At 60.9% G+C, this 134,820-nt stretch overlaps 4 protein-coding genes across 6 annotated transcripts in view; all 4 read right to left on the bottom strand.

Annotated features, from left to right (window-relative positions):
• Positions 1–2,277, bottom strand: part of PRDM12 (PR/SET domain 12) — a 7,519-nt gene extending 5,242 nt beyond the window's left edge. Inside the window, exons 1-3 of the mRNA XM_054174264.1 lie at positions 2,064–2,277; positions 1,001–1,191; positions 1–109 (exon numbers count right to left, since the gene is read on the bottom strand). The exon at positions 1–109 is cut by the window's left edge and continues 47 nt beyond it. Coding sequence (XP_054030239.1) covers positions 1–109; positions 1,001–1,191; positions 2,064–2,277 — 514 coding nt within the window. The remainder of the gene's footprint in view (positions 110–1,000; positions 1,192–2,063) is intronic.
• Positions 2,278–16,261: 13,984 nt separating this feature from the next.
• On the bottom strand, positions 16,262–55,420 carry FUBP3 (far upstream element binding protein 3). 3 transcript variants are annotated; one of them, XM_054174263.1, is made up of 18 exons: positions 55,290–55,420; positions 48,234–48,339; positions 42,624–42,674; positions 41,377–41,410; positions 38,604–38,653; positions 36,528–36,599; positions 35,758–35,815; positions 32,813–32,975; positions 31,593–31,691; positions 29,192–29,296; positions 28,730–28,832; positions 27,974–28,074; positions 26,660–26,801; positions 22,063–22,223; positions 20,904–20,977; positions 20,457–20,533; positions 17,488–17,615; positions 16,262–16,492 (listed from the first exon to the last, which is right to left on the bottom strand). In XM_054174263.1, the coding sequence occupies exons 1-18, from the start codon at positions 55,374–55,376 to the stop codon at positions 16,484–16,486; spliced, it is 1,620 nt and encodes a 539-aa protein (XP_054030238.1). In that variant the 5' UTR covers positions 55,377–55,420; the 3' UTR covers positions 16,262–16,483. The 3 variants fall into 3 exon arrangements, with proteins under 3 accessions (XP_054030238.1, XP_054030236.1, XP_054030237.1); XM_054174261.1 differs by lacking the exons at positions 16,262–16,492; positions 17,488–17,615 and having other exon boundaries at positions 20,433–20,533; positions 41,377–41,407; XM_054174262.1 differs by lacking the exons at positions 16,262–16,492; positions 17,488–17,615; positions 42,624–42,674 and having other exon boundaries at positions 20,434–20,533.
• Positions 55,421–68,154: 12,734 nt separating this feature from the next.
• Positions 68,155–96,090, bottom strand: ASS1 (argininosuccinate synthase 1). The gene is made up of 15 exons (XM_054174309.1): positions 95,996–96,090; positions 95,293–95,404; positions 94,778–94,846; positions 94,295–94,483; positions 92,378–92,434; positions 91,378–91,452; positions 89,465–89,535; positions 89,063–89,093; positions 84,327–84,417; positions 81,756–81,840; positions 80,949–81,013; positions 76,252–76,383; positions 72,582–72,738; positions 68,924–68,989; positions 68,155–68,351 (listed from the first exon to the last, which is right to left on the bottom strand). Exons 2-15 carry the CDS (start codon positions 95,398–95,400, stop codon positions 68,297–68,299), a joined length of 1,251 nt encoding a protein of 416 aa, XP_054030284.1. The 5' UTR covers positions 95,401–95,404; positions 95,996–96,090; the 3' UTR covers positions 68,155–68,296.
• Positions 96,091–99,213: 3,123 nt separating this feature from the next.
• Positions 99,214–133,875, bottom strand: HMCN2 (hemicentin 2). The gene is made up of 77 exons (XM_054174169.1): positions 133,641–133,875; positions 133,108–133,178; positions 131,623–131,781; positions 131,063–131,185; positions 130,495–130,666; positions 130,045–130,151; positions 129,744–129,864; positions 129,389–129,649; positions 129,113–129,257; positions 128,609–128,730; positions 128,241–128,513; positions 127,997–128,138; positions 127,339–127,466; positions 126,745–126,858; positions 126,438–126,587; positions 125,576–125,770; positions 125,125–125,220; positions 124,735–124,859; positions 124,311–124,455; positions 124,080–124,192; positions 123,682–123,838; positions 123,309–123,471; positions 122,439–122,566; positions 122,237–122,345; positions 121,745–121,914; positions 121,379–121,474; positions 121,032–121,208; positions 118,175–118,294; positions 117,867–118,028; positions 117,117–117,389; positions 116,456–116,623; positions 116,197–116,310; positions 115,950–116,036; positions 115,294–115,488; positions 114,721–114,894; positions 114,221–114,334; positions 113,827–113,969; positions 113,533–113,683; positions 113,100–113,318; positions 112,754–112,867; positions 112,495–112,682; positions 112,221–112,317; positions 111,865–111,996; positions 111,576–111,719; positions 111,280–111,439; positions 110,404–110,528; positions 110,137–110,320; positions 109,863–109,960; positions 109,318–109,590; positions 109,018–109,208; positions 108,805–108,886; positions 108,421–108,557; positions 108,124–108,301; positions 107,775–107,922; positions 107,327–107,454; positions 107,070–107,226; positions 106,838–106,959; positions 106,496–106,660; positions 106,292–106,399; positions 106,060–106,194; positions 105,642–105,776; positions 105,359–105,549; positions 104,656–104,869; positions 104,358–104,492; positions 104,093–104,283; positions 103,921–104,002; positions 103,511–103,780; positions 102,366–102,515; positions 102,052–102,189; positions 101,750–101,865; positions 101,415–101,652; positions 101,221–101,283; positions 100,994–101,122; positions 100,597–100,911; positions 100,367–100,486; positions 100,004–100,130; positions 99,214–99,881 (listed from the first exon to the last, which is right to left on the bottom strand). The coding sequence occupies exons 1-77, from the start codon at positions 133,873–133,875 to the stop codon at positions 99,545–99,547; spliced, it is 11,934 nt and encodes a 3,977-aa protein (XP_054030144.1). The 3' UTR covers positions 99,214–99,544.
• Between the last annotated feature and the right edge of the window lie 945 nt (positions 133,876–134,820).

Here is a 134,820-nt window from a genome sequence, read left to right as displayed (position 1 = left end):
GGTTCTGCTCCTGCTCGTTCCGTGCACATTTGATGTAGGTCATCCAGCTGCGGTGGTCCTCCTGGCTGGCATCGATGAAGTACCTCACTGTGCCATCCTCGTTGAAGACCTGGGTGGGGGAGGGAGCAGCTGCTAGAGACGCTGCCCACAACGAACACCTCCTGCCTCGGGGATAAGGTCCCTGACTGGGGACGAGCTCGCAGCCGGGGTGGCTCCAGGTCCGAGACTCTGCCGGCAGCTAGGAGCTGCCCAAACCCTTCCTGCGCCTGGTTCTGGGCCGTGTGCCTGCAGCGGGGGCGCAGAAGGCTGCTCTGCTGTCGCTGGGTGGGCACAGCTGGCTCATGCCCACCCGGCAGCTCCCTGCCTCAGTTTCCTTCTCAGCAGAGCCTCACCAGCAGCTGGGCCCCGAAGGGGCTCTCCAGCCTTCCTGCAGCTGGCTGTAGGGAGAGGACATCCCCGGGGGGAGAGGGAAGGCGCCCGGCGGCGCTGGCCCCGGGGCAAGATGCTTTTCAGGATGGCAGGAGAGGTGAAAGGAGTTTGTTAGTCATGAAATTGTGATAATAGTTCCAGAGTGTGAGTCTGACACTCAGGGACACACAAAAAGCCTGAGGAAAAGCTCTGCTAGCTGAGCACTAATGTGGGGTGTCCTGGCAGCTCAGACCCCCCCCCAAAAGCCACAGCTCCACTCGGGGTTAGCCACACCGGAGCTGGGACAAAGGGGGAGGTTCCACCCCCGTGCAGGGCAGCTGTGATCCTGCTGCATGGGACATGAGCAGCGGCTTTTTGGAGGCCCCTCCGAGAGCAGGCTGCACCCCGGGGGCTGACCTCGAGGGTCTCCTCACCCCGCCTGCCCCGGAAGAAGCCAAATCTTTGTGCGAACAGAGAAACTGAGGCACGGCACGGGTGCCCGCGGGCACAAACGCACAGGACAGAGCCCCCGGCCCCAGCACCCCGGGCCAGCCGGGACTGGGGGTACGGGGAGGGCGAGGGGCGTCGTTACCTCCCACATGAGGTTGTTGTTCTTGCACAGGTCCACATGCTCCGGGGAGATGACCCTGCCCGTGAACGGTCCCATCTCCGTGCCAGCCTTGATCCAGGTCTTGGAGAAGATGCCGAGCCCTTCCCCGGGGATGGAGCTCTGGGCGATGATCACCTCCGACGGCAGCACCAGGCTGGACAACTTCTGCACCTCTGCGGGTGGGCACAGGGCTCGCAAAAGGCACCCTCCGCCTTCCACCCCACCACCACCCCGCTCCACGGGGGAAGGACCGGGGTGCCCGGGCAGGAGGGAGAGAGCAGCGGGGACCCCCCTTCCCCCCGCTTCCCCTCCCCAAATCCCGGGACTGAGCCTTTTAAACGCCCAACCGAGCTCCTACAAAGCGGTACAAGGTCCCCCCCGGGGGCATTGAGCAGGTACCTGGGAAAAGCAGCCCGGGCTGGGCGAGGGAGCGGGGCTGAGAAAGGAGGTTAAATGGTGTCTATTTCGGCCCATCCAGCAATTTGTCATGCTGTTAAAGTGATCTGCATTCATTAAACTCAACTAGAAAGAAATTGCTAATTCTAAATTCATTAGTCCTTTAGGAATGCTGTAGCGCTACATTGTGCCTGAATGGGGCAAGGGCTTGTTTAAAAGGGCCCAGGAATTCCTCTTACAAAATGGGGAGATGAGATGGTTGACATATCGTGAATGGAAATGGAATTAGCCTTCATGGTAAATTAAGAGAGGAACAGAAATCCGAGAGGGGGAAAAGGGAGCCGGGACGCCCCGGCGATGCCGGCCCGAGAGAAAAGATATTGTGTGAATGCGGGGCGACCCCGGCCCCCCCCACCCCCGGCCCCCTCCTCAGCCCGCGGTTTAAGTGGGAACTTTCTCAGGTCAAGCCCAAGTTAACCAAATGAATTTAAAGCCCCTTCTTCCCCAGTCAACTGCTATTACACGCCTGGGGAGAGCGGGGCACCGGCGGCCGCAGCTCGCGCCGGGCACCGGGGACCCGGCCCTGGGCTCGATGTGAGGGTCCAGGGTGTCGGGGAGAGTCTGGGGGGTGTCCGGTTCTGCCACTCACCTCCGGAGAAGGACTGAGCCAGGACCTCTGCCGTGAAGGCGGTCTTGGGGCTGCTCTTCTCCTCGAAGAGCTGCTCGCCCAGGACGTTTCTCCAGCGGCCGTAGAGGAAGCTGTGGAGGATGTCGGAGGTGATCACCTCGGCCAGCGACAACCCCTGCGGCTTCAGCCCGGGCTTCAGCACCAGGGCTTCGGCCGGGAGCACCGAGCCCATCATGGGGGCGAGGCGGCGGCGGGCGGGCCGGGCTCCGTAAGGCTCGGCGGCTCCCGCCCGGCTATATATGAGCTTCATTGACCCTCCTAATTGGTTATTAATGACCTTCCCTGACGTTGTCGGAGAGACTGAGGCTGCCTGAGCCAGGCGAGCCGTCGGAGCCCCCCCCACAACCCCCTCCCCTTCCCCTCCTTCCCTCCCCTCCCCGGGGGTGGGGTGGTTGGAGGGAGGGAGTGACACGGCGAGCACATACACACATCTACACGCACATGTACACATACACACACCTACACACACAGACACACGCACCGCCTCCGACCCCCGCACCCTCGGCCCGGGCTAAGCCAAACTCAAGCACCTGCCCCCGCCCAGGGTAGGAAAAAACCACAACGAAATGCCCCCGCCGGTGCCCCACGGACAGGCCGCACCTTCGGGCACGGTCCCGCACAGCCCCACTCCCCGCACTCGTTTTGGGCTTAAAACGCGGAGCTCCGGGGCCGCTGAGCTTTACAACGAATTTGGTGGCCCCGACGCCTCCAGCCCCCGGTGCACGGCGGCGTCTGGTCCCCGAGGCCGCGGGGGAACGACCGGGGCTTCCTCCGAGGGTGCCGAACCGCCGCGGCTCCCAGCCGCCCTCCCGCACCCCCGGCCCGGAGCGCCAGTACCGGAGGCACCGGGAGGAGACGGAGCTGCTCCACCAAACCCCGAGGAGGGTCTACGAGCGCCCGGGACTGGTCCCTGCTTGCGCACAGGGCCAGGCTCGACCAGCTGGTCCCTAACACCGAATCCTCGTTGCGTTTCCCCGGCCAAAGAGGCAAAGGCCGGGAATTGCGCTCACGAGTCAAAGGGGGTGGCGAAATGGATCCCCCTCTACATCCCCGCAATGACACTTGCGTCCTGCTGCGTCCCCCCGGGCCAGATCCTCACCCCGGGGGATGCTGCACCATCTCTGGGGTCTTTGCTACCGCAGCACCCCCGGATCCGCAGCCAAAAATATCCCGCCGGCCAGACACGGTGCCAAGACCACCCTCCCCTGCCAGAGCCCTCCGAGCTCCGCAGCCAGCCCGGTCCCCAAGGAAGGCGGCACAGGAGCGATCCCCTCAAACGCGACGCTCCCTTCCCTCCGGGCCGGCAGCTTTGCCTGCTCAGCAAAGGGTTAATCTTTCCTGGATTTAAACCCAGTCCTGCTGTGTCGGAGCTTAGAGCCCTCTCCTCAGCCTTGTTCTTTTGATTTTCATGGGGACGAGGGGCTCTAAAAGGCTAGGGTGGGGGGTGGAAGAGGTGCCCCCAAATTCCTTCAGCGCGCTAAGGCCAGCTCTTGTCCCCCAAGCCCCCCAGGCAGCCCCGCTGCGTCCAAACCGCTCTAGGAGAAGGAGCCAGGCGCAGCCGGGACCCCAGCCCGCTCCCGGGTGGGTATTTTATAGGGTGAGGCTGCCGGGCGGCGCAGGGACCACCTGCAGAAAATAATGGCACAGCCCGGGGGTAAATATTTCATTAACCCGAGCAGGAAAGAGGCACAAATGTCAGGAATCAGCCCCAATCTGCAGGTTCCGAGGAGGTTTGCCCGGAGAGAGAGAGAGGCAGCGCTGCCCTAGGGAGGAGGTTACGAACCTGGCAGGCTGCGGGAGGCTTTTAACACGCAAACCAAACCAAACCAAACCAAACCAAACCAAACCAAACCAAACCAACCCAAGACAAAACAGAAGTTTGGTTTAAGGTTCGGGTTATTTTTATCTTATTTTACTTCATTTTCTTAACTTTGGCCGCGGGGGCAGTTGGGAATATTTCAGCTCTGCCCCTTGAAAACGCATCAGGTGGAAATCTTCCACCCCGCACAGCTTCTGACATCCTCCTCGGGTCGCTTTTGTTTGTTTGTTTATTTATACAAAGGAATATATCAAACCTCAAGTTATCCCGGGACGAAATTAAAATAGAGGCTCTAAAACCTCTCTTGGCGGCTTCAGTGCCGGGGGTGGGGAGGGGGCTGCGGGGAGGGGAGGGGGAAAGGAGGGGGGGAAAAAGGTAGGAGGGGAAAAAAAAAAGGTAGGGGGGTAAAAAAAAAGGGTGGGGAGGGGGAAAAAAGGTAGGGAGGAAAAAAGGTAGGGAGAAAAAAAAGGTAGGGAGAAAAAAAAAGGTAGGGAGAAAAAAAAAGGTAGGGAAGGGAGGGAAAAAGGTAGGGGAAAAAAAAAGGTAGGGGGGGAAAAAAAACCCCAAAGCAACACACAACCAAAACCCTTCCATTTTCTGCGTGGTTTTAAATATCCCCAGCTGTTTCCCAAAGCTTCTTCCCCGCTCCTCGGAAGGTGCTTTGGTGTATCCACCCCACACACACACCCTCCCTCCTTCCCTCCCTCCCTTCCTTCTCGTTTCTCTCTTCTTCTTCTTCTTCTTCTTTTTTTTTTTTAATATCGGAGCTCTCCCTCCTTTTTAACATTTAAGAGGAAACAAGTTTAATATTCATGGCTGTTAATAGAGAAGGGCCATTATCGCCGCCCCATTGTTCTGAGCCCCGCACAATGCCGCTCGTATTTTCATGTGTATATTCCCAAAGTTCCTTCTGAGCGTTTAGTGAGCACTTTAATATTCATGGGTGTTAATAGAGAAGCCCTCAGTATATTGGCATATTGTTGGGAGGTGTACATATTGGTCTGACTTTGAATAGCCACAGTCCTCTTTTCTTTTGCTCTGTTTTGCAGGGTTGATGGGCCAGGAGTAAATGGGCATTTTTTCCCCCCCGTCTCCCCCTTACAGAGAGAACATCTTTATTCCAGTCCCAGACTTTCTGGTTTCCCATTCAGGACCCTCAGAAATAATGTCAGGCAGAAGAAAAGTGGAGCAAATCAATCTTTCATGGTCTTTTTGAGACCAATTTGACATCCATGGACTCTTCTTTTCTTTCACAGCCTACAAGGGGATGGTCAGGATCTGGACAAGGTTGGGGTCTGATGAGGGGAGACATGGGATCATAATGCAGCAAAGAGAGAAAAGAAAAGCAAAACAAGAAAAGATTGCAGGGATGGGGTGATGGAGGAAAAATGAGGGTGAATGACAGTGCAAGAAAGGAGATTAGAGCCCAGCAGCTGCTTTTTGGGGGGCGGGGGGGAGGGGGGGAGCTCTCTCCCCTCTTCCAGCCCTTCCCATGAATAGGATTTGAACAGAGCGGAGATTGATTTATAGTTATTGCAGTTGAACATTTATTGCTCTTAAAGAGTGGCGGGGAGAAAAGAGAGAAAAGGGGTTTGAAAAGCTCCTTTCTGTATTAAAGAGGTATCAAATGAAGACTGCTGAGATAATATACAGTGGCCAATGGGAATTTGATTTGCTTTAAAATTTAACTCTTGTGGGGCCGCCGCCGAGGGACGGGGCTGGGAACGGGACTGGGGCCGGGGCCGCGGCCGGGCGCTGCCATCCGACGTTCGTTTCTGTACCGCTGCAAACTGCCCGCTGCGACCGAAAAGATCCTCCCGGGCGCGGCTGCTGCCGCAGCATAATGACAATAATTAATATCATTTCTGCCTTATTGCGAATTATTGATTTTAAATTTTTTGTTTGTTTGTTTGTTCGTGGGGGTTTTTGTCTGTGAGGGAGGGGTGAAGGCAGGAGGGATGCGGCGCTAAGAAACAACCTGCTCCGGGAAGAGCGGAGCTGAGTTTTCCTGCCCTGAACACGGAGGTTTCTCCTCTCCGGCAGCAGAAACGCGATCGCAGCCGAGTCCCCCCGGGCGCAGAAAGGAGCCCATTGTTCAGTGGGGTTCTAGAAATACATTTTTAGCGGTGATTGAAAGCTCCCTTCTCGTTTGAACTCGAGAAGAAAGTCCCTGGCAGGGAAGAGCATCCCCCCCCTTCCCCCCCCCCCCCCCGCTTCCCTCTGCCCCAACATCTGTTTGGAGCAATCCAGGCTCTAGGGCAGAGCCGGGCTTTGCCCCCTCCCAAAGTCATTAAAAAGATATTAGTTGAGCTGAGAAAAGTCCAGCGCAGCCCCCCCGGACCCGCGGTGGTGTGTGTGTCATTAAAGGCGAATTGGGATTTGCCAGAGCTAATACCAGGCGAAGGGACGCGCGGGGTCCGAGTTGAAAAGCTCCGCGCTGCCGGCCGCCCCCCGCCCGCTGCCCGGCGCCCCGGAGCCCGAGGCCGGCGAGGCGCTGCCGGTCCGACCTCATCACCTGCCCCGAGCGCCCCGCCGAGCGCCGCGGGAAGGAAGGGCAGCGGCGGCCGGAGCCGGGCTGCGGGCAGGGGCTCTCAGCTGCTCCGGCTGCAGCCCCCGCACCTCCGCGCCGGCTGCAAGTGCCCCGGGAGCCGGAGGGAAGGCGGGGATGGCGGGGGGAGCGGGCAGGAGGGATCATGGCAGCCCCGCGGGTGCCGGGGAGCCGGGGCAGGAGGGATCATTGCACCCCTGCGGCTGCCGCAGGAGCCAGGCGCCTCCGAAGTTGCTAAATGTGTCATTTATTAAAGCATTCAGGGGGCTTTTCTTTGGCGTTTGCTTGCAAACTCACAAAGGCCGAGCTGCTGTTTGGGGGTCTTTTCTGATGGAAAAAGGGCTCGGAGACCCCCGGCACAAAAGAAATCCTGGCAGTGTTTTCAATGGCCGGGACTCAATGAGGGGGACCCTGTGCGCAGCGGGCGGGGGCGAGGGGCCGCCCGGTGCTGCCTGAAAGGCAGGCCTGAATGTAATGGGGAGATCTGCGTTTATTTGTTGGGATCACATTTAATTAGCTTAGTACAACCCTTGAAAGACAAAGGGACCTCAATCTGGATCCAATCTGAAGCTCGTTTGGAGAGCGAGGGCTCCTGGAAAAGTCAAAAGAGAGAAAGGAGAAAGAAAGGGGAGGCTGGGAGAGAAAGGGGCTGGGGGCCCAGCCAGGTGACTGGCACGCGTGAAACAAGGGGGCCTTTTGGGCACAAGGCAGGGCTCAAAAGGGAGGGAGGAAAATAGCCTCTTCCTCAGGTTTTACCTACTTAAACCCCCTGAAGGGGCCGGAGCTGAAAAGCCTCAATAGGGGCTAAGGAGGCTGCAAAGCAAACAGTGGAGCTGGAGAGGGGGCTCCGGCCCTGCCGCCGCCGCAGTTGGCAGCGCTCGCTTATGGGAATGTCCCCAAATGTTACCTGCGCCGGAGCGGGAGGCGTGGGGGGACGAGGGGATGATGCTCCTGGACTGGGGAGTTCAGTGGGTTGTTTGCTTCCCCCTGTCCCCTCCACAGAGTGGGACCCCCCCCCTCCGCCCAGAGCCTCCACCCCATCCTTTGTACCCCACACAGCACCTCTGCCCCGCTGCTTGAGGTCCTGGATGGCCTGGAGCACCGAGAAGAGGTCCCCATGGATGCACCCCTCAGTCTAGGGCAGCCCCCTTCCCTGTTCCAACACAGGGCACACAGAGGTGGGTGGCACGGAGGACGTGCTGCCACCTCCCCAGGGACAAAAAGAAGGACAGAGGCTGTCCCCAGGATGGAGCTGAAGGGATCCTTATCCCCCTCCAAATCTCTCTCTGTCTGTCCCTGCTTTCCTTTAAGGGACAGCAGGGAGGGTTTGGGGTGCCCCTGAGCTGTGCTGACCCCTGGGTGGGTGCCTGGCAGCTCCGGGCAGGGGGGGTTTGGTGTGGGGGAGCTGTGACCCTCCCCGTCAGCGCCGCAGGCCCTCGGAACCCGGCGGATGATTGCGCAGCTCGCAGAGGAGCTCCGGGGCTTTATTTGCCTCCATTTCACTCTGCGGGAGGCCGCGGAGCGAGCGGAGATGCTGAGTGCTCTTCCCTCTCCTCTCCCTCCCGTTCTTGCCTTTTTTTTCCTTGCCTTTTTTTTCCCTTTTTAAGCACCAGTTCCAGGCTTATCTTTGCGAGGGGTCACAGAGCACAAAAGCAAACAGGGGAGGAAAGAAAAAGCATCACCTTCCCTGCTGCCTCCGACTGCTCCAGGCTGCATCCGTCTGCTTGGCAGGGCTCAGGAGACCCCAAACGGACCCTGGCTGTGGCAAATCCTGGGGGCTGCTCCTTGGCCACCTCTGTGGTGCTGCAGCTTGGCCAGCAGGGCCGGGGGCACCAGGCAGCACCCACCGAGGCAGCCCTGGCACCCTGGGGCCCTGGCTGAGCTGCTGGGAAATGCTGAGGGCAAAACAACCTCCCAGGAGGGTTCCTGCCCGTGACCAGACGTGATGGCCGGGGGTGAGCAACCTCCTTGGAGCAGTGGAGTGCTCCCAGGGAGTCCTGGGGAGGCTGGGCTGAGGGGACCAACCTCAGCCCCTGCTTGCTTTCCTTCACCTCCGAGGTGTCTGCAGCCCAGGCTGGATGCCAGAGGTGCTTCCCAAGTTACAGCATCCTCCTGGAGCACGCAGAGCAGGAGGCAGTGAGGGGGGACTTGGACTGGAGAAGCAGGGAAACCTCTGCACCTTTTCCTGTCCCCTGGCAGTGAGCTGGGGCTGGGACAGTCCTGTCCCACCACCACCTCCTGCATTCCAGCACTCTCTGCAGCACCTTACCACTATCACTTCTGTATCCCACCCCCCTCTCTCCCACATCCCACCCCCCTCTCTTCTGCAGCAGCAGATCCAGCTGCCAGACTGGGACCCACAGTGGAGACTGCTCTGAGACAGGGCCTGGAGAAAGGCAGCAGCCAGGGCAGGGTGAGCTGCCCAGGAGGAAGGGGGTGGGGTGTGTGGATGAGCCCCACTGCTCCTCTCTCTGCTCCCCATGCTGGCTGTGCTGCTCCATGGGCTGACTGCCACGGGGGGGACTGCAGGAGCCAACCTCAGGAGGTGGCAGCTAAGGCTGGGCAGAGCTGGGATCCAAGTGCTCAGCCACAGCCTCCATGGAGCACAGCCCAAGAGCGGCAGGAGCCGGGGGGGGGGTGGAGAAGCAGCAGCCTGGGCAGGACCTCACAGCCACCTATCTGTGTGTCCAGAAGCTCCATGTTCCATCTCCCAAGCCCTCCCTCCAACCACACTGCCTGGCACCCAGCTTACAGTAACTGTGCTGCTGCTTTGATGCAATTAAATATTTAAGACTTGGAGAATTAAACCCAAGCCCCACGCCTGCTTGTCTCTTTCAATAACCGCTCTGGGTTCGCTCTCCACGGCCATAATGTGCTTGGTGCTCAGAGCAGGCACAATTAAAGTATTTGTGACTGTCTTCAAGTCTCTCCTCTGCTCCCAGAAGAGCCTTTGCCTGCTCAAGACACCCCGAGTGCAGAGCACAGGAGAGCACCGAGGGCACGGCGAGCCCAGAGAGGGGCTCTGGGGCTGGGGCTTCTCAGGCTGCTGCTCAGAAATGGTTTGCAGAAGGACCACGGCAAAGGTCTGCTTGGAAATGAGTCTCTGAGCCTGCAGGGTGAGCTGGGTGCCACCCAGCCTGGGGGGACAGAGGTGCTCGTACCCTGCCGTGAAAGGTGCACCACGGGACAGAGCTGTGCTGTGGGGAGCGAAGCTGCTGTGTGCCTGAGCCAAGGCAGCAGGAGAAGGATGGTGCTGGAAGGAAGGAATTCGATTTGCAGAAGACAGGAAAGAGCTGGAGCCCAGGAGCCAGGGCTGGGGACCTCCTGCCAGGGCACTCACCTGGGATGGACTTGTGGTGATGCAGAGGCAGAGCCTTCCCTCTCCTGTGGGAGCTCCTCGCTGGCCTCCTGGGCATGGCCCTGTGCTGGGAGCTGGTCCCCTGCAAGGTGGAAAAGGCTGCACTGTCCCCACCACCATTCATGGACCCCAGAGCCCCAGACATGCCCCACATCACACCAGCACCTTGGGGACCTGTCCTGCTCCTTGCAGGGTGCAGTTCCTGCCCCGGGGCAGCCAAACTCTCCCTGCCACAGAAACTCAGTCGCTGCCTCCTCCACCTGCCTGGGGATGGAACTTGCCCGGAGCGGAGCAGGAGCCTCGGTTCCTCTCGAAGAGCACAGACTTGGCCTGGAGGCACCACAGCAGCTCCGGGGCCAGAAGACACCAGGAGCTGCCTACAGACCTGGGAGAGAAAGGTGAGGTGCTCTGGGGAGGGACTGACCACCGCAGCAGCCCCCAGGACCCCCTGGACAGCCAGAGGCCAGGCTGGAGCAGGGTTTGGAGTAGCCCAGAGCTCAGCAGCTCCTCGGGAGGTGCCAAGGTGTCTCTTCCCCTCCTGCCCTGCCCCTCTCCAGCCCACCGCGGGCTCGCAGCAGCAGAAGTTTAATGGCTGTGGCCCCTCCACCCCGGGCAGGCAGCAGTAATGGAGAGCAAATTGCTGAACTTGGGAACGTTTCAAGCACTTTATCCTCGCAGGCCACCAGACTGCTGCCGAACCCCCAGCTCTGCAGGCACCATCTTAATGGCAGGCCAAATTTCCAAAGGCTTGCAAACTATTTTCTTCTGCTGCCCCACCCCCCCAATAAAAGGTTGCATCAGAAGGAGATACTTCCATAATTTATAGTGGGGGGAATCTCACAGGGGAGAGTCTCTCATCTGTACTTACAGATACATTTGAGGAAATGCATCCCCCCCCAGCCCCACGCCATTTACGACCCCTGGCACGAGCTGTAATGCTCAGAGTCTTCAATTAAGGGACACCTTTGGGTTCATTATCACACAATTGCTCCCTGTGAACCATGCCAAATGCTGTTTTGGCACAGAGCTTGGGAGATGAATTAGAAGGAAGTCTTCTCGGTAATGCCCTCTCCCAATTCCCAGCAGCAGCCTTTATGCCCTCCTCCAGCCATCTTTTTTTTCCTTCCCCCCCTCTCCCCTCTTTCCAAGTGGCTTTTACTATCCCATCTCTCACTGTCTCTCTTGATTCTCTGGAGGTATATTTAGAGATGCTGCATCTCCTTTTCTTCCGGCTCTCAACATGCCTCCAGCCCTCGGCTCTGCAGATGGGATCCTGGCTGCCTCCTCCCCGCCCCATCTGTGAGCCCCTGCAGCTGGCTGGGCAGCAGAGTCGGGCTGGGGGGGCACAAGCCTCACATCTCCTCAGGAAAAGGAGCTCTGGAGGAGATAGGGCCAGGGAGTCAGTGAATGGGTTGGGTTGGAAGGCAGCCTGAGGATCAGCCAGCTCCAACCCCCTGCCATGGGCAGGGACACCTCCCACCAGCCCAGCTTGCTCAGGGCCTCATCCAGCCTGGCCTTGATCAGCTCCAGGCAGGGGGCATGCACAGCCCCCCCCCGCCCCAGGCAACCTGTTCCAGGGTCTGCCACCCTCACTGTAAGATCTTCATCTCCAAACTCAGCCTGGCTACAACCAGAAGTTACTGCTCCATAACAGATCTAAGGATGAGGATGGTCCCAGCTCCAGGGACCCTGTTTGAAAGGCAGCTGCAGGGTAGGAGCAAATCCTGGATGGGTTCAGCCCCAAAGCTGTAGAAAAGCAGCAGGTTCAGAGGATTGAATCCCCAGGGCTGGAGGTGTTTCCAAGGGGCAGAGGTGCTGAGGGCCATGGCTTAACCCCAGCCTTGGGAGAGTTGGAGAATGGTTGGCCTGGAGGATCTCAAAAGGCTTTTCCAACTGAAACCAGCCAGAGACTCTGTGATTAAAAGCAGGGCCTCTGGCTCATGGATCCTCCTGGCCCCCAAAGCCACCATTCCAGCAGCTGCCTGCTGCAATCTTCCCTGCCAGGGTGCCAAGGGACACTGGGATGGGGCTAGACTGGAGCTCAGGAACTATTTCTTCACTGGAAGGGCTCCCAAACCTCGGAAGGGTCTGCCCAGGGAGCCCCCACCCCTGGGGGTGCTCAAGCAGCCTGAGGACCTGGGGCTTAGGGCCAGGGTTGAGTGGTGACCCTGCTGGGCTGAGGGGGGCACTGGCTGAACTTGGGAGGTCTCTTCCACCCAGATCTATTCTGTGCTTCTGTGGCACTCCACAGGGTTTCCCTAGAAGCAAGGCTCAAGCTGACTTGGCTGACATCTGGGGTGAGAGCACCACAGAACTGGTTTGGCTGGAAGAGACCTTTGAGATCACTGAGTCCGACCCCAGACCCAGCACTACCGAGTCTGGTGCTGAACCATGGCCCCAGCACCACACCTACAGCCATGGGGGCTGCACCACTGCCCTGGGCAGCCTGCTCCAGGCCTTGACAAGCCTCTCAGGGAAGAAATTGATCCCCATGCCCAACCTAAACCTCCCCTGAGGCAACTGGAGGCCGTTGCCTCTTGTCCTCTCTCTCATTACCTGTGAGAAGAGACCAACCCCCAGCTGGCTCTGGGCTGCTTTCAGGGAGCTGCAGAGCAAGGAGGTCTCCCCTCAGCCTTGTCACCTCCACACTGAACCCCCCCAGCTCCCCAGCCCTGTTCTCCAGGCCCTTCCCCAGCCTCGGAGACCTTCTCTGGACCTGCTCCTGGTGCCAAAGGGAGGAAGCAGAGCGAAGTGGCCAGGGCAGGGGGACAGAAAAGGGGCTGGGCATGGGTGGAAGGTGGTGGGCAGGCAGAGAAGGAATCAGAATCACAAAACCATAGAATCAGCCAGGTTGGAAAAGACCTCAGAGCTCATCAAGTCCAAGCTGTCACCCAGCACCTCCTGGCTAACCCAACCCTGGCTCCAAGTGCCACCTCCAAGCCTCGTTTGGACGCCTCCAGGGATGGGGACTCCACCACCTCGCTGGGCAGCACAGCCCAGTGAAGGGAGCAGAAGCAGGCAAGGCAAATTCTTCAGCCCCAGGACAGCCTGGGGGGGGTTTATTTGTCCAGAGTGTAAAAGGCAGCTGCCAGAGCAACACAAACAGCGCTGCCTGTGCCACCCAGCACCCTCTGCCTGCTCCTCTTCCTCTGAGGCCTTCCAAGCATCAAGGAAAAAGAAACCAAAACAACAACAAAAAACAACAACAAAAAACCCAAACAATATCCACCCCCCCCCAAACAACCAACATCCAACCCCCCCAAACCCCAACATCCAACCCCCCAACCCCCCAACATCCAACCCCCCCCAACCCAACATCCAACCCCCCCCAACCCCCCAACATCCAACCCCCCCAAACCCCAACATCCAACCCCCCAACCCACCCAACATCCAACCCCCCCCAACCAACCAACATCCAACCCCCCCAAAATCCACCCCCCCCAACCAACCAACATCCAACCCCCCCCAAACCACCAACATCCAACCCCCCAAACCACCAACATCCAAGCCCCCCAACCCACCAACATCCAACCCCCCCAACCCACCAACATCCAACCCCCCAAACCCCAACATCCAACCCCCCCAACCCACCAACATCCAACCCCCCCAACCCACCAACATCCAACCCCCCCCAAACCCCAACATCCAACCCCCCCCAAACCCCAACATCCAACCCCCCCAACCCACCCAACATCCAACCCCCCAACCCACCAACATCCAACCCCCCCCAAACCAACATCCAACCCCCCCAACCCCCCAACATCCAACCCCCCACCCCACCAACATCCAACCCAATAAACCTCCAAACCAACCCAGGACATCTTCAGCACATTCCCAGCAGGAAGGGGGGGTCGGGGGGGGGGGTGTAAATAAAAGCTTTGCTTTGGGGGCTTTGGCTTCTTCTCTTTCTCCTTTAAAAGCTACCAGTTTGGGCTCTCTGCAGGAGGAACAACCCAGCAGCACCCTGGGCCAGCACCGAGCAGCCCAGAGGAGCAGGAGGCTAAAACCATCTCATCCCTTTTATTAGAGCCAGGCCCTGGCACGGGGGGGGGGAGGGCGGGGGGGGAACCAGGTCTCTAAAGGTCATTTGACAAATATTAGATAACAAAAGAAAACAACAAAAAAACAACCAAAAAATAGAGATTTCAAATGGAAATTCAACCTCCCCCCCCCAAAAAAAAACAACCACCCCCCAGCCCCCCCCGAGGCAAAATGAGACCACAGCAACAGCAGCACCTCCCTGGGATGCACAAACAGCCCCTCCCAGCTTTGCTTTTTGGTCCCCCCCCCCCCCCCCCCCCCCCCCGTTTGAGTCTGCTCCACAGGGCTTGGGGGTTTGATTGATTTATTGATTAGCTATTTAGTTATGATTATTTTTAGGGGGTTAAAGGCTCATTTTCCTATCAAAAAAATAACAACTTTTTGCCTATGGCTGAGAGGAGAGGAACCCCCAACCCCCCCCCCCAAAACCCAACCCCAGCCAGGCCTGGGTTGGGGTTTGCCTCTCTCAGAATTATTTCCATTGGTTTAATTTTGGTTAAGCTTTTCCCCCCCCATCATTATTTATTATTACCTTAAACCAAGCTCAGAAGGCTCAGAACCCAAAAATGCAACACGGGGAGAGGGGAGGAAGAGGGCTGGGGGGGGGGGAGAGAGGGGAGGAAGGGGGCTGGGGGGGAGAGAGGGGAGGAAGGGGGCTGGGGGGGAGAGAGGGGAGGAAGGGGGCTGGGGGGGGAGAGAGGGGAGGAAGGGGGCTGGGGGGGGGGAGAGAGGGGAGGAAGGGGGCTGGGGGGGGAGAGAGGGGAGGAAGGGGGCTGGGGGGGGGAGAGAGGGGAGGAAGGGGGCTGGGGGGGGAGAGAGGGGAAGAAGGGGGCTGGGGGGGGAGAGAGGGGAAGGAAGGGGGCTGGGGGGGGAGAGAGGGGAAGGAAGGGGGCTGGGGGGGGAGAGAGGGGAGGAAGGGGGCTGGGGGGGGGAGGGGAAGGAAGGGGGCTGGGGGGGGAGAGAGGGGAGGAAGGGGGCTGGGGGGGAAGAGAGGGGAGGAAGGGGGCTGGGGAAGGGAGGAAGGGGGCTGGGGGGGAGAGGGGAAGGAAGGGGGCTGGGGGGGGAGGGGAGGAAGGGAGAGGAAGCCTCAGCTACACAAGTTGAACATTTGTGTTGCTTTTCTCCTTTATTTCCGTTCTCCTTCTCTTTGTTAGAGACTCTAAGAAATGATTACAAACCCTACAAAAGAGTTGTGTGCCCCCTCCCCCCCCCCCCCCGCCCCCCCCTGCCCCCAGCCCCTTCCTGCCCCCTCCCCGCAGCTCCCCAGCTCTGCAGCCCCCGGGGGCTGGGGGGGGGGGGGGCCGCAGGGCTCCCCGGGGCCGCGGCAGAGCTTTGGGAAAGGTTAAAAACCAACCAGGAAAAAGGCAACAAAAAATTGAAGGAGAAAAATCAAAAAGCCAGCCAAAGGGACAAGGAATTAGCAGTAAAACATTTAATGAATTTACATATTTAAGAATATTTAAATACTGTTTTAAATCTTTTTTTTTTTTTCCTCTTTATTTTTCCTCTTTTTAACTCCTTTTCCCCCCTCTTATTTTCCTTCTCTCCCCCCCCCCCTCCTCTTTTTTTATCCTCTTGGGGTTTTTTCCTCCTCTTGTTTCTTTCTCCTTTTTTCCCCCTCCTGGTTTTTTCCCCCCTTTTTTCCCCTCCTCTTTTTTCCCCCTCCTATTTTTTCCTCCAATTTTTTCCCCCTCCTCTTTTTCCCCCTCCTATTTCCCCCCCCTTTTCCCCATTTCCCCCCTCCTGTTTTCTTTCCCCTCCTCTTGTTTCTCTCTCCTTTTTCTCCCCTATTTTCCCCCTTCTTGTTTTTCTCTTTTTTCCCCTTTTCTCTTTGTTTTTTCCCTCCTCTTTTTTTCCTCCTTATTTCCCCACTCCCCCCCTTTCCCCCCCACCCTCTCTTCCCCCCCCACCCTTTTTTTCCCCTCCCCCCACCTCTTTTCATTTACCCCTCCCCATTTATTTCATGTTAAGATTTGTTACCTACCCCCTAGGCCTTTCCAAGCCTCTTTCTGTTGGCACAGAGAAGATTGAAGGGAGAAAACCCCCAAGCATTAAAAGGGTAAAACCAACCAACAGCACCAACCCCCCAACACCACCAAGACAGACAGAGAGGGGGGAGGGAAAAGACAGCAAGCAAAGGAAGAGCTCCCAAAGCCCAGGTGCTGCAATGCCACAGCTCTGGGGCTGCCTTCTGCTGCCTGGGCAAAACCAAAACCATTTCCCTGCTTCCATTTCCAGCCCCAACAAAATCAGCGAAGAGAAGGAAAGGATCCTGGGAGGGGGCTGCAAAGTTTGGGGTTTGTTTTTTGTTCCTTCTGAACCAAATTGGGAAAGCAAATGCCCAAGGTGTCCAGCAGGGTGGGAGGTTCCTGACTGCTCCTGCTGCTCAGCAGAGGGGGGTGGGGGCCGCTCCTGGGGGTAGTGTTTCGCCGGCAAAGGAGGGGGGCAGAGGAAGCCTTCAGCCGACCGCCGCCGGGCCGCAGCCAGGAACCTCTGGCACAGAAGCTGCTGCTGGTCTTTGTCTTTTTCTTTTTCTCTTCCATGATGATTCCAAGGGAAAACAAAACCAAAATAAAAACAAAACAACCCAAAGGAATGGCCACGAGGGTCTTGTTCTACTGCTCCTGGAGAAGGGAAAGAGGCAGAAGTTGCCGCGGGGTCCCAGCGCTGCCTCCTCGGCTCTCCCCCGGCCCAGCTCCCCCTCCGAGGATGCTCCGGGGGAGAGCTCAGCCTGGCACCCTGAGCTCGCCTGCCAGCAGCTCCTGCCTCTCCCCACAGGCAGTCCCCCTTCTGCAGAGGGCCAGGCTGGCAGGCAGGGCTGCAGAGGACTCCCTTTGATCCCCTGCTCGCAGGGCACACTCGGGCAGCGCCCGCGGCGAGCGCTGCTGCCTGCACCGCGCGCTGCTGCCTGCGCCGGGCGCGACCTCGGCAGCAGGGAGGCTGCAGCTGCCCCAGGATGCTGCTGGCTCCCCTCACCGCCTGCACCCACGGCAGCCCTGCTCCCAGCACCCAGCCTGGCCCCACCGAGGTCCAGCATCTGCTCTGCACCCACTGCTGGCCAAGGACTGAGGACCCGTGCCCCCAGCACCAGGGAGAGCCCTGTGGGCATCAGCAGGAGGAACCCCCCTCAGCCCTCGGTGGTCTGAGTGCCAGGTGAGGTTGGCTCTCCCCTGGCAGCTGTGCACTCCCACTTCTGCTCCAGCAGCTTTCTGCTGCCTTTGGGGCCAGGCTGCTCCCTCCCCAGGCAGGGGCACAGCTCCTGTCCCAGCACTGAGCTCACAAGAGCAAAGGCAAAGCTGGCCAGCGTGGCCCCGGGCTGCCCCCTGTGCCAGGGCCGTGCCAGGGCTGTGCCACCTCACCAGCCTGGCTCCAGCACTCCTGCTACTTGAGCCCCACAAACCAGCCTGGGGGCTATAAGCAACCAACCTCCCAGTCCCCTCTCAAAAGCCCTGTGCAGGGAAGTAAGGCTCTGAGGCGAAGGCAAAGCCCCCTGTGAGCTCTGCCCCAGGCCCAGCAGCTCTCTGCTTCACCACCTCAACCCAGGCAGGCCCAGGACAATGCCAACACCCCCAAATTCCCAAGGGAAGGTGCAGAGGGGTCAGGGAACAGGGATACAGACCTGGCTGTGGGCCTGAGCCTGCCCCAGGGTCTGCCCATAGTAGGCAGCCTGCTGTCTGTAATACTCTGCCCAGGCCATGGTGTAGTCGGGCTGGGAACTGGCCTGGGAGGCAGCGCTGGCAGCGTGACCTGCAGCAGGAGAGGGGAGAAGGGAGAGGTCAGCAGAGAGGTGACACCAAGCCCAGGCTTAGGACCTCCTGGTGTGCAGCTGAGAGGAGCCAGCCCCCTTCCCACAGCTGCAGACAGCTCAGAGGGGGACCCTGCTCTGCTGCGTGTCCAGGACAGGCTCCGAGCAGGCTTGCCAGTGGCAAGCTGAGAGCAGCCAGCAGGTGCTGGGCCAGCAGTGCCCAGCTGCAGTGGCCAAAGTGCCAGGGGCTGCAAAGGCCTCAGGGCTGAAGGCCCTGCACAAAGCACAGCCAGCTCCACACATCACCCAGAGAGGCTTCCACAGCACCGTGCTGGCTCTGGGGGACACTCTCCAGCCTCCCACACTGCACCAGGGTGAAGTGGTGCTGCTGAAACCCAGCCTCTACAACCTGCAGGACAGCAGCAGCAACCTCAAGCTGACTGCTGGGAGCACAGCTGGCTCTGGGGGGGCAAGAGAACATTGCTGAGCTCACTGAAGCTCAGGCTGAAGCCCTGCAAGCAGGCCTGAAGGCAAAGAGAGTCTTGCACAACTGCCACGACCCTCAAACCTCAGACCCTGCTCCTGTGGCCTCCACCTCTCACAGCTCCCCTTTTTGGAGGCACTAAGACACCTCCACTCCAGCACATCCAAGTGCTGGTGCAGGGGAGAGTCCAAGCCTGCTGGGTGCAGAGCTGGGATGGCCACACCTCCCTTGGCCACAGCCAAGGTCCCAAAGAACAGAAACCACAGTGACAAAAGCACTGCAGAGAAGGGCAGAGGGAGCAGGAGCCACCCCTGGCAGGGACATGGGGATGGGGAGCAGACCTGTGGAGGAGAAGCACAGAATGTTAGGGCTTGGAAGGGACCTCCAGAGATCACCCAGTCCAAGCCCCCTGGCAGAGCAGGGCACAGAGGAACACATCCAAGGTGGGGCTGGAAGCTCTCCAGAGAAGGAGGCTCCACAGCCTCTCTGGGCAGCCTGCTGCAGGCCTCCAGCAGCCTCCCAGCAAGGAAGTTCCTCCTCAGGTTGAGGTGGAACCTGCAGTGCTCCAGCCCACACTCCCTGCTCCTTGTCCCAGCACTCAGAGCAGGCTCTTCCCAGCCCCACAGCACAGCTTGGGGGGGTGGAGGGGGGGGCTTTGATGTGGGGGGAAATAATGCAGTGCAAGTGGGTGGAGGGGCCAGGGCAGCAGTGTCCTGTCCAGGGCCACAGCAGAGGGTTAAAAGACTTTGACCAAGGCTCCAAGTCAGGACCTTTGCTGGCAGAGGTCAAGGCTGCCTCAACTGTCCACCTGCTAATGCCAACAAAGGGCCTCCCTCAATGCCTTTTCTTCTGGGAGAATTACAGTGCACAGCAGGCTGAAAGGACACACAGCTAAATGCACTGCACAGCAAAATGTTTCCCCAGCCACTTCATTCCTTTGAGATGGGGAAGTAATTAAAACCTCAAGACATGTGTAGGGGGTGGGGGGCTGCCACTCCTCCCCTCCAGCAGGGCACTCTCTGGCCCTAGGAGGGCTGACTGCTGGGAGAAGGACTCAGGCAGCTCTGTGACAGCAGAGCTGGGGACAAACAGGCTGCAGCATGCAGGGGAAACGTCCTGCATGGGACTGGGTGCAAAGGAAGCTTCAAGTGCCGGAGCAGGCACTGCCCCAGGGATCCTCACACACCTTGCTGAGCTCCACCTGGCCTGCCTGGGCACCACTCTGCTCAGAGAGACACAGAAGGGGTTGGGCTGGAAGAGACCTCCAAGATCATCCAGGCCAACCCTCAACCCAACCCCAGCATGGGCACCAAGCCATGGCCCCAGTGCCATGGCCACAGGGCTCTGGGACACCTCCAGGGCTGGGGGCTCCACCACCTCCCTGGGCAGCCTCTGCCAGTCCCTGACCACTCTGGCAGCAAAGAAGTTGTTCCTAATCTCCAACCTAACCCTCCCCTGGCACAGTTTCAGGCCACTGCCTCTCCTCCTATCACCTGAGAGTAGGGAGCAGAGACCAAAGTGACACCTCCAGAGTGCAAGTGCCCTCCAGCACTTCCCCTTCCAGGCTCAGTGCTGGCAGCTGGAAGCCCAGCAGCAGCAGGGCTGCCCTGGGTTCAGCTCTGCCCTCCTGCTGTGTCTCTGGCCTGGTTTATTACTGTTTCAGAGCTGGTTACCCTGTTGGCCTCACTCTGAGCTCCTGGCACTGTGAGCAGCTCTGATCAGCTCCCAAAAGCAGGCACAGGGACACTGCTGCAGGCAGTGGGAATGAAGCAGGGCAGCAGCCCTGCACAGCCTTCCCTCCATGTGCTGCAGCTCCTTTCCCAGTCAGACTGGGAGCTGAGCAGTGAGAGCAGCTCACAAGGGACATTTCAAAGTGAAAAGAAGAACAAAGGGCTGGGAGGGCTCACCCCAGCCATGGCTGGGCTTGGCAAGTGTTCTCCTGGAGCATCCTGGCAGGAGGGAGCCCAAGGCAGAGAGGTTTTTGTTAGAGAAGGGGAAGCTAGGATCAAGTTTCTGCACAGAAGGAGCAGAAGCAGGCAGCAAAGAGCACAAGAAGCATCCCAGTTTCCCACAGCCTCCATGCTTCAGCCAGCTTCTGCTGAGCTCCACCACCACAGCATGCCAGGCTGGGAGGCAGCCCAAGGGTGCCACCTTCCCAGGTGATGGTGGAGGTGAAAGGAGCTGGCCCAGCACCCTGGCCAGCTGTCCAGTGCAGAGCAGTCCTCTGCTTGCCCTGGGGGAGGATTCCAGGCTCTGCTCCCAGGGAGCTCAGGAAGCTGCTGTGCACTTCTGGGGTGGAGCTGTGCCCTGCAGGCAGGAAGGAAGCAGCAAAGGCAACACCAACCCTTCCCTCACTTACCTGGGACTTGCTGGCCAGGCTGCTGCCACGTCTGGTAGGTGCTGCCCCAACCCTGGGGCATGAAGGCCTGGGGACCGCTGCAGAGGGCGAGAGGGCAGAGGTTGGAGCAGGCAACAGCAGCCCTGGCAGGCTGGGTGTGAGCAGGGGGCCAGAGGAGCCCAGCTGCAGCTGCTGAGCAAGGAGGTGAGCGTGGGGACAGCAGGAGGTGCTGCCCAGGTGGGAGGGCTTGGGCTGGGCTGCAGACAGGGATCCTGGAGATGCCAACTGCTGCTTTACAGCCTCAGAGCCCAAACCCTTCCTGTGGTCAGGCTGAAAGGATTCAGCTTGCCCCTGGCTTCTAAATGCTTCCTCTTTAAAAGGCTCCACTGAACCACCACCTCCCCAGGGCCCTCCACCCCTCTCCCATTGCCCTCCCAGCCACCCCCAGAGCCCCCAGGAGCAGCTTACTTTTGATGAGGTGTGGCAGGTGCTTGGCTGAATGGACTCTGACCAAATCCTCCAGGTCCACCCATGCTGGTACCCTGCCACAGAACCCACAAACACTTCATGTCAGCTCTAAAGACAGGGTGGAGGCAGCCAGTGTGAGCAGTGAGAGAGGGGAGAGGAGAGCCTTAGAGGGCTGAACCCCAGCACCTGGAAGAAGTGACTGAGCTGAAGGACTGCAGCAGCTCAGCTTCCAAAGCAGCTCTGGGCAGCCCCCAGAGAGGCTAACAGGACTGGGGCACAGCTGGAGGCCTCCCTTGGAGCAGCTTGGATCCTGAGGTTGGTACCAAGCCTGCTCCCCTCAAGCCCTTCAGCACAGAGGCTGCTTTTCAGCTCTCCCATGCCCCAGGTCAGTGCTCCCTGTGCTCTGCTTGCCCAGCAGGGCTCCAGCCTGACACTGCCAAGCTCCAGCACCACAGCACTGCACTAACTGGAAGGTAAAAGCCACCCTGGATCGACTGCAGCAAGGAGCTGAGTGCTGCTTTCAGGATGCTGCTGCCAGGGCTGGGTCACCCTCAGCCAGGGGCATTATTGTCCCCACAGCATCTCCTCTGATGGCCTTCTCATGCCTCACCATTGCTGTTCTGCCCCCTCAGGCAGCTGCTCACCACCCTGATGTCAGCAGACAGTCAGAACCTTCTGGGACCAGAGCAAAGCAGAGTCCCAGCCACAGAACCAGTGAGTGGGTTGGGTTGGAAAGGACCTTGAAGATCACCCAGTCCCAACCCCCTGCCATGGGCAGGGACACCTCCCCCCAGCCCAGGTTGCTCAAGGCCTCATCCAGCCTGGCCCTGAACAGCTCCAGGCAGGGCACAGCCTCCCTGGGCAGCCTGTGCCAGAGCCTCCCCACCCCCACTGCTAAGAGTCTCCTCCTAATCTCCAGGCTGGATCTGCCCTCCCCCAGCTTCAATCCCTTCCCTCTCATCCTGGCACAGCAAACCCTTGTGAAGAGGCTGCTGGGAGGCCACCAAAGCTGCAGGCAGCTGCCCACAGCCAGCTGCTTTTGAAGCTGAGCACTGAGTGTGTCTGCTCTGTGCCATCCCCCAAGGCCAGGCCCACATCTACTGGAAAGAGTGGAAACACCACACCTGAGAGAGAGAGAGCAGGAGGGGGTGGAACTTACACCAACTTTCTCATCTATGAGGTGCCTGGCAAGCTCAATCTGCTGGGGGATGCCTCTGATGGTGAATATTCGAACCCCAGGGTCTGTGTTGGGAGGAGGATTCCTCTGCAGCTCCACGTGGGCTCCTGACTGCTGGTTTATGCTCTTGATGTTCTCCCCCCCTGCAGAGAAGCAGAATGGAAGGCCCTGCAGCACCTCCTCCCATACAAACCTCTCCAAGCCAGGCTGTGGGCATGGAATTCAGCTTCAGCTGCCCTGGGTGTGCCTGGAGGGAGGAGGGGAGGATGGCATAAGCCTCAGGACCCACACAGCACCTGGGCTCTTGCTGCTGCTTCAAACAGCCCCCCAAAGCAGGAGCTGTGAGCTGCTGCAGGGGGGGTGGGGGCCAGGGGTGGTGCTAAGAGCACAGAGAGTCCCTGTGTGGGCTCCTAACAAAATGCAGCAGAGCTGAGACACCTTCCTGACACAGATCTCACTGTCCTGGGGGGCTGCAGAGCTCTTCACAGCCCTCCAGGCCACAAAGTCACTTTCTGCCCTTCCACCCCCCCTTTCCTTGAGGCTTTCCCCACCCCCCCACCAGAGATTTCATCCCCCTGGGACACCACCAGCCACATACCTTGGAGCTTGAAGCCAAAGCTTTCTCACCCCCATGTGCTGTCTGATAGCTGAGAGAAGCCTCCACTCACCCCAGCACAGCCAACCCTCCCCAGAGCTGCAGCAGTGCAGCACTCCAGGCCTCCTCCTGCTGCCCCAGAGTCAGCTGGGCATGCAGTGGCCATTCCTGGCTAGTTTGCCATCTGGCCAGAGCAGAGCACAGCAGTGCTTCCAGCAGGGCCAGCACAGCAGATCTGATTTCCTCCAGACCTGCTAGGTCCCAGGTCTCTTAATGAAATTTGCTTAACAAAGGCCTCAGCCAGGGCCACAATGCTTCAATTCTCCTGCTGGGAGCTCACACAACTTCCAGGGCAGCTCCACTGGCCTGCAGAAATCCAGGGCTGGGGGCTAGGAGGAGGTTTTACGACTTTGAAGTCACAAAGCCAGGGAGAAAGAGCAGCCAGAAGGACAGGAGAGGAAGCAGAGGAAGCTAAGCAGGGAGTTTGGGCTGGGTTTAAAGAGGAGCATCCAAAGGCAAAGCTGCTGCAGCCTGCTGCCACTTCCACCTCTGCCCAGGCAGCACAGCCCCAGGACAAGCAGGGGATGGTGCAGGCACTTGCCGGGCTCATTGTGCTGGACTCGTGACCTCTTTACCATTTTAAAGCCTTCCCGGGGAAGGGAGGAGGAGGCAGAGTTGCCAAAGGGCAATTAACTCCTAAACGAATTTCTGAGGGTGGCTTTAACAAAAGCTGATCGTGTCTCAGCCCCGGGCAGACAACAGGGCCGGGACTGTGCCGCCAAAAGCCAGGCCACTTGTTTGCAGTCAAGCATGGGAAAGGGGCAAGATGAAGTCCCAAAGCCAGGGCTCTGGGCTGGGGCTTTCCCTCCCCCCCGCTGCCTTGCAAGGCTTTTGTCTGCTGCAGACTTGTGTGAAGCTCTGGTTTTCACAGATGGGAGGTGAGGAGCGAGTGATCAGCTGCTTCCTGAGGAGAAACACAGCATCCTCTCAGCCAGGGCACTCCGGATGGCCAGGGGCTGGCAGCAGCTCTCTGCTGGCTGAGAGGGGCAGCCACAGGTTGCAGGTTGGGCTTCTCTCTGCCCAAGAGGGGATGCAGACTCGAAGCAGCCTCACCAAACAAGTGAGGAGGAGACAGCCTTCAAATCGTTCCCCACTCAGCACTGAGCTGGGGCTGTCCCCACCCCAGCTCCCTCCCCTGGACCTCCCCTGCAGGACCCAGCTGGCTCTCCAGGTTGGGGCAGAGGCTGCAAGCTCCCCACCTCCGGTACCAGGCCCTGGTGCCCTTCCTCCTCCCCTCCCTGCCTCCCAGCCGAGCCTCCAGAGCATGCAAATGCAGGCAGGCAGCCCCCAGGGTGCTGCAGGCTGCCCGGAAGGAGTCCTCTGTGCCCCACACTGCGGTGACCTGCTCGGCACATGGTGGCTGTCTCCAGAGGCATTCAGCAGCCTGCTCCATTCTTCCACCTGATGGGGGGCAGGAGAGCTCCGAGAGTGGCCCCCCAGCTGGATGGGAAATTGTAAAGCAATTAATCAAAGCTGCTAAAAGGCAGAGCTGACAAGAGCCAGGCCAGCCACGGGGGCTGGCAGTGCTGCTGTGTTTATCATGGAAATCCAGAGGGGGCCCAGAGAGCCTGGGGTTTGTTTCCAAGCACCACCAGACACAGAAAGCCCTTGACAAGTGTATGCTGCTCATCCCCACCCTGCCTCCAGCCTTTCAGAGAAGAAAAGCTGCACCTACCCACCCCTCCAAGGGGAAAGCCATGCAGGGGATTTGCAGGAGCCCAGCAGGACTCAGCAGCTGATACAGGCTCAGGCTCCCGAGCTGAGCAGCGCTGCCCACGAGAAAAGGCCTCCAGATCTTGGGCCACACAGAGACTGAGCTGAGAAACCTCCACACCTCCCTCCCTCCCTCCCCCTCCTTCAGGGGCAACTGGGGAGCTGGAAGCACAGCAGCAGTTACCTGGCCACATCCCACAGACCCAAGACAGCCTTTGCTTGGGTGCTAACCTCAGAGCTCCAGGTGCTTTGAGCTCCCAGTCAGGTTCCACAGGCAAGGCCAACAGCCAAGTCCTGTACCACAGTGGGGGGGAAGGCAAAAGCTAAGCTCAAAACTGCTCAGCAACTAAGAAGGGGGAGAGAAGAGTCTGCAATTGGTCACTGTGGAGAGAACCCCACTGACATCCCCTCTCCCCTGCTTGCCCCACAGGCAGCAGGAGAGGAAATGATAACAATCAGGTCTTGCATCAAGACAGAGAGAGCACAGCACCTCCACCCCGGGCCAGGCCCCAAAGGCAAGCTGCAGCCATCACTCACTTGACAAAAATGAAGGCTGCAATAGCCTAAGAGCACAGGCACTGCAAGAACACCCATTACAAGGTGGTATTACAAAGCTGCAAGCACTCACATCACCATACAACCAGTAATTAGCCCCTCCAGAAAGCTCCCGAGCTGGCTGGGCAGGGAGCTTGCTTTTGCTGCTGTGGAAACAAAGGCAGAAAGCTGCCCTGCACCCCCACTGCCAGGCCCTGCACTTGACTGCCAGGACATCCAGCTCTGCTCCCTGCATTCAGCTTTTCAGCACACCCTGAGCTCTGCAGTCACAAATGCTCCACTTGACTGCACTCTGAACAACAAGTGACCTTTTCTGCTCCTTTATTAAGGATGACTAATGGATACAGCAATAAAGTTTCATTAGATTTGGATTAGTTTTTTATCCTCCCCCCCAGCTCTCACTTCTGGCTCCAGGTTTGTTTGCTGTGATTGTATTTGCTTCCTCCTTCCCCCAACTGGACCCTCCAGTGAGCTCCAGCTCAATGGCTCTGCAGCCTGTGTGTGAGGGGAAGGCTCCAGACTGCACCAAGAGGTCAGGAGTGTGGCCAGGTTCCTGGCAGAGGACACCTGGGAGCGATTCAGCTCCACTGCTGGTGTCCTGCTTCTGTCTCCCTTGTCACCCACTACAGGTCAGGCTGCTCCAGGGGCCAGACACATGGAAGGAACAGGGGCAAGAGGCCCCAGCATGGCTCATCTCCAGCTCACCTGTGCCCAGCAGGACAGCAGGAAAGTGACTGCCACCAGAACGTGGCACAAAGCCCTCCAGGCTCTGCCTCCTTCAGCCCTGGAGCCAGGCTGCCCCTGTTCCTGTCACCTCACCTCTGCTGTGACCACTTCAGCAGCAGGGAAGGCACACAGCATTCCCCCTGCAATGAAACAGGGCTCCTCTGACAGCTCAGGGCACTAACTGAGAGGCATCCCAGGGTGACAGAGCAATTCTGCCCCTGGCTCTGCATCACCCCATGTGCAGCTCATGCTCTGTGGCAGGCTGAGACTGCTGCTGCTGCTCTGGTTTCACAACTGTGCTGGGGCTGTGCTGGTTCTTGAGAGGAAGGCCAGAGGACTCCTTGGCCATCTCCTCAGCAGAGACTCAACAGCTAGGGCAGCCCCTGGGCCATCACGGCCTGGGGCAGACAAGGTGCAGCAGCCTGTCTGTGCCAGGCTCAGGGGCAAGCTTGGATACAGCCCAACCCTGCTGCTGCTCTTGCTTCATGAGCACCTCAGGGTGCTGGCTGGAAGCAGCTTACTGCTGTCAGCATGTTGGGACACACTCCATTTGCTCAGGTGGCACTGGGGGAAATGCAGCAGGGGGGATGGGTGCTCTGCCTGTCCCTGCTACACTGCCCCCTGAATGAATTCTCTATCCAAAGGCTGCACCAAGGAGCCTGCCTCTTCTCAGCCAGCTGCTTGTTACAAGCTCCCCTTGACAGCTCTGCATCAAGAGCCTCTCTCAGAGACTGCCAGCAAGGGCCTGGAGAGGACAACTACAGGTGAGGGCACCACGAAGAGCCCAGCCCAGCTCATCCCCCTGCTGCACTCAGCAGCCACTAAATCCCTGCAACCACAGCTCCAGAGCCTGGCTGCCAGGCAGCAAGACTGTGACCATCCTGAGAGGGGAGGACTGCAGGCCCTAGCATTTGGTGCCCCCAGACCCACCTTTGCCTATGACCAGGCCACACTTATCAGCTGGCACCGTGTAGGTGATCTCCTGCACGCCCCCAGGGGCTCCGACGCTCCAGTCCCCACGGCCACGGCCTCTGCCTCGGGCCACAGCCAAGCTCCCGAAGCCATCTCGTTCCTTGGGAGGCAAAGAGACTTGTGTCAGTGGCTCTGCTGCTGGCCCTACCCACAGCAGAGCATTAGAAGCAGGAGAAAGCAAGGTAAGTCAAACTGCCCTGCAATCAATGGCACTGAACAAGGAAACTCTTGGACTGCAGCTTGGCTCTGAGGGACTCTCAGGAGCTGCCAAGGGAGGTGGCCACAGCTGCCCTCCTGACTCAGGAAGATGCTTCTGGTTTTTCAGTGCAAGCCCTTTCTAGCTCCTGAAATAAACCTGTAAACAAGCAGCAACTGCTGAAGGACCTCTGGAGTGTGATGGGAGCTGTCCTGAGAGCAAGCCACAGATCCTGGCAGCGACACTCAGGAGCCGCTGCCGAGGCCGCTCCGGCGCTGCTGGAATGACTCAGCTGAGCTGCTCTGGCCCCCAGACCTCCAGCAGGAAGCTCTCAACTTCAGAGGCACTCCAAGGACATCTCCTTTGGCTAGCTGGCTGTGGGCACTCACAGCACACCAGGGCAGGCCTCACAACAAATATGAATTCAAGCCTTCAAAGCAGATCTCAGGGCAAGAAGAGATGAAGGCCTACCCCTGGGGCACATCTCCTGCTCAGGTAGGAGCCAACACCTGCACCCCTCCCTCAGAGGGAACCCAGAACCTCCCTCTGAGCCTGCCTGGCTGCTCCACACAGCTGCTCCTTGCCCTTGGGCCATGCCATGTGCTGGTGCCCCGCTCAGAGTATCACACATGTGAGCACTCATGGCCTTCTCCTGCCACTCATGGCCACTAGACCAGAGGACTGGAGGCTGAAGAGGCCTCCCTGAGCACTGTTCATGCCCTGCTGCCTCAGAGTGTTCCTCAGGCCTCCTGAGCAGAGCCAGTGTCCTGTTCCTGCTGGGCTCCATCCCACCAGCTCACCACTTCCAAATAGCAAGTGAGCACAAGGGGCAAAGATGGAGCTACAAGAAGGCCTCAAAACACTGCCTGAGCAGAGGAGCCCTTCTCAAGGCTCAGCCAGGCCACCACCAAATCAGCCCCAAGCCTGGCAGCAACGTCCTGGGCCTTGTGTGGCCTAGCAGAGGGCAGCCGCAGCCACGCTGCTCTTCAGACGGTGGCAGCCACCCTGCAGCTGCCTGCAGCCAGCCTCAGTGCCATGTGAGCAGCACTTTGCTCCCCCCAGGCCCCAGGCCCCACCTGTGCCGTGAGGATGAGCTCACTGATGATGTGTGCTGCGTGCTGACACCGATCTGGGAGCCCCATGACCTGTGCCACTCGCTCCGAGCTGATCCCATCGTCTGTGGAGAGAGGTGCCAGAGCCTCAGTTACAAGCAGCAAACATCCCCCCCAGGCTTCCTTCCAGCACCACCACTGCTAGCAGCACTTCCACACAGCTACCCCAGGAGCTCCCCCCTCTTCCCTCCACCTTCAGCCCCTCTTCCGCGGGCTGAAAGCAGACAGACCCCAGCCCACGCTGCAGAGGGACGACCTTCAAGAGGTGACACTTTGAAACGTCCAAAGAGCCTCAGCAGAGCCTGGTATCACTTTAGGAGGACAAAGGCAGCTTTGAGAGGTGATCAGACAGCCAAGGACCCAGAGAAAGTGAATTGGAATTAATCAACTCCTGATCCCCAAAGGCTTTAATGTCCTGAAGGAGAATTCTTCCAGAGGAACACAGAAAGGTGGTGCTGTTCTGGTGTTGGTCCACTCAGTTACCACTCCAGACACGACTGTGGAGGCATTTCCATCTTTGCTGTGTGCAGTTTCACTCTCTGAAAACCAGGCCAGTGCCTGAGGGGGCAGCACCTCAGATTTAAACAGCTCTCAGAAAGAGCCACAATGCAGCTGCAGCCGAGGGCAGCCTCGCTGCTGGAGCCTCAGCTCCACTTCCCTTTAGCCATCCCAAAGTGGAGCACTGGGCAGACAGGAAGAGCTCTCCATCCTCACACAAACCTGGTTTAAATTGAATCCTAACTCCAGCATCATTCTGAATCTTTTTGATCATTTCTCCATTTCTTCCTATCACAATTCCAACAGCAAACCTGGGCACAGAGACCTGATGGGAAAGGCAAAGCAGTGTGAACGCTCCGAGAACCGGCCCGGGGCCCTGGGACGGCCCAGGGAGATGCTCTCAGCCCAGGACAGGCCACCTCAGGCAGCTCCAGGCTACAGGACCAAACCAAACAGGTGGCCACCAACTCCTTCCCCCACTCAGTGGAGTCTGCACCGCGAGGGTGCAGCTCAAAGAGAGCAGCAGAGAAGCGCCAGCGGGGAGTCCAGGAGAACTCCTCTGCTCTGCTGGCAAGGGAACACAAACTGCATTGAGAAACCAGCTGCCAGGTCCCAGCTTGCTGCCTTCCACCCACTGCCCAGCCCATGGGGAGGTTAGCAGAGGAGTGGGGAAGGGAAACATACCTCTATGCTGCCTCCTCCCATCCTAGCACTGAAATCACTGCGTACGCCTCGGAAGTCTGCCTGCTCTTTCTCTCGGATGATCTCCAGAACCATTTCCCTCGCTTGCTACATGGGGAAAGAAGTCACAGTTAGCTTCAGAGTCTCCTGCTGGCCAGCTTGGAGGTAGGGCCTCAAGGGTGCCTCGTGGTCAGGCTTCCACAAGCGATCTCCACCTGCACCAGGGAAGCAGTGCTCCGACAGTTCCTCCTCCCAGGCGCGCCGGGGAGCTCTTCCTGCTGGCATCCTCCAGGGCTGGCAAACCTGCCCGGGCTGGCAGGTGCCAGCTTCCTCTGTGCAACTGCCTAGAGCTGCACTTCAGCACCTGAAGGGGACCTGCAGGCAGGCTGGGCAGGGGCTGTTAGAAGGGCCTGTGAGGACAGGATGAGGGGCAATGGTTTGAAGCTGGAGCGGGGCAGAGTTAGGCTGGGCATCAGGAGGAAGCTCTGCACAGCGAGGCTGGGGAGACACTGGCACAGGCTGCCCAGAGATGGTGGAGGCCTCATCCCTGGAGACCTCCAAGGACAAACTTGGTGGGGCCCTGAGCAACCTGCTCTAGTTGGAGCTGTCCCTGCTGACTGCAGGGGGGTTGGACAAGATGACCTTTGAGGGTCCCTTCCAACCTGATGCATTCTCTGATTCCTTTCAGGCCCTTTAGCATTTAGAGCACCTTGAATTCGTGCTGGCTTTAAATTGAAGCTGCTGAAGGCCTCTTCCTACTGGGCAGAAGTGAAACCCACAGAGTAAGGTAGAAGCTGTGGTAGCACAGCAGAGCTGCCAAGAGCTAGAGAGCACCTACCAAGGAAGCAGGTGGGCAGTGGGGGGGCTCATTGGCACCCAAAGAAGGCAAGGCCGAGTCTGAAGCAATCCAACAAGGTTTGCTGAGACAAATGAATGTTCTTCCTACCTGCCTGCAGCCCTCAAGGCCATGCACAAGCTTGCACATAGCTCAGCTGGTGAAGGTGCAGCCTGGAAACAAGCCAGCAGCTGCCACCTTTAACAGAAACCCTGCCCTTCAAACCCAGAGCCTGTTTCTGGCTATTACCAGCCAAGCTTCTGCCATTCTGGCTGCATCTCCAGGCTGGAGGGACTCTGGGGAACCTGGCTCCTTGCACCTTTTGATTGATTTCTTTACACACTGTCCATGCCCCTGTGGTACCTTGTAGAGAAGGAAACGACTGGAGACGTTTCAGAGCTGCCAGAACTGAGAGAAGGGCAACAAAGAGATTCCACAGAATCACCAAGGCTGGAAAAGACCTCTCAGATCATCAGGTCCAACCATCAACCCAAGAGCACCATGGCCATTAAACCATTGTGTTGGGATGTTAAACACTGCTGCAGCATCCAGAGAATCCCAAGCCCAAGGATCCACCACACTCCTTCAGTGCTGTCTCAGTGATCCCAAAGAAGACCTTGTGCAGCCTCCAGGACAGCTTGGCACGGCTCATGGCACAGAAGATTTGACAACAGCACATCCTGCATGGCAGAAGCCACCTGAGAAGCAGCAGCCCTTGAAGCATGCCTGGGTTAAGAGTTACAAGACTGTCACTGAAGTCCTTTTTGCACATCCACATCTCCACAGCAAGTAGAAGACTTGTGGGGGAAAATAAAGGCTCCATCTAAAGGCCCTCTTGCAATTAGAGGCTTGAAAAGCACAACCCAAAGCTGCCAGCCCTGAGCACCATCAGCTGCTGCAGCAGTTTCTGATCAGGGAGACCCTCTGACACAGAGCTGGGTTTATTAGCCAGGAATGCTAAGCTCCATTTAAGTGCTTAGCAAGGTATGAGAAGCACTTGCTGAGAAGTGGAACGTGCCAGAGCTCAGCTTTAATGCCCTGCAGTCTCCCAGGCCCCAGCTGCTGCTGGGGTTTTATTCTTTGCTTTGAGGAGCAGGCAGGAGCAGCTGGGTGGAAGCCTGCCCCAGGGAGGCTGAGGTGCCAGGCACGAAGCAAACCCCTTGGTTTCAGGAGTTGTTGTGGCGTTTGGTTTTCAATGACCTGCGTCAGTTGGCTGTCTGAGGTAGGGAACCTTCCCCAGCACCTTCTCAGAGGTGTGATGAAGTGAAGGATGTTTTGCTATGCAGACTGCAAAGGGTTTTCAAAGCTACTTTCTCCAAAGCCTCCCTCCTCAGCTCTCCTCCTACCATGTCTAAGACCTGTGTGGACTGAGCTCCTGGCTCACACTGCCGACAAGCCACCACTTGCTCTCCTCTGGTGTTCCAACTCCCTCTGCTCAAACAGAGCAGAAACCCAGCGAGGCCCAGGACGTGGAGAGGTGGAGCTGGCTCCATCAGGTGCTCACAAAGGTGCCAGAGCTTCCCTGCTCATCTCAGCTCCCTGGGGCAGCTGCTTGTGTTTGTTACATACCTGCACTTTAAAGGCATCGCCAGTGATGCGCAGAGGTTTGTCTGCTCCAGTAGGCAAAGGACCATCCTGGATCATGATCATTTTCACCCCTGTTCGCTCCTGAGGGGAAAGCACAGAGCACTTGGCTGAGCAGAGTCCCTCACACAAGGCACCAGCTTTTGGTTACTCAGCATCAGCAGCTCTACAGAGCACTACTTCAGCTCTTCCTGGGTAGCTTGAGCACAAACTGCCTGCCAGTGAAGGACTGCCCAGAAGTCTGCTGCTGCTGCTGCTCTCAGGTGGCTGAAGCTCTTGCAAAGAGAAGCCCTCACCTCAGCAGCTGCTTTTGCAGCCCTTTCCACAGTCTGCAGCTGCCTGCATGGAACAGTTCTGAAGTGACCAGCCTTAAAGCCATGGCATTGAGCTCTGAGGTGATCAGCCTTAAAACTGTGGCACTAAGTTCTGAACTGACCAGCCTCAAAGCTACTGGATGATAGAGGCCTCATCAGGCCACTCAAACCCCTACCCTTTCAGCCCTGACCCCTCTACTCTTTAAGAGAATCTTGTACCAGATGGAGGAATCAAGAATGCCTTGGAGCACAGATTTATGCACAACACAGCACTTGCAAGTGGAAAGGGGGGGCAGGGGCTAAAAACCAAACAAACAGAAGGCAGAGGCCAGCTTCAGCACAGAGCAGCAACAAAAGGAGAAGCAGAGGACTCTACAACAGCAGGGCTGGCATGAAAACCTAGACCACACTCAACCTTCTCTTTGGCCACAGGGATCCTCTCCTGAAGGGCAGGCACCAAAGGTTAGCTAAGGCTAACTACAGCACAGGAGGTTCCACCTAAAAGAGGTGTGAGGGTCACAGAGCACTGGAACAGGCTCCCCAGAGAGGTTGTGGAGTCTCCTCTGGAGACTTTCAAGCTCCAGCTGGACACATTCCTGCGAGACCTGCAACAGATTCTATGGGATCCTGCTCTGGGGCAGGGGGGTTTGGACTCGAAGCTCTCCAGAGGTCCCTTCCAACCCCTAACAGGCTGCGAAGGCAACAGGAGCTCCTTTCCCAGTCCTGCCACAGCTCTGCCACACGGCCCGGGGGGGAGGCCGTTTGCTGAGCAGCAGGCCGGGGGCGGGCCGCGGGCAGGCAGAAGAGTCGAGGCCCCGGCGGAGGAGGGGAGCGCGGCGGAGGCTGCGGCGCCAGAGAGGAGAGCGCCCTGGGGGGATGGCTCTTGCGCACCTGCAGCTGCTTAATTGTTTCACCTCCTTTGCCGATGACCAGCCCCACTTTGGCGGCGGGGATCAAGAGCTCCTGCACTGTGCTGTTGCCATCCAGGTCGTTGTGGAAGCCAGGTCCGTTCCGGCAGCGATCTACAATCTGCCCCAGCAGCCGCTTGGCTTGGCTTGGGAAGAGAACCAGGGGGAAAGAAGCGTTAGACAACGCTGCCCCGGGGCAGCCAGGGACCAGGAGCCGTGGGAATGGGAGAGGAGAAGAAGTGGAAAGATGGAGGAAACCAGAGGTAGCACAATGGCTGCGTTGGGGGCTGGTCTTTGTTTTGTTCCTGGTTTAAAACTCTTGGAGATTTTCTCCCCTATCCCCCCCTGAGAGTGGGGAGAGACTGGCACAGGCTGCCCAGGGAGCTTGTGGATGTTCCCTCCCTGGAGGTGTTGGAGGCCAGGCTGGATGAGGCCTTTGGCAACCTGCTCTAGTGGGAGGCGTCCCTGCCCCTGGCAGGGGGTTGGAACTGGCTGATCTTTAAGGTCCCTTCCAACCCAAACCATTTTGTGATTCTATGATTACTTCTAAGCAGTTTGATCTTGGAAGGGGAAGAGAGAAGGAAGAGCAGCAGCAGGCTCTGACCTCTTTGGAAGGCTGAGCTACAGCACCCAGGGTGCTCACTCTGCATGAAGATGCTCCAGGTCCTCCACTTCAACATCTACACAACCTTGGGTAAAACTCCAGCTCTGCTCTCTTCCTTGCTCAAGACAAAACCCCCACTGCTCTGACACTAGCACAGCACAGGGCTCAGCCTAGCTCTGCTCTGCCTGCTCTTACAGCAGCACCAGGACACTGCTCTAACACAGCCTCTGCCCCAAGCAGCAGGGGCTGGAGCTACACCGCAAAGCGAGGCAAGGATACTGCAGCAGCAGCCAGTGAGAGACTGAGGTCTTCTACTCCTGCTGAGAGGAGACACACAAAGAAGCATTTGGGAGATTAAAGATCCCTTCTCTACAGTCTTTAGCACATCAGAGGTAACTGGCAGGGCCCCCCTTCATCCTGAAGATTCCTAGCAGCAACACAGCCCTTTCCTGCCCTTCTCAGAGCAGGTGGAAGCAAGCCACCAGCTCCCTGTTCAGACTGAAGCAGCACCTTCCCCTCTCTTCACACCAAGCCATCCCAGGAGGGCTGGCCTCTCTCTGGTGACCTGAGGGAGCAGTGCAAAGCCATCCCTTGTCAGCAGCTGCAGGGGTGGAGATCTGAGGGGGCACACAGGTCAGAGCACTGCTCTCTCCTGACTGGCTCCCAAAGCAAGGCAAAGGAGGAGTTTCTGGAAGCCCACTTCAAGCACTCCTGAGAGAGCCTGCACTGGGGTTTGCCTGCCCTGCCTTTACCCCCTGCATGAAGCTACTTTGGTGACAGTATAGAGACCACACCAGGTCACACACAGCATCTTTCAGAGGAGAAGGGAATGAAGCCTTTCAGGTGGCCACTGGACAGAAGTAATGGAAACCCTGCCCACAAAACCCTTCCCAAAGGGGTCTGACACCTGCACTGCTTCCCTTCATTCCTTGGCTCTGCTTTTTCACTTCCTTTTTTCCCCCTCTCCAAGCAGCCTGAAACAAATTGTTCAAACAAGCAACTGGAGAAGAATCTCAGCAGAAAAGCACACCAACTCTCCCCTGGTTTTGCATGTGCTCAGCACCCTGCTCTGCTTCACAAATCTCCTCCCTTAAAGGAAAAAACAACAACAGTCAGGCAAGGAAGCTCTTTGGTTCCATTCTCTTCCAAGGCAGCTTTGGCCATGCCTACATTTAGCTGCTTCCTGCAGAACCCTGAAGCCTTAACTACACCTCTCCCCCGTTCTTCCCCCAGCTCCCTCTCATCAGGCCTCCCAGCTTTTGATTCTTTTGCTCCTTCTGCTGAAATATCCTTTGCTAAGGGGGGGGGGAGGGAAGCACTTCAGCAGCAGCAAGGAGCCACTGCCTGCCCTGTAAGGTGAGCTTGCCAATGGCATTCATTCTGGCTCGCTGCTTGCAGCAGTATGTGCAGAAATCAGGAGATCTAAGCACCCTCAAACCTCTTTGGGGATGGAAGGATGATGAGTGCCTTCTCTTTAGAGAGACAAATCTGTGCCCAGGTATTTGTATTTCTTTTTCCCCTGGCAAATGCAACTCAAAGATTTCCAGATGGATTTTAAAAAACCCACCTACCCAAAGGCTGGGGAGAGAAAGAGCAGCTCCATATGTTAAGTGTGTTCCTGTAAGCCTGAGGATCCTGGATCCAGTTCCAGCAGGAGGTCCTCAACTGGTTTGTGAGAGTCTCAAACTCAGCTCCTGGGAAGGGGGAGGGAGGAAACACTGTCCCTAAAGTTTCTATAGGTCTAGAGAGTAGAAATCCCTGCTGGCTGGCCACGTGTCTCTACCATGCAGGGATCAGAACACAGGGCTTTGGTTCAGTCCTTTGCTTGCTGGCAGCAGTGCAGAGGCAAGCACAGCCCTGGGCCTCATGCTGCTCTGCCACGACGCCGCCGCCTCCAGCGGAACCTGGAGCGGCACCACCAGGCTGCGGAGGCCTCACGCAGCCCTTCTCCAGCTGGAAGGATGCTCATCTCAATAGGAGTAGGGAAGCAAAGGGGAGAAGAGAGATGCCCTTCAACAGCTTAGCTCAGTACCCTGGAAAGCTGCAGTCAGCAAACTGCATCCTAGGTGCCCTAAGAGCAACCTGGCCCTGAGGAGGGGAACGCCACTGACGTTTCTGCAGAGGGCTCACACCGCAACCGGAACAAAGCTTTTGGGGTGCACAGTTTACAAGCATCAGACCAAGAGGTTCTATGCTCCAGAGACCCTCAAGTTTCTCTAGGCCAGCACTTGCTGGTGTGGCTAACCAGGCAGCACCACTGACAGAGCACAGCAGCAGGGAGAAGAGAGAGGAGGAGGAAGGAGAGCAACGAAAGCAGAACTCACTCAATGCTCTCTGGCGTCCCGGTGAGCACGCAGGGCCGCTCGGGCATCCCGCCGCTGTCTGCAGAGGAAGCGAGGAGGAAGCTTTTAACACATGGAGGTAGGAGATAGCAGCTGCTTCAGACCTATCAGGCACTGAGGGGAGCGCTGCCCCCTCTCCATGCTCATTAATGAGCTCAAAAACATCCAGGGTCAACATATTTGACATTTCCTGGATGTCTGCACCCTTCCGAGCCCCAAAAGGAGGGGCAAGGACTTGGCCCACGCTCAGCAGCAGCTTCCTGCACAGCACTGCAGGACAGTCAGCTCCACACAGGCACTAGCAGACAACAACTGGCCAAGCCATGGCCTTGCCATGCCAGCCAAGCTGCACAAAGAGCAGCTGCTGCCCTCCTGAAAGGTCTTCTGCCAGGAGCTGGAGCTGACCAGACTCAAGAGACAAGCCCCCACTGGTGCCACCAGGAGAAACTCAACAGGTCTGGGCCCAGCATAGATTGCCCATGTGCCCTGTGCTCTCCTCCTGATTAATGACACTGCCTTGAGTGTTTCATTCCCCAACCCACCTGCCAAGCCTGTTTGCTCTGCCAGCCAGAGGGTCAGCCCCACAGCAGCTCCCCCGTGCCCGGGCTGCTAAGGGTGCCGAGAGGCGTGCCGAGCACTCGCTCTGATGGACACCAGCCCCTTCCACATGGAAACCTGCTCACCCCCCACATGGAAACCTGCTCACCCCCCACATGGAAACCTGCTCACCCCCCACAGCCAGAGCCTCTTACCTGGAGCAATTTGTATTTTGCAGCCAGACTCTGCCTGAATCCTTGAGATCTGCTCTCCTCCCCTGCCGATGACTGCAAGGAGTTCAACAAGCATCAGAACAGCCCTTAGCCAAGCAACTGCACAGCACCTTCCCCCTCTTTACTCTGCTGCAGCTATCTATAAAGGGACAGCTGGACTCCAGGATTGCAGGAGAGGCTGCCCCAGCACGACCAAATTCACCATCAAACACTGCCAAGTGTCATTCTGTTTGCTTGGGGGAGGGAAAAGCCAAACCAAGCAAGCCCCAAAGGCCTGTCTGGCACTGGGGTGGAAACCCAGAGTGTGGAGATCAGGGCTGAGTGCTGCCAGCAGAGGCATGGAACCACAGCATGGGTTGGGTTAGAAGGGACCTTGAAGGTTATCTAGTTCCAAGCCCCTGCCTTGGCCAGGGCCACCTCCCCCTAGCCCAGAGGCTGAAGTGCATTTTGTTCACCCAGGAAACCACCTCTTGGGGGGGCCAAAAAAGGTAAAGACTTTTGCTTTTACTGCCTTAAAATCCCTGCTCTGCTGCCCCTCTCCCACAGCTGTGATGTTTGGCTGCTCTGCATTCCCACACTGCAATGCTCCATCAGCCTGCAAACAACCCCCCCAGCTCCTGGAGCCAGACACAGCGAGGAGAGACAGGGCCAGCACGGCTCACCTCCCACCCAGGCTGCAGAGAGCACCACTGGCAGGTCAGACAGGTCCTCCTGCCTCAGGATGCTCCCCCAGGGGCAGCTCTCAGCTGTGGCTGTTGCCACCCTTCTGCATCCCTCTGTCCCCAAAGCAGGGTTAGAGTGAGCATGCAGATGCTGCAGCAGCATGGGAGCTGCCCCCTCACGGAGCTACAGCAGCCCTCCAGCACCCACAGCTTCACACACTGCCCTGGCTGGAAGGGACCCACCAGGCTCCTCCTCCTGTCACCCCAGGCCCTTCTCAACAGCCCTTTCCCAACCTTCCTGCAGGTCCCCTTCAGAAACTGAAATGCAGCTCTGAGGTCTGCTTGGAGCCTTCTCCTCTCCAGGCTGAGCAACCTCAACCCTCCCAGCCTGTCCTTGTAGCAGAGGTGCTCCAGCCTCTGCCCATCTTCATGGCCACCTCTGAACTTGCTCCAGCAGGTCCATGTCCCTCTAGTGATGGAGGTCCCACAGCTGGCCACTCCAGGTGAGGCCTGAGCAGAGCAGAGGGGCAGAATTCCCTCTCTCCACCTTCTGGCCACACTTCCTCTGAAGCAGCCCAGGTGCCACTGGCCTTCTGGGCTACAAGAGCCCATTGCTGGCTCGTGTCCTCCTCACAGGGCTGAGAAATGAGGAGGTCTGGCAGGGGCAAAGGGATTGTTTCCTCTCCAGGAACTTGGAGTTACAGTTCTGTAGTGGCTTCAGAACCAGCCCAGAACTTCCTGCACCCAGGGGTGATTACCACAGCTGCTCTTTGCCTCTTCCCTCTCCATATATCCAAGTGAAGAGGCAGAGAGGCAGCAGTGGAGGAGCCTCAGCCACCACTGCAGCAGCAGAGCAGCAGGAGGTGTCACTGAAAGGCAGGGTGATGACCATCAAGAGGAAGAGAGAAATTAGGATGAGGCTTGAAAGAGACCAGCAGCAGGAACACAAATGCAGGAGGGGTGCTCAGCAGAGTGCTGCTGGCTGTGCTCCCCTGCAGCAGTTAGCAGGGAGCTCAAATCCTCCTTACCTTGCCCTGACTCCACTCTTAACACTTCAGGGCTGGTTCCCTCCCTCACAGTTCTGCATGCTCAAGGGAAGTAAAATGTTTCAGAGAGGGGGAAATAAATCCACTTCTGAGTCAGGTGCTGTTTGAGTGGGGCTTTCCAGGGGAGAATCACCCTCAGCAGCCTGTACCAGAGTCCTGCTCTCATTCCTAGGCCATGGAGCTTCTCCATGCAGCTTGCACCTGGAGTTCAAACCCAGCTCATCTGGTCCCCACCAAGACAGCATTAGACAAAGCTCATCCAAGGCCAGTAAGCACACAACCCTGTGAGCAGCTCAGAACCAGCAGCACTCCTGCCCAGAAAGCACACAGAGAGCACCCAAGGTACTTACTAAATCCAACCATTTTATCAGGCACTTTGAACTCTTCTGTTATGACAGCCCTGGAAAAGAGGAAAAAAGGGGAGGGGGGAAATGAAACCACCCAAAGAGTCATCACAAAGAACAACCTGGAGACAGCCATGGCCTGTGCTGGGCACCAGGCACAGCAGAAGGCTTCTGCACACCCAGGTGAGCACACCATGGTCCAACCCACTTGCTCTGGAAGGGACCTCCCAGGGGCACCTCCTCCCTCCTGTGCTGGATGCATTTCCTCCCTGCTCTCCACTGCTTCCAGAGGAGCTGATGGGAGAGCCTCTTTGGGGCATTTCACAGGAGTCTCTGAAATGTCTCCAACATTCAGCACAGAGCTTGCAAGGCCCCACCCCTGCCCCCTGCTCTGGGCTGTGCTCCTGCCCAGACACCAACCCAAGCCACTGCTAGAGCCACAGAACGGTTTGGGTGGGAAGAGCCCTCCAAGATAGCCAGTCCCTGAGAGGCTGGGGAGTCTCCTCTGGAGAGCTTCAACACCCAGCTGGATGTGCTCCTGAGTGACCTGCCCTAAGTGGTCCTGCTTGGCAGGGGGTTGGACTCAGTCTCTGGAGGTCCCTTCCAACCCCTACCATTCTGGGAGTCCAACCTGCAACCCACCAGCCACGTCCCCAGGTGCCATGGCCATGTGGCTCTTCAACACCCCCAGTGATGAGGACTCCAGCACCTCCCTGGGCAGCCTGTGCCAGTCCTTGACCACTCCTGCAGCAAAGCAATTCTTCCTAATTCCCAGCCTAAGCTTCCCCTGGCACAATTTCAGGGCATGTCCTCTCCTCCCATCACCTGAGACTAGGGAGAAGAGAGCACCTCCCCCTGGCTGCAGGAGGCTCCTGCTGGGATGCCACCTCCCCTGCTCACAGGCTTTCACTGGCTTGGATTCCATTTGCCTGCTTGTCCCTACCACTCTCTTCCTTGGAACTCATGAAAGCTGCCTTCAAGCATCCTTTGAAGCCTTCCCTATCTCCAGACTTCCATATCTGCTGCTCTTTGGACTTTCCCAATGTCTCCCTGCCTCAAAACACAGCACCCAAAGCTGTTTCTTCAGACCTGACCACAGCCAAGCAGAAAGGAACTCACTTGGACTGGGCTTTTCCTGCTGAGTCATCTCCATCCTGCAGCAAACACAACCCTGAGGATGGAATTTGCAGCCTCCACCTCCTGAGATGTGCAGGGGGCAACCTGTTCAGCATCTCAGGAGCAAGGAAGCCTCTGCCTAAGAAATTCAGGGCAGGGACTGTGGTGAGGTGCATCAAACCCTTCCCCTTTTGTGCTTTAGATCACCTGGGGAAGGTGTTAAACAACTCAGATCTTGACCAGCTGCAGAGGGAGGCTTCTCCCCTGTCCTGTCCTTCAGGTTCAGAATCACTCTTGGTGCCCTGCAATAGACCCAGCCTGTGCTCCAAGGGTCCTGTCCTGCACCTCCCTGTGCTGGAGGAATGGACAAAGCTGCCAGCCCAGGAGAAAGCCAACCACCAAACCCAGAGGGAAACCAATCCAGGCTTTAGCTGAGAGGCTTCCCTGAGGTTGGAAGGGACCTTAGAGAACATCTCTAATCTCCAGAGCAAGGAGGTTGGAGCAGATGATCTCTAAGACCCCTTCCAACATCAGCCCTGAGCAGTGAGGTTGGAGTAGATGTCTCTGAGGTGCTTTCCAACCTCCACTGATTGATTCTCTGATTGATTTGACAGCCTAAGGGATCCCCTGCCTGAACATCACTCCTGGAGAGGAGAGGTGGCAGGCAGCAGCAGAGGAGGCAACTCTGCCTGCACCTTCCTGTGCTGCCCTAGCTGGGATCACAGCATCACTCAGGTTGGAAAAGCCTTTCAAGATCATCAGGTCCAACCTTCCACCCAGCACCCCCATGACCACATCCCAGAGTGCCACAGCTACTGGCTTCTTGACCACCCCAAGGATGGTGACCCCACCACCTGCTGGGCAGCCTGCTAGGCACCAGCTTTAAGCCAGCCACTAGGAACTGAAGTCCACAACCTTCATGCAGACCTCTGGGTCCTTTCTGCTGAGGCCCCAGCAAAGCAGCTGGGGATGGCACAAATGCATCAATAGCCCCAAGGTGAATGCAGCTGCAGGAATGCTCTCCCCTTCCTCCTCCAACCAAGACAGCTCCTTGAGAGCAGGATTTGAGGGAAATGGAGACTGTCACACACGGTACCTGGCAACTCCAACACCCTCCAGTGTCCTCAAACCACCTCTAAGGAGTCATCCCAGGGCACATGACACCAACAAAGCTAAGTAATAGCAGCAAACCCAGCAGCCATTAAAAAAGCCCCAAGCAGCCCCACAAAACCCCCAAGCAGCCCCACAAAGCCCCCAAGCAGCCCCACAAAGCCCCCAAGCAGCCCCACAAAGCCCCCAAGCAGCCCCAAGCCCTCCTCCCTGCCCAGGCACACTGCCAGTATGTCTTTAAATGCCACAGGTTTTGTTACTTTTTTTTGCTTCCAGGGCAGGAGGAGAGAGGAGAGAGGAGAGAGGAGAGAGAATTTCTCCCTCTTGCTCCTGCAGATTCACAGGAGCCAAATCCCAGCTTCCCATCAGCTCTCCTTTCCTCCATCACAACAAACAGGCTTAAAAGGTTAGCAGAGAGCCCAGCCTGGGAGCAAACCCAAGCTGACAGTTTCTCCACATTCTCAACCTCTGACTTCCTAACACTGCTACAGATGGTGGATCAATAAACAATTAGAAGTGATCAATAAATAATAAAACATAACCCACTGCTTACCTTTGATGTACCAGGGCCCCTAACTGGTTACCTACTGTGGCAGAGAGAGGAGAAAGGACAAAAAAATCAAAGCATTAGCACGGATAAACTAACTCCATCCCCCCAGAAAGAGTTCTGCCCATTTCATCAGGGGGAGAGCAGAAAGAGAGAGAAAGAAAAGCAAAACAGTAATTTAGGTTCAGTGGCTGAAATGAATGCCTTATGCAGGGGAAAACAGGAGGGGACCAACACACAGCACAGCCCAGGGTCCAGCTGAACACAGGGGAGGGAATTGATCTGTGTCTCCCCATGCTGAGAGTCATGGGAGGGAATCCTGCCTGCCCAAAGCCAAATCCCTGCAACTTAAGCTTCCCACCCACCCCACCACCCCCCCTTCCCCAAATTAAGCTCAAAGTAGTAAAAAAAGGAGGGGAAAAAAAAAGGGGGGAAGAGAAGGGGGAAAAGAAAAAAAAGGGGCCCAAAAGAAAAGGAGAAGAGAAGGAGGGGCAGGAAAAAAGGGGAGAAGAGAAGAGGGGACAGAAAAACAGGGGAGAAGAGAAGGGGGGGCAGAAAAACAGGGGAGAAGAGAAGGGGGGGCAGAAAAACAGGGGAGAAGAGAAGGGGGGGCAGAAAAACAGGGGAGAAGAGAAGGGGGGGCAGAAAAACAGGGGAGAAGAGAAGGGGGGGCAGAAAAAACAGGGGAGAAGAGAAGGGGGGCAGAAAAACAGGGGAGAAGAGAAGGGGGGGCAGAAAAACAGGGGAGAAGAGAAGGGGGGACAGAAAAACAGGGGAGAAGAGAAGGGGGGGCAGAAAAACAGGGGAGAAGAGAAGGGGGGGCAGAAAAACAGGGGAGAAGAGAAGGGGGGGCAGAAAAACAGGGGAGAAGAGAAGGGGGGGCAGAAAAACAGGGGAGAAGAGAAGGGGGGGCAGAAAAACAGGGGAGAAGAGAAGAGGGGACAGAAAAACAGGGGAGAAGAGAAGGGGGGGCAGAAAAACAGGGGAGAAGAGAAGGGGGGCAGAAAAACAGGGGAGAAGAGAAGGGGGGCAGAAAAACAGGGGAGAAGAGAAAGGGCAAAAAAAAAAGGAGGAGAGAAGGGGGGCAAAAAAAAAAAGGGAGAAGAGAAGGAGAGGGGAGGGGGAAAAAAAAGGGGGGGAGGGCAGGGGGCACAGAGAGCTTTCAAACAGCCTGCTGTGTATTGAGCCCCCCAGAGAAGAGCTGGGCAGGGATTCAGTGGGGGCTGAAAGCACTCGAGCCCCCCAGCACCTACTTCTGTCTGTGTCTCTCAGCTGTGCTCCATGGAGCCCACCTACACGGAGACCTGTCAGGGGAGAAGGGTGGTCAGGAACCTGCTGCCCCCCTGATGCACAGAGCACAGCACAGCTCTCCCTGCCTGCAGGCTGCAGGCACAGCCGGCCTGAGCTGCTCCCTCTCCCAGCTCCACCTCACCAGGCTGAGCTCTTTCTGCCCAGTGTTAATGGGGGGCAATATCCTTCCAGCATAAGCTGCTGCCAAGTGTGGACACAAGGCCCCGCTGGGCTTCCTAGAACCGGACTTTGCCTGCAGCACAGCAGCTCACACCCGGACCATTTGGTGCTAACAACCAGTTGAGGGATTATATTGCATGCCTGGAGGGGGCAAGGAGGGAAACGAATGAAAGTGGCCGACAGCTGAGCTGTGAGAATCCAGCTGCTGCCTCAAAGTACCTTGCAGCAGCCGGGGAGGTTAACTCTTCACCTGCAAGGCAGTTTGAGGCAGCAGCTGCAGTGCCCTGAGCCGGGCAGCCGGCTGGCAGAGCCCGGAGGAGGGTGCATGCCACACTCCCTCCATCTGCCACTCAGATGCAGAAAGCCTGTGGCCAGAGCAGCCAAAGGGACTCCCAGTGCTGTGCTTGTGCTGCCTGCCAACCCCCCCAGCCCAGCACCCAAACCCTGCCAGCAGCCAGGGGATTATTGCTGCCCCCCAGCTCAGTGATGAGGCAGCTGCCGACTGCCTCACCTTTGGGTTTGCATCTTCCCAGACTGAAGAGGGGGGAAAACCCCCAAACAGCTCTACCTTGGGAGCTCTCAAGGCTGCTGCTGGAAATGGTGGGTGATGGGATGGGCAATATTTGCTCTGCTGGAGAAGCTGCAGCCCCAGAGCTGGGCAAGCACAGCTACCTTCAAACCAGAGAGGTGTTTGGGTTGGAAGAGCCCTTTAAGCTCATCCAGCCCAGCCATCAACCCAACACCACCATGGCCACTGGGCTCAGTTTGGGGCCCTTCCTCCTTCATTGAGAAGCTGGAGCAGGTTCCAGAAGGCCAAAAAAGGGTCTGGAGAAGAGGGCTGGTGAGGAGCAGCTGAGGGACCTGAGGGTCTTTAGTCTGCAGAAGAGGAGGCTGAAGGGAGACCTCATTGCCCTCCACAGCTCCCTGAAGGCAGGCTGGAGTGAGGTGGGGGTTTGGGCTTTTCTCCCTAGTCCCAAGTGACAGCAGAGGGAATGGCCTGAAATTGTTAGGTTGGAGAGGAGGAAAAATGTCTCTGCTGCAGGAGAGGTCAGGGACTGGCAGAGGCTGCCCAGGGAGGTGGTGGAGTCCCCAGCCCCGGAGGTGCTCAGGAGCTGTGCAGCCCTGGCACTTGGGGCCAGGGTTTAGTGGCCATGGGTTGAAGGGTGGACTGGGTGGTCTCAGAGGGCTTTTCCAAGCCTAACAGCTCTAGGATTCAACAAAAAGCAAGGATGTAGCTCTTGGTTCCCTCAGCCAGGGGTCTGTTTGTGCTGCCCATCCCCCCTGTGCTGCGGAGGGGCAGGGCCGGGGCACACCGCGGCGCTGCAGGCTGCTCCTCTGCTCCTTCTCCCTCCCCACACCAGGGAGGGGGCTGAGCTCCAACAAGCCACACAGATATTTCCCCTTTTTACACCTATTGAGGCCAATTTAACTGTAACTGCAGTCATTTGCCTGCCAATAAGGGAAAATACTGAACAAAATCAGCCCAATTTCATGTTAATGGCACCTGCTGCTTGCCAACTCTTCCCTCTGCTTCAGCCTTCACCTTAACTGAATCCTACCTAACAGACACTCAAAACAAAGGTGAATTTCTCCTCTTTCCTTTCCACTCCATGAAACAGAGCAGTGCCTCCCACTAAATTAATGTGCATGATGGGAATAGCAAATCTCCTCAGGAGCATCTTCATGGCCAGAATAAACTCAGGAGCGAGGCAGCTCCTGGAGAGCAGTGGAACACAGCTGGCTCCAGAGCATGAAAGGCAGAACAGGATCAGGGAACCATCACAGAATGGGCTGGGCTGGAAGGGACCTCCAAAGGTCAGCAGCACTCAGCAGGGACATCCTCCACTGGGGCAGGCTGCTCACAGCCTGGTTGAGCCTGGCTTTGACTGCCCCCAGGGATGGAGCCTCAACCAGCTCCCTGGGCAAGCTGCTGCAGCGTCTCACCACCCTCCTGGTGCACAACTGGATCCTAAGATCCAGTCTGAAGCTGCTCCTCTCTCACTTCAAACCCTTGCCCCTGCTGCTATCACTGAAGGCCTTTGGGAGCAGTCCCTCTGCAGCCCCTTCCCCTGCTGGAAGGCTGCTCTAAGGTCTCCCTGGAGCATTCTCCTCCCCAAGCTGAACAACCCCACCTCTGCCAGCCTGTTCCTCCAGCCCCCTGACCACCTCTGTGGCCTGCCCTGGAGCCTCTGAGCAGCCTCCTTCCAGCAGAGCAGATCCCTGCTTCCTCTGGCCCACAGGAGGCTGCTTCTTTAAGGATTATTTAGCATTAAAGAAACTTATGAAACTGTGCTGCTGATCAGAGGGACTCAGACACTGGACTGGAGGCCCAGGAGCAGCCTCTGGCTGTTAACAGGAGAGCTGGGAGCAGTGAGCCACAGGCCAGGTGCCACCAGGTCTCTCTGCAGCTCAGACCAACCTCATGCACTCACCTTGGCTGAGAAACATTAACTGCTCCAAGTGTCCCAGAAATGCTGACTGGGACTTGCTGGGAGCAGTGCAAATAACCTTCCCCCCCCATCTCCCCCCTGCACCCAGCTACCTGCAGGGTTACTCTAAAGCTCCTTCCAGAAAGGAGAACTGGAAGCAAGCAGGATGAGACCAAGAGCAATAATCAGCCTGCAGCTCCATCTAACAGCACCAGGCCAGGGCAGCAGGGCCAGCCCCAGCAGCTCCTCATTCCAGATGGAGCTCATGTTAAGGGGAGTGCAGCAGGCACTCAGACACTCTGCTTTCCAGTGGGGTGACAAATCTATTTCTCCTGGAGATGCACTAAAAGCAGCTGAATTTGTTGTGACCAGCACACTGTCACCCTGTCTTAAGCCTCCTTCCCAGGCTGCCATCAATCAGCCTCCCCCAGCAGCTGTTTACAGCCCTGGACAGGCAGAATGAGATTCTCCTGAGACAGACACTTTGCTTGTCACCTTAAGCACTTCCCCTGAACCCAATCTTTTCCAGGAGTATTAGGAACAGAAGTAATTTTCTCAGAGCTGCAGAGGGCTGGGGAAGCAGCCAGCCCTGCACCCAGCTGTAAACACTCAGTGCATGGAGGTAAACAATCACATTTACCACCAGATTTGTTTCTGAGCTACCCAGAGCAGCAGCACAGAGCCAGAGCCCAGCTCTGGAGCATCTCCACAGCATGGCAAGAACAGAAAGCATCACTCCTTGACAGCCAGGCTCCCAGCTGTGCTTCAGGGACAAGCAGAGAAGGGAGAGGTGTGGGCATGCAACCCCAACCCCCCCTGCTCCCAGCTGAGAGAGCTAAAACTCCTCCAGAGGGGCAGAGCCTCTCTCAGCTCAGTGTCCTGCCAGGGGCAGCTGCGATGCCAGGGCAGGGGGACCAACAACCACAGCAAGCTTCAGCAGCTCCCTTGCCAGGCTGCAGCTGTGGGGGTGAGGCTGAAGGGCAGGAGGATGAGGTGGCCAGAGGGGAACTCATCACACTGCACTGAAGCCAGCAGCAGCAAAGCCCAGGCTGAGCAAGGCCGGAAGAAGAGGCACAAGCCCTGCTCCTGCCTGCCAGTTGCTGCTTCTCTGGGGCACCTCAGCTCTTCAGAAGAGCTCTTCCACCACTGCTCCTGACAGAGCCAGGAGGAGAGGCTGGAGAAGAGCTTCAAGCCAGGATTCCAACCATCAGCCCAAGGCTGCCAAGCCTGCTCTGCTCAGCTGTGGCCCTCAGCACCACAGCTCTGCTGCTTCTGAGGCCCTCCAGGGATGAGGACTCAGCCACTGCCCTGGGCAGCCTGCTCCAGGGCTTGGTGACCTCTGGGGGAAGAGACTGTTCCTCATGTCCAACCCAAACCTCCCCTGGTGCAAAGACCTCACAGTGGAGGTTTTTGGGAAGGGAAGTGGGCAAAGTTCAAGGACCTACAGATGTGTGTGGCCAAGCCAAGGGCAAGCACAGCGCTGCAGCCTCTCTCACACCACTTGTGCACAAGGCCCAGTGCCGAGCTGGAGGGGCAGCAGGCAGCTGGGGGAGCCCTGACGGCCACAGAAGAGCTGCCAAAGGAGGGGGCAGCAGCACAGCCACTCTGGAGTGATGCTCCATGCATCACCCCCCAAGGAGCCAGCAGCAAGGTGCATGCACAGCCCCAGCTGCACAGCCACTCTGTGTCAACACAAACAGGGCTCAGCCAGCAGCAGGCCTCAGCAGTAAAAGTTGAAGTCCAAAGTCTAACCTGTGCTGCCACCAAGCCCCACAGCCACTGCATGAGGCAGCAGCTCCTCTCAAACCTCTCTGCCAGGAGGCTGCTTTCTCACTTCAGTCTGGGCACCCAGTGGCAGCAGCAGGCAGGGGCAGGAAGGAGCAGGTCCCAGGAGGCTGCCCCAGAGCTCAGCTATTCACAGAGCTCCAAGGTCAGCAGTCTTCAGGGAATGGTAGGGGATGGAAGGGACCTCCAGAGCTCAGCCAGGGCAGGTCACACAGAACACATCCAGGTGGGGTTGGAAAGGCTCCAGAGGAGACTCCACAACCTCTCTGGGCAGCCTGCTCCAGGGCTCAGCAGCCTCCCTGATGCTCCTGTGGAGCCTCCTCTGCTCCAGCTTCCAAAGGATAATCATGGAAAGAGCTGAGCTTCACACAGGAAGTTTCCTTCCAACCTGCATCAGCTGACAGCAACCTCTGCCCTTCACAGTCCATGGACAGAGCCACCACAACTCCTGCCAGGGATTCAGCTGCTGTGCCCTGCACACTGCCTGCTCTCCACAAGCAAGGGCCAGCAGGAGAGCATCCTAGGATGGCTCAGGCTGCAGGGAGCTCAGAGCTCCTCTGCTCCAACCCTAACCCTGCCCAGGGACACCTCAGCTGCTCAGGGCCTCATCCAGCCTGGCCTTCAGCACCCCCAGGCAGGAGGCAGCCACAGCCTCCCTGGGCAGCCTGGGCCAGAGCCTCAGCTCCCTCCTGCTGAACAACTTCTTCCCCAGCTCCAGTCTGACCCTGCTCTGCCTCAGCTCCAAACCATTGCCCCTGGGCCTGGCTCAGACACCCCCAGGAGAAGTCTCTCTGCAGCCTTCCTGCAGGATCCTTCAGGCACTGGAAAGCAATTCTGAGGTGCCCCTGGAGCCTTCTCCTCTGCAGGCTGCACAGCCCCAGCTCCCTCAGCCTGTGCTCAGGGCAGAGGTGCTGCAGCCCTTCCCTGGGTACATCTGGTACTCCACACACAGGCTGCAGCTGCAATGAGCTCATCCTCCTCCTGCTCCCTCCCTCCAGTACCACAGAACAAGATCTAAATCCATTTGCCAATTCCCAAAGCTTGTGAACCACGACAGAACTTCTCCACAGGAGCCCTGAGTGCCCTGGAGAAGAGCCCAGAGCACCCTCCCTGCACCCAGCAAGGGGCATGGCCTGCTGCCCCTGCAGCACAGGCCCTGAGCCCCCAGCCCCAGCTCACCTCCATCCTCCAGGGGCCGTTTCTGCACTCCATAGCCATAGACTGAGGGGTCCACAAGTGTGGCAGAGTTATTCAGGTGAGGAATATCTCCAATCTTAGCAGCAATCTGGAACAGAAGAGGGGATGACAAAAGCTGCTTAGCACACCTGAGGCTGCAGCCAGCACAGCTAAGCACTCTCCCTGCCCCCAGCCCCCCTCAGCTGCTCCCCACAAAGCTGCCTTTCTCTCAGTGCTTCCCTTGGAAAGCAACCAACTTGCTGCTTGCTTTCAGTGTTTGTCTCCTTAAGCTCACATTCAGCCAGCTCCTCTTCCTGACCACAGGCAGCTCCTCGGTGCCTGGCAGCCAGGGGCAGGTTTGGTGACTCCAGGCACAGCTGTGACAAGCTAAGTCTTGCAAGGAGCAGAGCCCAAACCAGCTCCCAGGCTTCCCCCTGCACACCCAGAGAGATGGAAATGCAGAGCTGCATGGAGGCAGCAGAGGGAAGAGGGCATGGGAACAGCCAGCACACAGACAGGTTTGGGAAGTCCTTGTCAGAGGCTGGATCAGCCTGTGGCTGCTGTAGGGAGAAGCAGCCAGTGGGCAAATGATGAGCCCAGGGGCAGCCTCCTTCTGCTGCAGCAGCCAAGGCAGCCTGGGCACAGCTACCACTGCCTGTGCCCCTGCTGCCATCCCCAGCAGAGGGGCAGCCACCACTCCCTGCCAAGCCAGGGTGCCAGAGGTGTTTGAAGGGAGGAGGAGATCCAGGTGCTGCAGTAAGGGGACTGAGGTGAGCAACTCAGCTGGGTGAGAGAGACCTAAGCAGCTCTTCAGCAGAGTGCTGGGTGGGTGGCAGCAGGATGGGGCCAGGCCTTGCTCAGTGGTGCCCAGGGACAGGACAAGGGGTAAGGGACACAAACTGCAGCAGCAGAAGTTCCATCTGAGCATGAGGAGGAACTTCTTTAGGGGTGACAGAGCCCTGGAGCAGGCTGCCCAGAGAGGTGGTGGAGTCTCCATCTCCAGAGGCAATCAAACCCAGCCTGGATGTGCTCCTGTGGGGCCTTCTCTAGGTGCCCCTGCCTTGGGAGGGGGCTTGGGCTCAGAGAATCAATCAGGTTGGAAGAGACCTCAGAGATCATCAAGTCCACCCTGTCACCCAACTCCTCATGCCTGCTAGACCATGGCACCAAGGGCCACATCCAATCCCCTCCTGAACACCTCCAGGGATGGGGACTCCACCACCTCCCTGGGCAGCACATCCCAATGGCTAACAACTCTCTCTGGGAAGAGCTTTCTCCTCACCTCCAGCCTAAATGATCTCCAGAGGTCACTTCCAGCCCCTTCCACTCTGTGCCTCTCTGAAGTGCAAGGCTCAGCCTACCTCTCATGACACTTGGGAGCCACCCACACAGATGGATGCTGACAGAAGAGAGCTCTTTCACCTGCTCCCCAAGCTCAGGGGTGTGACCCCACTCCAGACACAGCCTGGTGCATTCCCTCAGTGCTGCACCCTCTTTATACTCCCTCAGGGACAGGCAAGCTGCAGCCTCCCAGCACCCCTTGCCCACAGCAAGTCCTTGGCTATAATAAGCAAGTGCAGAACAGAGCAGGGGGAGCTGCAGGAATGAAGCACAAGGGCTGCAGCAAGCAGAACCCCAGCAAAGAGGATCCCTAGCAGCAGCCTGATCCCACTCTGCTCTGAGACTGCACCAGAGAGCAAGCAGCAGGAAGAGAGGAGAGAGCATCTGACACAGGTCTGAAGGGAAGGGCAGGTGCCAAAGGGAGCTGAGGCTGTTTGTAAAGCCTCCCTGCTGCACTGAAACTCAAACACCTCCAGCAGCTCTGGTCACTGACACCACAGCCTGGGCAGTTGTTTATTCCACTGCAGCAGGATTCAGCACCACAGGGTACTGGGGGAAAAAGGGGGGGAAAAAGGCAGCTATTTGAAACAATCTTGAAAGATTGAGGGCACTGCTGCTGGAGAGAGAATAGCAACCACCCTCTGCAGTGCCCTGCATGCAAAGGGCTCCAAGCTGGGAGCATTCTCCTCTCACAGCCCATTCTGTCCTGTCCTCCTTTAGAAAGTCAACAACTTCCTTGTGCCACAAGTGCCAGGAGCAAGGCAGAAACAAACCAAACAGCCTCCTGCAGGACCAGCACAGTGACCAGAGAGTGCAGCTCTGATGGCAGCCACCCTGGGCATCACCATTCCCAACAGAGAAGCCAGCCCCCAGAGACCTGAGTGCCCAACACAGCCTCAGCAGGCGAGGGCTGGCACTGCAGCTGTGGGTCCAGCCCCTGCCCACAGGTTTGCCCCTCAGTTTGGGGTGCAGAGAGGTTTAAGGTACCAAGAGCAGAGAAGTTGAACTACTTCAGAGCTGGAAAGCCCATGAGGAGATCTGCATCTCTCTAACAAGCTCCTAACAGCTTCCCCATCACTCCCAGAGCCATAAACCAGTGTGGGCTGGAAGGGAGCTGGGAGCTCAGCCAGCTCCAGCCCCCTGCCATGGGCAGGGACACCTCCCACCGGCCCAGGCTGCTCAAAGCCTCATCCAGCCTGGCCCTGAACACCTCCAGGGGACACCCACAACCTCCCTGGGCAGCCTGTGGCGGTGTCTCCCCACCCTCTCCTCCAGCTCCAAGCCGCGGCCGTGCCACACCGTGCCAGGTATGCCACAGCCTGGCACCTCTGGGCACCTCTGCTGCCCTCTCTGAGCCCTCCTGCTGCCAGCAGGGAGCTGCCTGAAGAAATGGCAGCGTGGGTGAGGGTTGGGAGCTGCAGTCACACACCACACCTTGAAGGGAAAGAAAAGGAACTGTCTGGAGGCAGCAGAAGCTGCCTGCAACAGGAGGCTGGCACAAAGCACAGGGGTGGGCAGCAGCAAGGCTTTGCAAACTCCCACTCATGCTTAGCACACAGCTATCAGCCTGGCACACAGCCCTCCAAGCAAAGGGCCAAACAAGGCAGCCAGAGCAATTTGGCCATTATCAGCTTTGGGGATAATTTCCTAGGGGGTTGTTCCCTCCTCTCTTTCAATCTGCCCCCTTATCTCCACAGCCTCCCAGCTGGCACCAGATGCCAGGCAGCCAACAGGCCAGCACCTCGCTCCAGCAGGGAAAGAGCCACCTGGAGAAGCAGGAGCTCAGCTCTGGAAGGAGATGGAGCAGATCAAATCCACCTTAACTCCTTACAGTCAACTGCCAGTGGGGGACCTCAGGGGTTTTCCAGTGCAGGTTCAGCAGGGAGATAAGCAGCAAAGCCAGAAGACAGCAGGAGTCAGCAGAGCTGGCCCTTATCTGCCTGAGTGACCTTGAGTCCCATGCTGCTGCCCACTGCTTTTGGCCCCTCTCTGCCACTCTTCCCTTTTTGCCTTAGCTCAACACAGCCATTTTACCAAGCTCTGCAACGAGCATCACTGCCACACACTCTGCTTCCACCCCCAAAAGCAGCTCCCCAACAACCACTTGAAAGGACACAGCACAAACCTGAGCTACAAATGGCTGTGCTAGAGTCAAGCACAACTCCCAGAGTGGTGTGAGGGCTACCTGCTCCCCCAGACCCTGGCAGGTCCCAGCAAGAACAGCACAAGTGTGAAGGGGGAATCAGTCAAGTGCTGCAAAGATGAAGTGCCCTGAAAACAAACTGCCCAGGACAACAGGAGAGGGCAAGGAGCAGGCAGGAGGCTGCTCTGAGAGAACAGGCCCCAGGGACAGCCAGATGGAACCCAGGCTGGGCCCAAGCAGAGGCAGTTCTGCTTCCTTCCTGATCCCACCAGTCAGAAAGTGCAGCAAACCTCCTCCCTTACCTCCCCCTACCCCACAATACCACAGGAGGAAACCCACCCTGCCCAGGGGCAGCCAAGAGCTCAGCCACCACCTGCCAGCCAGAAACTCAGCCCCTCCAGGAGTGCTGCAGGAGGTGCAGGACACAGCTCCAGCACTCACTTGGACTAAAGGCATTTGGGGACACATCTCAGGTACTCAGAGTCCAAAAGCAAGGCCCAAGTGATTTCCTTCAGAGCCATCCCAGCTTCCCTGCTTGTGCCACCTCACATCCCAGCTCTGAGGAATGCAGGCCCTGTGATTAGCAGGGGAAGGCTTCCCTCTCCTGAATGTTTTAGTTATTAATAGCCAAGCACTGTGCTCCACAGCCTGCTAGCAGTGCTGTGGCTCTCAGGAGAGCTCAATTCACTCAGTTTGATCACTGCTCTTAAGTTAAGATTAAGCTTAGAGTCAAGCCAAGGATGCCAAAGCCACCCCCAGCATAGGAGCTACAACTGGACTTTCTCCCTCCTCCCCAAAGCCCTTTCCTTCCCCCCTCCCCAAAGCCCTTTCCTTCCTCACCCCCCTCCCCCCAAGGCCAAGCCAGCCCCCAGAAAAGCCTCCAGGAGTGGCCAGGAGCATTACAAATCTGGCATCTGGGTACCAGCTGAGTATGGCTCAGGCAGACACCACACTGAATGTGCTCAGTGAAAGCTCTGCCATCAGCTCCAGAACAGCCTTGGGTTTAACTCCATCTGCACCCCGACCTGAGTCACAGCAAGTCCCCCCCCAGAGTGCTTGGCTGGTGAGGTCAATCTGCATCTGCTGAGCAAAGGACCCCTCCTCCATTCATGTCTGGCAGCAAAGCAGCAGTGGGAACTCAGCCCTGCAGGACAAGATCCCTCCCCCCTCACAGCACCCCTACAGAAGCAGGTTAAGCCAAGTCCTCTTGCAGGGGGCAGGAGGATGTTTTAGCTCCTGCCAACAATCCTTTGTGAACAGCAATGGCAAAGCCCCCACCCCAGGAGATCAGAGCCAGAGGCAGCACTCAGCTCACTGCAGGGAAGTGCAGGCCACTGTGCCCCCAGGTCAGGGGCACAGCAGATGTTTTCCAACACTCTTGTGCAGGGATGGCAGCAGGAAGGCTGCCAGGCTGCAGCTGGCACTTGGGAAGGGTCTAAAACCCCCCAGTGCAGAGCAGCTCAAGCTGTAAGTGCACAGAGTCCCCACATATGCTTTAGCAAGAGCCACAGCAGGGGGAGGGAGCACAGCTGGCCTCCAGAGCCAGGCAAACAGGGCAAGGGAGCTTCTCCTCCCCCCCTGTCTGCCCTGCTGAGGCCACATCTGCAGCACTGGGTGCAGCTGTGGGCTCTGTGCCTCAAGAGGGACAGGGGCTTGCTGGAGAGGGTACAGCAAAGGGCTACAAAGATGCTGAGAGGACTGCAACACCTCTGATGGGGAAAGGCTGAGAGAACTGGAGCCTTGAAATCTGGAGAGGAGCAGCAGGAAGGGGAATCCCATCAGTGCTGAGCAATACTGAAGGGTGGGTGGCAGCAGGATGCTTTCAGTGGTGCCCAGTGCCAGCACAAGGGCTCATGGGCACAACCTGCAACATCAGAAGTTCATCTGAACATGAGGAGGAACTTCTGGGAGCAGCCCTCCCAGGGAGGTGGTGGAGTCTCCATGGAGCCATTCCAAACCCACCTGGATGTGTTCCTCTGTGACCCCCTCTAGGTGACCCTGCCTCCACAGGGGCTTGGACCCAGTCCCCAGGGGTCCCTTCCAAGCCTCCCCACTCTGAGAGTCTGTGATTAGCTAATGCTCCATCTCCCCCTGTGCAGGGCCTGACAGATTCCCCCTGCAAAGGTGATGACAGCAACCACACCACACCAGTTCCATGTGCAGTAACCACACCCCCCCAGTGCAAAGCAGCTGCCAGCCAGCCCCCTGCTCTGACCCAGCACCCAGCACCCCACTTCCACATCAGGTCAGGTGAGTGGGAGCCACTGGGGCACTTCCAACAACCTCACAAAGTCACTTCCACAAGCTGCAAGTGAGCAGCAAAGGTTGCTTTTCTTCTACACCATCAGCATGCCCCAAGCTTGCTCAGCTGCTGGCAGGTGACCACACTGCAGTGAGAGGCCAGCAGCAACACACAACCAGCTGCAACACCTCTTGAGTTCACTGCCTCAAGGAGCTAACCCTGGGCTAACAGCAAAGCTTTCAGCCACCCCACACCACAGCACTCTGACAGCCACTCAAAGCAGTCTAGGTGCTCATCCAGGAGGCAGCAAACACAACCTGCCTGCTGCTGAGACACAAACAACCACCCAAGAGCAGAGTAGCTGAGGATCTCCCCTGGGAAGGTGGAGCACTTCTGTATGGGTGGCTGAAGAGCACACAGAACACAGACTTGCTGCCACACTGATGGAGGAGTAAGCCACAAGTGACACTAAGCCACTCAAGTCCCATCAGAGTATCACTTGAAAGGTCTCAGGGTCCAGCTTAGCTCCTTCAGAAGTTTCTCAGTGAGATGAGAACAGTGAGCCTGGGCAATGCAAGGAGATTTCTCCTACCTGGCCTGCAACGTGGCAAAGAATAAAGTCAGGGTGGTTAAGTGCCAGCTGGGCTGTGGTCCTGGTGCTCAGCTGTGTGACATCTCCAGTCACCAAGCACAAGAGCAGCCTGCTCAGGGCTGGAATAAACACCCAGGTCAGACCCAGAGCAGCTGATGTACTGAGCAGCCACAAGCTCTGTGCCATGAGCAGCAGCTTCCAGCCTCTGGAGCCACTCTGCAGGAACTGAGGAGCATGCAACGCCCTGGAATGTGCCACACCGGTGACAAGGTGTCGGTTCCTGCAGCTCTGGGCTTCTTCACAGGATGTTCCCATTGGAGCACCTTGCAAAACTCAGAGATTCCTTTGGGAAGGGCTTCACTCCCCGCAGGGAATGCAAAGCTGCCCCTCTGCCAGGGAGTCTATCGATCAGCCTAGCGCACAATTAAGGCCTCGTCTAAAAAACCCCGAGGAATGACCGCTGAGCCTACACCCACCGCCCGCGAGTGCCCGGCGACAGCTCGTCAGAGGAGAGCTCCGCGGGCTGCACACCGCCTCCCTCCCCGCGGAGCAGGGCCTCCGCCGTGCCGCAAGCCCCCGCAGCTCCCTGAGGCGCCCGCCGGCTCCGGCCTCCCGCCAAGGGGGCAGCGCCGCCGAGGCCCAGCCCCCGCCGGGGGCTCCGCGCCCCGCCTCAGCCCCGCGGCCTAGCGGCGCCCCGCGGCCTCCTCCCGCCCCCGGCCCGCCCCGCCGGCCGGCGCCTACCTGCCGGACCCGGTGCAGAGCGTCGACAAACCCCTCGGGCTTGATCCCCACGGGCGCTGCGCTCTGCCCCTGCGCCAGCTCCGCCATGACACGCGCCCCGCGCCCGCCCGCCGCCGCGCCGTGCCCGTCCCGCCGCTCCGCCCGGGGCCCCGCACCCGGAAAGGGAAAGAGCCCCCCGCTTCCGCCGGAAGTGCGCCCGGGGGGCGGGGCCAAGGGGGGGCTCGCGCCGCGCGTCACGGCGCTCACGTGCCAGAGGCAGGGCGCGCGGGGCGGGGTCAGCCTCAGGACACGCCCCCCGGGGGGACCCGCGGCTGGGGGGGGGGGGGGGGGGCGAGGGCGAGGCTGTGGGGACGGCAATGACCGCGGCCCTGCCAGCCCCTGCCAGCCCCTGCCAGCCCCTGCCAGCCCCTGCCCGCCCCTGCCCGCCCCTGCCAGCCCCTGCCAGCCCCTGCCAGCCTGCACCGGACCCTGCCAGCCCCTGCCCGCCCCTGCCCGCCCCTGCCCGCCCCTGCCAGCCCCTGCCAGCCCCTGCCAGCCTGCACCGGACCCTGCCAGCCCAGCCCGTGCCAGCCAGCCCCTGCCGGACCCTGCCATCCTGTCCCTGCTAGCGCCATCCCGTGCCAGGCTGTGCCATCCCCTCCGTCCCTGCCGCGGTGGTGCCTGCAGAGGTGCCCCAGCAGCAGCCCCCCCACTTCCCACCTTCGGTGGAAATGCGTCGCCCCCAGGGTGACTGAGCCTCGGTCCCCGGCTCCCCGCAGAGCAGCAGGAGGCTGGGGCGATGCAAGCACCAGGCCGTCAAGGACTGATGCAGAGGACATGCAAAGCCTGCTCCTGGAGCAGGGCACTGCTGCCCAGCCCCTGCCCAGCCCTCATGGCCTGGGAGGTCTGGGTGATGCTGGTCCCATGAGGGCTGCCACCAAACCTGCTGCCTGTACCCCCCTCAGGTCGGGGTCCATGATTTGGGGATGAGCACTCATGTATCCTCTAGGAAGTGAAAGCATGGTGGCATGGGGAAGACAAGGGGTAACAGGCAGCAGCTCTGCCAGCTGGGTCCCCAGAAAGGAGGGGGACTCTGGTGGGACCCCAGAAGAAACAGTTGCCCCTCTTCCCAGCCTGGCAGCATGGGGAACCTTGACCTAAAACCCCCCACCCCAGGTGGAGCTGCATCAGCAGGGGAGAGATGGCATCTCCCAAATCACAGCCAGCTCCTGGCACAGCACCAGCTCCTGGCACAGCACCAGCTCCTGGCACGGCTGGTTTGCACACCCAGCCTGGAATGGCTCAAGTTTTGCTGATCCCAGAGCCTGATTCCCAAGGCCACCCTCTATTAAACTCCAGCTATGACCCAGGTTCTGTTGAGTTCCTTCTCCATTTGTTCCTTCTCTCTTTCCTTTTCTCTTCCCTTTTCCTCTCTTCCCTTCTCATCCTTCCCCTTCCCAACTCTTCCTTTCTCATCTCCTCCCAACTCTTCCTTTCTCATCTCCTCCCAACTCTTCCCTTCTCATCTCTTCCCAACTCTTCCCTTCTCCTCTTTTCCCTTCTCCCCTCTTTCTTTCTCCCTTTGATGTGTCTCATTCGTGCCCACAGGAGTGGGCAGGAACTGCTGGGGCCTGTGAAGATCTCTGGTGGCTTTCCAAGAGTAGGGAATATGCTTCCTCCCTGGGGTGTGCAGGCTGCTGCCATCACCCACGTCCCAGCAGCAGGCTCACTGCTCCCCAGCCTCTCCTCCCCTGGCAGCCCAGCAAAAGGCTCATTTGCTGGGGGAGCCCATGGGGGAGCCACCACATCATCTTCCAGCCATGGTGGAGGCAACTCCTCCAGCCCTGCCCAGGGCTTTGCTTCTTCCTCTCTTGCAGCCAGCCTGAAGACTTGGTTGGATCTGGGAACTTTTCCCACTCCTATCCCTGCTTGGGAAGACCTAACAGGCTCAGCACCAACTGCCCCTTTGCCCAGGCAGGTCCTGGGTGGGGGGGATCTCCCCAACAACCCCACCTGGCTCTCAGGGGTTCCTTGCCCTGAGCAAGGCTGACCCCATGGCCCTCCAAAGTGGCTGCAGAGTGACCAGACCTGAAGCCTAAAGCCCCTAGTGCTGGGACACTGGCAGAGAGAAGCCACAGCCTCTGCTGCCTGGACCAGGGCTGTTGAGAGCTGAGTTTTGGCAGCCTCAAGCCCTGGCAAGAGAGGGAGGAAGCTCCTTGGTGTTGGCAGGACCAGGATCAGGAGGCCAGGCTACCAGCAGGGTGACAGTGAACCCTGGTGCAGGGACAGCTGGAAAGGAGCCTGCTGAGAATTGTTTGGGTAGGAAAAGCTCTCTGAGCTCATCCAGCCCCACATCAACCCAGCACCACCACGGCCACCAAAGCACATCCCCAGGTGCCATGGCCACAGCTCTCTTGAACACCTCCAGGGATGGGGACTCCACCACCTCCCTGGGCAGCCTGTGCCAATTCCAAGCAGGCAGCAGGCAGCAAAGAAGGAAATTAGGGAGGGAAAATGGGGAAAAAAGCAAAGAGAGAGGAGACTGCAGGGCTCCATCCCCTGCCCCCCAGGCACACACCTTCAGATGCCTGGGATGAGTGGAGCCAGCTGAGCACCTCCTCTGCTGGCCACCCTTTGCTGAGGTGCTTCAAAAAGGAGGAGGGAGGGGAAGGCAAAAAACAATAAAGCAAACCCCAAAGCAACAACCCAGAGGAGAGGAAGAAAAGGGAAAGTGGTTTGGTGTGGCGTGGGGGAGGTGGGAGGGGGGGCCGGGGGGGGGGGGGGGAGTGGGTTTCAAGTGATCCAAGGCATAATTCCAGCTTCTTGGATTGCAAAAGCTCCTCTTACCTAAAGGGCCTGCTGCCTTTATTTTTATCCAAATGGCTCAATTACTGCAAAGCCCCACAGAGAAAATTATGGAGCTTTGCCTCTATTTTTCTCCCCTTGTCTCGACAACTGTAGATATTTTGTTTTCCTTCTTTCCATCTCCTTTGCTTCTTCTTCTTCTTTTTTTCCTTCACCCCCATCTCTCTCACTCTCTTTTTTTATTCCCCCCCTTTTCTCCCTTTGGGGGCTGCTGGAAGGTGCCTGAGAAGCAGGATGGGGAGATGTAGAGGCCCCCAGGGTGAGGGGCAGGGCGCTGGCACGCAGGGGTCCTGCCAGCATCCCACAGCTTGGGCATCTCTCTGTCGCCCCCCCCACGTCCCCTCCTGCCTTTGACCCCTTGAGTCCCCTTCATCCCCGTGCCCCCCACCCTTCCTCCAGCCCTCTCTCCCTCTTTTCTCCCCCCACCTCCCTCCTCTCCTTCCCCCTGCCCGCCGCCCCCTCCCCGTGCCTCTCAAAGCCACCATAATAGCAGCTTGTTTGGCACTTCACTCGGGCTCAATGAGAAAATTCCCCCCTCTCCCTCTCTGTGCCTCGGTTATTTCCAAACCCTGCAATAGCTCCTTTGCTCGGGGCTGCGGGAAGTGCCCATTTCTCGACGTTTTTCTTTGGCTTGTGTTTGTCATCCTCTGAATTACCACCCCGGGGAGTCCAGTCAGCCCTACCCCCGGCCCTGCTATCCACGCCTCTCCTGCTCCTTCAGATCATGGAGGGAGAAATTAGTTATTTATTTCGAGCACCACTCCAGGGCCCTTCCCCTCACAAGGGTTTGTTTTGATCCCCCTGCTGCAGCGGGAGGCTCGGTGCAGGGAGCTGGTGGGGATGGCAGGGTGAGGGCAGGGATGTGCCAGCAGAGGTGGGAGCGTGGAGCCCCCCAGTGAACGCCTGGTTTGTGAGAGGGGGTCCCCACCACCGTGACTCAGAGGATGGTAGGGGCTGGGAAGGACCTCTGGAGGTCATCCAGTCTGAGCCCCTGCCAGAGCAGGGTCACCCAGGGCAGGGCACACAGGAATGCATCCAGGTGGGCTTGGAAAGGCTCCAGAGGAGACTCCACAGCCTCTCTGGGCAGCCTGCTCCAGGGCTCCAGCAGCCTCACACAAAGGAAGTTTCTCCTCATGTTGAGGTGGGACCTCCTGGCTTCCAGTTTGTGTCTGTTGCCTCCTCTGAGGCTCCTCCTGGAGCAGATGTGCTCTGCAGACCCTGAGAGTTCCCAGGTGGTGTCATCCCAGCAGGAAGCAGATGTGCCATGGTGGGATGGATCCTGAGGCTGGGAGAACATCCCACCCCAAGGGGGCCATGACTGCAGCAGGAAGGTGCTGGAAGGCTTGGCAGACTGGGTAGCTGGAGGGGAAAAGCTCTACTCCAGCCCAGCCTCGGTCAGCAGCTGCTGTCCTCCCACCCCAGTCCCTCCACACAGCAGTGCCAGCCCTGCATGGGCAGCTGGGGGGCTGGGCAAACTGGGAAGTGCTCCCCAGCTCAGAGGCAGTGCCAGAGACAGGAGAGGGGAAGGATGCTGCCAGTCCAGAGAAAACTGATCCTGGAGGTCACCACCCATCCCCACTCCTCCCCAGCCAAGGCAAGGAGCCAGTGAGCCTCATCTCTGAGCCCACCAGTGCCAGTGCAGACCGGGCTGGCACCGCTGCTGCCCTGGCAGTGGGCATGCTGCCAGCGCCCCTGTGCCCTCCTCCTTGCAGAGGCACGGTGGGCAGCGCTGAGCTGCCAGGGAAGGGGCCCAGGGAACTGCAGCTTTAAAGGAAGAAGAGGAGCAGCGGGAGGAAGGCAAGGCAGGGTGGGCCCGGTGGGCAGAGCTGCTCTTTAAGTGCAGGGGAGAGGCGAGCAGGAGGAATTACAGCAGCGGTGATGGTGCCCTGACAGCTGCCATTTCCCACCGCCGGCTCCTAATGGAGTCCTAATGCAGTGGTGAGCTCTGCCTGACAGCCAGCCCCAGCCAGGGCTCCTCTTTGTGCTGGTGACAGATGGGACAGTCCTGCGCCAACCTGTAATCCTCCCATCCCTGCCGCCGCCGCCTCGCCTTAACCCCTTCTTCCCCCGGCCCCGGCTCGCTGCCCAGGTGTGTGGCATCCGACCCGCCCCTGGGCACCCCCCGTGCTGTGCCAGGTCTGGCAGCACAGGAAGGGGCCGGGGAGAGGAGCTGCCCTGGCATGGCTGGCTGGGCAGCGTGGCGGGGGCTCAGCCTGGGCACCTCGGCTGGGGGCAGCAGGGCTCCCGTCCCGCCCTGGCCGGGTCCCCCACGGCGTTTAAGCAGGCAGGTGAGCGTGGGCAGATGTGCTCTGCAGCATGGCACCCACCGGGAGGGCTCTGGGCTGCCTGCCCACCACAGCACCCTCCAGCAGCCTCCTGCTGCCGCTGGATGCCAGCTCTGGCACTCAGCCTCCTTGCCAGCCTCCAATCGGCCCCGAACCAGGGCGAGATCTGGCAGGTTAAAGCAAAGAGGTGACAGCTCCCCCCACCAGCGCCAGGCTGCCTCAGCTACCTGCAGCTCTGCTCCTGCTCCCCAGGATGCCAGGGGTGCCAGCAGGAAAAGCTGCCAGGAAAAGTGAAAGTGGCTACTCCAGGAGCTTGTCTGTCTGCTGGGGAGGGTGTGTGGGGGAAAGGCTGGCATGCTCGGGGACCCTCTGTGATGGAGGGGTGGGCAGAGGGATGCTCTCACCCCTGGGATACTGAAGGGTACATTAACCACCTGCTGATCTCTTTTTCCCCATCCCAAAGGATCCTCGGGGAGGGCTTTTTGGATGCTTCTCCCTTAGGCAAAGTTCCAAGCCCCTCTGCCTCCTCCCCAGCACGGAGCATCTCTCCTTTCCACACTCTCTGCCCTCCAGTCTAGGGCTCCATCCCCTGCTGTGAAACCCACGGGCATCCTCCCTGCTGCCAGGGTGCTCTCCCATGGCACAGAGCCATCACCCAGGAGCACAGGCACTGAGCAAAAAGCTGGTGGCCTAGAGGGGTCTCAGCACCCTCCCCCTGTCCCTCCCTGAGCTCCCATCCCACCAGCAGGACTCCTTTCTGCTTTCCTGCCCGGGCAGGAGTTGGCAGGTAGGACAGAGAGCTCCAGACAGCTCTGCCAGGTCCATCTGCTCGTCCATCCCACTGCAAAGGGAGGTCCTCACTGCCGGGGGGGTTGGCCAAGAAGACCTCTGAGGGTCCCTTCCAACCCCCTGTATCCTGCCCTGAGCTGAGCCCCTCTCCTGTCTCCATGACCATCCTCGCTGGCTGAACCAGAGCTCCCCTAGACCACAGGGAACAGAAACATCCCCACCCCACACCCCTGCCCCACCAAGCCCTGGGGAGCAGCTGAGCCCCCGGGGCTGGTGCTGAGCCCCTGGGTGGGTGCTGAGGGTGGCGGCAGCAGCGTCAGAGCCCCGCGGGCAGGGGAGGTGGGTGCGGTGCGCCCGGGTCCTCAGCACAATTAGCCAACAAGTGGCTGTTTTGTGAGGGATTGTTGCTGATGTGTTTTAAGTGGCTTTCTGAGTGGAAAATGTGAGGCAGTGGAGAGGCTGAGGGACAAAGCAGGGGATGCATTAGGGTTTATTGGCCTGCTTCGCACACATCTGACATCACTCCACCAGCAAGTCCTGCCTGGCTTTGGGGAGAAGGAGAAATAAAGCGAGGGAAAAAAAGGGGCTGAGGGTACAGAAGCAGGGAGGTGGGGAGGGGGCGATTCAAGCAGGCAAGTGGGGGCTTAATAGCAGAAGACACTGGAGTGAACTGTGTCAACCAGATGGGACCCGGGTGCCGCAGGAGGAGAGGGGAATTAGCCGAGCCAGGCTTTGTTCCTGCAGAAAGCAGGGCCCTCTCCCCCCAGGAGCTGCCTACGTGGGATAGAATGCAGCCCCTTTCAGCTGCTAAGCTGGCCAAGGACAAAAGTCAGCGATAAATAGGCAGAGGGCGAGGCCGACGGCAGCAGGCAGAGGCACCGCCGGCCGCAGCCTTCTCCTCGGGCTGCCCACACACTGCCCGGCCCCTGGCACCGGGCTGGGGCGATGCCATCGGACGGGGCTGCGAGCAGGAGAGCTGGGAGCACGGAGTCACGGACTGGTTTGGGTGGGAGGGGACCTTCAAAGCCCTGCCGGTCCAACCCCCTGCAGCCAGCAGGGACTTCTGCAGCTGGAGCAGGCTGCTCAGAGCCTCCCCCAGCCACTGCCTGGGTGGGAAAAGCCTCCCAGGATCGGCGAGCACAACCACACACCTAACACCACCCCTTAAACCGTGTCCTCAAGCGCCATGGCCACACCTGACCTGGAATGGTTCCGAGGATGGGGCCTCTGCCACCTCTCTGTGCAACCTGGGCAGGGGTCTCAGCACTCCCCATGGGTCTGGGGGCATGGTGCCCCCAGCAGGGCTGGCTGCAGCCTGTGTGGCCTGCAAGGGCTGCCCAGGTTTGCCCTGCCTCGATTCCCTCACCAAGCCATACAAGCAAGAGCCTCCACGCCTTGGGCACCCCCAGCACACACTGGGAAGGGCTGGAGGCTGCCATCCCAGCTGCTGCCCACTCGGACAAGCCAAGCTGCTTCCTTCACGCTCAGCTCCAGGCCCCTGGGAAGACATCCCCAGCACCAAACCAGAGTTCCAAAGTCCCTCACTGAGCCCTGAATGCTGGGGGGCCAGAAGAAGACCCCCACCCAGTGTTCTCCCTGCAGCTGCCTGCTCATGGCCATCACCCTCTCAGCATCCCTTGGTTCCTCTGCTGTTCATCCAGAGCCTGGTGAGAGCCCTGTGCCCCCACCCACCGCCACCCCGCTGCCCACAGCACCCCCCACAGCTGCTGGGTGGGGGACTGAGGTCTGAAGCCACTCCAGCTCCTCAAGTTTGGTACCCAAAGGCATCTCAACCATCACACCCTGGCACTTGCAAAGGAGGAGGCTGCAGACACCCCCATTTTGAGCTGGCACCCCTGGTTTGGGGTCTCCCTCCCAGCCCAGCACTAAACCAGTCGTGGGGGTGGGCAAACAAGCAGGATCCCCCTCCTCCCCCCCACCCCAGAGGGATCTTCCTTGCTCCTGCTGAAATATTGATTCAGCTAAACCAGGGCAACACATTAGGTGCCCTGGGGGGGTCAGGAGATCAGTGGCTCAGCTGGCAACCCCCTGCCCCATGCCCACAGGGTCTGGCTGCACAGGGCTGGGCTGGGCAAGGGGAGCAGGGAGGGCCTTGGGAAGCTCCTCACGGCAGGGAGGGGGCTGGGGCCAAAGTGCTTCTGCCAAGGGGGGGTAAAACAAATCGATGAGGGCCGTGGTGACTCCCTGACCCTGTGCCCAGCCCAGGCCACAAGGCCTGACAGCGGAGCTGGGCAGGGGGCTCGGAGGCAGATGGCTGGAGGGGGGAGGCAAGGCAGGACACTTGCTGGTGGGACAAGGGAAGGGGCTCCCAAACTGAGCAGAGGCCAGGGGAGCCCCCAGGGAAGGGAGAGGAGCTGGGAGAGGGCAGCTTGGAGACTGACACAGGGATGGGTGATGCCCCTGCTGTGACTGGGCTGTGCCTCATAGCCAAGCATCACCTGAGTGGTCCCTCCTGCTCCTGCACAGGATCACAGAATTGTTTTGAGTGGAGGAGACCTTTAAGATCATCCAAGTCCAACCTTCGACCCAACACCACCATGGCCATCCAACCATGGCCCCAGGTGCCATGGCCACACAGTTCCTGAACACCTCCAGGGATGGAGACTCCACCACCCCCCCGGGCAGCCTGTGCCAGCGCCTGATGAACCTATTCAATGCCTCACCAGCCTCTGCTGGGACACCCTCCCCCTGCCCTGGTCCAGCCGGGAGGGCTGTGGGGTGCTGAAGCAGAGCCGTCCCAAACTCTTTCCTCCAAACCCCGTCCCGTCCAGCCAGGGGGAAGCACTGAGGGTCTCGATTTCCACCTCCCATCTCTCAGCCCCGCCCGAGCCAGAGGAGAGGGCAGGAAGGCACCAACGGCCATGGATCCGGTTACCTGCAGCCAACAAAACCTACCTGTCCCGTCCTGGCTGCTCCCCCTGCCCCCCGCTCCCGGGGGGACAAACCAGCAGGACCCCCCCGAGCATCCCCGGGTCGCTGCCCACCGCGATCGAGTGACCAGATGGACGGTGGGGCTCACGCCGCAGCCCCCTCTGCGGCTCCCCTGTCCCCCCCCCGAGCCGGCTGAGCTTTGACGCTCTGTCCCCCCGGGGCAGCCTTTTGTCAGGGGCGTGCAGAAGGGCCCCTGTGTCCCTCTGATCCCCCCCGGCCGGAGCATAAAGCTGGCTTTCAGGGCCCCGGCGTTGGGAAACTCCCGGGGAAGGAGCAAGGGAGCTCCTTGTGAAACGTGGAGACAAAGCCACCTTGTTAAGGGGTTTACAAAGGCAGCATCTCCCCCTGCCCTGGGAAGCTGCCGACCGCCGACTCCCAACCTCGCCAGGGGGGTGGCTTCGGCAGCCCTGCCGTGCCACGGTCCCCTGACCTGTGTGCGGGGCTCAGGGCACCTCCCCTGCTCCCAGGGACCCCTGGGAGCTGTGTCTCCAAAGGAGAAGGGGAAAGGCTCCTTGCTGGGATCCGGTGGGTTTCCCCCCCTGTCACTACCTGGTGTCCCTGCCAAGGGACAGGGCTTCATCCCTGGAGGCATCCAAGGTCAGCCTTGATGTGGCCCTGGGCAGCCTGATCCAGCTGGAGATGTCCCTGGCTGCCTGCAGGGGGGTTGGACAAGGTGACCTTGGAGGGTCCCTTCCACCCTGATGTAATCTGTGAGCAGCCCAGGGCCCACCACCTGCACACAGCTACCTGAGGTGGGGGCCACGAGAGGATTTGCTGGCCCTCCTCTGGGACTGATTGGGCTGGGGTCCCATCCCACACACCCACAGACGTGCAGAGGGACCCCCAGGGAGGGACACGGCAGGGACACAGCCCCCCAAGGCCTCCCAGCTTCCCTCCTGGTGACCATGGTCCCTCTTGCTCACATGTGCCTGCTGCTGCCTTTTGCTGCCCCCCAAAAGGTAAAGCTTAAGCAAAACCCCAGCAGCCCCCAGGCTGCTCTGTGCCCCTGGGAGCTCCCTCCTGCCACTCATCTGCTCTCACTGCCTTCTGCAGGAAAAAATCCCTTCCTTGGAGGGGGCTGATGTGATCTTTGCATGACCTCCATGGGATCTGGTGGTGGCTCAGCCCAGCCTCTCACAGGCACCCCCCAAGGCCCTGGGCCCCCTCCCCGCTTTGCAGACCACATGTGGGGGCTCCACACAGCATGGCCATGCCCAAACCTGAGCATTGTTCCGAGCTGCTCCTGGCAGCCCTGGCTCTGAACTCCCCATGCATGTTAAGCCTCCAACCCAGCAATTACCTCAACCTCCTGAGAAAGAGGAAAATTGATTTTGCCATAGTGATGCAGCAGGCTGCAGAGCCAGCCTTGGCTGGGCAGCTCCCAGCAGCCAGCCCCACTGGGCATGGGCAAAGCTCTCCTGGGCACAGCAGCCAGCTGGGCAGGGGAAGGGGAGACCTGCCTCTGCCAGCAGCCCCTAGGGATGGGTAAAATGGGTCAGACCCCCCCGGGGAGCTCCAGTGGGCAGCCAGAGTTGCCAAAACAAGCCAAGGAGCTCTCACCCCTGCTCTGCCCTGTGCTGTGTGCTTGCCTCCCACCTACACTTGCAGGTAGCTCTTGAAGGGGTCCACATCCCTCGTGGCATCATCCCTCCATCCACCTCCTCCTCCTCTCCCTGGGGAAATGCCATGCCCAGGTGAACAAGGCTGGAGGGCACAGCCCCTCCTCTGCTTTGAGCCAGCACATGTGAGCTGCTGTTGCCACCCACCGTGCCCACCCCCGGGTGCCCATCCTCCTCTGGGAAGCCTCAGCCATTGCTCTGTGCCCAACGGGGCTGGGAGCAGCCTGCCTGTGCCCAGCAAGGAATTGGATTGCTGCAGCTTTAAAGAGGCTGCTGCGCTCCGCGGCTGGCTGCGGGCTGGTGGCAGCGGCGAGAGCCGGAGGACACCTGCGGAGATCCTGTGCAGCTGGGGAAGATTAGCCTTTTCCACTAGACCAGAGCCATTACCTTGTTCCAATAAACCATCACTTCCGCTAGGGAAGCCTGCAGATGAGATATCGATTGCAGTGACCCCGGACCAGCCCTTCCCCGCAGCCTGGGAGGTGGCAGAGCAGCCCCCCGGGGCAAAACAAAACCCAGGAGGTGCGACTCCGCAGGGACATCCCCGAGGAACCCAGACCCCCCGGCTGCAAAAGGTGGCTTTGGAGCAGGCTGGAGCGTGAGCGATGGGGGGGATGCTCTTGGGGGATGCCCACAGTGCCAAGAGGGGGGGGCAAGGTCCCCAAGGTATCCCCAGGTGGCAAAAGGTTGAAGCTGTTGGGGGATGCACAGAATCCCAGACTGCCAGGCTGGAAGGGACCCCCCAGGACCCTCTGGTCCAAGCTTTCTGGGTGAAGACCTTTCATCCTGGCAAACTGTCTTAAAACTGTCCCATGCAGGAGACTCCACCACTCCCCCTGGGAGATGATTCCAATGTCTCACTGCTCCCACGGGGAAGCATTTTCTTCTGGATTCCAGTCAGGATCTCCTCAGCAGTAGCTTCTCCTCACCACCCCTTCTCTTCTCCACCTGACTCCTGGTGAAAGGGGAGTCCCCTTCCTCTTGGCAGAAGAGAGTCAAGAGTGACCCAGGTCCTTTCCTGGGGTCCCTCCAGAGTCATTCACAGTTTGGCCATGGGGATGAGGAGACCCCAGCCCACGCTTGCCCCTCAGTGCCATGGATTTGCTGCTGGAAGCAATGGGATGTAGGGAATGGGGTGGCCCCACACAGCATCTCCCCCTTCCCACACCCCACGGGGCTCAGCCAGGCTGCCCCAGCCCCAAAGCCCATTTCTCTCTCCTCTCTCTGCTGCTTTCTCCTCCCAAGATGGGCACTGCCAGTAATAGCAGGGCAAGGCACAGCCAAGCTGGGAAAATCACAGGTTATTACCCCAGCTGTGATGTCAGAGCTTGTCACACTCCCCAGCTTGGCAGCAGGGCTGGCAGGGCACATCTGGACCTCCCCTCGTGGCCCCCAGGTCCCTCTGCCATTCTTCCTTCCCATTTTTGGTGGCAGCTCTGGATTTTGCTCCCCAAATGGGTGGGAAGCTGCCGGGATGGGGCTGGCTGGTGCCCTGCAGCCGTGCCAGGTGTGCCAGGATGCAGCACAGGCAGTGCATCGGCCCCAGGCGTGGAGAGCATCTCTGATCCCAGCCTGAGGGCGTCTCAGGCCAGATCCTTCCCTATCTTCAGTGGTGGGGTGGGGGCACAGCTGGGTGTGGCATGGGTTTGGGTTTTCCTTCTTCCCTTCAGCTTCACAGAATCACAGAATGCCAGCTTGGAAGGGACCTCCAGGATCACCTGGCCCAACCTCACTTGGCAAAGCATGGTCTGGGTAAAACTGCCCAGCAGCCTCTGCAGCTGAATCCTGAAGGCCTCCAGTGCTGGGGAGTCCAGCAGAGCTTTGCAGCAGGTCTCCCTTGCCATCCCATCCCTGCACCCCAGCCAGGCCCTGGGCACCCACAACCCACCCAGGCACCACGGGAGAGCAGCCTGGGGCGAGCACTCCTCTCCTCCTCACCTCCCACACACCCTCAGAGTGGGTTTGCTCCACCAGCCTCTGGAGCCTCCCACACCCCCCAGGTCTGCTCAAAGTGATGCCAGAGGGAGAGAACTGAAATCCTCCAGAAGCAGAAAGTTCTAAACCCATCCTCAGCCCTCCAGACCAGCCCCCCCCCCCAGGGCAGTGTGCCCCCCACCACTCCCCACCTTCACAGCCAGCTACCAACAAACCCCTCCAGGTCCTTCAGAGCCACTTAACCCATAGCCAACTTTCCAGAGCCAGGCTTGGGGGGGGGGCTCTGGACCATCAGAGCAAGCAAAGGCAGGAGGGATAAAGCTCTCAAGGAGCAGCCTCTGAGTGTGGCTGGAAGTTTATTGCTGTCCTCACTTCTCCTCTGGCCAACTAATTTTCTCTCTCTCTCCTTTTTTCTTTCCCTGTTTTTATTTCCCCCACACACACCATTCTATTCCAGTTGCTGCCTGGTAACAAAGCCATCACCTCCACCAGGCTCCGGGCAAAGCCAGTGACAGTCCCAAATTACCACCACAATTAGTGCTTAGTTCTTAATGAAACCAGCACGGGCTGGGCTGGGCTGCTGCTATTCATCCTGCTTCCCAGTGACCTTGCTCTGGAGTCGATGATATTCCTTCAGCCTGGAAAAGAGATTTAACACACACACGGAGAACACAAAAAAAAGAGAGGGGGGGGCGGGAGAGGGGGGGAAACCCTAAATTAATTGTAAATTAACAGTAATAACACACATTTCCTATCAATTAATTGGCACAGAATGAGGGGGGCGTGAGGAGCAGGCGTTTGTTAAGGGCTGCACAGTTTAATTATTTCTTTCTTAACACCCCCCCCCCCCTTCTTTTCCAGGAGATAATGTAATTAATTTATCTTTGGGGGGGGGGGGGAAGGGGGGGCACGCAGAGGATCAAGGAGGACAAAGCAGTTAACAGGCGATGGGGAAATTAAGAGCCCATTATGTAAATGTAGTTGTTTTACAGCCCTGGAGACAGGCTCGGGGATGGGGGGGGAGGGAGGGGGCGGGGGAGGTGAGAAATAAGAAAGATCTGGAGGCTGGGGGTGCTGGGAAGGCTGGGATCAGGCAGCGGGGGCTCAAGGGGGGGCTTTGGTGCACCACCCCCGCCCCGGAGTCTGAGCTGGGAAAGGGAAGAGCCCGGAGGGTGCTGGAGGGGGAGGGTCCCACCTCGACCCCACAGACCTCAGCGAGTTGATGTTGATGAAGCCGGTGGCGTCCGCGGGCTCGTAGTCCCCTTGCACGTTCATGCTATGGAGAGAAAGTCACTGTCACCACGATGGGAGGTGCTGGGGGCTGCCTCTTGGGAAGGGAAAGGACGTGGAGCACCTCAGAGCAGGCTGCTGCCCCCTCGTTGCTGGCTGCTGGGGGCAGAGGGCTCGGAGCAGGGTCTCCAGCAGCCCCTGGGGAAGGAGCAGGTGGCTTCGGGAGCAGCAGAGCCGCACCAACGGCATCCCCAGGCTCCCTAGGTCCTGCTAGAGGCACAGCCCCAAAGCTCCCATCACGGTCCTTCCTGTGCATCATCCTCCTTCCTCCGTGTGCTTGTGTCAAGCAGGGATGCTCCTTGTCCCAGAGCTGTCCAGCAGGGACATTGTCCCGGGCAGGGGATGGGGTCCTGGGCAGGGGACTTTGCCCCAGGCAGGGCACATTGCCCCAGGCAGAAGATGAGGTCGTGGGCAGAGAACAGGGCCCCAGGCAGGTGATGGGGTCCTGGTTGGGGGTCACTGCCCCCGGCAGAAGATGAGGTCCTGGGCAGGGTGTGTGTGGGGCCTCGGGCAGGGGATACTGCTCCAGGCAGATAGAGTCCTGGGCAGGGCACTTTGCCCAGGGCAGGGCAGCAGAGCCGGAGCAGCAGTGCCCAGCACCGATGGCTTCATGCCCGCAGCAGCCACTGCCTCTCTCCAGCCCCGATCCCACCCCATCCCCAAAAGCATCCTCCACCCAAATCCCAGCTCTGCTGCTTCCCTACGTCCCCAACCACAGCTCCTTTCCCAGAAACCACAAACCTTGAAGGAGGAAAAAAAAAGGAGGGGTAGGGGGAGAGAGATAAAGAAGTGAAGGGGGGGGGGGGGGGGGTGGAGGGTCAGAAAAAAGAGGAGGAGAAGAAGAAGGGGGGAAAAAAAGGGGGGGGGGGGGAAGAGTTTACAATGATTTTACCTCCCCTGACGGGCTACAGAAAAACCTCTGTGCTTTTATTTTTGCTCATTGGAGTGGTTCTGACCTGCTCTATAATTACGTTACTTTCTACCTACTGTGCAGAGGCATTTCCACCCGGCTCTGCCTCGCACAGCTCCCTCCCGGGCTCCCGTGACGCCGTCACTCAAAGCCTTTCAAACCAGCGAGGTAGAAATCAGAAAGAAAGAGGAAAATGGTTGGAGACAGGGGGAGAATAAGTGGCCCTGCTTTTCCCTCCCTCTCCCTCTCTCTTTGCTCCCCTCCAGCCCACCCCCTTCCCCCCACACCCCTCCAGCCTCTCCTTTTTTTTTCTCTCCCCCTCCATCCTCTCTTTTTCCCCTCCTCCCCTCCGCTCTTTTTTCCCCTCCTCCCCTCCATTCTTTTTTCCCCCTTTTCCTCCTCCATTCCCTCTCTTTAAAAAATACAATTATATAGATATTTTTAATGTATTTTAATATATATATCATATATCCTCCCCCCTCCATCCTCTTTTTTTCCCCTCCTCCCCTCTTCTCTCTCTCTTTTCCCCCTCTCCTCCTCCATTCTCTCTCTTTAATCTATTTTAATACATTTTTAAAGTGTATTTTTCAGTACTTCTGTATTCTATAGATTGACCTAGTTATGCATTTTAATCTAGTTTAGAGATTTTTATAGGCTGAGATTTTAATAGATTAAATATATTTCTTTTTATATTTTTATCTATTTTACCTATTTTTATCTGTTTTACCTATTTAATCTGTTTTACCTATTTTTATCTATTTTACCTATTTTTATCTATTTTACCTATTTAATCTATTTTACCTATTTAATCTATTTTACCTATTTAATCTATTTTACCTATTTTAATCTATTTTACCTATTTTTATCTATTTTACCAATTTAATCTATTTTACCTATTTTAATCTATTTTACCTATTTTTATCTATTTTAATCTATTGAATATATTTTACAATATTTTTAGATTTTAATCTATTTTATCTATTTTTATCCATTTTATCTATTTTATCTATTTTAATCTATCGATTATATTTTAATATATTTTTAGATTTTAATCTATTTTATCTATTTTTATCTATTTTATCTATTTTTATCTATTTTTAACCATTTTATCTATTTTTATCTATTTTATCTATTTTTATCTATTTTTATCCATTTTATCCATTTTATCTACTTTATCTATTTTTATCCATTTTATCTATTTTATCTACTTTATCTATTTTTATCCATTTTATCTATTTTATCTATTTTTATCCATTTTATCCATTTTATCCATTTTATCTACTTTATCTATTTTTATCCATTTTATCTATTTTATCTACTTTATCTATTTTTATCCATTTTATCTATTTTATCTATTTTTATCCATTTTATCCATTTTATCTATTTTATCTACTTTATCTATTTTTATCCATTTTATCTATTTTAATCTATTGTTTAGATTTTAATCTATTTCTAGATGTTACCCTATTTTATCCCTTTTTATGTATTTTACCCTATTTATCTCTTTTCAATCTATTAACCCATAAAGAGATTTTCACCTATTCACCTATTTTTCATCTATTTCTCTCTCAACCAGGTGTCTCTACTCACACACACACCATCTTTGCATCAATTATATCTTTTTCTCTATTAACTCTCCCCCTACAAAATGTCTCTGCAAACCTCCACACCAGCTGTACCCACCCTACATTTCATGGGTTTCATCCATAGTTTTACATCTATCTTAACCTATTTATAGACACACACAGATTTTCCCCCTATTTTTTCCAATCCCTATCCTTCCAGCTGCAGACTTTATTCACTTAATCTCTCCAAGTGGGAGTGTGAAGCGTAATGAAGGGTTGGGATGGGTTATTAGGAGCTGTTGATTTCGAGGGGGAGGGAATGGGGGAAAGGAAAGGCAACAAAAAAAAGCAGCAAAGCTGTGGAGAAGAGAAAGAGAGAAGATAATTTGACATTTACCCCGACTGATCTAAACTGGTTTGGGTGTTTGTGGCTTATGAAGTGTTTAGAGGGACTGAAAGGGGCTGAGGGAGGGCTGGGGAGGAGAGGAGTGAGGAGAAACAGCATCAGGAAAAGGGGAAAAAACAGAGGGGGAAAAATGGTAGTGGCTGAAAAACAGAACCTGTGCCTCAGGCAGGAGCTTGGCTGGCAGGAGGAGGGGCACTGCTGGCACGGGGATGGGACAGGACAGGATGGAGCGGGGTAGGATTGGGAGGGATGGGGTGAGATGGAGCGGGATGGGATGGGGAGCAATGAAATGGGATGGGGAGCAATGAAATGGGATGGGGAGCAATGAAATGGGATGGGGAGCAATGAAATGGGATGGGGAGCAATGAAATGGGATGGGGAGCAATGAAATGGGATGGGGAGCAATGAAATGGGATGGGGAGCAATGAAGATGAAGCTGGAGCGCTACAGGATCAAACAAAATGTGATGTGATGCCATGGGATGGGATACAGTAAGATGGGATGGGATGGGGTGCCAGGAGATGAGATGAGCTGAGATGGGGCTGCTGGGATGGGATGCAGTGGGATGAAAGAAGCTGGAGTGCGGTGCGGGAGGATGGAAGGAGGTAAGATGCAACAGGATGAGATGCAGTAAGTTGGAATGGGATGCTTGCTGCCAGCACCCCTTGCCCACCCTGGCCCCCCAAGCCCCTCTCACCTGACCAGCTCCTCGTTGTAGAGGGACCGTGGGGACTCCCTGCCCAGGATGTAGACCTGGCCCTTGAAGACGGAGAGCCGGACGGTGCCCACCACGGCCTCCTGCGAGCGCCCAATGCAGTGCCGCAGGAACTCACACTCGGGGCTGTGCCAGAAGCCTGCGGGCAGGAGACGGGGTCAGGGGGGCACAGGGGAGGCTGGGGGGTCCTGGGGTGCCCATGCAGGGTGGTGCTTCCCTTTGGGTCCTGCAGATCAAGGGTATGTGTGCAGCTGTAGGGCCAGGAGAGGGGAACGAGGAGCTGGGACCCAGGTTCACCTCTGAGGGACGGAGAGCTCTTGTGTGTCCCTTGCCCTGGGTGGCCCTCGGGTTCCCAGCCAGGAGAGGAGGCTGGAGCCAGCTGGTAGAGGTGAGGCATCAGAGCCTTTCCTCTTCCAGCTCTGCTGGGTGGGAATGACCACAGAAACCAAAAGCTTGGTTAAGTTCATGCAACTGCTGCTCACAGCCCATCACCTCAGGAGGGTCAGGTGGAGACAGACAGATGGGCACAGAACTGGGGGGGGGGAACCAGCTCCCAGCCCCCCAGGAAGGGGATGAGTTCATCTCCCCTGGGACAGGCAGGGCAGGAATTGGCCCCGGAGAGACAACCCCAGCTGTGGGCTCTTTGCAGGGGGATGCAGTCGCCCCCCCCCCGCCTCCCCCCCACCAAAGCAGTGCCTTGGGAAGCAAACCCCCCTGCAGGGGGGAGGGTGTGGGGTGTCCCAATGGAGCAGCACCCCCAGCCCATCCTGGTGGCTTAGCTCTGTCTAACCATGACCATGGCAAGAGCTCCTGCCCCAGCCTCAGCCAGCACAGCAGTCCCCTGGCACCCCAAGTGCCCAGCAGCCAGGCTGAAGCCCAGGACAGGTGCTGGGGGCGAGGTGTGGTCATACCATGGCCCCCAGAACTCCTCCTGCAGGAGCAGCTGTCGGTGCTGCCAGCCACCGAGGCCACCGTGGGCACACGGAGGGACCACAGCCCTGCCTGTCACCCCCTCGCCCCCTCCTGTCCCTAAGCAGGCTAATTAGCCAGGGAGTCCTTGGAGACCGGGAATAAAGCCTGGGAGATGGGGAAGGAGATAGAGGCAGGGAGAGAAAGAGCCCATTCAGCGCCCTGGCTCATCCCGGGTTTTATCTCTCCCATCGCCTCCCTCGCACACCGGTGCCCTCTCACCTTTCCCTCCCCAGCTGGGCTCGGCAGAAGCCATTAAAGAAACAAACAATTCCTTTTGTTGCTTGGCCTCCTGGCCCCCAGCAGGGCCATGTCCTGCAGCCTTGGCCCCAGCACCAGCACAGCACCAACCCCTGCGAGTCCTCGCCGCCGAAATCGCCTCCCTGATCCATCCCGGCACGGAGAGAGGCTTCCCACTCAGACAGGGACACCATGCAGGGAGGGACCCCAGCCCCAGCCAGCTACCCCTGGTTTTGTTAACTCCCCCCCGGGTACAACTGTAGCTCCCTCAGGCTTGGTGTGGGGTTACCACAGCCCCTGAAAAACCCAAGGCACATTAAAATGATAACCAGCTACTGAAATGCCAACTCGGCAGCTGCAGGTGGGAGGAAACATCCCCCTCCCCCCCTCCTCCTCACCCCCCCAGCACCACAGACACATTCTCTGCTGGAAGTGATCCCCCTTAATGACCTTCCCTCCTTCTAACCCTCATCCTCCCCTAATGACAGCAGGGGCAGGGGGACAATGGCATTTCCACACCTGGCTCTACCTGGTGGGACAGAGCTGGCTTCAAAGCCAGCCCTCCACAATGGGATCAATGGGGCCGGGGAAGATAAACACCAATTGTCCTGCAATCAGGGCCTAGGTGTGAAAGGAAGCTCAGCTTGAAAGCCTGGCCTGGGGCATGGGGACCCAGGGGTGCTGCCGGCACCCCGGGGGTGGTTGCTTGGGTTTGGGAAGTCTGGGACCATGCTGGAAATCCCTGGGGATTCAGCAGCTGGAGGCAGGGAAACAGCAGCCCGGCAGAGGTGGGGAGGGAGAAGTGAGTCCCCAAGCAGCCCTCTCCAATCTGGGGGCTTCACAGCGAGGGAGTGGTTGGAAGTGAACAGGTTTGTGCTTAAAGTGTTGAAAAAGAAGAGTCAAAATTAAAGCAGCTCAGGGCAAAGCCTCATCAAAACCAGCCAGAGGCAGCAGTGGCAGCAGAGAGGGCGTTTTGGCAGGGGCTGTGGTTCAAGGAGAAGGGAGCTGGGTCCTCTGCAGCCCCAGAAGCCCTGAAATACTGAATAAGCAGCAAAGGACCTCGGGTGGTGAATGCCAGTAGCTGAGGAAGACTCATTGGAGAGGAAGGTGCTGAAGGTGAGCAGGGGCACTGCGGGTGCCAGCCGCTGTCCCTTATGGCTGGCAGCCCACCCCCTGGCAGTGCTGTCCTTGCCCAGCCCTGGCCGTGCCGGAGGAGGCTGGAAGCCACAACCCGCAGTGCCGCTGTGTGGGCTGCACACCACATAGCACAGCCGGGATGCTCCTGGCCCCTCCTGCAGCCCCCCGGACCCCGGCAGCCAGAGCCGTGGCACCTCAAGAGCCGCCTGTGCCACCCTCCCCTGTGCCTGTCCCTGCCAGGCTGCCAGGAGAGGTCTCTGACTCCAAACCCCACCGCAGGGATGGCTGTGCTGGGAAATGGGGGCAGCTGGGGAAGGGTCTGGAGAACAGAGCTGGTGAGGAGCAGCTGAGGGACCTGGGGGTCTGGAGAAGAGGGGAGGGGAGACCTCATTGCTCTCTACAGCTCCCTGAGAGGAGGCTGGAGTGAGATGGGGTTGGTCTCTTCTACCGAGGAACAAGCAGCAGGACAAGAGGAAATGGCCTGAAATTGTGCCAGGGGAAGCTTAGGTTGGGCATAAGGAACAATTTCTCCCCTGAAAGGGTTGTCAAGACCTGGCCCAGGCTGCCCAGGGCAGTGGTGGAGTCTTCCTGCCTGGAAGGGATTCAAAGCCATGGAGATGTGGTGCTGAGGGCCATGGCTTGGTGGTGACCTGGCAGTGCTGGGTTAAGGATTGGACTCAATGATCCTAAAGGTCTCTTCCAACCAGAACAATTCCATGGTCCTGTGGGTGCTCTTGTGCCCCATACTCCAGGGTGTTTCTTGGGTGGAGAGGGTCAGAGGGAAGAGCTGGAGGAAGATGTAGTGGTGGGGACCAAGGGACAGCCTGTGAGAGATCCAGATGTGCTGGTGGGATAAAGCAGAGTTGCTGGGCTGGGAGAGATCCCCCCCCAGCAAGCCCTCATGGGAGGTGGCATCACATCCCAAAGGCAGGTGTGGAGCCCCTTGGCACAAAACAGAGCACAGGGTCGAGCTCAGCCCTTGGCACAAACAAATCTATCTTCTGCCCCTTGAGTAGCCTCACATGTGAGCCTCACAGCCCTGAGCTCATGTCCCAGCAGGACCTGCAACTTCCAGCAGCAATGAGAGTAGAGGAGGAGGAGGAGGAAGGCTGGCAGGATGTCCTTGGCAAGAGCAAACTCATCTTCTGCCCCTTGAGTAGCCCCAAAGCCCACATGTGAGCCTCACAGCCCTGAGCGCGTGGACCTGCAGGATCTGCAACCTCCAGCAGCGAGAGAAGAGGAGGAGGAGGAGGAAGAGGAGGAGGAGGAAGGCTGGGAGGCTCTGTGGCAGCAGGGGCAGACCTACCATTGTACACCAGCTCGGAGAACTTCACGGCCAGCCCCTGCTTGATCCTCCTGACTTCCCGGTCCATGGTGAAGGCCTCGATATCGAGATGTGCCTGGTGGAGGATGGTCCCCGCTGGGGTCTCATAGATACCTACCCATTTGGCCAGGCAGGGGGAAAAGCAGAAAAAGAGAGAGAAACAAATGAGACCCAAACTGTCAGCAAATGACAAAAAATAATGACTTGGCTGTCAGGAGGAGCCCTGCTCGAGCGCATTCAGCCCCGGCTCGCTGCAAAATGCAGCTGTCATTATCTTCACGCTGGGGCCCAGACAAGTCCACTCTGCACCTCGTGGAGAAAATGTCTACATTCCCCTCGCCGAGGAGGCGAAATGACAGGGTTTGGGAAGCCGTCCCCCCGCCGCTGCCTGCCCAGCGGCGCCGCGCCTGAAAACCTGCAATTAACGGCACGGCGCGGGGACCGCGGACCCTCCTCTGCCTCCCTCCTCTGCCTCCCTCCTCTGCCTCCCTCCTCTGCCTCCCTCCTCTGCCTCCCTCCTCTGCCTCCCTCCTCTGCCTCCCTCCTCTGCCTCCCTCCTCTGCCTCCCTCCTCTGCCTCCCTCCTCTGCCTCCCCTGCCGAGGATCAGCCCCGCCAAGCGCTAAGGATACCTGGTGGCTGGCAGGGCGACCCCGTTTGGGGTCGGTAATGCCTCCCCCCTCCCTCGCACAAGGGGTGGAGGGGGAGGGTTAATGATTTTGGCGCTGAGGGTTGATGCCCCGGGGCCAGCTGCCGCCTTTGTTCTAGCTGCTCGGGGGTGGTTTGCTGCAGGAGGGGTTCTCTGGGTGTTTGAAGCAAGGATAGATATGCCATGAGCGTATCCATGGCCAGGGCTGCCCCACCAGCACCTCCCTGTCCCCTCTCCATCCGTGGGGATTGTCCCCTCCCCACGTTCGTAACTTACTCACGGCCAGAACTGCTCCACCAGCACCTCCCTGTCCCCCTTCCATCTATGGGAGCTGTCCGCTCCCAGGTTTGTGACACCCGCGGTCAGGGCTGCTCTGGCAGCACCACCCCTCGGGAGGTGTTAAAGCCAGCTTGGGAGGACTGAAGGTTTGGGTTCGTGTCCTGACCCTCACCTCCTGCCCGTCTGCCTGCACCCCTGCCCATCCCAGCTGACCTGATGCTAGAGGACCAGGGACGGGAGATGACAGCCAGGGCAGAGCCGGGGGGAGCTGACAGCCACTCTCCCAGCCTCAGCGAGGGGAAAACAGACTCCTTCCAAGTGACACTGGCAGCGTCTCCAAGTGTCTATTTTCATCTCCCCGTGTTTACAAGAAAAAGACAGAGGTGTCAGCACAGCAGCCTGGAGAAGCTTCAATCACCCCATAATTACTGCTGGGGAAGGGGGGCACCAGAGCAGGGGGGGCATGAAGGGGACACACACACACACACACAGCCAAAGAGACAGCTGCTGCTGCTTAAAATCTTCCTATTTGTAACCTCTGCTGTCAGCTCACCTCCAGCCCTGCCATTTCCCTGGGCTGAGTGCAGGCTGTCACTCCTGATGGCATCTGGATGGGATGGGGGCTTCCCGAGGGGAAGGGGAGAGCGGTGCTGCCCGCGGGGACGTCCTGCCCGCGGGGAGGTGCTGCCCATGGGAGGATGCTGGCCACAAAGAGCTGCTGGCCACGGGAGGATCATGCCCAAACTGACTGAGGCCAAGCATGACCTGGTGTGGGTTCACCACAGGGAAGAGGTTTTCCCCTTTCCTCCTGCTCCATCTGCTCAGCACATCGCGGGGAGGAAAAGAGGAAAGGAAGGAGAAGGCTGTGGGGAGGAGAAGCCCCAGCCGAAGGCAGCAGCCCTGGGCTCTTTTGGCAGCAGCCATCCCTTCCTTCCCACTTCCTCCCCACTGATTTCATTTACTTCACTTAATTAGCCCCCCTTCGGAGTTAAAAAGATAATTTGATAATGAGGATGTGAGAGGCAGGAGAGGCAGGGCCACGGTCCCGCGGGCAGCCGAGCCCCCGGCCGGCTGCAGCTCCCCGGCATCCCATAATTACACCCCCCCCCCGCCCCCCCCAACACCTCCTCCCACTAAAACAAATATGGCAAAATGGAGTTAATGGGGCTGGGAAGGCTGCTGCGGGCACGCTCCGCTCGCCCCGTGCCCGTCAGGCCTTAACGAAGTTCAATTAGGAGCTGAGTAAAAATCAATGCAAATGAATTTTCTCTTCTCCAGCTCCCCGGGTCCGGGAGGGGATGGAGAGCAGGCAGCTGCCAGGAGCCTCCACTGCCACCTCCGCAGCCATGGAGGCCTCCTGCTGTGCTGCTGCCTGCCTGTGCCTCAGTTTCCCCTGCAGCTGGGGAGGCCTGGGGGAGAGAGGGGCTCCGCGGGGAGAAGGGGGTCCCCGGGGAGAAGGGGTCCCCGGGGAGAAGGGGTCCCCGGGGAGAAGGGGGTCCCCGGGGAGAAGGGGGTCCCTGTGCTGCCCTGAGGAACCTGCAGAGCCCCAAGCCCTGTGGATTTCATGGAATCATTTAGGTTGGAAAAGACCTCTGAGGTCGTTGAGTCCAACCCTTAGCCCTACTCCACCGAGCCCAGCACTAAGCCACCTCCCCAGGCACCACATCTCCATGGCTCTTGCACACCTCTGGGCATGGGGACTCCATGAGCTCCCTGGGCAGCCTGTGCCAGGGCCTCACAGCCCTTTCTGTGGAGAAACTTTTCCCAGTACCCAGCCTAAACCTCCCCTGGTGCAGCCTGAGGCCATTCCCTCTCCTACCCCTGGTGACTTGGGAGAAGAGACCAACACCCACCCGGGGACAGCCTCCCCTCAGGGAGGAAGGGGGGGGACCATCTCCTCCCATCTGTGAGCCCAGGTTCCATCTCCTGCCCTGCTGACCCCAATGGATCCAAACCACTTTTGGCAGCGTGGTGGTGGAGCCACTTTGGTTGCAGCACCCTCCTGCTCCACTGCCCTCCTGCTCCACTGCCCTCCTGCTCCACTGCCCTCCTGCTCTATCACCTTCCTGCTCCACCACCCTCCTGCTCCATCACCTTCTTTCTCCATTGCTCTCCTGCTCCTCCACCTTCCTGCTCCACTGCCCTCCTGCTCCATCACCTTCTTTCTCCATCACTCTCCTGCTCCTCCACCCTCCTGCTCCACTGCCCTCCTGCTCTATCACCTTCCTGCTTCACCACCCTCCTGCTCCATCACCTTCCTGCTCCACCACCCTCCTGCTCCACTGCCCTCCTGCTCCATCACCTTCTTTCTCCATCGCTCTCCTGCTCCACTGCCCTCCTGCTCCATTGCTCTCCTGCTCTATCACCTTCCTGCTCCACCGCCCTCCTGCTCCACTGCCCTCCCACCCTGTCTCTCCACCTCTCCTGCAGAGCAGCTCTCAGAGCAGATTCCTGGGAGGGCGTTTTTGCTAACCCCCCCCCCAAATCACAACACAAAGGGCAGGGAGCAACCCCCCCAGCTCCGAGGCCTCTGCACCCCCAACTGCCCCTCCCGGAGCTCCTGGTCCTCCCGCATCTGGCAGCAGGCGGCGGCTGGGGGCTGTCAGGCAGCAGACAGACATGACAGTTAAATGGGGTTTGGAGAAATTATTAAATGGTGGAAGGGTCACTAGAGCGTGTCAGTGGCTCTTCAAAAAATCAAATGGATGCTGACAAATTACTCAGCATCCTGCGTGCCAAGGCGCAGGCTGGCGCCGGAGGCTCGGGCTCCGGTTTTGTTCTCCCCCCACCCCCTTCCACCTCCCCTGCTTCTTTCAGTTTTAATTCGATTATTCAAACCCAGATGGAATGATTTGGGGTTTTGTTTCCCTCCTTCCACGGCTGATGCTCTCGGGGAAGGGCTGGTGGGGAGGGAGGCCGCGGGCTGAGCTGCGCCGCGAGCCTTGCTGCCGCCCTGCGCAGAGGGCAGGCTTAAAGAGAGGCAGCAGCTAATGAGCCGCTAATGAGTGGGGGTGAGGAGATGGGAAACGGCCACAGAACTGGAGGGGGGAGAGGGGGTGGTGTTGGAAGGGACCTCTGGACATCACCAAGTCCAACCTCGCCTGCCGAGGCAGGGTCACCTGGGAAAGGTCACACAGGAACACATCCAGGTGGGTTGGGAACGTCTGCAGAGATGGAGACCCCAACACCTCTCTGGACAGCCTGCTCCAGGGCTCCAGCACCCTCAGGTTAGCTCTTCCTCATGTTTAGATGGAACTTACTCTGAGGAGCTGCCTCCTCACCGAGTTCTGTGTGGGGCAGCCAGAGGTTTCTTGGTGGGTGATCAATGCTCAGATTCAGCCTCAAAGCCCCCCAAATAATCAAAAACTGGGTTTGAACCTCCCCCAGTGACTTGCATCAGACTCTGGCACTTTGGACCAGTGCTACAGAGCCTTGCACACACCAGGGCTCGCCATAGGCATCCTCCCATATGAGGCCACAGCTTGGGGACAGGTCTCACTCAAGAGCTTGGGTCTCCAGTTGGCACTGGGACCTCAGGGCTGGTGCAGACTGTGGCACTGGCAGCAGGCAGCTGCCTTGGTTGGTGAGCAATGAGAAGTCAAAAGGTGGTGGGGAGGGAGCAGCTGAGGGCTGTGGTGTGGCCTGAGCCAGAGCACCTGGGCCGTGCTGAGCACCCACCACATCCCACCAGCGTTTTCCCTTCTTGGGGCTGATTTGGGGCAGGGCTGGCAGCACTGGTGGGCAACTGCTCACCTCTGGACTTCATGCCCACGAAGCGGTTCTCCACGATGTCGATGCGCCCCACGCCATGCTTGCCCCTGCCAGGGAGAAGGGAGGTTGGGCAAACCCCAGGTGGCAGCATGGGCAGCCCCTGGGAAGCACTGCTGACCCCTAGGACAGGTGACAGGGGGATGGATTTGCTCTCCATTTCCTCTCATCTTTGTGGTGCCACCAGCTTCTCCACTGCTGCCCTGCTGGGCAAGCCCCTGGGAATGTCTTTGTCCTGGTGGCAACAGAGGCCAGGCACAGGGTGGCATGGGGTGGCATGGGGTGGCACAGGGCACAAAGCCTCAAAGAAGCTGCTGCAGCAGAAGCAGGAGGAGGACAGGGCCATGAACCTGGCCAGGAGGGTCTCTGTGCACGTAAGAAATTGACTCTCCACCCAAAAGGGACACTGAGTCCCCTTGGGCAGGCAGTGCAAGGTGGTGCCCCCCGGGATGTGGCAGCTGGGGGGCTGGGACTAGGGGCAAAGGGTGCCCTCATGCAGGGAGTGCGCTAGGGGGCTCAGGGCAGGGCAGCCCCCACCCATCTAGAGGGTGTCAATGAGACTTTGGAGCTCTCTTCAGGCACGGGGAGTAACCCACCTCCGTGCTCCTGGCCTCCACGCACAGCTCTGCTTGCTAGGACCCAGCTGGGACCATCCCATCCTCCCCCTGCTGACCACCATCCCTGTGCCCACCGGGGCGCGCCTGCTGCCAGCATCCCGCATCCACCCACCCCTGGGGACGCTGCCCTGGTCCCCGCTGCCAGCCTGTGGGCAGGGGCCAGCCTGGCACTCACGCGATGTCGTTCAGGTAGATGAAGAGCTCCCGGGCGGAGGAATGAGAGGCTCCGTCCTTGGCGTTGGTGACTTTCACAGGGACACCTGCGGGGGCGGGGAGGGAGGAGGGGCAGGGAGGACCCCCCCCCCCCGGCACGTCACCCCGCGGGCGTTAAATGGATGTGACAGATATGAACTCTAAATAACTTCTTAAAAAGGCAGAGGCAAGCTGGTGCAGGGCGGCCAGGGGAGGGGGAGAGGAGGGGGAGGCCGGGGGGACCCTCCTCGGGAGAGGAGTGAAATAAATAAATAAATAGAAAGGCCATAAAACCGCCGTGTCCCGGCCCCCCCCCGCCCCCCGCCCGGCCTTTCCCCCTCTCCTCTCCCCCCTCCCTCTTTTAGAGCCTGTGAAATTGCGACCAGGCCCTTCCCTAATTGAATTTCACGCTCCGCAATTGTCTTAGGGCACAGCACCTTCTGTCCCACCAGCCCCTGCCACGGGGTGGGGGCTGACAAATGTGTGTCCCCTCCCTCTGCCAGCGCGGGGGGACGGCCGGGGGGGGTGGGACCCCCGCACTGGGGCGCAGCCGCTCGCACACGCACGCACACGCAGCCCTCCGCGGGGTGCTCCCCGACACCGATTCGTTACTGCCCCTTTTTGCTTCTCTTCGCTCCCCCCACTCTCTTTTCCCTTTCTCTCCCCCCTCCCCCCCTTTTTCCTTCTGTCCCCTCTTTTACCTCCTTTATTTTTTCACCTCTTCTTTCCCTCTTCCACTTTTGTTTTCCCCTCTTTTTTCTCTCTGCCCTCCTTTTTTTCTCTTCCCCTCCCCTCTTCTTTCTCTCTTTCCTTTCCTTTCCTCTTTTTTTCTCCTCACTCCTTTTCCTCTTCCCCCCTATTTTTTATCTTCCCCCTCTTTTTTTCTTTCCCACTTTTTGAATCTTTAATCTCTTTTCCTTTTTCTCCTTCCCCCTTCTTTCTTTCTTTCCCACCTCTACTTTCTCTCTTTCCCCCCTTTTTCTTTTTCTCCCTTTTTTCCCTTCCCCCTATCTTTCTTCTTCCCCCTCTTGTTCTTTCTTTTCCCCTTCTTTTTTATCTTTTCCCCTCTTATTTTTTTCCTCTCCCCCCTTTTTTCCTTTACCCTCTCTTTTTTTCTTTCCCCCCCCCTTTTTTTTTTCTTTCCCCCCTTATTTTTTTGCCTAAGGGCACCGGGCAGGGAGCAGGGCAGGGTGGTGGTGATGGTGGTGGTGAGGCAGGGAGAGGGGGGGTGCTGCTGAATAGAAAGAGGCATTTTTCTTTAACGGTGTGAAATGAGCAATAAATGTATTAGGAAGCTGACAAGGGGGCTGGGGGGCCCACAAAGAAAAGCGGTGCGGAGTTGGAGCCTAATCCCCCCTCCATCTGCCCTCCTCATTTCCATGGAACGCGCTATCAGTTGCCAATCAGCCTCAATGCCTCCCTTTCGAGTCTTTATTATTGAGCTCTCCCCCCCCCCACCCCCCGCCCCGACCTCACCCCCCTCTGATGGGGGCTGTCAGCTCCCCCAAATCCACCTCCCCCTCCCCTGCAGCCCCCTGTTTGCCGGGGGGTTTATAAACCCAGTTGTAAATTGCTATTAAATGTAACTCGCGGCAATAATGAGCCTTAAGCTGCTCCTCGGTGCTGCGCCCCCCCCGCCGGCGCCCTCCCCTCGGCCCCCGGCTCCTTTCTATGGGGCATTGGCCGGGGTCCGCCAGCCGGGAGAGCCCACGGTGGCGGGGCCCTTGTTGGCCAAAGCTGCTTAGCCTTGAAAATAGTTAATAATTAGATTAAAACTTCAAATAAATTAACTAGGGGCTGAATGGGCTCCTGGAGGGGAGGGGCTGGGGGCTGCTGGGAGGGCTGGGGGCTGCTGCAGGGAAGGAAGGGAGGGCTGGGGGGGAGCTGCTCCTTGCAGCAGGATCGTTTTAATGGAGCAGGGATTCTGGTGGTGGGGAAGGGGTCCCCCTCCAAGTGGGGTCTTTCCCCTGTGACCTTGGGCTGTGGCCACGCTGCTGCTGCCACCAGGATGGTTGTGGCAGGGGCATGGATGTGGCTGCCCTGTGTTCCCTCTCTGGGTGATAGCTCCAGGGCTGGATCCCACTATGTGTGCACCCCCCGGGTGGGAGGGGGTGCTCCTGCCTTCTCCATGTGATGATGCTGAGAGCACCACTGGACAAATCCTGCTGAAGCATCTGCCCAGCTATGACACCGGCCAGGGCCACCCTGTGCCAGCCAGGACCCTATACTGGTGGCACCTTGACTGAGTGGCCTGGCAGTACTGGGTTAATGTTTGCCTTCGATGGGCTGAGAGGTCTCTCCCCACCAAGATGGGTCCTCGATTCTATCACTGTGCCTGGGGTGGGGGCTTGGATCCCTCTCTGCTCTCAAGGAAGCCCTAGTGAGCTCCCTGAGACGTTCCCAGACCTTTTCCACACCTCCCAACGTGCTGCAAGCACCATCCCAAGCCCTGATGCCACCCTTTGGGGCTCACCCCCCCTGCCCAGGGTTGCTCCTGGCCACCTGCAGCCCCGTCCTGGCTGGGGAGGGGGTCCAGCTGTGAGGGGAAGCTTACCCCGCTCAAACTCGATCTCCAGCACGTCCGGGGTGTCAGGAGAGGTGGCTGGATCACAGGTCTTAGTGTAGAGCCCAGGGGGGGCCTGGTTCTGTCAGGGGGAGGGAAAAGAGGGAGGGTCAGTGACATTGGCATGGCCACTGCTGTTGGCAGCCCCAACCCCTGTGTGCATCCCACGTCCCCGACGTGCATCCCGCACCCTAGAGCTCGGGGCTGGCACCGCACCGGCGCTCAGCGGCGCCCCGGAACAAAGGGGTCGGAGGAATCAGCCAATTTCCCCCCATCAGCTCCATCTCATCCCTCCCTCCAACGCCTCCACAACTGGAGGTGGGATGGCTGCAGAGGAGCAAGGCAGGCAGGGGAAGGCAGGAGGCTGGCAGCGGGCGGCAGGGTGGGCGCCTGCCTCCCCGTGCCCTGCCTGGGCTTATTTGGCGCTGACTGGAGAGCTGATGAGGTGTCCTGACCTCAGCAGCTGCTCCTGGCACCCCGGCTCTGCCACGCTGTCCCCAGGGTTAATACACACAGGGGGAAAGAGAGGAACAAAGCAAAAACTCATTTCAGAGCACAGCCACCTCGATGAGCGTTTGGGAGCCTTTTCTCTAGATTTATAGGAGGGAGGAATCTGCTCTCCATCAGAGCCAGGGCACAGGAGGCTCAGGTGCCAGCCCCAGACTGCAGCAATTGAAGCACATGACAGAAAAAGAGGGAAAAATAATAATAATAATGATAATAAAAAGGTTTCCAGAAGAAGGGAGGAGGGGAAAAAAAAACCCCAACAATAAAAAGAAAGCTTTCCAGCCCCGAGAGCAGCTGCTGGGCAATTTCCTGTGCCCCCTGGGCACTCACATGCGATGCAATGCCACATGCTGAGCCCCAAAACACCTTCCAAGAAGAGTGGTGGCAGAGTGCTGGCTCTCAAGGGGCCCCCAGGCACACCCAGACACAGCTCTCGGAGACGTAGGGGAGGGAAACTGAGGCACACAGCCCCCAGGGCATGAGCAACGTGGTGGGAAGGCAGCGAGCAAGCAAATGGCAGAGCTGGGCTGGGCCAGCATTGGTGGGAACACAGCAAAGGAGCCTCCAGTGAGCTAACCCCACCCCAGTGCAAGCAGCTCAGGTGGGAGTTCTCCAACCTGAGCCACTCCTGCAAGCCTTTGAAGTGGTGGCAAAGTCGTACTGCCCCCTCCCCCCAAAAACCAGGCAGGTGAGATGGAGCTCTGGGCACCACTGGGCAGCAGAGCTCTGCCTGCACTCAGCACCCCCCCATTTCTCTTCTCCTTTTGTAAGCACTTTGCTATTCCTGCTCACTTTACTTTTTCCTTCCTTTCCAGAGAGGCTAAAAAGGCCCCAGGTACAAAGCAAGTGAGTGAAAAACCCAAAGCAAGTCAGGAAACCCCCAAAGAAAGTCAGAAAACCTCCAAAGCAGGTCAGGAACCTCCCAAAGAAAAAGTCATTGCTTGAAAAAAAGAAAAGAAAGGCGTTTTGGGGAGGAAATAGGAATTTCTGTGCAGGAAGGGTTCCCATCTAGTGTTTTCAAGCCTGTCAGTGAAACTTTCCTTTGGCTTTGCCTGCTGAGCAGCGAAGCCTCATCCCTGCCAGCGCCCGGGAGGGGGGCAGCATCCTGCGCCTGCAACCCTCCCGCACCGCGGGACCCTTCTTTGCCTCACCCTAACCCCCCTGCAGCCAAACCCGAGGATACAGCTGGATCCCAGGGGCACAGCCGGATGGCAGGGACACATCCCTACCCATCCCAGCATCCCCCCTCCTCCGCCGGCTCTCCTTTGCCGCCGCCGTTGCCCCTTTCCCATGTCTTGAGGCAGAGGCGCGGCTCCGCCGGGCCCCCCCTCCCCGGCCGCACACGCACGGATTACACGGGCTGAGGATTTCAATTTTACATCGTCTTGGCCTTTCCTAGCCCCCATCACACTGATTAACCAGAGATGATGAAAAACTTGGAGTTCAAAAGGAAAAGAAGGGAGCGAGAAGAGGCGGGGGGGGGGGAGGAGGAATCCCGGCAAGTATTAAAAACTCTTTACTAAACATTGGAAGCCAAAGTCAGGTAGTTTCCAATTTCCCAAGCCAACTATGAAAACCTCCATTACATAAAACAACTAAATAGAAATAAAAGTGACATTTGGCTTGCATTCCATCATTACGGGTGCCAGCCTCCCCTCTTTTGATTCTCCCTCCGAAAAGCACAGTTCAAATGACAAATAGTTTGTTGCAGTGTATCAATGCCTCCCATTTATCCCTCCCTGCAGGGGGGCTTAGTCCTGCGATGTCATCTTTAAAGGGGAGAGAAGGGAAAAGAGAAAGGGGGGGGGGGGGCAGAGGGGAGAAAAATAGGGAGGGGAAGGGAAGGAAAAAGGGAGGGGAAGAGGATGGGGAAGAGGATGGGGAAGAGGATGGGGAAGAGGATGGGGAAGAGGATGGGGAAGAGGATGGGGAAGAGGATGGGGAAGAGGATGGGGAAGAGGATGGGGAAGAGGATGGGGAAGAGGATGGGGAAGAGGGGGAACTAGGGAAGGGGGGGAGGATAAAAAGGGAGAATGAGTGGGGGAAAGAAGGGAAGAGGAGGAGAAGGAAAAAGGGAGGAGGAGAAGGAAAAAGGGAGGAGGAGAAGGAAAAAGGGAGGAGGAGAAGGAAAAAGGGAGGAGGAGAAGGAAAAAGGGAGGAGGAGAAGGAAAAAGGGAGGAGGAGAAGGAAAAAGGGAGGAGGAGAAGGAAAAAGGGAGGAGGAGAAGGAAAAAGGGAGGAGGAGAAGGAAAAAGGGAGGAGGAGAAGGAAAAAGGGAGGAGGAGAAGGAAAAAGGGAGGAGGAGAAGAAAAAAGGGAGGAGGAGAAGAAAAAAGGGAGGAGGAGAAGAAAAAAGGGAGGAGGAGAAGGAAAAAGGGAGGAGGAGAAGAAGAAGAAGTAAAAAGGGCAGGAGGAAAAAAGGGCAGGAAGGGGAAAAGGAGGAAGAAGGGAAAAGCAGGGAGGAGGGGAGAAAAAAAGGAAAGGGGAAAAAAAAAAAAGGAAGAGTGAGTGGAAAGGGAGAGAGGGAGGGGAAAAAAAGAAGCTGGAAAGACGGGGCAAGAAGAGAAGAAATTGGAAGCAAATGGTCCATGAAGTAAACCATGATGCAGAGCTATCGATGCCGCAAATGGTTTATTCATCCGGCTGATATTGTTGTGCCCGGGCCTGAATGAACTCTTTCAGGGTGCCATATGAAGTTAAAGCAAGTAAATTTCTATCTTTCTCCACATTAGCTGCCTCATTGCCCTTCAATCGGGCCTCACAGAGGCAGAAAATAGCTCAACCATCTGCTTTCAAATCCCTGCCTTTGGCAGGTCCCGGGGGTTCGGGGAGGGGAGCCCCGCGTCGTGCCTGGCACCCCGGATCGTGCCACGGCCTCCCCGGTGCCCGGCGCCGTGGGAAGGGGGAGGGGATGGCGAGGACAGGGGGCTGTGGGGAGGGGAAGATTGGAAGGGGCTGCCCAGGGAGTCGCTGTCCCTGAAGGGGTTCCAGAAATGTGTGGCCATGGCACTTGGGGACAGGGTTTGGTGGCCACGGTGGTGCTGGGTTGATGGTTGGACTGGATGTCCCCAGAGGGCTCTTCCAACCCAAAAGGTGACTCTGTGATGTCCCACAGAGTGCTGTGGGAAGGGGACAGTGGGGATGGGAAGGGGACATGAGGCTGTGGAAAGCCACTGCCTGGTGCTGGCAAAGGCAGAGGTGCCCAAGCAGAGGGTGCTCAGGGATAGAGTCACTGCTCTGCTCTCTGCTAAATGATCCCCAGTTCCCAAGCTGAGTTTGGCAGAAATGGCCTGGGCAGAGCCTTGGGACTGGGGGTCCAGCCCTGAAGGAGAGGTGCTGGACGTGGAGTGGTGGGTCAGGATGAGTGCACTAGGAAGGGCATGGGTCAGTCCCTTGCTTCCTTCAGCTAGAGGCACAAAACCCCATCCCTGTTGCAACTTGGAGGAGGAGATCCCCAAGGACCTAGCCTGGCAAATCCCAGTCCACAGACACCTCTCCAAAGGGCACTGAGTGGGATCAGGACTCCACCTTCCTCTTCCTCACACTCCCACCAGAAGCTGCAGTGAGCTGGCTGCGGGCTCCGAGCTCCTGCCGGCTCCTGCCAGCTCCTCTGCCCCTGCTCTCCCACTCTGCCTCATCACTCCTGATGGAGAGTTCCTGTGGCCACCAGCACGGGGCCCTGCTGGGGCAGGACCAGACTGGGCAGGGGCCAGCGGGCAGCCAGACCACGAGCAGCCTTCACAGGCAGCCACAGCCAGACCGATGCCCACAGGAGCAGTGTGCCATGGCACGGCACCCACCACCACCAGGGGCTTGGCCAGAAAGCATCCATGGGTCCTTGGTGCTCCCATGGGTGCCCTCAGGGGTTTTCAAGCACCTCCCCATGCAGGAGGAGGTTTTGCCCCTCGGCTAGTGGGGATGGCAAAGCAAAGTGAGCTGGGGGAGCTGGCAGGGGACAACTCAGACCTCTGCCACCAGCCCCTGCCCTCCCACCAGCTCCTGTCTAATTGCTCCTTTATTGCTGCCCCGTGACATCGTCCCCTCCACTGTCACCCTGGAACGTCCCTGCCCCTATTCACGCCGGCGGCAATTAACGTGCCGGGAGAGGCGGGGGTCGGGGGGGGGGTGGGTGTCAGGGCCTCCCCCCCACCACTCACAGCCCGCCGTGAAATTGCCAATTAGGCTGCAAACAGGCGGCGGCCAGGCAGCCCTGATCGATTACCTTGGGGTTCTCCAGGATCCCGGCTTCGTAGCTGCAGCAGGCAGGGAAGGAGAGAGAAGTCACTGCGGCACCTGCAACCCCAGCCCCTGGCCGGGGCCGCCCCTCCACTCCCACCACCCACTGAGGAGGGACAGAAATGTGAGTTAGGGACCTCCAGGGGCTCTTGGAAGCAGCCCTGCAAGGGCTTGGGAGAGACCAGGAGGTGGATGCTACCCCTTGAGACATGGGCAGCTGGGCAGAAGGGGAGGCTGGAGGCTCTGGAGTCACTCTTGGATGGCACATGGTGGGGCATCTGGGGCTCTGGAGGTGAGAGGGACTGTCCTGGCCACACAGGACTGAGGGACCCCCGGATGTGGGTCCTCAAGCCACAGGAGCCCCCCACCCAGCCAGCCTCTCTCTCACCTGATGTGCATGAGGTTCTCATCCATGCTCCAGGGTGTCTGCGGCGTGACAGGCACCGGGATGCCATACTTCTGCCAGGAGAAGGGGAAAAGGGCTGGGACAGCTTGTGGGGACAGCCAGCCCCAGCTCCTGCTGGCATCAGCCCCCAAAAGCACAAAGTCACAGCCTACAGACACCAGCAAAGTGGCACAGAGCGAGGTGGACATCGGTGTCCCTGACGATGAACAGCAGCAGCTCCACCAGGAGAGCCACCTCGATGGGCACCTCAGGGACACAGTGAGGCTGGGAAGAGAAAGGCCACCCCCAGCCCTGCCACCAGCCAAGAAGGTGCTTCAGAACACCTCATGAGCCCAGGTGGTGAAGACATCAGCATGGGCACTGTGCTTGTCCTAGCTGCAGGTCCAGGGCAGTGCATTCCCTGAGCTGGGCTCCTTCCTCAACAGGTGGAGGTGACGCAGGGACAGAAGTCTCCAGGTCCACAGAATGCTCTGCAGCCTGGACAGGGCTGATGCTCTGCCACCACGGGGCCACACACAGGTCCCCAGGCACATGGGTGACACCCTGAGCACACCACCCTTGGGGACACAGAGCCCTGGTGGCCTCCCCAGCGCAGAGCACAGCTCCCTAACAAGGTCACCAGCGCTCACCTGGCCTCACATCTCCTCCTGAGCGCACAGAGAAGAGAAAAATCCCTTTCTGTTCTTAGTGCTGATCAGAGCCGCAGCCTGAGAGCCCCAGCAAAGCCCCAGCCCCACCTTTTCCCTTTGAACGTGCCCCGGCCTCGTTCGTTTCCCTTCTCCCCTTCCTTTCCCAACAACCAAACCAAACAAACCCAAACAAAACCCCCGAGCCCCAAACACATGTTCCATTCGCCGCGGCACAGACCCGCGGCACTCCTCACAACAGCTCCCCTCCTTGACGATTTGTTTGGCAACATATGGAAAGCTCTCCTCAACTGCCCCCCTCAGAACACCCTGGCAGATGGCAAACACAATCCTCAACACGCTGCTCTTGATGGCCCTAATGGGCTCGGAGGGCTCCTCTCTCCCTCGCTCCGCCTGCATCCCTCCAGCTCCACACCTCCAGCTCCTTTTTTCCCAGAGCTTTACCCAGGCAGGCAGCCTCCAGGGCAGCTATTTAAAAACTGAAGCAATTTTCTGGTGTGTGCACAGAGCTGCCTTTTCCCCGGTGATTGATTGAGCCCAGTTGTCAAGCTTTGCCACCAAGTCGTGGAGGAAGAAAGGTACCCTGGTGGGCACATAAAAACCTGATGCAAAACTTCTAATATGTTTTATTGCAACTTGTACTTCAAAAGGGAAGTGACAACAAAGGCAAAAGGATTTGCTTTGTCTGTCAGGCAAGTCAGGGAGCTGGGACCTGCTCCCCTGGAAAGTGAGTTGCCATTAATAGCCAGGTAATTATGGGGCTTGGAGAGAGAGAGAGAGGAGAAAAAAGGCAATAAAGGAGGGGGGAAAAAAACCCAACCCAACCAGAAGGCTCCAGCCTGGGGCTGCAGGGATGTGGTGCAGGGCTTAATGCTGTCACCTGCCAAGCCATGGTGAGAATCCCACAGCCACCTGAGCATCCCGTGGCTGCTCTGAGCATCCCGTGGCCGCCCTGAGCATCCTGTGGCTGCTCTGAGCATCCCGTGGCTGCTCTGAGCATCCCGTGGCCACCCTGAGCATCCTGTGGCTGCCTCAAGCATCTCCCGGGCACCCTGAGCACCCTGTGACTGCTTCTGAGCATCCCATAATCACCCTGAGCACCCTGTGACTGCTTCTGAGCATCCCATAATCACCCTGAGCACCCTGTGAATGCTTCTGAGCATCCTATGATCACCCTGAGCATCCTGTGACTGCTCTGAGCATCCCATAACCAAGCACCCCAGGGCCACCCAAGCACCCAGCCCCTACCTTGGCATAGTCCATCAGCTCCCGGCGCCCAGGGAAGCGTTGGTAGAACTCCGGCAGCCTCCAGGGTGCAACGACCTGGCAGGAGGGTGGGAGCATGAGAAGAGAAGCCCCCAGGCCCCATGCAGCCCCTGCCCTCCCCCTGCAGGAGAGGTCCCACCAGTCCTGGGGAGCAGGGGCCTGTGAGGTGTTGGTCCCCAGCTGAAATGGAATCTCCCTGCTGGGGGCTGGTGGAGTAATCCAGACCCCTGACCCCAACACGGCTCTGGGTGTCAGGGAGGAACAGGCAGCATCGATGACCTGGCAGCTGCCTCGGTGCTGCTTCCTCCCTTGTGGTGTTTGGGGTAAAAATAGATCAATTAAGGATCATTACAGCCCCTCAAACGCCAAACCATCGCTTCCTGCAGCTGGGGGTTTGTTAAAGCAAGGCACAGCCACTCACACCCCTGTTAAAACAAGGTCCCCACCAGCTGGGGAGGGCTGGGGAGGGGGCAGCAGCCCAGTGGTGGGGCTCCAGGGGACAGTTTCAGACACTGAGTTGCTGGAGCATGTCCAGAGAAGAGCAACGAAGCTGGGGAAGGGTCTGGAGAGCAGGGCTGGGGAGGAGCATCTGAGGGAGCTGGGGGGGGGGGTTAGCCTGGAGAAGAAGAGGCTGAGGGAGGCCTCATTGCTCTCTACAGCCCCCTGAAAGGAGGCTGGAGTGAGGTGAGGGTTGGTCTTTCCTCCCTAGTATCAGGTGAGAGGAGAGGAAATGGCCTGAAATTGTGCCAGGGGAGGCTTAGGTTGGAGAGGAGGAAAAACTCCTTAGCTGCAGGAGTGGTCAGGGACTGGCAGAGGCTGCCCAGGGAGGTGGTGGAGTCCCCAGCCCTGGAGGCATTCAAAAGCTGTGTGGCCATGGCACCTGGGGCCCATGGTGGTGTTGGGTGGAAGCTTGGGGCTGATGACCTTAGAGGTCTCCTCCAACTGAACCAGTTCTGTGCTCCCTGAGTTTGGGGTCCCTTACCTTGATCTGAGGGCACAGGGCGTAGCAGGTGAGCTCAAACCGAACCTGATCATTGCCCTGGAAGAGGAATGGAAGATGCTGGGAGCTCCCCCACGCCTGGGTGGGCTGGGGGGTGGGAACACAAGCCCTGAAGCTGGGGATCCATCTCCTCCTTCCCCCCAGCAGGAGAGGGTAATGGATGCCAGGACCTGGCCTGGCTTTGTCCCACAGGGTCACTCGTGGTCCCTCATCGTGGCTGGTTTGAACCCAAACTCCTGCTGCTCCTGAGTGTGCAAACCCCTGCTGCAGCTCTCTCCTGGCTCCAAGAGAGCCTGGATGACCCTGGGGGTCCCCTGGGCTAACAGCCCTAAAATCTGAACCAGGACACCCCCAGACCTGGACATTTGCCCCTGCAGAGAGCAGAGGTCGCAGGGAGGGAGAGCACAAGGTTGGGGGTGGGAAGCATCCAGGAGGATGCAGCAGCTCAGAACCAAACAGATCTTGAACTGCCCTCACCTTAATTAGCCTGTGCTGATGAGACCCTGCTAACGAGGCCGGGGGGGTGATGAGGAGCAAACTGGGCACCTCCCAGGGAACAGCCCCCCCCCAAACCTGTTTTCCACCAGCACCAAGGGGTGTAGGGACTCCCCCCTCGCCCTCAGCCTGGAGGATGCACTTAGGGCCGGGCTGGGAAGTCCCCCAGGACTATTACTGGGAGCTGGGGACAGCCACCCGAGCACTCATTTCCCTCCCAGGCCCCAAACAAGTCCATCTGCCGCGGCAGCAGCGGGGACACCGCAGATGGCTCTGTTCCACGTGGTGGCCTCAGCCGGGGCCGGGGCCGTGCCGGGGGTCGAGTTACCGGCGGCCGGTCCCTGCCTCTGCCCACGGCTTAATGGTGTGGGGAGAGGGAAGAGCCTGGGCAGCAGCGGCTGAGGGTGCCCCTGGGAGCAGGGGTGGGTGGTGCTGGTGGCACCCAGGAGCAGAGGGGACATCACCACGCTGGGGGTGCACAACTCCAGGGCACCCCCGAGCAGAGGGTTTCAAGAGTGGGCTGCTGGGCATGGGTGAGGTGGGCAGGGAAGGGGTGCAGGGAAGCCACTGCAGCAGGAGCAGGAGGTACCTCAGCCATGGAGCACCACCTGCCCCTCTGCCTTGGTGCCACCCTGCCCCTTGGCTAGCTCCTGGCTAACGTCCCCTTTCTGGCAGGGTCTTGGCCACAGCTGGGGTCATCCAAACCCAGCCCCCTAAAATCGAGCCCCTTGAACTCAGACCCCTCCAGGTGGGCACCTCGCCCATCCCTGGGCCGAGATGGGCACAGTCTGTGCTGTGGGATGGGGACAAGGGAGCATCCAGCAGGTCCTGGGGGCGCACACAGCACCCAAGGGTTCCACAGAGTTTTCTGGTGACACTGCCGCCCTGCCCCAGGTGTCCTCAAATCGGCTGAGCGTGGCTGGAGGTGCCAGGGGGTGGCCCACGGTCCCACTCCCGTCGAGGACCTCCCCTCCCCGGGCAGGGGCTGGCTCCGAGCATCCTTTCCACGGTCTCTGGCTGCCTCTAGTGGTAAATCCTCCTTCCTGCTGCCACCAGCGACGGCGGTGGGTGGGGACAGGGATGAGGACAGCAGCACCCTGCCCGGGTGCCCCGAATCGCCCAGGGGCACTGATGGCTCAGACCCAGCAAGTCTTAGCCCGGGCAGCCCCTGGCAAGCTGCTGCCAAATTGTGGGGGTTCAGCTGTGACCTGAGCCCCCCGCAGCCTGCCCGGTGAGGAGAGGGAACCAAAACCAGGCACAGACCTCCCGGAACTGAGAGGGAAGCACCCAAACACGGGTGGGATTTTCACACCCCACAGAAAACCCCCCTGAGGACCCCTCCTGGAGCCTACAGCTTGACCAAGTAGCTCCCAAGCACCCCCCCCGCCCCCCTCGATCCCTCACCTTGCCGGTGGCCCCGTGGGCAACGTGCTGGGCTCCCTCCCGCCGGGCGATCGCCACCAGCCCGCGGGCGATGCAGGGCCGTGCCAGCGCCGTGCCCAGCAGGTACCGCTCCTCGTAGAGGGCACCAGCCTGCACTGCCGGCCAGATGAACTCCTCCACGAACTCCCTGCTGATGTCCTCGATGTAAACCTGCCGGGACGGAGGCAGCCCTGTGATGGGAGAGCGGCTGGGGGGTGCCCCTGCCCCGCTCGGGGCAGCACAGGGCTCCTTCCCCTTCCCCTTCCCCTGGCTGGGTGCTGCCCGAAGGCTTTGGTGCAGAATCCCCGGAGAGGGGATCCCTCCCTGGCACTGTCCCCTCCTGAGGTGGCCCCAGCCATGGGGGTGTGAGACCCCAGGGCTCAGCCCCGTGGTGGGGAGCAGGGGGAGCTCAGAGCCCTCTGGGTACCCAGGAGGGGGAGGGGGTGGGAGGGGGGCAGCTGTTACCTTCTTGGCCCCCAGTGCCAGCGCTTTCTTCCGTGCTGCCTCGAAGTCTTCCTTCTGCCCAATGTTGGCCTGGAAGGAGGCAAAAATCTCCAAGACTGAATTTGAAAGGAGAGCACAAACCCCAGGGCAAGCCCAGACTGGCACAGGGCACCACGTGAGGCCTGGCACTGCTCACGCTGCCTGGGCTTGAGGCCACCCAGGATGGGCAGGAGGTGAGTTCCCTGCCCAGGATGCCATAGCCCAGGGCCAAAGCTCCCTCTGCCAAGCCCTGTGGCTCTGCCCCCGTGTGCTGCCCTCATTAGCAGAGGGTCATTTGCTGGCAGGGACAGGCTGTGCCACGCAGGGCTGGCAGCACCCAGACTGGGCGATGGTTGCCCAGCCAGGGCAGGGTCACCACCACGGCCACGCACCCACCAGGACCCCCTGTGGCCCTCCCAGGAGCCCAGACCCACAGCCCAGCATGCCCCCCACCCCCGGGGATGGGGTCCCCATGGCAGGGCTTGGCGTGGGCTCACCAGGTAGGCGATGACGTCGTAGCCCTGCTCCTTCAGCCACACCAGGATGCAGGAGGTGTCCAGGCCCCCGCTGTAGGCCAGCACCACGGTGCCCTTGGGCTGAGCCATGGCACTGGCGGAGCAAAGGGACAGGGTGGGGGTCACGATGGCACAGCCCCTGCCTGGCATGGGGAGGCTGCAGCCATCACCTTCCCCAAAGTGCCCACGGGGCTGCTGTGGTCCTGGCAGCTGCTGAGGGCAGCCAGGGGCGGGGGCTGGGCTGGGACACTGTGGGAATGCCAACACTCTCCCGGGAATGAGCACCCAGGGGGTGAGGAGCAAAGCCCAGGGCAAACCAAACCCTGGGGGCCAGGAGCAGGCAGGGGAGCTGCTGGTGCAGGGACAAGCTCCCAGCAGGAGCTGCTGGCACCAGGTGCTGGGCACTCCCATGGCTCAGCCTGGCTCTAGCTGAGCCTCTTCCTCTGCCAGGAGCACCAGGAAGGGATTCACCACGGCACCGGGAGGGATCCGTCAGACAAAGAGCCCTGCTGGGACTGTGAGGAGCAGGGCCAGGGGCAGGAGGAGAAGCCATAGCACCAGGGCCAGGTCTGGGCTGTGGTCCCCAGCCAGGGAGGCCACCTTGCCCATGTGCCAACCACTGCAGCGGGTGACAGCTGGTTGAGGGAGGATGCCAGGGCAGGCATGGGGAATGCTGGGTTCTTACCTTCCCTCCACGCAGCTCCTGTCCTGGCAGCCCTGGCACAGCCTGTCCCACACTCCTGAGCACCCTGCACTGCCAGGAGCTGGGACTCAGGCACAGGCACGGTGGAGATGCAGCCAAAGCCTCGCCTGGGCACGACCCAGCACACTGCGGCCCTGTGGCACAGCCACCACCCCCCCAGCTTTGCCCTGAGCACTGCTGGGTGCTTGATCAATGCAGGACTGGGGTGCCCAGCAGCAGCCCCCAGAACCCAGCCCCAAGCTTAATTAATGCTCATCAGGCTTTTGTCCTAATTACCCTGCCCTGTCTCTTGCCAGCATGAAGCACCTGCGTGGGCACTGGGTGCCACTCACCCCTTGGGCAAGGATGTTGAGGAGCAGCCAAGACCTCAGGAGCTGGTGCAGGGTGCAGCAGGTCAGGGGAGGGATGGGAGGAAGGCTGAATCCCACTACAAGAAGAGGCTCAGGTCTGTCCCCGCTGTCCCCAGCCAGGCTGTGAGTCCCAGGGCCCCAGGAGGAGGCGATGCCAGCTGACCCTTGGCCGGGGCAGGCGGGCAGCAGAGCCAGCCAGATCCCGTCCTGGGCGAGTTCCCTGCTGCTGCCAGCTCAGCACAATCCTGCTCCTGGGGAAGGCTCTGAGCCCCGGGCTGGCCCACCCAGCCCCCTCCCAAGTGGGATGTGGTTTCAGCAGGGTGTGCCCCGGCCCCCTGGGCACTGCCAGCACGGCGTGGGGCCAGCATCCCACGGGGCATGGCTTGGAGCCGGCCCAGGTGCAGGATCTGACCTGCTGCTGCCGGTTTCTCGCCGAAGAGCAAAGGGGTCTGGCAGCCCCATACCCCCCACTGCGGCCCCCAGGCCTGCCCGTGCCCATCAGGCTGCCTGTGTGGGCAGCACCCAGCACTTCCCTGTGCCGGGGGCCCCGCGGGGGTGCGGCGCTGGGCCCCTGCCCGGGGAGGGCTCTGCCCTTCCCTTTCCCAGCGGGGCACGTACGGGAAAGCCACCAGGGCTGCCCAGGGAGCCCAGCCCGAGCCACGACGCTGCACCTGCAGCTCCTCACTGGGCAAACCCCCTCCTTGATCCCTCCCCTCCCCGCCAAGTCCATCCCCACTGTGGCCCCTGGCATCGCTGCCAGGCTGGCGCAGCACCTCCGAGCCCGGACACGCTGGCAGCAGGCGGGAGGAGATGCCTCCCACTTGTGCCTGCCCGGACACATCCTGCTGCCCGCAGCCTGCCCGACGGACCTTGCCCTGGGGTCGCATCCCGCAGCGGTGCGAGGCAACCAGCGCTGCCAGCTCAGGAAGCTGGGCCGGTGCCAGGCCCGCTGCCCAGGAAGGGAGAGCCCCGAAGTTTTGGCGGTGGGTAGCAATAAATCAGAGCAAACAAAGCTCAGCGTTGGGACTTTCTCAGCCCTGGCTGCTGCTCCGCAGCAGTTTCCGTGTGAGCTGGGGCAGGGTCGGTGCTGGGGCAGGGTCGGTGCTGGAGCCACGCTGGAACATTTCGCTTTTGCTTTTAAACCCAAGAAAAGGAAGAAAGTAAAAGGGGGAAGGAGGAACAAGCTTGAAACTGGTAAGAGGAGGAAGCGCCGGCGCCAGCCGGGCTGGCGGAGCAGCCCCGGCCCGGTGAGTGCTGCCCGCGGGTGGGACACAAGGGCAGGAGTGCCCCTTGGGGTCCCTGCAGCAGAGCTATGGGGCGGGGGGCTCATTGGTGCTGGGCTTTGCCCCAGCATCGCTCCTGACCTCGTAGAGGTCTCATCCTGCTCCCCAACATCTCCAGAGCAAGGAGGGCAGGGGGGTGGTGAAAGCCAAGGTCCCAGCTCCACTCCTTAGGGGGAGCCAAGGGGAGGTGAGGTGAGACTCGCTTGGATCCCCCCACACCCCAAAGTGAGGCAGCAGAGGCTTGACTGCAGCCTGCACTGCCCTGCACTGGGAAGGGGCTGGGACCCTGCTGCCCTGCTCCTGTAAACCCTTCCCTGGCCCCTGGGAGGAGGGCGACCCCACACTGCTCCATCAGGGCAGGTGGGGAGGGGTCCCCCAGAGCAAAGAACCCCAGAGCCTTTCCCCTTCAACCCCCCCTGCCATGTCCTCTCTCACCTGCTCCCTGGGATCCGGCTGCCCTCGGTGCTCTGGTCGGGTGCCCGGAGCAGCATCCTCCTCCTCCTCCTCCCTTATAGCCGGGCGCGGGCAGGCGGAGCTGCCGCGGGACTGTCCCCGCCGCCGGCACCGGCCGCTGCCAGGCCCTGCCTCCGCCTGCCCGCACAGGGGAAGGTGCGGGACAGCTGCACCCCGAAGGGGGATGGGGACTGTGCCCAGCCCCAGCCCACTGCTCTGGGCGCTGCCACCCCTGTCCCCCCACTCCTAACCTCCCCACCAGCCCCCACAGAGCACCAAGGGCTGCTCCCCATCCCGGGGGGCCCCCAGAGAGCTGCTCGCTCTGAGGAGTGGCAGAATGGGGGGCAGAGGGGAGGTGGTGCTCTGCCACCCCCCACCTTTCCTCCCTGGCACAGGGTGAACTTGTGTGAAGCTCCATCAGGAGAAGGCCAAGAGAGCAGGGGGGGATGGGGCAGGGGCTGGACATGAGGCAACTCCCCCCCCCCCCTTCCCCATCACACATGCCCAGGGGACCCCAGACCAGCAGCAGGCATGGCCCTGGGGGAGAGGAAACCCCTAGCCCAAAGGACAGGGCTGGCTGGGGGCATCTCAGTGCCCCTCCATGGGTGCAGTCATGGGGTCCAGCTCCAGCACCCTCACCTGGGTGCCCAAAAGTGGGCACACAAGGGCTCAGTCCTCAAGGCCAGCACCCTCTGTCCCTCCAGCCAGCACTGTGCAGAGAGGTCTCACCCTGCTCTTGCTAACCAAAGGAGCCAGCCCCGGGGCAGGATTAGACCTTCAGGTGTTGGACATTGGCCCTCTGGAGTTGCCACATCCAGACAATGTCCCTCCTAATGTCCAGGGCCACGCAGGGAGGGGGCCCAGGGCCATGGGAAGTCAGAGCCCCCCCCGGGCTGAAGGAAGCTGCTGCCTGCAGGCAGGGCTGATGTTTGAGCACAGAACTCCTTTATTTGGGACAAACCCAGAAATAAATACCTGTGCCTGCCCCCCCAGCAGACTGGGCACCAGGAACTGGGCACCAGGAACTGGGCACCAGGCTGTCTCTCTTTCAGAAACAGTTGGTGGCAGGGGCCCTGTGCCCTCCTCAGCCCAGGGGCCACATCCTGCACTCATCCCTCCCCCCACTCCTATCTAGGGGCTGGTCGTGGCCAAGGCCACCCAGAGCTGTTTGCTCCAGGGCCTGCTGGTGCAACTTGGGGCTTGCAACAGCAGCAGATTGCGAGAGGCTGGCAGGACACCTGGCCCCCACCCTGCGACCTGCTGAGTCAGGGTCTGGCCCCAGGTGAAGGCAGCACAGCAGGGGCTCTGCTGGGGGGCAAGGAGGTGCCCAGGGGGCACAGGAGCGGTGCAGGCTCAGCTCTCCCCGAGCCACCTGCCCGCAGCGGTGTGGTGGTGAGGGACAGGAGGAGAGGTGACCCTGTGCCCCCTCCTGTCCCTCGGCTGTGTCAGTAGGGGTAGGGCGAGACAGAGATGATGAGAAGGAAGACGCTGGGTGCCCGGTGCCCGCCCAGCGCCTGCACCGTGAGGCGGTGGGTGCCAGGCTCCTGCAGGGGGCGCAGGGTGGAGATGATGCCACGGCCCCGCTCGGTGCGGAGGGCAAAGGGGCTGCCAGGCTCCTGCTCCAGCAGCGTGAAGAGGGGGCGGTGGCGGAGGGCAGTGCCCGGGGTGAGGTGCACCACGTCCCGGCCGGCAGCGATGCCAAGGGGCAGGGTGAGCAGCTGGTACCGCAGCGTGGGGGGCCCGGCCGGGCCGCAGGCTGGGGTGCAGCGACCGACACAAACCCTGCAGGAGAACCGGGGGGCACAGAGGGCATGGCAGGGTGGCAGGAGCCGCCTGGGCAGCTGAGCCTGTGGTGCCACAGAGCGCAGCAGGACAGGCAGCCCCTGCCCCACAGCAGGACTCACCCAGGGCTGGAGCCTTTCTGGTACCCAGCCGGGCAGGGCACATCCATGCAGTGGGCACCTCCACGGGTGTTGAAGCACAGCTGGCTGGAGCCACACTGGATCGTGCCCTCTGCACACTCATCCACATCTGTGGGCAGAGAAGGGGCAGTCAGAGGGCACTGGGGTTCCCATGTGCCCCAGGCTGAGGTGGGGATCCCAGCTCCACACCTTCCCCCCCCCGCCTGGGGTCTTGGGCGCCCCCCCGGGCAGCCAGAAACCCCCAGGACTGGCACCCCCAGGGCTCTGTGGGGAGGGCGTTCACCCCCCAAAGGACTCAGGTGTCCTGGCAGGGCAGGGGCATTGCCCCAGCACCCCCACACTGACCATGGCAGGTCTTCCCATCGGGCAGCAGCTGGTAGCCGGCGGGGCAGAGGCAGTGGTAGCTGCCCAGGCTGTTCCTGCACTGGTGCTGGCACCGGCTCAGCACCTGGCACTCGTCGAGGTCTGTGGATGAGATGAGCAAAGGCAAGCAGGGAAGCATCAGTCCCCTCCAGTGTCCACTGCTCTGCTGCCCTCCAGGCTCCCTGCAAGGGCCTCCCGTGGTGCACACTCACCCGTGCAGGTACCATTCCTCCTGGTGAAGCCCACGGGGCAGGGGGCACCCCGGGCACCCGCGGCCTTTGCCACACGCCGCAGGGCGAGCTGGGCGTAGAGGGACCGTGCCCGGGGGGCGCTGCTTGGCCCCAGCCAGCGCGGGGGGGCGTCCCGGCGAGGGCTGCCCGTGGTATCCCCTCCGTCTGCCCCTGCTGTGCCACACTGCCCGCCGGGCAGCAGGGGCCTGCCAGGGGGGCACAGGCAGCGGTAGGAGCCCCGCAGGTTGCGGCACTCGAAGGCGCAGGGCGGAGGAAAGTTCAGGCACTCGTTGACGTCTGGGGGAAGGAGAGTGGGGACAGGAGAGTGACTGCGGGCCCTGGCCCCCAAGGACGTGTCCCCCGAGACGCCAGCTCGTACCCAGGCAGGGCCAGCCCGTGCCCAGGGAGTGGTAGCCGGGCGGGCAGGCGCAGCGGTAGCTCCCTGGCAGGTTCTGGCAGCGCTGGTTGTAGCGGCAGGCGCGGGAGCCCTCGGCACACTCATCGACGTCTGGGGAGCAGAGAGCGGGCAGGGTTGGGGGGGACCGTGAGGTGGCACAGTGCGGAAGGTGCCACCACCCTCATGCCCCCCTCAGGGAGGGTCCATACCAACACAGAACAGCTGCTCAGGGCCCTCGGTGAATCCCGGTGGGCACCGGTGTTCATCAGCCCCTGGGGACCAAGCAGAGGTGATGGGAAGGGGCAGGGCAGCGCAGGGACGTGACCTTCCCACCCTCACAGCCACCCAGGACCAGCAAGGGATGCCAACACCTCCATGCCCGCCCCTGGCACGCCCTGGCTACCTGCATCGAGCGCAGCACGGAGCTGGAAGCGCAGCTGCTCCGAGGCCGGGTCGTAGGAAGCTCTGATGGTGCTGGCCCGGACCTGCCGCACCAGGGGGGGCTGCGAGCCCGCGGGAGGGTCGTACAGGATGGTGTGGTTGCAGTGGGCACGGATGATGTGCCCATCCTGCAGGAAGCTCTGCACTGAGCCCCCCGAGAGCTGCCCCCTGCCAGTCTGCACGTAGCGCTCGCTGAAGTCCTGCAGAGAGGTGGGGAGGGGGTCAGGCTGTGGACCCCCCCAAGGGCTCCCAGTATGGGAGTCATGACCCTGAGGAGAGGAGGGGCAGTGCCAGCACCTGCAGCGTGGCCTCGCTGATGCCCACTGGCACCGAGCCCCTGACCACACTTTCCAGCAGCAAGGTACCAGCGGCGTCCGTGCCCCGGGCGAGGTGGGTGACCCGCAGGACGTCCCCTGGCAGGGGTAGGCAGTAGTGAGCAGCAGCCATGGCACCCCCAAACAGCTCCACCTCTGCCGTGAAGCTCAACCCAGTGCCAGGCTGAGTGCCCAGGGATGGTGCCCAGGGGAGGGGGGCAGGTCCAGGTGCTGCAGCCCCGGGAGTGCCCTGGCATCCCTCACCTGGGGGCCCTGGCATCTCACCTGTGGCAAACTCCAGCTGTGACTCGTGCCTGAAGGTGCCCCGAGAGAGCAGGAAGCCGCTCTGGGCATCCCCACGGGCGGGTGCCAAGGACCAGTAAATGGGTGCCATGATGGCCACCAGCACCCGCATCAGAGGCCCTGGGGCAAGGCAGAGGAGATGCCACCACGGAGCCAGCACCCTGCCAACAACCCTCCCCCGCCAGCCCAGCCCCCCTCATCCGTGGGCACAGCACAGATGTGGGGTGCAGCTTGGGTTTGGGGTGGGAAGATCTTTGCCCCTGATCCTGGGGCAAGGGTGGGGGGCAGCCACCTACCTACAGCGGGTGGCACACTGCCAATGCTGCTCTGCACGGTGGTGGCACCGGAGCGAGGGTCATCCAGCACGCTGGCATCCAGGCTGGTGGCACCGAGCTCGTGGGCATTGATAACACCAAGCAGGCTGCCCTGCACCCGGCCTGGCTCCCCTGGGGCACAAGGGACAGGGGCAGTGGTGCTGGGGTTGCTTCCCCACCTCCCCTCTCCACCCTTTGTGCACCAAGGCAAATCTGATTGTCTAGGGGTGAAGGGAACCAGAGCAAGGTGGGCAAGCCCCCAAAGCCCCCAGGGGTGCTGGCATCAAGGTGCCACCTCACCAGGGCACGCCGCGATTGGGACCCCCCGGGCCTGAGCTCAGCAATGGGCACCGACACCCCCCAGCCCCTGCTCTGTGCCAACTCCTCCCTGCTCCTGGCCGCGGTGCCAGGATTGATTTCCTCCTCCGCTGCCGTGCCTGGCAGCCAGGTGCCAGCAGCCGTGCAGGGGGCACGCAGGGCACCCGGCGCTTCCTCCGTGCTGCCGGGGTCTGGCCGCTGCTCCCCGGGGGGCAGCAGGAGAGGAAGTGCCTGGGCGGGCGGCAGAGCCCCGCGGGAACGGGAATTGAATCACAGGCGGCACAGGCAGGAAGGGAGAGGAGAGGGGAGGTGAGCAGGGGCAGAGGCTGGCACGCAGCGGCTGCTGGCTGACGTTGGTCTGGGCTCAGACCTCGGGAGGGGCAGGAGAGGGCAAACCAGGGCACGAATCAAGGCAGGCAAGGTGATGCCCCTCCAGGGCACTGCAGACAGCCAGGAAGTTGTTTGGGTTGGAAAAGGCCTCCAAGGTCACCCAGTCCAACCACAGCCCAGCACCACCATGGGCACCAAACCAGGGCACCAAGTGCCGTGGCCACAGGGCTCCTGAACGCCTCCAGGACTGGGGACTCCACCACCTCCCTGGGCAGCCTGTGCCAGTCCCTGACCACTCCTGCAGCACAGAAGTTTTTCCTCCTTTCCAACCTAAGCCTCCCCTGGCACAGTTTCAGGCCGTTGCCTCTCCTCCTGCCACCTGGCACCAAGGACAAGAGACCAACCCCACGGAGGAGGTCTTAGCCCAGGGGGCGATGGCACTGTGGGCAGCCCCCCCAAGCCCTGGCACAGACACCCACCTTGGACAGCCAGGGAGACGTGGGCAATGGCTGAGCCCAGGGCGTTGTGGGCGAGGCAGGAGTAGATGCCAGCGTCCTGGGGGCTGGCAGCAGGCAGGAGCAGCGTGGCATTGGGCAGGACGTGGGCGTGGGGGCTCTCAGGCAGGGGCTGCCCATCCTGCTGCCACTCCACGGAGGGGGTGGGCTCCCCTGCCACGGCACAGTGCAGCAGCACCCTCTGCCCAGCTCGTACTGCCGTGGCTCCCGGCGTCACCCTCACCGTGGGGGCACCTGGGTGGGCAGAGGGGTGTGGGCAGCACCACAGCATCCCAGGGAGGCTGGGGCTGTCCCCCAGCGGTTGGGGGTGGGCTGGGGGGGCTGGGGAGTGGCATGGCCCTCAAAGGGAGGGTTCAGAGTGGGGCAGCACTCACTCTGCAGGGCCAGGCTGATAACCTTTGCTGCTGTGCCCGCGTCGTTCTCCGCCACACACCGGTAGTGCCCCACATCAGTGCCCTGGCAGTGCCAAGGGCATTAGCACGATGCTTAACTCTGCCCTGGGGTGTCCCCAGCACCCCCACACCCCACCCCCCCGGGTCTACTCACCCCCACAGCATGGATAGCCAGGGAGCCATTCAGCAGCTGGCGCCGGTGCCCACCAGCCACCACTGGCACCCCATCCTTGCTCCAGCGGATCAGGGGCACAGGGTGGCCATGGGCATCACAGTCAAGGAGGGCATCGCCCCCGGGGTGCTCCACTTGATAGGTGCTGGAGTCCCCCTGTATGGTGGGTGGCTCTGGGAAAGGGAGATGGGTGGCAGAGGAAGGGGACTGGCTGGGCACCCCTGTTGCCCCTCTCTGTGGCACCTACCTGTGACAGAGACAAAGGCAGCAGCCCTGATGGCACCAGCACTGTTCTCAGCCTGGCAGACGTAGGTGCCACTGTCAGCCTGGGTGGCTGCCTGGCGCTGCAGGGTGCTGCGGCCACTGTGTCCCAGGACACCACCTGCGGGGTGCAACCCCCCCAATAAAGTCCGGTTCTAGCCCCCCCGCCGGCGTCTCACGGACCCTGAACGGTGCCGCAAGGGCTGGGAGGGCCCCAGGACCCTGCCGACCCTCCCAGCTCAGCACCCTCTGCCCCCTGCCCGGGCACAGGGCTGCCCACGCACCGGTGAGGAGCTGCCCGTTGGCCGTCCAGGAGATGCGGGGCGGGGGGGTGCCCGCGGCGGCACAGAGCAGCTCCAGCCTCTCCCCCCGGCGCAGGGTGACGTCGGTGGGCAGGTGGGTGAAGGTGGGCAGGGTGTGGACGGAGAGGGAGAGCTGCCGGCTGGCCCTGCCAGCCGAGTTCACGGCGGTGCAGGAGTAGCTCCCAGCGTCCCCTTCCTGCGCCGGCAGAGGGGAGGGGGAGAGGAGGACAGCCTGGGTCTGGGGGCCAGCTCCAGCCCTGGCTCGCTGGGCTCTGGCTGCTGGGCATCCATTTGCCAGCCCACGAGGCAGGCTGCCCGGGGAGGTTGTGGAGCCTCCTTTCCAGCCCCCACCCGGAGGCCTTCCCGTGTGACCTGCCCTGCGTGATCCTGCACTGCAGGGGGGTGGGACCCAACCTCCAGAGATCCCTTCCAGCCCCTACCCTTCTGATTCCCTGGCAGCACTGCCCTGACCCACCAGCCCGCTGCCAAGGTCTGCAGAGAGCCCTCCCTTTACCAGGTGCTTCTGAAGGCAGCCAGAGCACAAGCTGGCAAGGTGGCAGCTCGCCCTGCCAGCCCCAGCCCCGCCGCGGCCGGGCGCAGAACCCCCCCAGGGCTTTGCTTCCCCCCAGCAGCAGCCTCTGGCTCCCCGGCAAGCGCCGGGCTGCGGGGGGGGGTCGGTGCTCACCTGGACGTCCCGCAGCAGCAGCTCCCCGGAGGGCAGGAGGGTGGCCTTGCCCCCAGCGCCCCGCACAGGGGCTCCTTCCCGGCTCCAGGACACGCGGGGCTCGGGCACGCCGCGGGCGGCGCAGGGCAGCAGCACCTCCAGCCCCTGCAGGGCAGCCAGCGCCGCCGGGCCGGCCGCGATGACGGGGGGCACTGCACGGGGCAGGGGACAGGGGCTCGCTGGCATCCGGGCAGCCCTGCGCCACTGCCAGGTGGTGAGCATGAGGTGGGCACCCGGGCATTACCTTGCACGATCAGCCTGGTCCTCCCTGCAGCGGTGCCCGCGGGGTTGTGTGCCACGCACAGGTAGGTGCCCGCGTCCCCCGGGGAGGCTTGGAGGAGGTGGAGCTGCCCATTGGGGAGCACCTTCAGTCCAGGCCCTGCAGGGATGGGCAGGAACGAAGGGCAGTATGGGCAGCACAGCTGTGCCAGGGCACAGATGGATGGGGCACAGGGATTGCTTCCCCTGCTGAGTGCCCCTTGCTGGGAAGTGTCTGGGGAACAACTCACCTCGGATGCCAGGCTGGAGCCAGGAGCACCCACACACAGTGCCACCCAGCACCCTGCTAGGGCACCTGCAAGCCCATGGCACCCAAACCTCCCCCCAGGCAAAGGCTGGCAAGCAGCACGTGCTCTGCCAACATCCAGTGTGCTGCCACTCACCTGCAGCGATGCCAACACCATCCTTGTGCCAGCTGAGCTCTGGCCGGGGCACACCGCTGGCCTCGCAGGACAGCACCACGCTGGTGTTCACCATCACCATCACCATGCCAGGCAGGGGCTTCAAGGCTGGGGGCTCTGTGAGTGGCAGGGAGATGCTGCCCACCGAGGCCCCCCCAGGCTGTACCAAGGCAGAGGGAGCGGCACCCCCGGGAGCGGGATGAGCCCTGCGTACCCTGCACCGTGAGCCGGAGGTGCTTCCAGGCCGTGCCAGCCGCGCTCCTGGCAGCGCAGGTGTAGTGCCCAGCGTGTGCAGGCAGTGCCCGCCTGATCTCCAGGGCCCCTGGGAAGAGAGCAGGCAGGGGGAGGCAGGAGGGAGAAAGGGAAGAGGCTGGCATGGAAGCCCAGGCTCGCCAGGGCGCACGGCCCTGTGCCATACCTGTGGGCAGGACGCGGTAGCCTCCTCCTCGGCCGCCCAGCTGAGCACCATCCTTGCTCCACCACACCGCGGGTGGGGGCACGCCAGAAGCGTAGCAGGTGAGGACAGCAGGGGACAAGGGGGTGACAACCACCTCAGTGAGGTCATCAGCGATGGTGGGGGGCACTGGGGGGGGGGGGAAGGAGGGAGGTGAGCAGGGCCACATGGCGAAGGCTGAAGGGGATCCCATGCCCACACACGTGGGCACAGGTATTTCTTGCTCCCCTCTTGCCTGGTCCTTGAGAGGGGACCCAAGCCCACAGCAGAGGCCAGCAAGGTGCCCCCCAGCCCCCAGCAGCTCACCAAGGACGGACACCAGGAAGACCTTGCGAGCCTCCCCCGCGGCGTTGGTGGCCACGCACTGGAACCAGCCCTGGTCCCGGGCGCTGGGGCTGGAGATCAGCAGGGACCCCGAGGGCTGCAAGCTGCACGGGCAGGGCACGTGTCAGGGGCAGCCCCTGCCCCACGGTGGGCAGCAAGAGGGACAGCCCCCGGCCTAGGGTGGCACCCCTCGGCGGGCAAATGCTGCAAGTACCTGTAGGTGCCAGGCGGCAGGTGGGGGTTCAGGGGGTGCCCGTCCTTCTCCCACCTGACCTGGGGCTTGGGGGACCCCCAGGTGTCACAGCCCAGCGTGGCTGGCTGCTGAGCCAGCAGGGTGAGGTTGGAGGGTCCAGGGGCGATGGCAGGAGGGACTGTGGAAGGAGCAGAGGGCAGAGCACATCGCTGCACCCACGGGAGCTGCACAGCAGCAGCAGGCTGCCCAGGGGGCACCCACCTGGCTCCTGCGCTTACCCAGGACCTGGAGGTCCAGGCCACGTCTGTCAGAGCCAGCAGGGCTGGAGGCCATGCAGAGGTAGTAGCCTGAGTCCTGGACCTGGACAGGGTCGATCTGCAAGGAGCCACCTGGCAGGAGCTGCAGCCTGGGGAGGGAGAGCAAGGGAGCCCTGTGGGTGCTCTGTGTGGGGACAGATGGCTGAGAAGGTGGCAGGGGGGTGGCAGGGGGGTGGCAGGGGGATGGCAGGGGGATGGCAGGGGGATGGCAGGGGGATGGCAGGGGGATGGCAGGGGCCACTGCAGCCATGTGGAGTGTGTCCTCTGAGCTGGTGTGGGGACAGAACACAGCTCCTCGTGGGGGGACAGTGCTGTCTCCACTCCAGGGACACCAAACCACCGACTGGTGTGGAGGGTGGCACAGTGCAGGAGCCACCTCTTGGTGCCACCAACCCACCAAGCCTTGTACCTGTTGCTCCCCTGAAGGGGCAGGAGCCACCCATCCTTCCTCCAGGTGACCTGGGGCAGAGGCCAGCCCTGTGCTGGGCATGGCAGCACCACCGAGCTGTTCAGCAGTGCCCTCATCTCCTCAGGGCCTGGCTGGATCTCCGGGGCCACTGTGGCAGCACAAAGTCAGAGGCAGGGCTCAGGGGGTGGAGGACATCATCCCAGAGCAGCAGTGCTGGCTGGGCACCACCCAGCCCTGCTTCCCTGGTACCCCAGCCGTGGGGCACCCCAGCAGGTTGCCCATCCCTGGGGGGACAGAGGAGGAGCTGCTGCCCACTGTCACCAAAGCCCCGTGGCAGGGTGGCACTCACCATGAACCTCCACCTGGGCACGCAGGCTGGGGGCTCCCAGGGGGCTGGTGGCTCCCAGGGCACTGGTGGCCCCCAGGGGGCTGGTGGCCCTGCAGCTGTACTTGCCACCATCTGCTGGCACCACGGCCTGGATCTGCAGGAAGCGTCCCTCGGCCAGGACCTGCCTGCGGGCATCCTCCTAACACCCCCAGACCCCTGTCAGCAGCTCTGCCCTCATCACCCCATCACGAGCCTGATGGGGCTGGGGAAGGTGCCCCCCAGGTGCCCATGCACCATCCCAGGTGCCAACACACATACCTGCAGCGGGAAGCCCTCCTGGTGCCACTCAATGTGGGTGGGCATCCTGGCATCCTCAGGGCACTCCAGGATGAGCTGCCCTCCTGCCACAGTGGTGATCCTGGGGGTATCTCCGATGCTCGTGGGGTTGAGAGGTGCTGTGGGGCATGTGCCAGGGAGTCAGGGGGTGCCACACGGCTTGGGCACCCCCATGCCTGTCCCTGCTAGCCACTCGCAGCCCCTCACTCTGCAGGACCCTCCCTTCTCTGGAGGGTCTCAGCCCCCACTGCCCTCCTCACCCTGCTCCCAGCAACGCCAAGGAGGGATGCAGGGGGTGCTCCAGCTCCATGCTTCCCCCCCAGAGCTCCACCGCCCCTCCGTGCTGCACCTCGGGGGTCACTCTACCTTGGATGCTGACGTGGAAGCTTCTGCTGTCCTCCCCCGCGGGGCTGGCGGCCAGGCAGGTGTAGAGCCCAGCGTCAGCCACCTGCAGGGGCAGAGGGGAAACGGGGGGAGAGGGCAGTGCCCGGGGGTGAGGAGGGAGGGGAGGAGAGAAGGCAGCGCCGAGGGCTGAGGAGAAGGCAGCGCCGGGGCCGGGGGAAGAACAGGAGCCCCAACCTTAGTGCTCTCGATGTGGAAGGTGCTCTCATTGCCTGCCAGGAGCCAGGGCCCTGCCAGCAGCCGTCCGTCCTTCTGCCAGGTGACAGTGGGCACAGGGACCCCTCCCACCACGCACCTCAGCTCCAGCTCGGTGCCCTCAGCCACGGACAGCTCGGTGGGGTGGGCTGCAGCCTCCACACGAGGGGGCTCTGCGAGGCACACAGTGAGGGGGGATGGGGGGTGAAGGGGGTTCACCCCCTCTCTGCTCCCCCAGAACTGGCCACTCTGCCCTGCCTGCCCCCCCGGAGGGTCACTCACCGGTCACCAGGAGCGGGAAGGCTTTGCTGGCCTCCCCCACCTCGTTGGCCACCAGGCAGGAGTAGACCCCGGTGTCAGCTGGCCCCACGGCCAGCAGGCTGAGCCGCGGGCTGCTGGGGCCCTGGCTGTTCTGCCATGCCAGGGGCTGGCCGTCCTTCAGCCAGGTCACCGCCGGGGCTGGGGACCCGGTGGCCTCGCAGGTGAAAGTGACATCAGAGCCCTCGGGCACCATCTGCTCCTCGCTGCTCTCTGGGCTCTCCAGGACTGGGGGCACTGGGGGGGAGGAGTTCTCTGGTCAGGCTGTGGGGGCACGGTCAGGTCCCCGGGCACCGCGGGTGGCTTTAGCAGCTCCCTGGTGTCCTGAGGGCACCTAAAGGTGGCTCAGCCTCCCTGCAGGGTGCTCTGGGGCCGCTTTCAGCTGGTGCTGCCCTGCTCCAGCCTCTCCAAGCCCACCCCAGCAGCTCAGGACCCCGCTGCAAGGCACACCACCAGCAGAACGGGTGCCCAGGTGCCCCTGGCCCTGCTGCCCCCAGGCCCCCCCGTACCCTGGATCTGCAGGATGAAGCTGCGGTTGGCCACCCCTGCCCGGCTGGAGACGATGCAGGTGTAGAGCCCAGCGTCAGAGAGCTGTGCCTGAGAGATCCTACCCATGGAACGGGGCACGGGGAGGGGACATCAGCTCCGGGTCCCCCTCTGCCCCCCAAGGTCTCCACGCTGACACGCAGCCACCTTGGGGGGCAGCCGTGCCCATCCTGGCACCAAAGCTGGGTGCCAGCCCCAGCCCCCGCGGTCAGGCATCGCTCCAGGGTCGTTTCTTACCGAAGGAGGCGGCCAGCCAGGAGCAGGGTGACACGGGGGGACAGGGGCAGGGGCAGACCATCCTTCTGCCAGCTCAGCTGCAGCGGGGGGGACCCCCGCGCCTGGCACCGCAGGGTCAGCACCGCGGACAGGACAGCTCGGACCACCTCCGGGCCAGCAGCGCCACTCTCGATGGAAGGGGGGACTGGAGGAGGGGGCAGAGGGGGTGACAGGGCTGTCAGGGCTGCCTGGCCCTGTCACTGCCCCACGGGTGCCAGCCCTGCTCACCCAGCACGCTCAGCATGTGCAGCCTCACGTCCTCGCCCGCGCTGCTCCGTGCCAGGCAGGTGTAAGCCCCCGAGTCAGCAGCCTGCAGACCCTCGAGGAGCAGGGAGCTGCCATCCAGGGACATCCTGCACAGGGAGAAGAGGGTAGTGGCCTCTGTGCCCATCCCTGAGGTGCCCCCGGGGCAGAGATGCTCAGCTGCAAGCCAAGCTGCAGGTTTGGGGCTGTGCTGCAGGACCAGGGCAGCAGGTGGGACCCTGCCAGGGTGGCAGTGCCTGTGCCAGGCTGCAGCACTACCCAGGAGGGCATCAGGGCTTAGCTCAGGCTGATGTCCCGCAGCAGTGAGGAGAAGCACAGAACTGTGGAACTGCTTGGGTTGGAAGAGACCTTTGAGGTCATCAACCCTTACCCCAGCAGTGCCAGGGCACCACCAGCCCATGGCCCTCAGCACCACATCTCCACAGCTTTGAAACCCCCCCAGGGATGGAGACTCCACCACGGCCCTGGGCAGCCTGGGCCAGGCCTGGACAACCCTTTTGGGGAAGAAATTTATCCTCATGTCCAACCTGAACCTGCCCTGCTACAACCTGAAGCTGCCTCCTCTCATCCTGTTGCTGTTCCTCAGCAGAAGAAACTGAGCTCCACCTGCCTCCATCCTGCTCTCAGGGAGCTCTCACCCAGGTGGTCTCTCCTCAGCCTCCTCCTCTCCAGGCTGAACCACCCCAGGTCCCTCAGCTGCTCCTCCCCAGCCCTGTGCTCTAGGGCAGGGAGCAGCCCAGGCAGGGAGCAGAAGCAGCAGAGCTGAGCCTTGCACTGCTCTCTGGCAGGGATGAGGCTGAGCCATCGCCAGGGGGTGGTCCCCCCTGACCCCAGACTCACCGGGGGTGTGAAGAAGGCTGCAGCCCCAGGGGCTGCCCATCCTTCAGCCAGGAAATCTGGGGGGTGGGCTGCCCCTCTGCCTGGCACTCCAGCCTCACCCCTGCGCCCTCCAGCACACTGAGCTCGCTGGGGACCCCCACGCTGGTGATCCGGGGTGCCACTGTGCAGGAAGAGAGGGGGGCTGAGAAAGAGGAGTGGGAGGGGAAGAAAGAAGGGAGAGGGAGGAAAAGGGATGGAGAGGAAAGGTCCTCTCCAAAGGAGAGCCCACAGGGTGCCCCCCCCCAGGGAAGCTCTACCTCGCACCAGCACCACGAAGTCCTTGCGTGTCTCAGCCCCTGGCCCCCCTGCCAGGCAGGTGTATTGGCCCTGGTGGGAGGGCTGCAGGGGGCTGAGGTGGAGCTGCTCCCCCCCAGACACCAGGCCCTGCTCTGGGCTGCTCTCTGTGAAGAAGTGGGGGAGATGGGGGCTGCAGCAGCACTCCCCCACTGCCCCCTTCCCAGCCAGGCTGCCCCATCCCTCCCTTCCCAGCCCCAGGCCCCGGGTCTGTGGTTCGGAGCAGGGTGGTTGCTCTGCCTGTGCACATACCCAGCGGGCTCCCATCCTTCAGCCAGGTGACAGTGGGGGCTGGCACACCAGGGACCTGGCAGGTCAGGATGAGGGAGGTCCCCACCTCAGCATCAAGCATCTCCAGCTGCGGGTCCTGGCTGCCAGGGGGCTCTGAGGAGGAAGAGGAGGAGCAGGGATTGGTACTGGGGGGGTAGGAGCAGGGATTGGTGCCAGCCCCGAGGGTGCTGGCACCAGCACAGCCTCCCCAGGGTGAGTGTGATATGCGTGGGGGGACAGAGCCAGCCACAGGAGTCTGCAGCTGGCAAAGGAGGAGGAAGAGGAGGGAGAGGAGGGTAAGTCAGTGACCCAGGGAAGGGTCCCTGGGCATGCCTCACCCTGCACAGCGAGGGCAAAGTGCTTCTCTGCAGAGCCAGCCGGGTTCTCTGCCACGCACATGTAGCTGCCAGCGTCACCTGCCCCCACCATGGCCACCTGCAAGAGGGCAGCAGAGCCTCACCGAGGGCTGTCCTGAGCCAGGGAGCTGCTGGGGCTCCCGTGGGGACCTGGTGCCTGGCAATACCCTGGGGCGGCAGCAGCGCCCTGTCCCCTCTGCCTCTTGTCTCCTGCGTGTCCCCCCAGCACAGCCACCCTGCCCAGGGGGACACCAACCTGCAGGACCATGCCACCCTCCAGGAGCCGGTGCCGTGAGTCAGCCACGACGGGGGCATCGTTCCAGAGCCAGGACACGCTGGGCACCGGCTGCCCGGTGGCGTGGCACTCGAAGCGGGCGGTGCCGTTGACGGCGGCTGCCACCTCTTCAGCCAGGCCCTCTGTGCCACCGTGGATGGCTGGGGCAGCTGGCAGCAGGTGGTCACGGAGCTGCCAGGCGCCTCCAGCCCCACCCCCCTTGCCCCAGCCCCACACTCACTCAGCACCTCCAGCTGGTAGTGCAGCAGGTCCTGCCCCGCCGCGGTGGTCGCCCGGCAGCTGTACCTGCCCGCGTCCTGCTCCTGCACTGCAGGCAGCTGCAGCACCTGGCCCCCTGCACACAGGGCATGGGCATGGCCAGAGGGTCCCTTCCAACCTCTTCCTCCCCCCCTACTGTGCCCAACCCCCCAGGCAGCCCGGCTGGCATAGTCCTGCTCCTGCAGGTCCCACGGGTGGCAAGAGCCAGGGGCCAGGATCCAACCTCCTCCCTGCCACCAATGCTCTCAACCCACAGAGCTCCTGCAGGAGCTCCCCCAAAGCCCCCAGGGAAGGTCCATGCCCATTACCTAGCAGCAGCAGCACCCCTGGGCCGGGGGAGAGGGGCTCCCCATCCTTGTACCAGGTGAGCTGGGGGGCTGGGATGGTGCTGGTGTCGCAGTAGAGGGCGGTGGGCTGGCCGAGGACGGCCTGGCGGTGCTCTGTCACCTCCCCATCCCGGTCCTCCTCCCGGTAGAAGACCTCAAGGGCTTCACTGGGGCCTGTCTGCTGCTGGAAGAGGGGTGGCACTGCGGGGACAGGCTGTGGTCAGCCCTGGGGAGCACAGGGACCCACACCCCGAGGCACAGCCAGGTCACCTGCCCTGGCCAGGACAAGGAGAAGCTTGTGGGCCAGCAGGGATAACTCTGCTCCCCCTGCTCTGCTCCCCCAGGGAACCCCAGCAGGGACCCCTCCTCCTGCTGAGGCACTGCCCCAGGCACCGGCTGCCCACCCAGAGCTCACCCTGGACGTGCAGGATGAAGTCTCTGTCGTCTGAACCCAGGGTGTTGGTGGCCACGCAGGCGTAGTGCCCCGAGTCGGAGGCGCTGGCCGGGCGGATCTGAAGGACCTGCCCCTCGCTGAGGATCTGCCGGCGGCCGGAGCTGTCCAGGAGCTGCATGAAACGGGAGAGGAGGAGGAGGGCTGCACGCCCAGGAGCAGGGCCGAGCCCAGCCGGCCATACAAAGGGTGTCTTCCCCTTCCATCCACCTGGAAGGGTCCCCAAAGCCTGCGGCTCCTCCCCGGCCAGGACCTCACCTGCTTGTCCTTGTACCAGCGGATGGTGGCCTGGGGCACAGCCCAGGTCTCACACTCCAGCACCACTGTGCTGTTGACCTTGGCCTTCACCTCTTTGACAGCAAAGTCCTCCAAAGGGTCATCTCTGGCAATCCAAGGAGGAACTGGTGGGGAGAGAGGACACATCTGGCGGGAGAGAAGAGCCCCCGGCGCCCTCGCTCTGCCCCGGTGGCACCTCAGGGTGCTGCTGACACCCCCAGAGGGACTCTGCCCTCCCCAGGGTAGAGCAGAGGCTTTTGGGGGCCCCCAGCTGCTGTGTTTGCGACCATGAGGTGCACCCCCGTGGGATGAAGGCTCAGGAGGGGCACACAGGTGGCAGTGGGGTCACTGCAGGGGACACAGAGAGTTCTCTCACCCAGGACCTTCACAGCGTAGTTCCTCACAGCCTCCCCAGCCTCGCTGGCCACGATGCAGCTGTAGATGCCTGAGTCCTCCTCCTGGGCATTCAGGATCTGCAGCCCCTGGCCACCTGGGCAAAGGAGGGCTCCTGAGAGGGTTGCTGCTCACAGCTGTGGCTGCCTGTCCCCATGCAGCAGCAGCAGGCCCTGCTGATCCCCCTCAGGCCTGACCGGGGGGGGTCCAATGCTCCTCTAGAGCTTCCAGGCTGCTAAGCCCAGCACTGCCTGACTGGTGCTGCTGGGGAGGCTCCAGCTGCCAGCAGCTGATGCAGCACATGGAGGAGCAGCATCCACCTGGTGACCTGAGCCCCTCAGGTCCTGCAGGGTGATGGCTTCTCACCATCCCACCCTGCCCTGAAGCACAGCCAGAGCAAGCCAAGGCCCCACTCCCACTCCCCAAGGCATGCAGCAAGGGACCACCAGGACAGTGCAGAGCCAGGGGCCAGCAGCAGGGTACCAGAGAACAGGAGGATGTTTCTGGATGCCTGGAGGGGAACCTGATCCTTGAGCCAGGTGATGTTGGGTGAGGGGTGGGCCAGAGCCTCGCAGACCAGGGACAGGGGGTTGTTGATGGTCACTGTGACCTCTTCTGGAGCAGCATCCTGGGCATCAGCAGCAAAGGCAGGACCAGCTGCAGGCAGAGATGGGTTTGCATGGCAGAGCAGCAGCAGCACCCACTGAGGCTTCCAGAGCTTCATTCCCACATCCCAGGGCAAGGTCTGAGTTCAGGGGGGGTGGAGCTGACCACAGCTTGAGACCCTGCCTGGCATTGCTGCCCTCCAAACCCACAAAAGGCACCCTCCTTACCCACCAGCCACCCTCAGAGGTGGATCCTGCACTGGATGTGCCTTTTCTGTTCCCCCAGGAGGCTTTCTGGCAGGTGCAGGGCACCATGCCAGGCAGGGCACCATGCCAGGCTGCTGGCTGCATCACTCAGGGATCTTCACCACCTGCCTGGGCCGGGCAGTTACTGAGCCCAGGCTCCCTGATGACCCCCAGGACTCTGCCTCCACCCAAAGACATCTCCTACCCAGAACATGCAGCTGGTAGTGCTTGGTTTGGTTTGCCAGGGAGCTGGAGGCCAGGCAGGAGTAGCTGCCAGCGTCAGACAGGGAGGCTCTGGGGATGTGGAGCACGGAGCCATCAGGGGAGATGGAGAAGGAGTCTCCTCCAGGCAGAAGAGGGAGGCCATCTTTCATCCAGCTGACCTGAGGCTGGGGGTTGCCTGTGAGGGGTGGAGAGGAGGTTTTGGCCTTCAGAGCAAAGATTTTCCATGCATGAGCACAGCCTGACTGAGGTCACTGCGCCGGAGCCCTTCTGGGAAGCAAAGGCATCAGCCCAGGTCCAAAGTGATCATGGTCTGGATCAGGCTTTGGGAGGCTGCTGGGTGAGCCAGCAAGAAGAAAGGAAGCTGTCCTGAGTAGGAGGTGATTGATGATCCCCAGCTCTAGAGGAGGAACCAGATGAGAGGAATTCCTGCTCTGCCTGGGACAGATGGGAGCTGATGTGGTGGAACAAGCTCCCCACGTGGGCCTGGTGCTTCCCACACAGCCCAACTGCGGAGCCAGGGCCAGCCCAGACAGCCTCCTCAGCCCCCTGCAGCTCTTCCATCTCATCAGCTGCTCCACACCCCGAGGGGAGACTCAGGTCCCTGAGCTCCACCTCCCCTCCCTGCAGGATGCTCACCTGCAGCCAGGCAGGACCAGGTCACAGGGTGCCCCTCAGGCACTGTAGTGGCCTCCTCTTCATCCACAGTCTCGCTGTGGGGAGGGACTAGGAGCAGAGGCAAGCAGGGACCTCAGCAGCTGCACGCTGAGGCACGAAGGACTCCGCCGCTGCAGCTGCCACCATGCCCAGTCTTCAGCCATGCCTGCAGGGCTGGAGCTTGGAATGCCAGCAGGAGCCCTGCAGCAGATGCAGGACCTCTCCTTACCTAGAACTTCCACGTGGAAATGCCTCCTGGCCTCCCCAGCTATGTTGCTGGCCAGGCAGGAATAGTGGCCCCCGTCCTGGGCTCGTGCCTGGGGGAGCCTCAGCACCCAGCCCCCTGGAAGCACGAAGCAGAGAGGTCTCAGGCTCCTGACCCAGGCACCAGCAGGGCTGGAGCTCCACCCTGCTTAAACCCCTCAGCCCCAGAGCAAAGCTTGCTCCCTGGCCCCCAGCTCCCCCAGCGCCCGTGTCCCACCCCTGACCTGCAAGCAGGCGAGTGTGCTCGCTGGGGCTGACGGGAGAGCCGTTCCAGGACCAGGTGAGCAGGGGCAGGGGCACACCAGTGGCCTCACAGCTCAGGGTCAGGCTCCCATGCAGGGGCAGACTGATGTTGGTTGTTGATCCTGGTCCCTGAACGAACTCTGGAGGAACTGTGGAGGCAGAAAAGGAAAGAGAGGGTCGCCAGGACAGCAGAGGAGAGGCAAACTGGGGGAGCACAGCCTGGTCCCACCCTCCTGGCTGTGCAGGGTGGGGACACCAGGCCAGAGGGACCATGGGCACCCTGGGAAGCTGTCAGCTGTGGAGGGGTCGTGGCACAGAGGACTTAGAGCAGCGTGTGGCACCCACAGCACCGAGCCCACGCTCACAGCTCTGGCATCAAGCTGCCCACAAGCCCTGAGCCACCGCAGGGCCTTGGTGCCTGGACCCCAGAGGTTCCTCCAGCTCCCTGGGAAGCTTACACAGTGTGAGCTGCTCTGCCCTGCTGACCCTGGCAAGCAGCTCCTGCCTGGTGCAGGCAGCTCCACAGCTCTGCTCCCCTGACCCAAGACCTGGCCCAGACTGCTCTCTGTGTTTATGCCACATCAACCCCCCGGTGGGACCTCAGCAGCCTCCCAGACCTGCACCCCCATCCCACCTCCTTACCATGCACCATGACATCAAACTCCTGCTGCACCACCTCTGCCCCCAGGCAGCTGTAGCGCCCCCCGTGGGCCACCTCCGCCGCGGGGATCCGCAGCTGCCTGCCGCGGTCCAGCAGCAGGATCCCATCCCCTCCAGCCACAGGCTGCCCATCCTTCACCCAGGTCACCGTGGGCAGCGCTGCCCCCCTGGCATCGCACTCCAGAGTGGTCTCAGCAGCTCTGATGACAGAAACCTTCCGCAGGGCTTTGGTGCTGCCCTGGGTCCTCGGCGGCGCTGCTGGCAGGGGACACAAGGTGGCGACACTGGATGGGGGCAGCAGGAGGCTGAGGCAGGGGACACTGGATGGGGGCAGCAGGAGGCTGAGGCAGGGGACACTGGATGGGGGCAGCAGGAGGCTGAGGCAGGGGACACTGGATGGGGGCAGCAGGAGGCTGAGGCAGGCGACACTGGATGGGGGCAGCAGGAGGCTGAGGCAGGGGACACTGGATGGGGGCAGCAGGAGGCTGAGGCAGATGTGAGCAGGAGCAAGTGGTGCATTTGGGCTGCTGGAGCCAAAAGCAGCTGTGACCAGCTTGGAGCCCAGGGCTGGAGGGTGAAAGCTGGCCCCAGAGAGCAGCATCCTTCCCAGCACAGCCCAGGCAGCAGGCAGGGGCTGTGAGCTTTTGGGTGCAGCTGGACCTTGTGGTAGAGAGGTCACAGCAGCCTCAGCCACCCCCAGGGGTGCTCTGTGTCTCTGGGGCCACCACTTACCCAGCACCTCCAGGTGCTGCTCCCTGCTGCTGCTGCCAGCAGCGTTCCTGCACTGGCAGCTGTAGGTCCCCTGGTCCCCCAGCTGCACCTTCTGGATGTAGAGGAAGGTCCCTCCCGTGGAGACCACCTTGGGGCTCCCAGCTTGGCTGGACAGGGGTTTGCCTGCGTGGGGAAGGGGCCAGAGCTTTTTCTCAGCTTCCCAGCCAGGAGCTGGAGCAGCTCCACACAAAGCACTGCTTGCTGCACGGAGGCCAGCTCCTGGCTGGAGGCTCTCCACCTGTGGGGAGGGCTGAGGAGCAGGTCCCTACCGTCCTTGTGCCAGCTCAGCGTGGGGAAGGGGATGCCCTGGCACTCGCAGGCCAGCCTGGCAGGCTGCCCCTGCAGCACGGACACGGTGAGAGGCTCTGACGAGGAGAAGGAGGGAGGCGCTGCAGGGGAGGAGAGGAGCAGCTCAGCGACGGCAGGACAGGGACAGCTCCCCCCAGAGACAGGCACAAGGGACCGGAGGGATGGCCCTGCGCTGGCTGCGGGTGGAGGCAGCCCCCCTGCAGCCGGTGCTGGTGCTCGTGGCCTGTGGCCTGTCCTGCAGCAGAGGAGGAACAAGGCTCCTGTGCCAGCCTTGCAGGCAGGCCAAGGCCAGGCTGGGCAGACAGAGCCCTGCTAGGCAGCACTGCTGCCCGAGGTGGTCACCCCGGCTCCTTCCATCCTCAGATGCTGCTCTCAGCTGCTCCCAGACACAGCTGGCTGGGAAGCAGCAGCTCCTGCCCCTGAGGGACATCAGCTTGTGCCAGAAAGAGCCCAACACCCAGACACCCCCAGGAAACAGCAACAGCAGAACCCAAACACTGCAGCCCAGCCAGGCCACCAGACGTGCAGCGAGTCCCTGGGAGGGGGTTGCAGGAACAAGCCTGGATCAGAGAGCTGGATTCTCTCCACTCCCTGGCTCCCTGCCTGCAGGACTTCCACCAACTGGCCTAGAGCATCCCTGAGAGCAGCCAGACTCAGCCTGGGACGTGCTGGAGGGGCTGGGAGCCTGCAGGGATGCTCCAGCTGGTGCTGCTGGTACCCTCCTAATGCAGACAGGGAGGAGAAGGGGCAGCACCTGCAGCAGCCACCCCAGCAGGGGCAAAGAGAGGATGGAGAAGCCCTGGCATGGCAAGGAAACATCCTCACTCCCCTGCCCAGGCTCTGGGGACACCTCTCTTGTGCCCCAGCACCCAGAGCTCCCCCCAGGACTCCTGCAGCCATCAGCTCTCCCCTCTCAGACCCCTTCTGGGGGGGTTCTCCACCAGCCTCCAGTTCCAGCAGTTTGCAGAGCTTCAACAATTTGTGTTTACAGAACCCCAGCAGGGTGGGGCTGGAGGGCACCCCTGGAGATCACCCACTCCACCCCCCCTGGCAAAGGAGCAGCACCCAGAGGGGCTTGCCCAGGATCCAGCCTGCAGCTGGCTTTGGGATCTCTCCAGAGGAGCCTCTCTGGGCAGCCTGCTGCAGGGCTCCAGCGCCCTCACACCAGAGCAGCTTCCCCCTGAGGTGAAGTGGAAGCTTTGGTGGTGTCCAGGCCCCTGACCCCCCCAGGGCCGTGCAGCACACCCAGAGCAAGGGGCCCCAGCACCGAACCCGTGGCCCTCACCCCACACGCGGAGGTTGTGGTGCCGCTCCGGGCGCCCGGCCGCCTGGCACGTGTACCTGCCCGCGTCCTGCACCCGGGCCTGCTCCATCTGCTGGGGCAAGCAGGCACTGAGAGGCTCTGCAGCACAGCTGGGCACAGGCAGCCCCCCCGTGGGAGGCTTTCCTGCCAGCAGGATCCATAGGAGCCGGGGGGGGGAATGGTGCTGAGCCAGGGGCAGCAGGCAGGATGCCCACTCCCTCTGCACCCCCCCCCCCCCTTCCCCAGGGTGGGGAGGAGGAGGTGGGGGATCCCCACAGCCCCCTCTCCCCTCCCAGCCTCTGCAGTGCTCTGCAAGGTCACCTGGAGCGTGGTCCCCTCTGCAGACAGCTGCACCCCTGGCGTGGGTGGGAGCCAGTCCCCATCCTTCAGCCAGAGGGACCCCCGAGAGGGGCACTGCAGGGTCACCGCCTGGTTGACCATGACAGAGATGTTCTCCTCCTCTCCCAGGCTGCTGGGGGGCACTGCAAAACAGATCAACAGGGCAACACCTCCCCCAGGCCACCCCCTTCGCCCAGGGCTGGTCCCCCACAGCCCTGTGTGCCACCCCAGAACAGCCCCGGGGTGCTGGGCACCCCCTCTAGCCCCACAGCCAGGCTGGTGGGAGGGGGCTGGGGGTGCCTGGGGGTACTTACACCGCACCTCCAGGCTGGCCTCACGTCTGTCCTCCCCCACAGGGCTGCTGGCCACGCAGGTGTAGGTCCCTGAGTCGTGGAGGCGAGCGGTGGGCAGGGACAGCACACGGCCGCCAGCCAGGACCTGCAGCTCCCCCGGGGTGCAGAGAGAGCCCAGATGAAAGCAGAGCAGCTCCCAGCTGGGCTGCAAGCTGGCAGGCAGGGAAGGGGCTGGGTGGGCACAAGCCTGCCTAGAGCCCATGCCCATCACATCCCAAGGCTCCTCTGCCCATCCATGCCCAGCACAGGGCTGAGCAGGTCCACCCTGCCCTGGACCAGAGGTGTTCAGAAGCCAGGACATGAAAGAGGACCTCCTCCTCGAGGGGGGTCCCCAGTGGGCCCTCCTCCATCAGCAGCTGTCTCACCTGTGGGCCACCTGCCACCATGCTGGGCACAGGGTTGCCATCCTTCAGCCACAGCAGCACTGGGGCTGGGGTCCCTGTGGCATCACACTCCAGCACCACCGGCTCGGTCACCACCACCGCCAGCGGCCTGGGAGCAGCTGTGATCCGTGGAGGCACTGGGGGGGAGCAAGGAGAGGTCACCAGGGTGCAAAAGGGACAAGGAGACAGCGTGGTGTGCACCAGGCAATGCCCACCCAGGGGCTGCAGCTTGCTAGGATGCTGCCTGGGGTGAGGCTGGGACCTCCTGGCTGCAACTGCAGGGGACAGGAGCCCTGCCAAGGCCGCCTGCCAGGGACACGTCCCGAGGGCTGGCACAGCCCCGCTGGGCACAGCTCAGAGGTGCTGGGAGGAGCTGAGAGGCAGCTCTCAGGCAGCTGTGGTGCTCCCCCTCCTCACCAGGGGCTCACCAGGCACTCACCAGTCACCTGCAGGCTGTACCACAGCTGGGTGGCACCAGCCACGCTGGAGGCCACGCAGCGATAGCTGCCAGTGTCCGAGAGCTGCACGCGCCGCAGCTGCAGCAGCTTCCCGTCCCTGGACAGGCTCCAGCCCGCTCCAGCTGGCAGCTGCTCCTGCCCCTTGTACCAGGCAATGTCTGGGGGGAAGCAGGAGCTGAGCTGTTGGGGCTGCTGCTCCCCTCCCCGTGGGGATGCAGGGACAGGAGCTGAGCCCCTGGGGGTGATGCTGCAGCTCCCCTCCCCGTGGGGACCCAGGGCCAGCCCCGGGGCACTCAGGAAGGGGAGCCAGGGCTGAAGGTGAACCCACCAGGAGCAGGCAGGCCTGAGGCCAGGCACTCCAGGGCCACTGTGCTGTTCTCCAGGACGCTCAGGTCCACCAGGCTGGGCTCGATGTTTGGGGGCACTGCAACCCAGCACACCCAGCAGTCACCAGCTCTGCGTGGCCCAGGGCAGCTGCAGCCACTCAGGGCAGCGCTGGGGGCACAGTCAGGAGCGCTGGGGGCACCCCCAGACCCGGGACAGCAGTGCCCAGAGCTCGGTCCCCGCTCTGGGAGGGGACGATGTCGGCACCTGGTGCCAGCGCTGCTGCCACCCAGGCCAGCTGGCAGAGCTGTTGCCACCCCAAGGGGGTGCCCAGCCAAGCTCCCCCCAGCACGTGGGATGCTGCACTCACCCTGCACTGAGACCTGCACCTCGGCCTGGGCCAGCCCTGCCCAGTTGCTGCCCTGGCAGACGTAGAGCCCTTCGTGAGCCAGCCCCACACGGGCGATCAGCAGAGTGCCCCCATCCTCAGACACCACTGTGCCCTGCTGCTGGCCCAGGGGGTGCCCATCCTTCAGCCACCTGCAGGGAAGGGCACAGGTGAGCCCTTGCTCTGTCCTGCCACCACCCACCCCCAGGTTCTGCCCACCAAAGGGGCAAACGGTGCCATGCTGGCGGCAAGGACTGTCCCCGTGCCACCTGGAAAGGGGCTGGCAGTGCCCAGGGGCTGGGCAGAGCAGAATCCCAGGAGCAGGAGCAGAAGTCTCCCATCCTCTGGGACCCCTCAAGCTGCAGGTCCCCATCACCCATCCTCAGCTCCCATCCCAATCTCTGCTGCAGCTCCCCCCCGGGCGGGGAGCCCAGGGCAGGGTGGCAGCAGCCAGCACCCCCCGGCAGCACTCACCGGATCTGGGGGGCAGGGGTGCCCGTGGCACGGCACTGAAGCCGCAGGGAGCCGTTGGTGACAGCTGTCAGGTGGCTTTCCCCATCGCCGATCTGCAGCCGGGGGGGAGCTGGGGGCAAAGGGGACCTCAGGATGGGACCACCCTCAGACCCCGGCAGAGGGCTGTGGGGCAACCAAGGGCTGGGGGGGCCGCAGGAGCCACCTTGGACGCGCAGGCTGTAGCTGAGCGAGGCGCTGCCGGCAGCGTTGGTGGCCGTGCAGGTGTAGAGCCCGGAGTCGGTCAGCAGGGGCTCGGCCAGCCGCAGGGACCCCGAGGGCAGGACGCTGTAGCTTGGGGGAGAGGGACAGAGAAGCCGGACGGGAGGAGCAGCCCTGCCGCCCATCACCTGCCTGCCCCGGGGCAGCAGGGGAGAGCTCAGCACCACTGTGGGACAGCCCAGAGAAGGTCCCCAGGGCCACCTCCCGCACAAGGAGGTCCAGGGGTGCAACCCTCCTTTGCTCAGCTCCTCCCCGAGCCCAGCAGGAGAGAGCAGCAGGAGCCACGCTGCGGGGGGGGACAGGGGAAGACAGAGATTCCCCACGGCCCCTGCAGCTGGGGCTGGCCAGGCTCTGCCTCCCAGCGCTGTCTGCGCTCCGCAGACATAACCTCACCCCAGCCCGCGGCTGCAGCTCCCTCCTGTGCTCCATCAATCATCCAGGCACACGAGGAGGAGCCAGCGGGGATCGGGGAGCAGCCAGGAGCAGCCCGGGGAAGGCAAACAAGGCAGCAGAGTCCCTCCAGAAGAGCAAGACCAAGACACCCTCCTGCTGCCCCCGGCCCCAGCAGCCCTCAGGAGCAGGGAGAGAAGGGATGAGCCTCAAGATCAGGGCCCATGTCTTCAACACCACGGGGAAGGGGCTCCCCAGTGTGCTGGGAAAAGCAGGGCCTGCTTCCCAGGGGGAAAGAGCAAACACATCCATGGCCTGCCCAGGTTATCCTCTCTCAAACAGCATTGACTGTCCCCAGGGACAGCCCTCTGGGGAGACAACATTGAGAGGGCACAGCCCTGGCACCACCCCCAGCCCTCCTTACCTCGTGGTGGTGAGAGGCAGGGGCTGGGCCCCCTGGGTCCACACCACCAAGGGAGGAGGGTAGCCTTGAGCCTGGCAGGGCAGGGTGGTCTCCTGGCCAAGCACAGCCAGGACGGGGATGGGGTCCGACACCTCCGACCCATTCACACTGATCCTGGGCTTTGCTGGGCAGAGAGGGAGGGCAGCTGCTGCAGGAGCACTTCGGGTGCCCCACAGCCCTCTCACTGCTGCTCTTCCCATCCCCAAAGCCCAGCTGGCACCTGGCTGGGTGGCCAAGGAAGCCAGCAGAGTCCCCAGGTCATGCTCCCCCAGCCAGCCACCCTCTGGAGCTGCTTTGCTGGGAGCTGGTGCCAGGGCCAGCCCTGGGCACTCACTGCTGATGGAGAGCTGCAGCTCCTGGCTGGAGAAGCCTGCTGTGTTGGTGGCTGTGCAGAAATAGGTGCCAGCATCTCCCAGGGAGGCAGAGGGGATCAGGAGGGTCCCATCAGGGTGGAGGTGGTAGCGTGGGCCCAGCGAGATGGGCTCCGTGCCCTGCAGAGGGGAGGGAAAGGAGACAGCAAAGACTCTTCCATGAGCTGCGCGTCCCAAGGGCAAGAAGAGGGCTCTGGCCCCACCAGAGCAAGCTGCCTCCTGCTGCCAGCTTCCCAGGGCACTTGGTGGCACCTCTCTGGGGCAGCCACTGGGCAGCTGTGTCACCTCCAAACCTGCTACCCCACACCCACGGGTGACCCACAGCCAGGGGGATGGCAGCCTGCGCCTCCCCGTCGCCTACCTTTGCCCAGGTGACAGTAGGGGTGGGCACACCAGTGGCATTGCACTGCAGGGTGACAGCTGCTCCCTCGGGGGCAGTGACCAGGACAGGGCCAAGCTCGATGCTGGGAGGAACTGGGGAGGGAGGGAAGAAGCTGATCCTGCACGGCCAGGGCCACGTCCCCCAGGAGAGCAGAGCTCTGGTGCTGCAGAGGGCAGTGCAGAGAGGGGACAGCAGCACTCTGCCACTCACCATGGACGAGCAGGGCCACATCCTGCCTGTGGGAGCCGAGGGCGTTGGTGGCCTCGCAGCTGAAGCTCCCTGTGTCCTCCTGGGCTGCCTGCTCCACGTGCAGGCTCCCATCAGCCTGGATGGAGTAACGGCCCCCCGGGGCCACCTGGGCAGGGGCAGGGAGCAGAGAGCAGGACAGATGTGGGGTGCAGAGCCCAGAGCAGTGCTGTGCCTCTGGGGCCGACCTAGAAACTGCTCCTTGAGCAGCAGGAGCGCCCTGAGGGGGGATTGCCCTCCCAACCCAAACGCTCCCCTGGCATCCCTCACCAGCAGCTTCGGCCCTGGCAGGTTGGGGCACCTGCCCTGCAGCAAAGCCCCCACCCCAGGGCCCTGCTGGCAGCTGCCCACCCATCTCCCCCCGTGCCAGCAGGCAGGGAAGCCTCACCAGCTGCCCATCCTTCAGCCAGCGGCGGGCTGGCAGCGGCCTCCCGGCCAGGATGACACAGGGCAGGGACACAGGCTGGCCCAGCAGGGCACGGACCACGGGGGGTGCAAGAGCTATTTCTGGGGCTGCTCGAGAAAGAGGAAGGAGAGAAGATATCAGCGGGAGAGGAGATGGCCAGGGGTGCTCAGGAGAGCCGGGCGGGACCTCTGCTCCTCCGAGAGGCAGAGCTCGGCAGAAGGCAGCTCAGGCGCTCAGCTCCCCCGGGGGATTCGGGGCTGCCTGGGCACCACCCAGCCCTGCGCTGGGCAGGGGCTTGTGGAGCCTCCAGCCACGAGCTGCCCGCAGGGGCCGGCTGCTCCCTCCCAGCAGCACAAGCAGGCAGAAGCCAACCGTGTCCGGCGACCGTGAGCTTGACCTCCGCCTGCACCTTCCCGAACTCGTTCTGGGCTTCGCAGATGTAGACAGCTTGGTCCTGCGGCGAGGCGCCTGCGGCACGGCGAGGAGAAACCTGAGCCTGCTGGGTGGGGGCTGGAGAGCCCTGAGCGTGCTCCGGGATGGGCTAACATCACCCTTCCCCCCCCCACCCCCGCCCCGTCCCCCCACCTCCACAGGCGGGGGGAGCCCCTGCAGCGCTGGAGCAGCTTGCACAAGGGAAAAGTGCTGCAAACCAAACCAGACCAGACCCTAATCAGGGCTTTTTGAAGGCAAAAAGAGTGGGCAAGTGGCCACAGGGGCACTGTCCACCCCACCCGGGCACCAGCAGTGCCCAGGGGTGAGACTGTGGGCAAGCACCCGGTGGGATGTCCATGAGGGGTCTCCACCACACTCTCAGCTCTCTTACTGTGGATGAGGAGCTCAGCAGCTTCCAGCCGGCTGGAAACACCTCCTGGCTCCTGCCAGCTGGGCACAGGCTGCCCGTCCTGCCGTGCCCAGGTGACCCGTGGCAGGGGAGAGCCCTGGGCACGGCACAGCAGGCTCACACTGTCCCCAGCGTCAACGGCCACGTCCCCCAGGGGCTCGGGGAAGTGAGGGGCAGCTGGGAGAGAGAGAGTGGAGAAGGGGCTCACATGGCTCTGACCCCCTGGCTCCCCACAGCAGGCTCTGCATGCAGCCAAGCCCGGGGATGGGGACACAAAGCTCACCAGCCAGGTGCCCTGGGCACCTCTGAGGCCGACTCAAAGCACTTGAGGCTTTTCCAGAGCCCTCACAGTTCCCATCCCTTCCAGCTGCACACAGCACCCCCAGCTCAGCCAAACCCCTTGCACTTCCCCACCCTTCACCGCTCCCAGCTCCACAGCTCCACACCTCCTCCCCAGGCTCTCCCACCCACTCCCCCTACTCCCATGGGGAGCCCTAAGCACTCCTTGGGGTCCCTGGGTTGGTGTCCCAAGCGCACAGAAGCCAACCCCTACCTCCACCTAACTGCACTCTGCACCCCCAGTCTCACCCCAGGCAGATGCAGCAGCACCTGGACCAGCCTGCTGCCACTTCCCTTCCCTTCTCCTGTCCCCTGGAACTCCCAGCAGGCTTCATCCTGCTGGCACTGACCGCTGACACCCCCAGGATGGGACACCCAGAAACCAGGATTGGGGATGGGGGGCAAGAAAAGCCTTGGGGAGCAGCAAGCAGGAGCTGAGCTGGGAGGGAGAGCAGCAGAGATCAGCTTGGCCCTTAGTGGGAGCCAAGGCAGAGGCAGAACTCACAGCCCACACGCAGCAGGGTGCCATGGGAGGCGATGCCAAGCTCCCCCCGAGCCTGGCAGACGAACTGCCCTGCGTCCTCCTCCTGCACCGCCTGCAGCCGCAGGGCAGCGCGCTGGGTGCCAGCTGGGAACGTGGCCAGCGCCTGCCCACCTGCCCACACACCACCCATCAGCCCCCCAGCGCCTCTGGGGTCCCCTCCCCTGCCAGCAGGCCAGGGGACCCCACGAGTGACGTTGCTGAGGGGCAGCACAGGGACCCTGTGGCACAGAGACCCTTTGCTCTCCACATCCCACCCCCCCGGCCTCACCTTTGTACCACACAACGTGGGGTGGGGGCACCCCTGAAACCCAGCACTCCAGGGTCACATCTTCTCCCACCAGCACCCTCAGGCTGGGTGTCACTGCCAGGATGGCAGGAGGCTCTGTGCCAGGGGGAGAGAGAGAGAGCTTCAGTGACTCCCCGGGTGTGTTGCCAGCATGCCCAGGTGATGGGGGACCCCAGAGCCCCATGAGTGCCCCCCAACAGCCTCCATCCCAGACAGCCCCAGCCCAGAGCTTGCAGGGGTGGTGGTGGATCTGAACTGGAAGAAGCTGGGCTGAGATGAGAAGCAAGGAAGGAATTCTTCCCCATGAGGGTGGAACAAGTTCAGAGAAGCTGTGGAGACTCCAAGCCTGGAGGTGTTCAGGGCCAGGCTGGATGAGGCCCTGAGCAGCCTGGGCTGGGGGGAGCTGTCCCTGCCCATGGCAGGGGCTTGAAACCAAATGATCCTTAAGGTCCCTCCCAGCCCAAACCATTCCATGGTTCTCTGCCACCAGCTCCCAGCCAAGGGGCAGCAAGGAGGGGGTAACAAATCCCTGCTGCAGCAGCTCTGAGCCCTCCCCAGGATGCTGCCAGTGGGTACCAACGAACTCCAGGGTGACCACTTGCTCGTCCCAGCCCAGCACGCTGCCAGCATAGCAGCTGTAGTTCCCTGCATCCCCGGGGGTGGCAGCTCGGAGGTGCAGGCTGCCCTGGGCATCCGTGAAAACCCTGCAGCAGAGAGGGAGAGAGGAGCTCCTGAAACCAGGACTGTGCTGGGATAGGGAGTGGGCTCAGAGCCGTGCCACACACGGGCAGGTGCTGGGCACCCGGGGTGGGGGCGAGCACTTGAAGCCAGCTGCCTCAGGGAAGGACATGGCTTTGGGGCAGGGAAATGGGAGGGTTGGGATTTCTGTCTCCAAAGTCAAATAAAGCTCCCCCCAGAGCCTCCCCAGCGCTCACAGCCTGGCACAGGCAGCCAGGGGGAAGCCAGAAAGCAGAAGCAGCTCATGGGAGGCACAAGGAGGATTGTGAGGCTGGGCACAGCACCTCGAGTGCCCCTCGGTGGGGATGGGGACCTGAGGCAGGGTGGCTTCGAGAGAGAGATGTGGCCCTGGGGCTGGCAGCCTGCAGCTGCCTCGGGGCTATGGCAACAGCTTCTCCTCCCGGAGCCAGGGGCGGCCCCAAGCCCCTGTGCCACGGCCTGGGCACCATTCCCAGCGGGACAGGCAGGATGGAGCACCCAGGTCCCCATGGGTTACCTCTCGTCCTCCTCCAGTGCCCAGCCCCAGCGCTTCCAGAAGGTCTGGGGTGGGGGGTGGCCCCCGGCCGTGCAGTTCAGCTGCAGCTCCTGGCCCCTGACAAAACGCTGGGGGCTGGCATCCACCTTCACCCATGGCACCTCTGGATGGGGGTGGGGAAGGGCTCAGCCTCTGGGGGCCATCCATCACCCACCCGGGGAGCATGGCATGGCCCAGGCCAGGGACCCCCCGGGGCAGAGCCTACCCTGGACAAAGAGCCAGAGGGAGGCCCTGGCAGTGCCATGGGCACTCTGTGCCAGGCACTCGTAGAGGCCCCCGTCCCCGGGCCGCACGTGGCTGATCTCCAGCGAGTGGTTCCGCAGCAGCCTGGTCCGGCCGCGCCCCGGCGCCGCCTCCCCCCCGTCCCAGCTCCACGTCAGGTTGTAGGGCACGTCACTCAGCACCAGGCAGGACATGACCACGTCTTGGCCAGCCGCAGCTGTGATGTTGCCCGGGGCTAGGAGCCGCGGTGGTGGCTCTGCAAACGTGGCGGCGTGGGGAGGCGATGAGCCTGTGCCCGGCCGCAGACCCGGAGCCGTGCGGGCACCGGGGCTGGCCGTGAGCTGTGCCCACCTGAGACCGAGAGGTAGGCACGAGCCCGTGTCGCCCCCCCCCTGCTGGTGGCTGTGCACTCGTAAAACCCTTCGTCGCTCTCGGAGACCGCAGGGATCCACCAGCTGACGTTCCCCCATCTCCTGCAGGGGGACACAGAGGTGCGGGGTGACCCCGGGGCTGCCCGGCCACCACCCTGCTCCACATCCCTGGCACTTAGTCACAGAATCGTTATTGAGGCTGGAAAAGGCCTCTGAGATCGTCGAGTCTAGCCTGTGCCCTAACACCATGGCAGCAGCTGAGCCCTGCCACCAAGTGCCACCTCCAAGCTTCTCTTCAGGGCCCCCAGTGATGGAGGCTCCACCACCTCCCTGGGCAGTGCCACTCCAGTGCCTCACAGGCCAGGGGCTGCAGTCACATCCCTGCTGCCTCCAGATGCTTGGAACCTGCAGGCACCCACCCGGCACAGCTGAGGGGGCTGTTGGTGCCCACCACGGAGCCCACTGGGGGACAGCAGAGGCTCACCTGAAGAGCTGCTGCTCCCCGAGCTGTGTCCCACCGCGGCTGAGCTGCAGGCGGAAGGGGACCTGGCTCCGTGCGGAGCAGGAGATCAGCTGCGGCTGCCGGCGCTGAGCCTGGATCCTGCTGGAGATGTTCACTTGGGGGGGACCTGGAAGCAGGTGGGGACACAGACACCCCCCTTTGGGGCTCACCGGGGAAGCAGGAACCGAAGCAGAGGCAGCGCTGGAGCCTCTGGTCCCTTCCCAGCACCCCTGGGACCGCTCAGCAGGGACCGCTCACCAAGGACCACGCTGGTGTAGGTGACCCCAGAGAGGCGCTGCAGGGGGTGGCCCTGGGCGTCTTCACCCTTCACCTTCAGCAGGAAGTCTCCTGGGGGGACACGGAGCAGGGACCCCACCCAGAGCCGCCCCGAGGAGGTGGGAAGGGGCCGGGTGGGCAGCGAGAGGAGGAGGTGGCCGGAGGTGTTGAAGAGTTCAATCTCCTGCAAGCGGCCCGGGGGCTCCAGCCCGGTGCAGTTCACCAGCACGGAGATGGGCAGGCCTGGGGAGAGGGGAGGCAAGAACCAGCCCAGCGTGCTCCCAGCCCCAAGAAGCCCAGATGCAGAATCCCCAGCCCTGGGCATCCCCACCCTCACCCTGCACCGGTGGCTCCCAGGGCTGGCTGGCATCCGTGTCCGGCTGGCTGGAGAAGCTGGCTTGGAAATTGATGCTGCTGATGCCGGAGATCCTCAGCGAGTGGCGGCCGCTGCTCCGCGTCTGGAGGGGGAGCAAGAGGCCAAGGGCAGGGGAAGGGAGAGGGGAGGTCAGCCCCTTCCAGCCCTCTCACTGCCCTCTGTCTGGCCGGAGGTGCTTGGGGAAAGCTGGCAGAGTCTGTCTGGCTGAGCACCCATCCAGGGGTGGGCAGGGGACAAGGAGTGGGGTCTGCCCCCAGCCTACCGTGACCAGCCAGGTCCCTGGCTCCTGGGGCTCCACAGCCACCACCAAGGCTGAGTTGGGGATGCTGAGCAGTTCCTTCAGACCTTGCCCTTTCTCGAGGACCTTTCCTGCAACAGCAGGGGGGGAACCTCTGGGATGGGCAACCAGGGTCCCTCCCCTGGCTGCCTCCTTGGAGCACCCCACAGGGCAGAGCCCATCACACAGCTGGGCACAGAGAAAAAAGCCCTGAAGCCAGAGGCAAAGCCAGGAGGGGGGCAGAGAAGATCCGCTTGGTGCTTCATGAGGGCTTTGCAGCTCTTTGCTTTAAGTTTCCATCACAGGGTTTGGTGATCCCCATGCCTGCAGCCTCCTGTTAGCCCTCTCCAGGAGGTGAAGCATCAGCTCCCACCCATCAGCTCCCACCCATCAGCTCCCACCCATCAGCTCCCACCCATTCCCCTGTGCCCCTACCTGCTGGATCCCGGACCTCGATCCCTGGGGCAGGGCCACTCAGGGAGATGGTGACCTCCTTCAGGCTAGGGTCAAAGGGGACAGGCCACGTGTGCTCCCCACCCTCCTCATGGTCACTGGACAGCAAGTGGACTTTGGAGGCCTGGATGGCCTCTTCCACCCACTTCAGCACCTGGGAGCAGACGAGGGAGGGTTGATTTGGATCCCCATCTGCACCTGGCTTGGCCACTGGGGAACCACCTCAGGTGCATCACATCAAAACCTCAGGCACGGATGCAAAACAGTTCCCAGGTGAGGGACCAGCTCCACCCAGGTCCTGTGGGTGCCAGGGTGGCACAAGGGATGGCACAGGGATGGCACAGGAGGTGACAGCCCTGGCTGAGCTAGTGGGAGTCGTCCCTGCCCATGGCAGGGGAGTTTGGAACTCGGTGACCTTTAAGTTCCCTTCCAACCCAAACCCTTCTAGGATTCCATGATTAACCCCAGGGAGAAGACAAGAGCAGCCAAGCCAGGCTGGCCCACACTCCCCCCAGCCTCCCATCCCTGCTGCTGCAGGGCTCCTGCTCACCTCTGTCACCTGCTGCTTGTCCAGGTGGAAGATCTGCCCCGAGCTGGTGGCAGCGATGCGCTCGTACACGCGGTACCCGGGGTGGCTCCTGTCCCCGCAGTCCCCCGTCAGCACAAACACCACCTGCCACAGCAATGCTCCCCAGAGCACCCCACACAGCCACAGGGAGCCTGCACACCCCGGGGGGGGACACACAGCCACCAGCCAGCACCCCCCAGCACACAGAGCCAGCCCAGGGGGTGCAGAATTCGCCCCCAGTAATGGGCAGCTTGGGAGTACTGGAGGGGAAGCTGCTTTGGTGTGAGGGTGCTGGAACCCTGGGGCAGGCTGCCCAGAGAGGTTGTGGAGTCTCCTTCTCTGGAGCCTTTCCACACCCACCTGGCTGTGTCCTGGGTGCCCTGCCCTGGGTGCTCCTGCTCTGGCAGGGGGTTCTTTGACTCAGCGATCTCCCTTCCAGCCCCCACCACTCAATGACTCTCTCGCTGCAGCTCACTGCTGGGAGCTGCCACAGTGCCCACCCCAGCCAGCTCTGGCAGGAGGCGGTGGGCAGCATCACTCACCTGGCTCTGCTTGTGCTGCAGCAGCCTCAGCAGCTCCTCCTGCTCCCCAAAGTCCTTGGCCCGAGCGTCCGAGAAGACGTAGATGAAGGAGCCAGGGTGGGAGACCTCCGCGGCCAGCCTGATGGCTCCCACGCTCATCTCAGGGCAGTCCCCTCCGCCCTGGGGCACACGGGGAGGGACCTGGCACAGGCTCCAGGGCACCCACAGCTCAGCCCTGCCCCACTGGGCTCCCAGGGTGTGCCCACGGGGAGGATTTGCTGGAGGCAGCCCGAGCCCAGCCAGAGCAGAGGGGTCACAGAGGCACAGAGTGCATTGGGTTGGAAGGGAGCCCCCAGGGTCACCTTGTCCAACCCCCTGCAGGCAGCAGGGGCAGCTCCAGCCAGAGCAGGCTGCCCAGGGCCATGGCAAGTCTGACCCTGAATGCCTCCAGGACATCTTTGGTCAACCTGTCGTGGTGCCTCACCACCCTCCCTGAGCAGAGCCTCCTCCTCACGTCCAACCTCAGTCTCCCCTGCTCCAGTTTCAAGCCACCACCTCTCACCCTGTCCCCCCAGGCCTTTGTCAGCAGTCCCTCCCCAGCTCTCCTGCAGCCCCCTTCAGGTACTGGAAGGCTGCTCTGAGGTCTCCCTGGAGCTTTCTCTTCTCCAGGCAGAGCAGCCCCAACTCTCCCAGCCTGTCCAGCAGTGCTCCAGCCTCTGACCATCTTTGTGGCCTCTTCTGGACCCCCTCCAGCAGGTCCCTGTCCTTCCTGTGTTGGGACCCCCACAGCCAGACACAGTCCTCCAGGTGACACACAGGGACTCCCTCTCTGGCCCACCACTAACAAGGACTGAACACGTGTTTGGGGGGCCCAGACTCAGAGAGGCTTCTGGGTTGCCACAAACACCTCCAGTGGCACATCCATGCCCACCCCCAGCCCACCACCTCCCCTGGCAGCAGCAGCAGTCACCTCCAGCAAGAGCAGTTCCTGCTTCCATGGGCTCTGCACCCCCAAGGACTAGGGAAGGACTTGCAGCTGCAGCTTTACCCCTCCCTCCAGAGCACAGCTGCACCCCAAGGGAAGCTCCTCAGGGGTTTAGCAAGAGCAGGGCTGAGTAAAGCTTGAGTAACCTCCCCAAGGGCCTTCAGCTGGCAGGAGGCAGCTGGAATAGTTTGAAGACAATTAAAAACTCAACTGAATTTCAAGCAGCTCTCCTGGAAGAGGAGATCTGGGTGCCATGGAGGGGCTGGGCAGACTCTCCCAGGGAAAGCATTCCCCCTTTGGGATGAGAGCTGGGAGCCCAGAGCTGTGCCTGCTGCAGGAGCCTGGGGCTCTGCACCCCTCTGACCCACTGCTCCCATCAAGCAAGCCCAGCCCAGCCTTGAGCCCCCACCACGCTCCTGGGGGACACCAGGAGTCGCTCCTGGGACCCAGCACCATGCAGGGCTGGGCTCCCCACCAAGGAGCAGCCCTGGAGCCGCAGCGTGGGGCTGAGGATTCCTTACCTGGACCTGGAGCTCCCGCAGGCGCTGCTGGAAGAGCCAGGGGTCTGCGGTGAGGGTGGCAGGTCCCACCTCTGCAAGCACACCAGCACCCCCTCCTCAGGCCCCAGCACCCCTTCCTCAGCCTCCTCAGGCCCCAGCACCAGCCCCCTCCAGTGCCACGCTGCCAGTGCTCCCAGTTTAAACACACTTATGGGCCCTGTGAGCCTTGGGCTCTTGGCATCTCCCCTGCCTTGGCACCAAGTGAGATGTGGATTTGGGCTGTGCCCAGGGGCACAACCTGCCCTGGGGAAGCTGTGATTAGCCCAGTGACAAATGCTTTGCCCTGTGCCTGCAGGGTGGCTTGGGGATGGGAGCCCTGCCCAGCACCATGCCCTCCAGCTGCCATCGTCGTGGTCCCCAGGGCACTAAAAGCAGGGAGGAGGGCCCTGGGAAGTGCACTCTGCAGCCCCCAACCCCAGCCAGAAGCAGCTCCCAGCTCCTCACAGCCCCATCCCCGGGGCGGGGGGGGCGCCCTCGGCCTGTGCCAGCCGTACCTGGGTCATGGAAGGGCACCAGGGCATAGTTGCTGATGGGTTTGGTGCTCCTGCTGAGGGTCCTCTGCAGGATGCGGGAGGCGCCGTCCATCACCTGCACCAGGTCGTCGTACATGGAGCCGGTGACGTCGAAGACAAAGGCCAGGGTGGCCCCCCCCGCGCCGGGGGGGACCTCAGCAAACCCCGGAGCCAGCAGCAGGCAGAGCCCCACAAACACCCCTCCGTGGGGTGGCATGGTGGGGGGAGACCCGCAGGTGCTGGAGGCAGCCCTTCTGCCCTCGCCCTGCTCCTTCCCCCGGCGCCTCTGTGGCAGGGAGGGACGCAGGGTGCCAGGGGCCACCCGCAGTGGGGACAGGGCAGGGACCGCGGCCGGGGGGCGCCCAGCAGCTGCGGACCTGCTCCTCCAGCGCTCAACTGCTGGGCGGGAGGGGAGGAAAAGAGGAGTTTTGGAGCCAGCGGCAGATGGGTGGGAGCTGGAAGAAGCTGGGGTGGGGATGTGGGATTGGGAAGCAGGTCCTGCCGCCCATAGGATTGTCAGCGACACTGCCCAGGCCACCTCCCCGGCCCTGACCCCCCTCCCCGGCTCCGAGAGCCCCCTGCTCTGCCTGGGGGAGCCGGGGGGTCAGGGGAGGACATGGGGGCTCGCAGCTGAGGGCCGGTGGGAACCCTGCCAAGGCCCCGGCAGCGGGACCGGAGCCAGAGCCAAAGGGATCCCGAGGGAGCAACTCCCCCTCTGGCAGGAAGAGGACCCTCCATGGGGCAGGGTCTGCAATGGGGCTGGAGGGGACAGGGGGCTCTGCGGGGGGGGTTCCCCAGCACAGCCAGCCCAGGAACGGGGAGCAGACATCCACGCACAGTGCAGACAAAGCCGGAGCCAGGACAAAGGCTGGGAAGCGCAGCCCTGGCCCGGGAAGCGCAGCCCTGGCCCGGGAAGCGCAGCCCTGGCCCGGGAAGCGCAGCCCTGGCCCGGGGAGCGCAGCCCTGGCCCGGGAGCTGCGGATCCTTCCCTGGCTGCTCCCCAGGGATGCTCGGCGCTGGCTTCCCTCCTCCTCAGCTGCACCCAGCGAGAGGCCTTGGCCAAACGCCGGCTCCAGGTGATGCTGAACACCCAGGGCCGGATCCTGTGTCGGGCTCAGCACCTCCTCCAGCCCCCAGCGCCTCCCACCAGCCCCTGTCCTCA

Source organism: Dryobates pubescens, chromosome 29, assembly GCF_014839835.1.
Source record: "Dryobates pubescens isolate bDryPub1 chromosome 29, bDryPub1.pri, whole genome shotgun sequence".
In the NCBI taxonomy this organism is placed as follows: Eukaryota; Metazoa; Chordata; class Aves; order Piciformes; family Picidae; genus Dryobates; species Dryobates pubescens.
The sequence above is the reverse complement of the archived record's forward strand: the minus strand, read 5'-3'. Positions and strand labels throughout refer to the sequence as shown.

Excerpts from the sequence above, each read along its gene's own strand:
- FUBP3 (XM_054174263.1), bottom strand. The coding sequence starts at position 55,376 with ATGGCGGAGCTGGCGCAGGGGCAGAGCGCAGCGCCCGTGGGGATCAAG. Across the intron at positions 31,692-32,812 it reads AAACAATTAAGCAGCTGCAG|GAGCGAACAGGGGTGAAAAT; the intron begins GTGCGCAAGAGC and ends CTTTCCCCTCAG. Across the intron at positions 26,802-27,973 it reads AGCTCATCCTCACGGCACAG|GAACGAGATGGCTTCGGGAG; the intron begins GTGGGGCCTGGG and ends TTGCCTCCCAAG.
- ASS1 (XM_054174309.1), bottom strand. The coding sequence starts at position 95,400 with ATGGCTCAGCCCAAGGGCACCGTGGTGCTGGCCTACAGCGGGGGCCTG. Across the intron at positions 94,847-95,292 it reads ACGACGTCATCGCCTACCTG|GCCAACATTGGGCAGAAGGA; the intron begins GTGAGCCCACGC and ends GCCTCCTTCCAG. Across the intron at positions 89,094-89,464 it reads GAGAACCTCATGCACATCAG|CTACGAAGCCGGGATCCTGG; the intron begins GTGAGAGAGAGG and ends TGCCTGCTGCAG.
- HMCN2 (XM_054174169.1), bottom strand. The coding sequence starts at position 133,875 with ATGCCACCCCACGGAGGGGTGTTTGTGGGGCTCTGCCTGCTGCTGGCT. Across the intron at positions 104,493-104,655 it reads CAACGGGCAGCTCCTCACCG|GTGGTGTCCTGGGACACAGT; the intron begins GTGCGTGGGCAG and ends TGCACCCCGCAG. Across the intron at positions 102,190-102,365 it reads CAGTGTGCCACCCGCTGTAG|GGCCTCTGATGCGGGTGCTG; the intron begins GTAGGTGGCTGC and ends GCCTTGCCCCAG.